The sequence below is a fragment of the Marmota flaviventris genome, chromosome 7 (genome assembly GCF_047511675.1).
Source record: "Marmota flaviventris isolate mMarFla1 chromosome 7, mMarFla1.hap1, whole genome shotgun sequence".
NCBI classification, from domain to species: Eukaryota; Metazoa; Chordata; class Mammalia; order Rodentia; family Sciuridae; genus Marmota; species Marmota flaviventris.
The window spans coordinates 124625434-124769612 of NC_092504.1; the positions used below are offsets into that span (position 1 = coordinate 124625434).

Sequence of the window (144179 nt, forward strand, 5' to 3'; positions counted from 1 at the left end):
CTCGTGCCATACTGTTATTGGCCCAGGCTGTGTCCTGCAAATAAACTGTTCTGAATCTGTGACATAATTTGTTGTGCTGCTTCAAGAAAATCCATTTTAGTTTGGTTTCCAGCCACGCTGTCCTGTCTCCACACACAACTAAACCTGTCAGGGTCACTCCAGGTGAACTGGGCTGGCACCAAATGATCACAGAGAGACAGAGAAATACCTTTTTCTTTGGGTTCTGTGATGCTCCTCTAACCCAGGTCCCCCAAAGGAGGCAAGGCAGGCAAGAAAAAAAGGAAGAACTTTCCGGACCCAGGTTTTATTGAGAGAGGCTGGAGAAGAGCAGCAATAAAGAACTGGAGTTCAACAAAGAGGCTGAAGTTGGGAATTTGTGATTCTAATGGGCATGGTGGGAGAAGTGGCTTGACTAGCCTAGAAGTTCAGCAGGTCTGGATGTGGGTACCGCCGTAGCAGGGAGGACTAATGTCCAGAGTGACAAATGATGCTGGGCTCATTTAATGGACTAACTGAAAATCTTACCTGGAATCTGAATTCTGATAAGAGTAGGATCTCACCCTTCTCTCTTGACACCCAGGCCCCAAACATAGGCCTTACATAAATAACCAAAGTGGATTGGATTCAAGCCAAAAATTTGCTTTGCCTGCTAAGTACTTTTAGTATTGTCTTTTCATATCTGGATATTGTTTCTCTCTCAGAGTCCAAGCATTGTATACCTCTGTCTAGGAGTCATTTATCAGTCGATGGGTGGATTGCTGTTAGAGTTCTTAACAGGATGAAACCAGTGTTTTCTGGTCCCCAAGTTAGGCTTTATTGTGTAAATGAAAAAAGAGACAGTATATAGAAAGGAAATCTCCAAGTTTCTCCTTTCCCCCTCTCTTCTCCTTCCCTTCTCCCCCCCTCCCTCCTTCCTTCTTCTCTCTCCTCCCCCTCTCATTTTCTGCTTTGATTTTCTCTCAATTTAGAATTACAGGACTGCGTTCATGTTGCTTTTTTTCCCCCCTAAATTCTGATGATCAAACTTCACTTTCTCCTTTTACATTTGTAGCAACTATAACAGTGATACAAATGCTTTCTTTTTTGGAACTCTAATATGAGAGAGAGAATAATCAACCAGGAGGAGCACATTACTATGATGTAGTACGTCAAAACAAGTGGAAGAGAAATACTTGAAGACAACCTTCTGAGAAGCCAACAAAGATAAATCAAATAATTTCTTACCATGAAACAAAGATGTATGGAAGTCAGTCTTCACTTTACCCAGGGAGGGAGATGTTGAAAAGAGATTAAAAAATGAGTTCATGTCCAGAATGCCAGCACAATGCTTCGTGGGATAACACAGTAGAATCTCCCCATGTTTATGGTGTTTGATAAATTGGCATGCCTTTGACAAAACTTGTCGACATTGTTTTTGCCAAAGTTGGTAATATTACCGGTCCAGCAAGATAAGAGCAAATCTTACCGACCAAGTGTGACTACATGATTGTGTATTAAGCTCATCATCAGAAATAAATGTTTGAAAACAAGATGAAAATATTTTCATTAACTTGGCAGTTTTGTGGGAGGTGACATAAATACCTAGAAATTTGAGTAATTAAGTCGTTGTGACCTAAATTGGCTTAAAAAAAATTTTTTTAATGAATGGACAAATTTAAATAAACTTCAAGTTCCCCTTCCCCCTTTTCTCCTTACTGGAAACAATCAGACACGATCTTCAAAGGACTTTTATTCTATTACTTCATTTGTTGTTTGCAAAAATGTATCTGTTGTTCTTATATCCATTTTTTATCTTTATTTTTTATGTGGTGCTGAGGATTGAACCCAGAGCCTTACACATGCTAGGCAAGCGCTCCACCACAAGCCACAGCCCCAGTTCCCCTTATATCCATTTTAAACAATATAGAATGAAGCAGAGATGATGATTTCTTCCAAATGTAGGTCTTCTCATATCTCTGAATCTGAGACATTGGAAAGACCACTGTCCTGGGACTGCTGAGAGTCTGATTCAGTTTCCATTGCTGATCCAGGACCTTCATGCCACCCCATTATGTAGTTCATATTATGGTGAGCCTTAAACCGTGATCACAGAGTAACTAAAAAGTCAGCATTAAGTCATGGTTTAGCACATGACCTTGAGCTACATTCCAAAGTCAAAAGCATGTAAGAATTGCACACTGGCCTGTCACTCTAGTTGTCTCTTGCTGAGGCTCTTTGCTTAGAATGTGTTGTTCTCCTTGAATCCATCCTTAAAATTCGGGTGTATTTATCCACTTAGGGCTTTTCTTTTTACCCCTGTCTACAGGAGAAAGAAGACTCCGTTTCACTTAATTCTGTAATTCCTTATTCTAATGGGTTTGGTGGTTCCTTTAGAAAGAATTTGATAGATACAATTTCCTAAAACGTTGCTTCTCAAAGAGGAATCTGTGGTGAGCTTGTCTTAAGTGTTTTGTTCAATTGTTTGGTAAGGAATTAAAGTCTGAGAAGCATTGGCCCAAAGTGAGTACTAAATAATGGAACTGGGAACTGGAAACGTGGGTCACACAGGGCATCTGAGGCTGAGGAAGCCACACCTCCTTCAGAGAAGGTGGTGTTCTGGAGTTTGGTTGGGGATGCCTGCTGTTCAAGGTTTTTGGCACTAGAGGGTAACATTGGGCTGCATAGCTAAGAGAGCAAGTCCTCTCTCCAGAAAACAAATGGGCATCTTAAAATGATCTACTATTACATTTTTGTTCGTTTTTTTCATGTTAAATTTACTCTAGTCTCCAAATAATAACTGACATTTACTGAGCATGAACTATGTGCCAAATACTGAGTGAGGTTCCTTACATGAATCACCTTATTTTATACTTAGAGGTCCCATAATTGCCCAACTGTCAAGGTGTAGAAATTAGAGCTCAGTGAGGTCAGGAAATATGATATGGTCACACAGCAGAGTGGAGCCCAGAGGTGACAGAGCATGGATCAGACCGGGTTTGTGTGACTGTGTCCTGGGTTCTGACCCTCCATTCTGTAATACCTTCTCTTGACTTCTGCCAACAACCCTCCAGGGGCAGGCATGTTGATGTAAACAGCTGTAACTCCCTTAGCCAATCAAAAGAAAAGAACCAACAGGTTAGAATCCTGTACCTTTTTAAGGTACTTTCTTTGGAAGGCAGGAGAACATGGTGGTTAGGTGCATGGTCTCCAGAGCTAGGCTGTCCTATTTGAGGAGTCACTAGTCACCTGGGGCTCTTGAGCACTGAGAATATGGCTACTGTGACAGAAAAAAAAAAAAAAAACAGAATAATTTAAATGGTTTCATTTTAATTAACTTAATTTTTAAAAGTGATAATTGATTCAGCCACTGGAAAGCTTGGGTATGTGATCTACTTTTACAACTGTGAATTTTATGCAAACTAGATATAGATCAAGTATTTTTATGAAAAATTTGTCTCTAAATTGAGATGTGTTATAAATGTAGAATACTCACTGGTTTTCAAAGAAAGTTTAAAAATGTAAAATATTCTATTAATTGTTTTTATATTGATTGCATGCTGAAGTTATATATATTAATTGAATTATTTAAAACACATTGTTAAAACTTATTTTCTCTGTTTCTTTTTATTTTTTTTTAATTTTTTATTGTTGCTTATTCAAAACATTACATAGTTCTTGATATATCATATTTCAACCTTTGATTCAAGTGGGTTATGAGCTCCCATTTTTACCCCATATACAGATTGCAGAATCACATCAGTTACCCATCCATTGATTTACATATTGCCATACTAGTGTCTGTTGTGTTCTGCTGCCCTTCCTATCCTCTACTATTCCCCCTCCCCTCCCCTTTTCTCTCTCTGCCCCCTCTACTGTCATTCATTTGTCCCCCTTGTATTATTTTTCCCTTTCCCCTCACTTCCTCTTGTATGTACTTTTGTATAACCCTGAGGGTCTCCTTCCATTTCCATGCAATTTCCCTTCTCTCTCCCTTTCCCTCCCACCTCTCATCCCTGTTTAATGTTAATCTTCTTCTCATGCTCTTCAACCCTACTCTGTTCTTAGTTACTCTCCTTATATCAAAGAAGACATTTGGCATTTGTTTTTTAGGGATTGGCTAGCTTCACTTAGCATAATCTGCTCTAATGCCATCCATTTCCCTGCAAATTCTATGATTTTGTCATTTTTTAATGCAGAGTAATACTCCATTGTGTATAGGAACATACCTCAATATTGTAAAAGCAATCTATGCTAAGCCTCAGGCTAGCATCATTCTGAATGGAGAAAAATTGAAGGCATTCCCTCTAAAATCTGGAACAAGACAGGGATGCCCTCTCTCACCACTTCTGTTCAACATAGTTCTCGAAACACTGGCCAGAGCAATTAGACAGACGAAAGAAATTAAAGGCATAAAAATAGGAAAAGAAGAACTTAAATTATCACTATTTGCTGATGACATGATTCTATACCTAGCAGACCCAAAAGGGTCTACAAAGAAACTATTAGAGCTAATAAATGAATTCAGCAAAGTGGCAGGATATAAAATCAACACGCATAAATCAAAGGCATTCCTGTATATCAGCGACAAATCCTCTGAAATGGAAATGAGGACAACCACTCCATTCACAATATCCTCAAAAAAAATAAAATACTTGGGAATCAACCTAACAAAAGAGGTGAAAGACTTATACAATGAAAACTACAGAACCCTAAAGAGAGAAATAGAAGAAGATCTTAGAAGATGGAAAAATATACCCTGTTCATGGATAGGCAGAACTAACATCATCAAAATGGTGATATTACCAAAAGTTCTCTATAGGTTTAATGCAATGCCAATCAAAATCCCAACGGCATTTCTTGTAGAAATAGAGAAAGCAATCATGAAATTCATATGGAAAAATAAAAGACCCAGAATAGCAAAAACAATGCTAAGCAGGAAGTGCGAATCAGGCAGTATAGCGATACCAGACTTCAAACTATACTACAGAGCAATAGTAACAAAAACAGCATGGTACTGGTACCAAAACAGGCGGGTGGACCAATGGTACAGAATAGAGGACACAGAAACCAATCCACAAAACTACAACTACCTTATATTTGATAAAGGGGCTAAAAGCATGCAATGGAGGAAGGATAGCATCTTCAACAAATGGTGCTGGGAAAACTGGAAATCCATATGCAACAAAATGAAACTGAATCCCTTTCTCTCGCCATGCACAAAAGTTAATTCAAAATGGATCAAGGAGCTTGATATCAAATCAGAGACACGTCGTCTGATAGAAGAAAAAGTTGGCTACGATCTACATACTGTGGGGTCGGGCTCCAAATTCCTCAATAGGACACCCATAGCACAAAAGTTAATAACTAGAATCAACAAATGGGACTTACTCAAACTAAAAAGTTTTTTCTCAGCAAAAGAAACAATAAGAGAGGTAAATAGGGAGCCTACATCCTGGGAACAAATCTTTACTCCTCACACTTCAGATAGAGCCCTAATATCCAGAGTATACAAAGAACTCAAAAAATTAGACAATAAGAGAACAAACAACCCAATCGACAAATGGGCCAAGGACCTGAACAGACACTTCTCAGAGGAGGACATACAATCAATCAACAAGTACATGAAAAAATGCTCACCATCTCTAGCAGTCAGAGAAATGCAAATCAAAACCACCCTAAGATACCATCTCATTCCAGTAAGATTGGCAGCCATTATGAAGTCAAACAACAACAAGTGCTGGCGAGGATGTGGGGAAAAGGGTACACTTGTACATTGCTGGTGGGACTGCAAATTGGTGCAGCCAATTTGGAAAGCAGTATGGAGATTTCTTGGAAAGCTGGGAATGGAGCCACCATTTGACCCAGCTATTCCCCTTCTCGGTCTATTCCCTAAAGACCTAAAAAGAGCATGCTACAGGGACACTGCTACATCGATGTTCATAGTAGCACAATTCACAATAGCAAGACTGTGGAACCAACCTTCAATAGACGAATGGATAAAAAAAAAATGTGGCATTTATACACAATGGAGTATTACTCTTTTTATTTTTTAAATGTGATTACTAGAAGGTTTAAAATGATATGTTTCTCACATAATATTTTTATTGAATCATGCTTCTCCAGAGCCAGATTGCTTGGGTTCGAATCCATACTCTATTATTTAGTAGCTATGAGGACTCTTTGTCCCTCCACTTCCTTATCAGTAAAATAGCATGAGTACCTACCTCTCATATGGGTGTTGAGAAGGTTAAATGAGCTAATATATGCAAAAATTAATCATTACAAATAATTCTCCGTGGGCCTTTGTGTTTCTTTTTATCTGGTAAGCAAAAGCACTGAAAACCTTTATTTGGAACTAGTTTTCATGAATGCCTGTTTAGCAAATAAACTTGGAAGACAGAGCTAACTTCCTCCTATACCGCAAAGGCCAGGCAGATTTATCTATTGTCCGTTATTAAATATCTGAGTTCCCTAAATTCAAAGTTTCTCTTCTAAAATTCAGCTCACTGCCTGGGTAGATATCATATGGCCCCTTCTGTGTCACCCTGTGAGCATAGGGGCTCAGATGTCTAATTATTGGTTATAGTTATTTCCATGAGTAATAAACTGTTCTTTGTCTCTGACCTAGGAGTCTCATGTCTTCTACCAGCATCCATGAAATGGTGGCAGTTCAAACTTGTTAGATTCTAAGAAGAGTGAAATCTCAGACCTTCACATTATTGACAGTTCTTAGAACAGGTGCCTGGCCAAGTACCATTCAAGCGTTAGCTACTATTCCTATTCCTACTTATTTCTGTTCAGTTTTTTTACTGTCATATGTCTATAGTGTCTGACCCCATTTAGGGAAACATATTTCCTTTAATCTTTCTTTGGACCTCAGACATTTCCCTTGTTTTTATTGCCTAACTCCTATGGGTTATTTCAGATTACATTTGGAGAAATTGTTAGAACAGACCTTATTGATCAGTGTAATGAATTTGATTTTCTTTGTCTAACTAGTGCCTTACTGTTTCATAATTTTTCTCTTCCAGAAGAATTTTGTAGAAAATTTTGTAGTCTCATGTCCCTGGTTCCTCTGTCTGTATTTTCTTTAGTTTAAGAGAGTTTGGCATGTGACAAGTATCTGTCACCATTACTTTTGTTCATTAACAACTCCGTGTGTATAGTACTATTTCTTCAATTGTATACACTCAGAGATGTGCATACACATGATCATAGTGCATTTTCTGCAAGTACACAATGGGTTTTTAACTACACTATAAAACTGTACATAGGATTAAGAATTTCACTGGTTTTGGTCAAAGCTCGATATAAAAAATTTAGAATAAAGAGTTTGTACACTAAACAATTTGCATTAAACTGTAGAGAAAAGTTATAGGGAATATTAAACATTTATGTGTAAAATATAAGTAAGGGATTATCAAACAAGCACATCACCAAAGGTTATAACTGAACTTTATGAATTGCTTTTAGCTCTGTTTTTTGAAATAGCCAATATTGTATTTAACATACTAGCTCAGGGATCTAATCATTGGTCATGGCTAGTGCCATGAGTAATAACAAACTGTTCTTTAACTTTGACCCAGAATCTCATGTCTTCTACCAGCATCCATGAAATTTTGGCAGTGCAAACTTGTAAGTTTCTAAATGAAATCTCGGACCTGTCATCACATTCTTGATGGTTCTTACCATAGGTACCTGGAATGCAGTACTATACAAGTGTTAGCTATTATTACAATAACATACTATTTTAATATGGGTGATACAGTTTGAATGTGTCTCTCAAAAATTCATCTGTTGAACACTTAGTCTCCAAATTCAAGTTGATAGTATTTGGAGGTGAGGAAGTAATTAGGAATACACTAGAGGTCCTAAGGATGGGTCCCCATGATGGCACTAGTGGCTTCACAAGAAGAGAAAGAGAGATCTAAGTTTGCATGCATTTGCTTTCTGGCTATGTGATGCTTTGATGAGGCAGCAAGAAATCATCCTCACCAGATGCCAACACCCTGATGTGTACACACTCGCTTCCAGAACTGTGAGAAATAAATTTCTATTCATTAAAAATTACTCAGTCTGTGCTATTCTGTTTTAGCAACATGAAATGGACTAAGACAACTCAAATTTGAATTTTATTAGAGTTAACATTCAGTTCCTTACTTACACCAGCCACATTTCAAGCTTTAGACAGCCACTTGTGGTTAGTGGCTATCCCATTGGACAGTATAGATATAGAAAATCTCACCATCCCAGAGGATTCTATTAGTTAGACCTGCTTTAAAAAGTCCATAAATATTTGATAGTTGATATGATTCTTTAGTGAACAGAATCAAATTTGCTTCTATGGCATTTTTTGACATTGTTCCAGATATCTTGGTATTGGAATGAATTTATACAACTTTATTTCTGAAAATTCAGTACACACTAAAAAAAAAAAAAAAAAAAAAAAACCAAATACTGGTGAGGATATGGAGCAACAGGGACTGTCATTCATTTTTGATGGACATGCCATGTAGTATGGCCACTGGGGAAGAAGGTTTGGCAATATTTTACAAAACTACATGTAATGTTACCATATGATCCAGTAATTGAACTCCTTGGTATTTGTTCAGAAGAATTGAAATCATTTCCACACAAAAACCTGTTCCCAGGTGTTCATAGTAGCTTTATTCATAAATCCCCAAACTTGGAAGCAATCGAGATATCCCTCAGTAGGTGAATGGATAAATAAGCTGCAGTACATTCAGACAATGGAATATTATTCAGCACTAAAAAGAAATGAATTCTCAAGTCACAAAAGGCACAGAGAAAACTTAAGTGTTTATGTGAAATGTCTCCCAAAGGTCCATGTTAAAAGCTTGGTCCTCAGCTTGGCACTACTGAGAGGTATGGAACCTTTAAAAAGTGGGGCCTGGTGGGAGGTTTTATGTCCCTGGGGGAGTGCACTTGAAGGGGATTGTGGAACAAGGTTCTCTTACTCTATTTTTTTGCTTCCAGCCATGAGGTCAGCAGTTCCTTTCACCATGAGCTCCTACCCTGATGTGCTGTTTCACCACAGGTCCAAAAGCAATGAGACCAAACAATCACGGACTGACAACTCTGAAATTATAAACCCAAAGAAACATTTCCTGTTTATAAGTTGATTATCTCGGGTATTTTGTTGCAGTAACAGAAAGATGACAAACCCACAGGTCATATCATTGTTTCCTTTGTGGAGGCAGAAAGTCATGTTGCCTTTAGGTCATTTCTAGTATTACTATTCTGAAGTTAAACAGAATTCCACCCTTGCTCCTCTAAGCATGGCCCACATACCAGCAACATGAACACAACCTTGGAGTTTGTTAGAAAGACTCTGAGGTTCTGCCTGAGACCTATTGAATCAGAACCTGTATTTTAACAATGTCCCCAAGTAAATGAAGGCACATTTGAGTTTGAGAAGCACTGCTTTAGACAATGAATATGAGACTTCTCCTAAGTATGAAATCATTCAGGCACATTCAGACAGTGGAATATTATTGTACTATTGTTGTACAATGGAATATTATTGTACTATAGCCATGGTGTTATGGAGGAGTGGGATTGTGTGACTTCCAACCCATGCTTCAAATTCATATGTTCAAGTTCAAAACCCCAGTATCTGAGAATGTGACCTAATTGGGAGATAGGGTCTCAACAGAGGGACTCAAGTTAAAATGAGGTCATTAGGTTGGTCCTTAATCCAGTATGACTTGTGTCCTTAGCAAAGGACGAAAATTAACTTAAAAAAACAAACAAACAAAACAAAAGACAAAACAAAACAAAAGAACAGAAAGAAAAGGTGATACAAAGAGGAAACAGGGAAAAGATGACCTGGGACGGATCTTCCCTTACTTCCCTCAGAAGGAACCAATCCTGTTGAAACCTCCATGTTGGACATTTAGCTTCTAGAACAGTGAGACTGTAAATTTCTGTTGGTTAAGCCACCCAGTGAGAGGTACTTTGTCAGGGCAGCATGAGCGGAATGGTCTTCATAGTTACTCTTCTGTATCTTGAACACCTTTTAGGTGACATCAACCAGGCATTTATGCCCTTGTATGTGCCCAGAATATGCTATTAGCTGTTGGGTGGGTACCTACAGCAGTCCTCTGGGAATAGCTTATGAAAGAAACAGTGACATTTCCAACAGTTGCAAAACCAGTCATGAAGGTCTCTGGAGAGAGTGGCAGCTTCCCGTAACTGTGCACTTCTCAGCATGAAGGAAATAATGGGTACAGATGGGACAGTGTTTAGAGTGAATACAGAGTGAGAGGTTTAGATGACATGAACGGACTTAAGAATGAGCCAGGCCAGGATGGAAGGAACAGAAGATGAACATTCAAGAATACATCAGAGGAAAGCAGACCAGAGGAAAATTAGTAAGTGTCCTTCTCCCTCCCACACTTAGAGATGTAGTTCTGCCTCTGAGCTACATCCCCAGTCCTTTATTTCATTTTGAGACAGGATTTTGCTAAATTGCTGAAGCTGACCTCAAATTTTCGATCCTCCTGCCTCAACCTCCTGAATGTCTTTTATAATTATTTTAACCACCAAAAATCAATGAAGTGAAGTGGCTCATTTATATCTCTAGTAAAATTGGTAATTTCAAATTTGCAATCCACGTGGATACTGGAATTAGCAATATTTCATGATACCTGTTAGATCTAAAAGGAATCTCTTATATTTTACATAAGGAAGCTGTCAGTGCAGTGAGAGATATACCCAAGACCAACTGCATAATTAATTGGTGACCCAGCGTCCACATCTTGCAACCTTGGCCCAGGGACCCTGCCAATACACCTGGCATGTGTGGCTTTGGTAGCTGTAGATCATAGGACAGAGTGTCTATGATAAGCTTTACATGAAGCACATGGATTTTGCATCAAGGAGGTTTAATTATAAGGCCATAAATATGTCAAAGTGATCTGACAACATCTTATTAAATTACAAGAGTGAGCTCAAGTAGTTTCTGATGCTGGCATAATCCCAAGTGGAATGAGTTTTATAGTCAGGACCTACCCAGCCTTCTCCCTCTCCCAGCCCCCTCCTTTCTCCTTTTAAATTCTTTTTATTAATCATAGAAAATAGTGCATAGAAATCAAACATAAATCAAATGGTGAAAACTCAGAAGAAACATTTCATGCAAATTGTTTTCCTTCCTTTTATCCTCTCAGTTCTTTGAAGGATGGTAGGATTTAGTCTCCAGAGAGGCCTCTTTGGAATTCCAAAGAGAAGAAACAAAATAAAACTATTTTGTTGTTGTTGTTGTTCTGATGAGGTACTACCTGTGGTTGGTATTTTAAATTATATTTCCATTGGAAATAGTACATTGGCCTCAAAGTTTCTTTTAAAAAGCAAGTAAGCGTAAAGGAGCCTGTTCATAAAAATATCTATCCCATTAGCTGTCAGACTCCCGAGGAAACTGGCAGCTGATTGTTGCAACAGTACAAATGTGAGCTACGAAAATTCTCAGTGACAACTGTGGAAATAACGACCTTTCCCACTAGTAGCTGCCTTGGAAACCAAGGGATCTGCATCAGGTTTGGAAGTCGGAACCCTCCAGCCTCATTTCACTGCTCACATTGGGGTACTGGGATCACCGCGGCCTTAGCAATGTGCTCTCCTAAAGCAGACTCCATCGAGCCCCTTTTAAATTGATTAATTGACTGATTAATCTGTTTACTTGTGATGCTGGGAATGGAACCCAGGGCCTTGCCCATGCTAGGCAAGTGGTCTACCCCTGCGTCACACTCCAGCCCCATCTTGTACCCTTTTAGTTCTTCCACACCGTTTCTCCTCCGTGTCTGCCACTCTTATTAATATATGTATGAATCTGGATGAATCAGGATATAAAAAAGGGATGTGGAAAAACTGCAATGTGTATAACACAGGGAATTTAAAGCAGGGAACTGGTTACACTGATCGATAGCAGAGTTAAGAAGCCAAACATGGGTCAGGGAAGGAACTCAGAGAAATTAGCCACAGCATGAACTCACTTCCATGGCTGGATGGCACCTGCATATTGCGCAGCAACTGTTCTAGTCTGCCAGGGATTCAAAAAAAGGAACAGACACACACAGGAATCAAAGAGGTGCTCCTGGGCTAAGTTAGGGGGCCAAATTCTTTTTTTTTTTAATATATATTTTTAGTTGTAAGTGGACACAATACCTTTATTTTATTTCTATGTGGTGCAGAGGTTTGAACCCAGAGCCTCATACATGCTAGGGGAGCGCTCTACCACTGAGCCACAACCCTAGCCCCAGGGGGACAAATTCTAATAGCCAGAAGGACAGGGTCTGAAGGAGAACTCTGGAACTTTCTGTGGGAATCAGCAGAAGGACGCCTTCCGTGGTGTCACCTTGCCTAATTTCAAACTTCTAGGGGACACTTTGTAAAAAAAGCACCTTGTTACACATTTTTAATCTCTCAGGAGTAGTAACCTGTTACAGAGAAACAGCCTTGTCTTTTAATGAATCAATGAGATACATTTATCCAGGAAGACAGGAGGGTTTTGACAAAAGCAGAAAATTTGGAAGTAGGTTGGGCATAAAACACTTTAAAATTTGGTGTTTATAAAAATCAGTCTGAATATGCAGGATTATTTTTTAAATTCTTAAGTAAAAAAGAATTTTAAAATAGCACATATACATTGAGTCATAAGATAAAGTTTAATACATTTGATCACGTTAAGACACAAAACACAGCCAATCTAATCCAATTTCAGGCATGCATTTACATAAATATATTAAATTAAGAAAGGAAATTATACACTTAAACATCCTTTTCACCTAAAAATCATTAAATCCACAGATCAACAATAAAACCAATTCTCTGCATTTACCACTTCAAGATACAATTGATCTATTTTTAAAGATAACACAAATAACACTTGTTAGAATTTATATGCATTATACATATATTATATATTACATAGATAGTGTGTATACATATGTAGTGTTTGTACAGAGATAAATATATATACATGGGTGTGTGCACACATACAGATACACACAGATGTTCTTTAGATCATCTGTACTGTTATGCTGTATTTTAATGTTGAGCTGAATTGAAGCTGGTTGGACGTGAAATTGTCTTTTGCTTCCAACACGTTCATGATACCCATTGGGCTCACAACCCCATCCTTGTAAACGTCCTTGCCTGTTCTATAGCACTTAATCATGCTAGGCACTTCAATAAATATTTTTTTGAGTTAATAAATGTATGAATGGCTGAATAGTAGAAGATTAATCAAGGAGAACTGCATATTATGTAACTTGATTAAATAAATCAGCTCAGTTCAAACTCAGAGGGATTATGGGAACCAATAACTTTGCATGTTACTTTTCTAAAGAACATTTGTAGAAATCCCAACTAGGTCATGTATTAACTCTGCTCCTTTAAACCTGGACCTCATTTTACTAATTGTTCCTACAGTCTTGTGCCAAACATGAATGGGTTCTGGAATCTTCCATGAGTAAGGCTGTGGACAAACTGCCCTAATTTTCAACCGTCTAAAAGAAAATGAACAACTAGGAAAACCAAAATACGTTAGAAGAATGAAACAAATAATCAATCTTTAAAACCAGACAAAACTAATCACAGATTAATTAATTAAGTCAGAGAGGACACAGGGTTTGCCTTTCATATTCTTTCAGGCTTTTAAATTACAATTATTCAATTTTAAAAATTCTAACTAGATGGATGTCTTTGAAATAAATAGTCTACTGTGGCATGCATAGGGAATCAAGTTCCATAAATTCCTTGGACATCAGCATCATTTATCTTATTACTTTCTGATTCCTGGTGAAACTCATGTCCAAATACAACTCATAACTTTAATGAGATGTGGGAAATATCTGGTATCTTATAAGTTTGTCAGTTTGTCTTCTTGGTAATGGTATTATGAAAAGAACCCTATTGCACATGAAGTCTTAACTTATTCCAGGAAGGTCTTATCTCAGATTTAGAGTATTAAGTGAAGAAGCATGTAACATACATTTTGGCATAGACCATTCCAAACCTGATCATACCTCCTTCATTTGAATGGAAGCTACTAACTAGTTTTTTGGGTTTGGTTTTGCAGTGTTGGGGATTGAACCCAGAGTTTTGCACATGCTAGGCAAGTGCTCTACTACTGAGCTACATCACCAGTCCAGCCTGATTTGTTCTTTTTTAGTGCAAGAATTAGTTTCTAACTGTGAAAAAAAGCTTGCTATATTTAGCCAGTATGAATAGTCTTTCCTATTCTGTATGTACTATGTGCTAAAATATGTGTGTGTGCTTACTTAAAAGGTTCTAGTCAATTGAGATAACTCACCATACATGTATGTTAACTTGACTGTACACATACACATATATTTTTGGATTAAGTATAAATAATCTACATAGTCCAAAATAAAAAAGAAAACCACACATGAGAAATAATGTTTGACTTTATGATGTACATGGGAGGTAATCTTTGAGTTAATGTTGAATTGGTAGCATTTTATTTTTAATGCACTGTTGTCTGGCTAAATAAAAGAACAACAGGTTTTAGGTGTAAGGTTTTATGTTTATGCAAGAGATTCATTATTTTTTCATTTTGTTTTTTCAGCTGACTGGTATCTGACCTCTACAAATGGTATGGGAAAGCAAGGTAAATGATGGGTGTGTCTTGGGCTCATATTTAATAAAGAATTTAAGAAAATTGTAAGTGAGCAAATCTCTCCATAGCAGCTAGGGACACTGCTGTTCTAAGAAGGGCATGAGTGTACACACTCCCTCACACTCCCACAAACGCCTCTCACTTTCCTAAAAAGTTCCTTGAAGGCAATTTACAAAAATTATTCAAAGGCAATAGTCAAGAGGAAGAAGGTCTGAAGTTGGCTGGCATTTGCATTTGTCAAATCTCACGGCCATGTTTTTTATATCTAAATGTTTCTTTTTCTAGGTTTCCCACCTTCTTGATATCATATTAATTACTGGAGGTGCGATAAAGAGAAAGAGGGTAAGATAGCAAACATTTATTTCTGATAGTCTCAGAGGAACTTTCTACAGAAGGTATTCTAGCTGCGTTCCTAGGAACAGGCCTGTCAATTTTCTGGACGTGGTACTTTGATCTGAGTTCTCTACAAAGTTCAAATTTAACTCCAGGGGTGGAGAAAGAAGATTCTGAAGCCTGCATAGAGGAACTATTTTTTCTTATTATTTTTTCCCCCACAGATTTGGAATAATCTTCTTTAAAGTAGACTCCTGAGAGATGGCTATTGCTGGATAGGAAACAGCTACTCCTATTCCTGACTGTTAGCTTCAGCTATTGACTGGGGCTGTTTCAGTGTCTTTCCTGTGGCTACGACAGACTAGCTGCATGGGAGCTCCTGGACCAGCAGCCACGTGGCTCATCATGATTTCTCTAAGTGACTGTAATGGATCCATCTAGTATGTTATTTGTCTACTCTTCCTCATGGTACAGAATTTGAACAAATGTGATACCAGAAGAGGGTATTTTTCAGGAAAATAAAGAAAAGATCATAATGAGCCAAATCCACAGCTACTGGCCCAGGATATGTAATTAATGGATATAGTAAGGACAGGTTTATTTAGCCCAAACTGAAAGAAAATAGAGGAGAGGGGAGAGGGAAGAGATTGAGAGAGAGAGAGAGAGAGAGAGAGAGAGAGAGAGAGAGAGAGAGAAGGAAAGGTGGAGGCAGAGGGAGGGGAGAGGGCAGGAGAAGACCGATATCTTCAGTAACGTTCTAGACAGATGCTCAGAAACTCATTTGTTAATCTCTCCACTGCAACTTCCCATGGCATGCTTTATTTTTCCTCTTAAAAATTTAGACATGGCTCCTCTTTTATGTGTTAAGGCTAAGAGACTTAACAGGAAGTTAAGTCAAATAAAGGTTTAAATTAATGTGTTTAATAAATGTAGCATCTGACCAATAATCTTACACCTAGTCTACTTTTTGTAGGGTTATAATTCAGAGATCAAAGCAATATAGAAAACAAATGGATTTAAAAATTTTAGTAAATTATTCTGTAATTATTTTCACATAAGTGCAGAAGTGATTATTCTGTATAAATGACTATTCTGTATATTCTGTATAGTATAAATGATATGCAGAGAATAGTTTTTAGCCAGGCTGTGTGTGTATGTTATATGTCTGGGTTTCTTTGCTCTCTTTATGAGACAGATCCACTAATCTGAGAAAACTTCTGAGTATTCTTTGTAATAATATAAGATACTTTAGAATAGCTCTACTGCAATAAAATTCTAAGAAGAAAAGGTATCAATGGAAGGACTTCTGCCATCACCTAAGTTTCTTAAGTTTTTCCTCCTTTTCACTTTGGTGATCTGCCAATTCTGTTTTCGTCTCATTATCTTAAGTAAGTGTCAAGAAAAGAAGGTTCTATGAATCAGGACAAGAGTTTGGCAGAGACAGTGGTAGAAAGGTTATTTCAAAATATTTGAAACTACCATAAGCATCATTCCACATTCAACTGACACCCGACGCTTAAGCTCTGAAATGGACAGGGCGTCCTAATACACATTCGTCCCCTTCATTGTTTCACATTTACCTTACACATTAGGATTCATATCAAGGAGCTTTTTCTTCTATTTTAGACTGTATACTTTATGAACTGAGCAGATTTTGACTTTTGTGTGATGAAACAATTACTTTTCCCTAACTCATCCTTTTTAACCAATTCCTACCTGCCTCTCATCATAAATCACTGAGGTCATGCATTTAAAAAAATCTACTTCAAAAAGAGGGTCAAAGAAGTTTCTCGAATTGGCCACTTAATTTAAAATGTGTAGCCATCAATTACCTTTGGTTGCTACTTTTCTCCTAAGAGCAGAAAGAAATGACTCCAAAGGATTGACTTTCTTTGCTTGGGTTTAATATCCATGGATCTTGCTATCTCCTTTTTAGAGGAATTTGGTCCTTTATTCTCTCACAATAGAAAAGGCAGTGACACCTGGGGTACATATGTTTTTCCAAGTCACTTGAAACTCTTTCACTTGGGAAACAGACCTATAAAAAACTCTGGGTCTGGTTAATTTAATATAGATTATTTTAAATAGGAGAAGTAATGGCAATAGAACACCTTTTCTTTTGGGGAAGAGATGGAGAGATTAATGATGTAAGAAGATACGTTTGATTTTTAAGATTTCACTGACTATATAGCAGTATCCTTATTGTTTTCACTCAAACTATGAAAGGGAGAATGTGTAATAAAACTGCACGATTTGACAGATTTAGACAGCTGGCTCCCTCACAAGAAGTTCACATTTTGTTAATGTCACCCACGTTGAATAAGGGATGATTAGATGGTAAGGTCCATTTACAAAAATGGTTGTCAGGACATTTTTTTTTAATTGTAAAACTTTCTGTGATGGAATTCAGTAAAAGGGCTATGAAGAGAAAGCAATGGAGACAAAAGATTGCTATTAACCTACAGATGCAGGCTACTGCATGGTTCATTGCAAGATTTGTCACACTGTTGGGCCAATGAAGTGTTAGTGAGACTAGAAGGGACCACCCCTTTTCTGGGGTAAGAGGGCAATTTGGTCTCCATGCTCATTTAATCCTGAGACTTCTTTGAATAGACTGCCAATTGAATCTAAATTGTGCAAAATTATGCATGCACTTTTTAATGCAGGCTATTGTTCCCGAAGCACTGAACCAAGATTTCTCAACCCATTTCCATTTGGCATGAGGTCACTTGAAACTTAAGTAATCATATATGGAAGACAAGAGCAGTGTACTTAACCAATCTTTCTACATTGTGGTTTCTATATAAATGTTCACTGTGCTTTAATTGTAAGCATCTCACTTAGAAACAACAGAGAAGTCCTAGCTATGAAATGTTTTTAAAAAATTTAATTGAGGCTCATATTCCTAAAGGTAAGAAGCAGGTTTGGAAAGTCAGCCAAAGCTGCATAATCTATACTTCCACAATTTAGATTCCAGAGGAGTGAATGTTTATAGTAGGACAGCTACAGTGGGGTATGTGCTCATCACGGGTGGACGTGTTTTTTCAGTAGTGCATAGAGGCCTTATAATTTTTTTAGAATCCAAATGGGAAGAGGTGGCCTGGAAGGCCATTAAGAAAACGGTGTACCAGGCTTTCTGCAGTCTTGTTGGAACAGGTCATTTCTTTTAAAAACCTGAACAGAACATTTACAGAAAATTTATTGATATATTAGCCAGAGAGTACTTTCATTGAGTTCTAAAGGAGCATATACATGAAAATTCATATTTGGCAAGAATTATTATATGAAAAATTTGTACAAGTGACAGCTTACACAGCCCAGATTTGATATAAATGAGTGAGCTCTCTTCCAGTGAGGTTCGATTCAGTGTGGAATCTGTAACATTCTAATCACATATACTCTGACAGTCCTGCTATGGTGAGAGGCACTTTACAAATGTTTAATGCTGCAATTTTATAAGGATTGGCTGTTTTCTTGCTTTTTCATCCGTCGTTAATGATTACATGTTGGCAAAGGATACATTGTTAGATTAGATCCACAGCACATTAAAGACTGCTTTCTCATTCCCCTTCTCTCCAATTAAGTTGGTGAAAAATGTAACTTTAGTATTTTACAGGACAGGGTAAAGGTGTTTCATCTAGGTGATGTCTATATTATAAAAATAAAATAAAAAATATAAATATGTAACACAAACCCAGTGCCTATTGTTAAATAAAATATACAATAAGAGCAGACCTTTTAGGAAGTTTTGATTTAAAAATAGGCTGTTATGATTTCATTATAAAACATTTGAAAACAATCTTGAGATTAAGCCAAAGTAACCAGATTGCTTTGCCAAATAAAAAGGTAAGTGGGTAGGTATCATTCTGCAAGGGGATACATTGATAAAAACGAAGATTACAATTTTTTATCAAGTTGTTCATTTAGAAATTCATGAGGGAGTTTTGAAACATTCTCTCATATTATAGTCTTTTAATATAAAAATATTGCCATTTTTTATTAGATCCATCAGATTGCACAGTGATGTTTCAAAACCTCATTAAAGTTGACTTCAGTAATTACAGACAGAAAATTCCTGGGAAGTCAAATACTCTCTTATGGTGACATAAAAATTCCATTATCAATTTACAATGGAATTTCTGTGTCAATTACTCCACACAAGGAAGTATATATTTTAAAAACCCATCTGTTATGCAACCACGTGGACAGGGGTTGTGAGTGTGGGTGTGTGCGTGCATCTGTGAACAAACGTGCAACATACACACAGAGGATCTGCACATTTCTGCAAATTATTTTTAAATTAATAAAAGAAAATGAAATCACAGGAGTGTGTAGCAGGATAGCAGTCTTTCTTTTTAATGACAGGATAAAAAATAAATGCCCACTGGAAAAGAATATTCAAACAGTCCCAGAAACTATACAATGTAACTTGTTAGATCCAGTAAGTAAGATGTCATGTCAATGATCTGATCAAGAATACCTGCCCTGGCCACTCTGCGGATGTTTCTGTCCACTTGTTCACACTGAGGACCAAGATATCCTTTCTTACAGAGGCACTTGTTGGGTCTAACACAGACACCTCCATGACGACACGCTGGCTCACATTTTGCTGGAAAGGGGAAAAAATAAAGAGTAATAACATGGCTCTTATTCTGTAAGTTAGAAACAGTGCTGATCGGGAGGCCAATAAATATCTGATGAATAAGGGAAGGCGAGGAAAGAAGAAGGAATGATTTGAAAGACAGACGTGTAAGTAAGAAGGAAGGTTTCTCAGATCCATGGTAATTTGGAGACTAGAACTCAAGACAATGGGAGACATTTCTAGAGAAGCAGAGATCCTGAGAAACAATTTCAGTCCTCCACAGAACTGACTTCATTTAACACAAAGATTTCATCTTTTTCAGATCTCTGCTCCCCAGAGGCCTGCTGGGAGGCCACTGGCTGGAGCATCTCCAAAGCAACACAAAGGTGAGGTCAGTTTTGGATTTTGGCTCCCTCAAACTCCTTCCCTCTGCTTGCAGAGGGCTTAGGGCACGTGCTTTGCTCCCTGATCACACCTTAAAGCCCACTTCTGGAGTAAGAGCAGTTGGCCAAGGAAGGACTTGCTAAGCAATCTTTTTAGGGTTACTATACAGCACAACATTTCCTCATTAAACAATGGTTACTCCTGCAATATAGGTGACTTACTCCTAAAATAAGATGCAGACATACATTTGGCATATAAATATTGTCATTTACTGATAAGATAAATCTGGGGCGTGCAGCTATTATAGACAGATTCAAATTCCTTGAATACATTTCTCTATACTTTGGCCAGGTCATTTTCACCTTTCTGAACACATTATTCAAAATCCAGAGGTCTGCAGTTGACACATGGAAAAGAAAAAAGAAAATAAAGACAATTTCTCTTTAAATGTTTGAGAGATGAGTAAACCATGTGCATATACAAATCAAATTCCTGCTTGGGACAAAAATATCCTGAATAGATAACTTTAAAAAAGTTTTTTGTTTTTCTTTTTTTAAAAAAATATGTTCTTTTTAGATCTTAATTTGTGTGTGTGTGTGTGTGTGTGTGTGTGTGTGTGTGTAGATGTACCAGGGATTGAACTGAGGGGAACTTAACCACTCAGCCACTTCCCCAACCCTATTTTTTTGTATTTTTTATTTAGAGACAGAGTCTCACTGAGTTGCTTAGTGCCTCAATTTTGCTGAGGTTGGCTTTGAACTCATAATCCTCCTACCTCAGCTTCCCAAGCCACTGGGATTATAGGTGTGTGCCACTGTGCCCAGCCTAATCCTAAATTTTTTTATTAGTGCATTTGATCATACAAAATAATGGGTTTCATTGTAGTATATATATATACTACAATGAAATATATATATGTGTATATATATATAAATACACACACACACACACACATATATATATATCATACTTTGATCATATTCGTCATCCCCCCCAACTTTTCTCTAATAGTCTCCCTGTGACAACTTTCATGTCAGATTCTATATCCGAGGGAAAATATCTAAAATTTGTCTTTCAGAGTCTGTCTGATTTCACTTAACCATATGATTTCCATTTTCATCCATTTTCCTACAAGTGATATGATTTCATCCTTCCTTACAGCTGAATAATGGGGAAAAACATGAAATCATTTCCTCTAAAACCTGTTTTCTTTATCAGCCTTCCGAGTTGCTGGGATTACAGGGGTGAACCATCCTGCCCGCATGTCATTGGTATTGTGATGGAGATTGCATTGAATGTGTACATGGCTTTCAGCAATGTTGCCATTTTAACAATATTAATTCTGCTGATCCATGGAAATGGGAGGTGTTTCCATTTTCTAGTGTCTTCTTTAATTTCTTTCTTCAGTGTTCCATAATTTTCATTGAATAGGTCTTTTACCCCTTGGTTAGATTTATTCATAGGCATCTTACTATTTTTAAAGCTATGGTGAATGGAATGATTTCTTTTTCAGCAGGTTTGTTATGAATTAGTGTATAGGAAAGTTGTTAATCCTTATATTGATTTTGTATCCTGCTAATTTGCTAATTTTATGGGCTCTAGGAGTCTTCTGGTGGAAACTTAGGGTCCTCTAAGCCTAGGATCATCTCTTCTGTAATAGGAATAATCCGATGACTCCTTTTCCTATTTCTATACCTTTTTACTGCTTTCTCTTGCCTAATTGCTCCAGCTAAACTTTCAAGGACTATACTGAATAGGGGTGTTGAGTGAGTTAACTTCTTTGTCTCAGTCATGACTTTAGAGGAAATCATTTCATGTTTTTCCCCATTAAATATAATGTTGGCTTTAAGTTTGCCATATATAGCCTTTATTGTGTTGAGGTAAGATCCTTCTATATCTTTTTTTCTTCAGGGATTTTATCATGAAACCATGTTGAATTTTGTAAAAGGCTTTTTCTGCATCTATTGGCATGATCATGTGATTCTTACCTGTGATTCTGTTTATGTGGTATTATTACGTTTATTGATTTGTTTATATTGAACTATCCTTCCATCTCTGGGATGAAACCATGGTGTATGATCTTTTCGATGTGCTGCTGAATTCAGTTTGAAAGTATTTTATTCAGGATTTTTGCATCTATGCTTATCAGGGATATTAGTTGCTAATTTTCTTCCCTCCCTCCCTCACTCCCTTCCCTCCTTCCTTCCTTCCTGCCTTCCTTTTATTTCTGTTGTTTCCTTATCTTGTTTTGGTATTAGAAGGCTACTGCCTTGGGAGTAGGAGTTTGGAAACATTCTTTTCCTTTCTATTTCATGGAATAGTTTGAAGAGCATTGGGGTTAGTTCTTCTTTAAAGGCCTTGTAAAATTAAGCAGTGAATTCATACAGTTCTAGCTTCTCTTTGTTGGGAGACTTTTTTTACTGCTTCAGTCTCATTGCTTGTTATTGATCTATTTAGGTTTTTCATAACCTCTTGGTATCAATTTTGGTAGATAATAGCTATCTAGAAATTTATCCATTTCTTCTAGATTTTATAATTTATTGGAATATAAGTCTTCAAAAGAGTCCTCAAGGATCCTCTGGATTTCAATGATATCTGTTGTAAACATCCCCATTTTCATCTTTAATTTTGTTAATTAGGATCTTCTCTTTCTTTTTGGTTGGTTTGGCTAAGGATTTACTGATCTTATTTATCTTTTCAAAGAACCAATTCTTTGTTTCATTTATCCTTTGTATAGTTCTTTTGGTCTAATTTCACTTAGTTCAGCTCTGATTTTTTTTTTTAATTTTGTTTGTTCTTTTTAGTTAAATGACAGTAGAATGCATTTTGATGTAATATACATATGTGGAGTATAACTTCTGATTTTTATTATTACTTTCCTTCTATTGATTTTGGATTTGGTTTGTTCTTGATCTTCTAAAACCTTGAGATACATATTTAGGTTATTTGAGATCTTGTTTTGATTTTTTAATGTAGGCAGTCATAGTTATAAGCTTCTCTCATAGAACTGCCTTTTAAATATTCCACAGATTCAGGGTATATTGTGTTTCCATCTCCATTTGAGTCTAGGAATTTTTACATTTCCTCCCTGATATCTTCAATAACCCACTGGTCATAAAAAAAGTGTATTGTTCAATCTCCATATGTTTGTATAGTTTCTGTGGTTTCTTTTGCTGTTGATTTCTAGTTTTATTACATTATGACTAAATAAAGTTCCATAAGCTGCTAAAAGAATGTAAGAATGTGTCTTCTTCTGTTGATTGATGTTTTTTTTTTTTTTTTGTCTAAATGACCTATTTGTGAAAATGGGATATTGCAGTCATCTACTATTATTGTATTGGGTCCTCTCTGTCCTTTTATGCTGGGTAGTGTTCATTTTATAAAATAGGGTTTACTGATGTTTGCTGCATCTATATTTACAGTAATTACATATTCTTGGTGGATTGCTCCCTTCAGCACAATGTACTGGTCTTCTTTGTCTCTTCTGGTTTGAAGTCTGCTTTGCTGGGTATGAGCATAGCTACTCCTGCTTGCTTTCAGACTCCATTTGCATGGAATATTTTTATCCTATTCTTTCATTTTCCATCTGTGTATGTCGTTAATGGTAAGGTATGTTTTGGGCAGGTAGAACAAAACAAAACAGTTGTCTTGTATTCACCATTCTTTGTCTTTTAATAGAAGAATTGAGGCCATTTACATTCAGAGTTATTATTAAAACTTGTATTAATTCTTGTCATTTTATTATTTTTCTAATGTTTGAGTCTTTCCTGTATCTCATATGCTTATCTACTCTTCTAGTGAGATTTATTCTTTCCTGTGCTCTTGTGGTTGTACTTATCTTCCTCTTCTGTTTGTGAGATTCCTTTAAATATCCTCTGCAATTCTGGGTTAGTGATCATAAATGCCTTTAGTTTATTCTTATCTTGGAAGTTTTTTATTTCTTCCTCCATTCTGAAGGGTAGGTTTGCTGGATATAGTAACCTGGACTGGCAATAATTTTCTTTCACTTAAAAAAACAAAATTCCATGTCCTCCTGGCCTTTAGAGTTTCTGTTGAGAAACCTGCTGTTATTCTGGTGGGTTTGGTTTTAAAAGTGACTTGTTGCTTCTCTCCTACAATTTCATTTTAATATTCTCTCTTTGTTCTGAATTTTTGGCATTTTCACTGCAATATGTTATGGAGAGGTTCTTATTTGATCATATCTATTTAGAGTTCTAAGTACTGCCAATACTCAAGTATCCATCTAAATACTCAAGTATCCATCTCATCCTCAGAATTTGGGAAATTTTCTGCTATTATTTCATGGAATAGGTTTTCTATGCCATAAGCTGGTATCTGGTATCTCTATTCTTTTCTGAAGACCTGAGAGTCTTAAGTGAGTTGTCCCAGAGATCTGCATTTTTTGTTTATAGTTACTTATTTTTTTTCTTTACAACTGTCTGAATCTTCCAATTCATTTGCCTTTTCTTCAAGCCTTGAAATTCTGTCTTCTGCTTGCTCTAGTGTATTGGTTGGGCTTTCCACTGATTTTTTTTAATTTGGCTTATTAAGATTTCATTTCTAAGATTTATGTTTAATTCTTTTCAAAATTTCTATCTCTTCATTGAATTTTTCAACTGTATCTTATAGTGTCTGCATTAACTCAACCAATTATTTTATGTGTTATTTTGGAATTTATTGATCTTGTTTTAAACCATTCTTTCTATTATTTATCTAGCATTTCATCCTCTTCAATATCTTTGGAGTCAGTTGGTACTGAGTTATGAACTTTAGGAGGTGTCATGTTGCCATGTTCTTTCATATTTCTTGTATTTCTATGTTAAGATTTGTTTATCTGTTGGGTTGGATTTCTCTTCCACTTTTATGTGAAGTCTTTTTAGGTCACAGTCTTCTCTCTCTTTTTTTTAAATATTTTTTTAGTTGACTTAGTTGAACACAATACCTTTATTTTAATGTGGTGCTAAGGATTGAACTCAGGGCCTTGCACATGGTAGGTAAGCGCTCTACTGCTGAACCACAACCCCAGCCCCCATAGTCTTCTCTTGATGATGGGTCTTGGTATAATGGATTGTTGTGAAGTGTTGGATATATTTCTATATGGGTTTCATAGTACAGTTTCTTTGATAATACTTTGGTGGTAACTAGTCCACTTTGACGCGATATGTACTGTGTGTAAGCCTGAGGATCCTTCTTTCTCTGTAAGTCTCACAAGAATGGGATCTTTTTGTAGATCAAGCAATTGTGTTGTAGACAGTGGAGGTTATGTTGACACCCTCTGTGATTGCTCCTCTGATCTTTTCAACACTGTTTATCCAAAAAGGACATGGGGCAATCTATGCTGAAGCCCCTCAAAGGTGTGGTATCCACAGCCTTTGAGTTATTTCTCTCTGCTATTGCTTAGGGGTAAATGTCCAGAAATGGGTCTTCAGGGCCACTTGGTACCTACTTGGGGCCAGAGATACCTACTTGGGGCCAGAGGTTGACTGGGGATTTTTATCTTCCTTCTTTTCTTTTCTTTCTTTCTTTTTTTTTTTTTTGTTGCTGGGGATTGAACCGAGGGCCTTGTGCATGCAAGACAAGCACACTACCAACTGAGCTATATCCCAAGTCCTTTGTCTTCTTTCTGTATGATTACTTTTATAAAATAATTTTGACCTATCTTACACTTTAAAACTAAATAGTGGCAAGATTAAAATTCTTCACTGAAATAAAACTTCATATTGACTTAAAGAATTCTTATATTCATTTATATCACATATTATTTCAAAATAATTTGTTCACCCTTAGTTAAAACATGTTACTAGAAGGTACTCAATAAATATCTATTAACTGAATACTTGAGGTGACATAAGAAATTAGACAAAATGTAAAGTAAAAATTATAACACAATGAATTCTATGTAAAAGAAATGGAGTTAGTACTGTCAGTACTGTCAATCAAAGGAAGCTGAAGGATGATAGATTATCAGATATATGAATATTATTATACTTGGACACTGATTCTACAAAAAGGGAGACAGAGTGGGTCAATAAAATGAAAGCACTCTTCTCAGATAATGGAATTATGCAATTTCTATTGAGTTTTAATTAGGAGAGTTCTTTCCTAGGTATGCAATCATAGTACTAATCAATCACATAATATTATTTATGTTGCAAATTACTTTGGCAATTTAAGCTTAAAATTTATATTGTATGTGTAGCTTTAAATATTGGCTATTTTTGTTAGACAATATATTAAATAGACAAGTTATGGTTATACTTTTGAAACAAATACATCTTTAGAAAGCACAATAAAGAGCATATATGTATAAGAATACTATTAAATATTATTCTGGGGCTTTGCTTCTCATCAGCAAGACGTACTTTTATAGCAGAGGTCAAAATCTTTTCTAAGTAATATGTATATGCTGGTTGTCGAATATACATTTTTAACATCTATATCTTAAACTCTACATTTTTTAATTTATCCAATTTTCCTACTTCATGCCAAGTAGAACTTAAACTTTGCACAAAATTGAGGAAATCTTATGTTAAAGGATAGAATAACCCTGAATAAATCTCCCTTGCTTTTTCTGAGCAGCTGCACACCTAGTCAATGGTTCCCAAGGGAGTGGCAAACAGAATTAAAAATCTCATAATATGCCCCCAGATAATTGCGTTTTCCCTTTTTATTTAGAAACACTCACTGAAAAACCCTGTTTCGAGTGTGGTGTGGCAAGAAAGTGAGCAGTAAAGCCAGGGAGGGCATTTATGGGGTGTCTGGAAAATGCTAGCACATGGGTAGGGCTCGCGTGGAGCTCAGGACCCAAGGCTGAGCACCAGTAGAGATGACCTGGTTGGGCTGTTTTCATTTTTTTTACTTTTTGAAGGGACTTCAGTCACTTAAAGTTTTCTCATGTTTGTAATGAGCTTACCCACGTGAATAGTTTACATTACGGAAATGGAAAAGATTTCATGTATAAGTTCAGAAGCCAGTAGACATTCACAGTATTGTATTCTGAACCCTAGATGGTTCTAGAAGGAATAGCTAATGCTGAGTTCTTGAGAACCTAAGAATAATCCCATTCCCCAGTCTTTCTTATGACAACAAAAATACTAACCGATTCTGCAAAAGTCCCCCTCCCAGCCTGGACTGCAGCAGCAGGTCCCTGTGGGGGTGCAGTAGCCGTTGCGACAGAGCCGGGAGCACTCTGAGTTCAGGGTCTGCGCAGGTTGTATGGAGGCTCTGCATTCCGCGGGCATTACAGGTCTGTACAAAAGACAAGAGTTGACATTGTATTTTGGTTGAAAATCAGTATTGGAGTGAAATCTAATGGTTTTGTAGTTTAGTCTACATAGCACGTAAGACCTTTCTTTTTTAAGTGACTCAGTCAACCTGCAACTTTGGAAGAATGGAAAAAATACATACCAGTGAGGAAACAAAATAATCAGTCCCGAACCCAAGTGAACATATTGAACATTCTAGAAACTTTATCACAATCAATTCATTGATGAAAATGTAAATTTAATTATAACGGCATTTTATATTTGGTAGCTAGAATTTCTAGTGATTGCAATTTGAAAAATAAAATGTATTTATATTTTTAAACTTTTCCACCCAGATCTAAAAAAGTTTAAGGATAGTACCTGAGATATTATATTTAGGGAGAGTACAGTTTCTCTTGCTTTGGTCTGCTCAGCAATATTACAGGGCTGTAGGCATTCATCAAAATGAACACTTGCAGCCTAAATAGTTGAGGAATCTATATTTGGTTTCACTTTACATTTCTTCTGAGATTATTTTTTTTGAAAGGTTGCCATAATATTTATGTATGTGTGTATTTGTATTGTTGGGTCAAAGTTCAAACTCTGCAACGCAAAAGGCCTGCATATAAAATGGAGATTTTTTTTATGTACATATGCACTGAAATCAAATTATTTTATTTTAATATGTGTGAAATAATTAGATTTTATCCTGTTATGGAGAAAATGGAAACATCTTATTTGCCATGTAAAAAGTCATGGTTTTAGTTTTCATTGTTCTACAACTAACTGCCATTATTTATAGAGGAAACCAAGAGCTTCCAAAAGATTTTCATGGTTCCCCTGTTTTTGTAACGTTCTTACTCAGTCTGAGTCAGGCTGGCCTCTGGGTCACAACTGCTCATTACCTAACCTTGGGGGAAAACGTGGCACTTTCAATGGTACTGAGGGCCCGAGTGTGGTCTGCAGGCTCTTTCAGTTCAGGCTGTAAAGGAATGTCATCACCATCAAGTCACTGCATTAGGGTGGCCAAAGCAGGTCCTTTAAAAGACTTATTTTCTTTTAGTGGTGCTAAGGATCAACCCAAGGCCTCCTGCATAGTAGGCAAGTGTTTTGCCACTGAGCAATACCCCCAATCCAGCTGGGGTCCTTAAGAACCAAACAAAGAAGGTGATCATTATAGATCAGATCACCACAAGAGGTAAATTACACAGCTTCTTGAGATAAGCAAATAATTAAGCCCTGGAGAGTGTTTTCTTGAAACTGGTTACCTTGTTATGTCCCTATAGCAATGGAAACAGTGATAATAATTTGGGACTTGACCTCAGGCTTTTTCTACAATGACTCAAAACCATATATATTAAAAGCCAAAATACAAAACATGTAGAGCAACGTCTCTAGTTCCTCTTCCCATTAAAGTTCTACTCTGTTGAAGTCCTGGGTTTGCAACCAACATAGCAATTCTGAAAACTCTCATGAATCTAGTCAGCCTCTTATTTAAATCTGGAAATGGTCAATTCACATGAAAGGACCTTAAGGAGTTCCATAAACAGAACATATTTCCATTCAGAAAGCATTCAATGTTTTCCGTGTTTCCCCAAGGAGTCTTTTTGGAAGAAAGGAGGGACTGGGATAGGGAAGAGAAAATGTTAAACAGTTATACCAAGAAAAGTAAGGACATTATCTTCCCTGCCTTCTTGTTGTTGTTAAGGACCCCATATTGGCTCTATTTCTGTCCCATGAAATTCTTATTTCGCTTGTGAGATGATGTGGCATTTCTGGCCACCCGAAAGGCAATTTTTCAGATCTTTGAATCCCAGGCTAGGATCATTTATGACGTGGCATTCAGTAAATGGGGACTGTTCTAATCTTACCAGTAACTGATAGTATACAACTCTGTGTCTCTAATTTCTATTCATTATCACTTGTTCACTTTACTTATGACTCATTTAAGAAAAGATAAGCCGGAAGTAGAGTTACTAACAAAGATATTACAAGTTGTGGGTGACGCAAGATTTTCAGGCACACAGCTTACACACCGTGCACAAGATAGTTTAGACCTGAGGAGATAACTCTGAAGAGAAGACATACTTTAGATAAGGAATGTAGGCATATTCAGTATAACAGCAGTAACTAGAGGTGAAGTGTCCAGGGGACACTGATTATTGTGCAGAGGGGAGATGAATGAGAACATGATAGGAGAGTTCTTTAGGGGAGAGCAGTTCTTTAGTTCTTTAGGGCAGAGCAGGGGAGGGTAGAGTATATCACCCTTATTGGCCTACTGACCAAACATTCACCTACGTGGAAACTCAGATTATGGAGGGAATTCTGAATTATTTTTTTCTCAAGATTTATTAAATGCCTATCTGCACATACAGCTGTTTCATACTTGGGCTTCCTTATTTCCAGTTGTGTAAGACTGGAGGGCTGTCATGTCTAAACATTTGAATTCCCTCAAGGTGTTTTATTTTTATTTATTTTATTTTTTGCATTACAATTCTTAATATACCTTTACACCTCAATTTATCATATCTCTGATTGTATATAAGGTATGTTGACACTAAATTCACGTCTTCATACATGTATTTTGTATAAGGATGAGGGTCTCCCCTTCCACCATCCTTGCTATTCCCCTTCTCCCTCCCTTTCCCTCCCACCCCTCTTCCCTATCTAGAGGTAATCTTCCTCCCTTGCTCTCCCTCCCTACCCCATTCTGAGCCCCCCCCCCCTTATATCAGAGAAGACATTCGGCATTTGTTTTTTTTGGGGGGGGGGATTGGCTAACTTCACTTAGTTTTAATGTAAATACCTGAGAAAGTTATCTTCTTTTTCTTTTATAAAGTTGGTAACTAACATTCCTCATTTAGCATGTTAAATAACTCTTCTCCCTTTTTTTTAAGACTGTTATTATACTGGGGCTCCCTTAGCATGAAATTTACATGACAGATTTCCCATCTCTTAAAGAAGTCTTTGTCTTATAAGGAATGAATTATTCTATCTCCCTTTCCCCTTCTCCCTTGAAGGGAAAGTCTTCTGTGGGAGGAGTTATACACTCCATTGTCTTCAGCTCCTGTGCTCTTCATGGGGATAAGACATCACAGGGCCTGTATCCTCATGGAGACATGGAGGGGAAGATGGATGGGTAGTCGCAGAAGCTTGCTGTAGTGTGATCTTCGTTTTATTAACAGGTGCACACAAAGTCTCATGGGAATACAGATGAGGGTGGAATTGTTTTAGGATAGGGAGGAAAATGCCATCTATCTATAGTTTCAAATTGTAAGTAGTGGAAGAAGACACACCACTTTGGTGGTTGTATATAGAGAGATGACACTAGAGTTAGGAAAATACTGTATAGATGGTCAATAAATATTTATTAAATTGAATGTTTATAGTAGTAACTTTCTCAAATAAACTCTGTGAGAATAAATATTTCCTTTCTTCTCCTCATTTCCCCAGGACCAAGAAGAATATGTAGCCCATGGAAAATGCTTCATAAAAATCTATTGAAGGAATGAATAAAATTAATAAGAATATGAAATTTTAAAAGGGTATTTGTTTCTTGTTTATGCTATTAGGTATTAGGAATATATCAACAATTTAGAAGGATATCATTAAAATCTAATCGCTAGACTTTTGTATCATAAACCTAATACTAAAAACATTTGCTGTCTTTCTAGTGCCTAAATTAACTCAATTCTTATAAAATTCTTCTAAGACATAGCTAAATTTTAAACAATGCATTTTTATCCTAGTTATGATCCTAGTTAGTAAACAAAAGGTCAAAAAAATCAGGGTATGCTTGGCCTTAAGAGATAGGATTGTTTTCTAGACGAGAATTAAAGTCAATGCATTTACATTCATTTTTCATATTTGGCAAAGTCTGACAAAGACTGGTGACCCCCACCACTTCTCTCTACACAATGTTTGTTATGGTGACAGTCTCTCTTCCACTAAGAACATGCCCCCTTTACGTAAAATGAGGAGGTAAGAGAATGCAGCAGTTCAGGGGGATTTTGTTCCTAGAATCAGACCATCTTAAATATACATAGATACTACATGTTCAGACCTAATGGGATCGAATCAAAAATCTCCAGTATGAATCTGTGACAGATTAACTCATTTTCATCCTTATTTTTATTAGATTGGAAAATTGGATGTTTAGTTTATATTTAATAAGAATCATTTAAATAGTTGTTCTTTTAAGCAATTACTTTCTAAGCCTTTGGACTCTTAGCTCTCCTGAATAGAATCAGAAATAGGTTTCGAAATAGAAACTTAGCCAAGAGGATGTTTAGGTTTGCAGTAAAGAAAATACTGAGCCCATTTGTTGACAGCTATCTCCACAGCCCTGGAACTTAATTTAAATCAGAAAAACATATTTCCTAATCTCACATGACGAATAATGAAACACTGAGGGCCTGGTGCAGAAAACAGCCCAACATTCCTTAATATATAAAGCATTGTTTTCAGAAATTGAAGACAGTTTTTTAGAAACCTACTTTGGCTGGCTCTGTGCAGTGGTGCAAAGGTTTGGATACTTTCTTGAAGCAGAGAAGTTGGGATGCTTGAGTAATTTAAAACACACATGGTATGTGATGACTTTTGTGAACAGGAAAGGCCAACGGTGAATGTCCCTGGGTCGTGGGATTATGGGTGGTTTTCATTGAATGACATTTAATCAATGGACAAGTAAATCAAGGGATGCAAAGTCCTTTGTGAATGTGTGTGGAAGAGCTGGGATTCATCCCATCTGAGTAGGCTGGCCCCTCAGAGTGAGCATGCAAAAATCTATTTTGTCTTTCACAAAAAGGAAAAGGGGTTCATTCTGAGATTTTTGTTAGGTGTCCAGATTTTAAATTCATTTTGTTGTAAAACAAGATCTATAGATTATGCATAATATGCTTTCATAAATTCTGATTCGTTGGAGGTTTTAGGAGATGTAATAATTCTACAGCCTCTCTTAGCAATCTCTAGAGGTGGGAGTTGGGGGGAAACTTGATGTAAGAACTGACTTCTTTTTTTTTTGGTACTGGGGTACTGCTATATCCCCAGCACCCCCCACCCTTTAAAAAAATTTTGAGGCAGAGTCTCATTAAGCTGCTTAGGGCCTCTGTAAGTTGCTGAGGCTGGCTTTGAACCTGTAGTCCTCCTGCCTCAGCCTCCTGAGTCACTGTGGACAAGCATGCACCACTGCACTCATCTTATTCTTTATCCATAGTCACACTGGGACACATGGAAAAGTGTTTCCTACACCTGTAACATATTTAAAATGATTTTCCTTCCATGCTTTTTCCCTTTCTCATGAGTTAGGAAAAATCTGTAAGTCTACTAGAGTCCCTGTTCAGCAGCATGAACGTGACCAGGGAGTTTCTTAGAAATGCAGGATCTCAGACCCTACTCCAGCACTACTGAGTTCAGTTCAGACCAGACAGAGTTCAAGTCTGTCAGGTGATTCATATGCATGTTCAAGTTTGAGAGGCACTATTCTAAATCAAGATCATTTTCAGCCAGGAGCAACGAATGTGGCTATTAATTAGCATGTTCAGGAGCTTCCAAGAACAGAATGCTCTGAGAACTTATAGTTGGGTGGAGTCTCTCCTCTGGACAGGGAGGCAGTCTTTCTCTGTCCCAGCAGATTCTCTGTGTAATGAATTTCCCCACTGTAAGCAGTTTGGTACACAATGATCATCTGAACAACCCATTATTTTAAAAGCTAAGACTCAGCACTTTTACCTCAAAAAGAATAAAGAAGTGGAAAATGCCTTGTGATGGGACATTTTCCTGTTCCTGTTCCTTGAGGCAGTGCCACAAGCACTGGATGATAACTGCTGGGTCATCTTTTAAATGCTCATCTTAGTGGCTTTCGCCAAGGTCAATACACAGAGTGATTCTCTCCCCTCATAACTGTCTTTAGTTTGCTCACTGAAATCTTTTTCCTGGACACATCAACATTTTTCTTTTCTGTGTCAGTTTACTCACGAGGAAGAGAATTCAGGATTTGGATGGATTAACAATATATTTTGTGACTATATTTGGTCATTTGGTCATAGATTTTGAACGGAATTTGACATTCAAATTCATTTGGGGTGTTAGGAATCTCATGCACTTATAAAACAACCATATTATAGGTAGAAGAGGAGAGGAAAGGGAATCTATTTATTATAATCATGCAATTTTGATCCCGCTGGGATGTCATGTGTGGATAGATGGCAATACAATTTTCCTAACAGTATTTTTCTCTTTGAAACATACCAAGAAATCAAATGCCATTTCTTTGACATTATATCATATGTTCGTTGCAGAAATACTGTTCTATATATTTCCAAGTAAGCTTGACATTAGAATAAAGGCAAAGAATACTTAGATTCAAGAATAGCTCTGAATGTACAGTACATATCATATTAAATTTTTTTTTCACTTGTACTATATATTTCTGAAATTCTAAGTTAAGATGGAGAAAGTCAATGTTCTATCTTACTTCTGGATAGGTCTAAAAATTTCTTTGTTTTGAAACATGCTGAAAAAAAACGGGGGCTGGGCCTCAGCTTTCTTCAGCTGACCAACTCTATCTTCATTCTGTGGTTTTCTGAGGTTTAGGTCTCTTCCCTCACATGTCAGACTCACTCACTTCATCTGATCACTAAGCCTGTTGTCTGGCTGTAACACCCGGACACCTCGGACTGAGTTGTTGCTAAGTTCAAAGGAGACAGAAGTCCACACAGGTATGGCTGCATAGTGCTAAAAAAATGACCAGAAATTTCACAAATACCTGTTTAATTTTGTTCTATGGTTAAAGATGCAACCATACGAAAAGCAATTGCTGAAACCACTTAGATTTTTTAAATAACTTCCATGTTAATTCTATGTCCATGACAGAGGTCTGGCTTTGCCCTTCCCAAATTTAAAAGATCAGGAAATATATGAGGGATCAAACAGCTTTCACACTGCAACTAGTCACAGACAGTACTGGAACTCTTTCCTGCCCTAATATGGAAACACTCACCTGGCCTTCTGACTTCAGGAAAAGATAACAAGGAACCCACATTTCAGGCCCTATTAATCTCACTATGCAATCATCATCACCTCAATACGCACATATCTGAAAAGGAATATATCCAACACTAAATTTATTAGCTTAACTCATTGTCTATAGTTCCATGGAAAATAAGGATATGAAATGTTAATAAGATTTCTTAAAGGAAAAACCTGGGAGAAATGATAAACAAAATAATATTATCTACTGCTAGATAAAAAGACAAGGTCTAGTTTATCAACTTTCCTTAGCTATTTGTTACATTATGTTTGCATAATGATATCCTAACTTCAGAGATTGGTCGACTACAATTATTAGTGGTAAATGTAAAATAATAGATGCTTCTACTTTAATTCAAAGCACATGTTCCTGAAAAATCTTTCACATAATAAGGTCTCATAGATTTCCTGATATATTTCCTGTTCTGGATAGGATTTGTGTCTTCCTAAATTCATGTTAAGGACTTAATTCCCAATGTGGTAGGAGGTGGGCCTTTGGGAGGTAATGAGGTTTAGGTGACTTCCTGAGGTTGGAGTCTCCCAAATGGGATTAGTGTCTCTGTCTAAAAAAGAGAACTTCCCACTCACTCTCCATGGTGTGATTCAGTGAGAAGGCTGCTGCCTACAAGCCAGGACGAGAACCTTCCCAGAAATCTGACCAAGCTGGCACCTGATGAGAAATCAATGTCTGTCATTCAAGCCAGACAGGTATTTAGTTATAGCAGCCTAAGCTGGCTGTAAGACAAGGGTTTGTGGGAAAATCCAGATCTGTGCGATGCTGTAAGTAAAGCATTAACAAAAACAAAAGTTACTACCTTGGGAGATAATTTGGGCAACTCAGCAGCTCAGCAGTAGGTGCAGGCTGCCTGGGGAGATTGAAAACAAAGCCCAGCATGGTGGCACAAGCCTGCAGTCTCAGCCACTCAGCAGGCTAAGGCAGGAGGATCACAAATTTGAGGCCAGCCTCAACAACTTGGTAAGATCCTGCCTCAGAATTTAAAAAAATTTATAAAGAGGCTGGGGATATAGCTCAGGAGTAGAGTGCTTACTTAGCATACCTGAGGCCCTGGGTCCAGTACTCACGGAAGGAAGGAAGGAAGGAAGGAAGGAAGGAAGGAAGGAAGGGAGGGAGGGAGGGAGGGAGAGGGAAAAAGAAAGGAAGGAAGAAAGAAGAAAAAAAAATTAGGCAAAACCAAGATGGTGATGGAAGAGGAGCTTCGAACTCAGCAAGAAGTACAACCCACAGAGAGCCATGTCGGGCTGGGGATGCCTCTTTGGGGTGCAAAGACCAATAGACCACTTTTTTTTAAAAGATTTTTTTTAGTTATAGTTGGACACAATATCTTTATTTTATTTATTTATTTTTATTTGGTGCTGAGGATCGAACCCAGGGCCTCGCCCATGCTACATGAGCGCTCTACCACTGAGCCACCACCTCAGTCCAATATATAGCACTTTTTATATGATCACCGGCTATGAAGGTTATGCCTGGGCAACAGCTGGGCTCAGGATGTTCTCTTTTCCTTAACATTCTGGCTACACTTCCCTGTAAGCTACAGAGTTACAGAGTTTTCATGTTGTGCAGAGACATGAAAAGCTACATGTGATTCATATATATATATATATTTATTTTCATACCGGACAGACATCACTCTCTTTCATATATGAGATTAACAGTGTTAAAGAAAATATCACTGTAGCAGAACAGCGTGGGGCTTAGAGGCCAAATCATAGTGAGTTTCACCTACCTCAGTACCTTCTACCTCAGGCCATTCATTCGGCAATATATAATGTGCAAAGTTCTGGCGTGGATTTTTGTTTTTTGTTCTAAAGTGTTATTATCTCAAAAAATATTTTTTATGTTTTTGATAATAAGTCCAATCTCCCAGCAGTAAAATGAGCTCCTGGGGGGATGGACCACGTTCTCATTTATGTTCTCCCTCCATAGCACATAACACTATCTTGAACACAGGAAGTACATAAAAAAAATAAATGCGGACTCATTAAATCAGAAACCTTGCATTATATTTGTATTTGCTTTTATATGAGGAAAAAAACCTGAAAAATTAGGGTATAATCAAAAAGTCAATGCCATCGCTTCCTAATTACCCTTTTAACTTAAATGTTTAATTCATAAAACATGATTTATAAAAATGTTATAGTTCTAAATTTAGAAAAAAAAACATCTGTAATTGGAAAAATAGGCATTTTTAATGTGCACGAAACATAATACCAGTGGGTTTTGTTCTAAATTTATCCATTTTTTTGAGACAAAATTAATTCAGGATAGTGACACTAATATTAGTAAGTAGAATAAATAGCACTTTGATTACAACGTAATTAAAAAACTTAAAGAATGCCGTATTTTTCTTTTAGAACTCCCCTGAAAAATAAAGTCTTATGTCTTTTCCTCCACCCAAGAGCAACAGATCTACCAGTGTTTATTTACTTATTATATGAAGGTACAAATTTAAAATATCATTAAATGCTTTAAAGGAAAATTAAAATTTGAAACAAGATTTTGTCCTACAAAAGAGCCCCCAAATGTCAGTTTACATTTTCTCTCAAGACAATTTCAGTGGCAAATTAAAAAAAAAATTTTTTTTTTTTTTTTGGTACCAAGGATTGAACTCAGGGGCACTTGACCACTGAGCCACAACCCCAGCCCTATTTTGTGTTTTATTTAGAGACAGGTCTCACTGAGTTGCTTAGCGCCTCACCATTGCTGAGGCTGGCTTTGAACTTGCGGATCCTCCTGTCTCAGCCTCCTGAGCAGCTGCGCTTACGGTGTGCGCCACCAAGCCCAGCAAATTCCAAAATTTTGATGTTATACTTATTGATTCATTTACCAATGTTTAGAAAAAGAAGTCATTTAAGCAAGAAATGTTTTAACTCAACCCAAATGAATTAGTAACAAAATGACGCTAAGATGCAGGTATTTTCTTTGTACGTTATGCCTTCCTATAGAAAATGTCTTTTTACAAAATCTGCCTGCCTTTCCCTCAGGTACTGCAATATGATGTGTCAAGGCCTTTCAGTACAGGTCTTTCAGAAGGACTAATGACATCAGACTTGCAGCATTGTCCCCAAAGGAAGAATTGGTGGGGGAGGGAATGGGAATTAAAACAAATGCTTGTGGGCATTTGACAATAAATGAGTCTCATTTTAAAGAAGGTATTCTTCGTTATTCACATTCTCTGCTTTATATACATTTCAAAAAATGCCATTTCTAAGTACCTATCAATTGTTTTCATAGCAATTTTTAGTTACTAAAAGTGCTAATATCCCAATATTTCAGAACTGATAAGAAAGAATATAATTAGTATAAAGTAAAATTCCTTTGAATGCTGGGATCATGTCACATCTCCAAGAAACAGGGAAATATGTATCAGAAGACATATATAGTCTCACCATTAAAAAAGCGATAAGTATGTGAGATGTAGATATGTTAATTAGCTTCATGTAATCATGTAATCATTTCACATTTATCAAAACATTGTGCAGTATAGTTGTTTACCCCTCTAGCTTTTTGAGGTTTCAGTTACTTGTGATCAATCATGGTCCAAAATATTAACTGGAAAATTGCAGAAATAGACAATTAATACATTTTAAATAGATTTTTATTACAGCATATTGTTATAATTGTTTCACTTTGTTATTGTTGCTGTTAATCTGTCACTGTAACTGATTTATAAAATAGGCCATCATAGGTATGTATGTATTGGGGAAAAAGAAAGCATACATATAGAGTTTGGTACTATCTGTAGTTTAAGACATCCACTAGAGGTCTTAGAACATATTCTCCAAGAATAAGAGGAGACACTGTACACTAGATCATATACTGTTTTTATAAGTCATTATACTCCAACAAATCTGGGGAAAAATAAAGTTTAGATTCATCTTAATGGCTGTGGGAAATCAACAGGGAAGAAACAGAATTAGTTGTGCAATTTATAAATATAAATCTATTAGCATTTTGAGAATAGGCATATGACTATTTTTTAAAAAAAGACATATGAAGTGTTTAAAAGTAACATGGGGGCTAGGGCTGTAGGTCAGTGGCAGAGCACTTGCCTAGCATGCGTGAGGCACTGGGTTCGATCTTCAGCACCACATAAAAATAAATAAAATAAAGGCATCCTGTCCGTCTACAACTACAAAAAAAAAAAAAAAAAAGTAACATGGATGGTAGCCAGGTACAGTGGCACAAACCTGTAATCCCAGCTACTTGGGAGGCTAAGGCAGAGAGATCACAAGTTCCAGGCCAGCCTTGGTAACTTAGTGAGACCCTCAGCAACTTAGCAAGACACTGTTGCAAAATTAAAATTAAAAAGGCCGAGGGCAGGGGTAGAGAGCCCCTGGGTTCAATCCCCAGCAAAGCAGGATGGTTATATATTTTTTTTCACAAGTTATTTTATAATATCTTCTATTTATTAAAGAAGACTAAAACAATACAGAAGGTGGTTCAGTGGAAGACAGAAGGGGAGGGAAAAAGAAAGTTCTGGAGATTTAAATGAAGAAAATTATATTCTATGCATTTATGAGTATGTTAAAATGAATCCCACTATTAAGTATAACTATAATATGCTAATAAATAACAAGAATAAAAATATTTTTCTATTCATTTTAAAATAGGAAATGTCCCTATGTAATATTGCAGGTATTGCCTGAGTATATTTAAGTGATCCCTGTAAGTACACACATACACACACACACACACAGATAGACACATACATAAACATACATATGCAAATCTTGCTACAGTATGAATAAAATTTTAGTTACACTAAGTCCATTACCATATATTATATATGTACGTTATCCATTCATTGGAAGTTCTGACTTTGATCTTTCCCAATTCTTTGATAAAATATCTTTGAAATTTCAGATGCTATGTGGCAGCTTAGGAAAGATTTGTCAGTTAGAAAGGTATTTTACCACACATGAAGTATAGTATATAAAGAATAAAATACAAGCAGGCAGATAACTGTGCATCCATTTTTGGTTACTGAAGATGCAGAATTAACAATAATAGCAAAAAATGTGGAAAATGCTTCCTTGTCTTTCAGACTCCAAATCCACCATGCTGAATGGATTTTTATAGGGCATGTACTTGTTCATGACCTCTAGTGTTAAGAAATTCGGTCATGTTTGAAAACTGGTCCCTGGTGGAGCCTGTATCCCTGTTAATAGCTGAAAGGTCAATGGAGCTGCTAAACAGTTTGTATTACTGCCAGGGTGGCCATGAAAACACCACCTGCTGCAAGAGGACTTGGCAGCTGGGTCAACAGGCACTGTGGGAATTTATCAACTTAGGGGGCCACTTGCATAAAACTTGGGCTGATGAATTGGGACTAGACTGGCTTATTGGGCTAAAGCTGCTCTATTATGTATGACTTTCTTTACGATGAGAGAGCTGCCTGCCAGCTCCCTGAGACACATGCAAAGGATAAACAGAACCCATTTCCCCTTATGAAGTGATTGTTTTGGAGGAAAAAAAAAATCAGTCCTGCAGCATCCAGCGTCAGAAGGAATAGGATGACGATATTAAGAAAGAATAAATAAAGGGTGTAAGTGGCACCTCGGAGGGGGAGGGCAGGCGTGGGGAAGGAGACGTGAGGGGCAGTTTTGATATTAGTCATGGAGGAGTTTGGAAATACCACATTTCTATAAAATGACCTCTCAAGCCTGGAATTTGCATTGTTAGTTTATTGACTCTTAAGGAAATGGTCTGCGGGACGTGATTGGGCAACAGATAAGCAACATGCTGAAATATAATAACAGTGGGTACAAAGTAAGTGAATCAGCATGGTTCAGAATCACTTTGCCTTACAGATTCCTGGAGAAATAAACCCTAGAAACATTTCAAAACTAAAAGAAAGAAAGAGAGAGAGAGAGAGAGAGAGAGAGAGAGAGAGAGAGAGAGAGAGAGAGAGAGAGAAAGCAAACGTCATTTGGTTTAGGTTCATCTGAAAAAAAAATGTTGAAGGACCATCTGTTCATAATTGACAGAAAAAAAATGTGTTCAGTAGAAATAAAGCTTGGAAGTTACATAACTCTGTCAGAGTTCTTTAATTCCATCCTCCAGGACCATTTGATTAATTCTGAAAAGATTTAGTAAAGACCAAGAATCAATGATGAGACTTGGACATTTGAAAATTAGATATTAAATCCTCATTAAACCTCCATGGACCTCTGGATCCCAATTTTGGAACTAAGAGAACCTCAAATGTTGAGAAATTACCTGAAAATAATTATAAAAATGAATGGAAAAAGCACCATTAATACTAAAAAGATTTATTTAATAGGTTTTAAATACATTATTCATCTCTTTGGGGCCTTCTGTGGAAATGTGGCAGGGAAAGAATGATCATCTATACTTTTTTGATGTCAACAGGGCACAGTAAGTGAAATGACATGGGCAGATCCCATCTGAGGAAGATTCAGAGAGCAGACAATTGACTCTGTCCTACTAGGACAGCCTTGCTCCTGATCAGTCCAGCAGGGCACTACTAAGTGGAACTAGAAGTAGTGCCCAGATTCTGTGCTCGGTATATGGAAACCTATTTGTCTATCAGGTCAGGGCATGCTGAACTCAGTACTACAGACATTTTGGAACCCTGGGAGCTGGGTGAGCCAGCCAGGTGACTGGAATTGACTTGATGATCCTACCTCCATTCTGTCATGAGATGTGACTGCTCCATCCCCAAGGATATCTCATAAGTGTGTTCAAAGTTCTGACATGAAGGCAAATTCATTCCTGTGCTGTTTTCTTACAGATAATTTTTTTTCCTTACGTTCTTTCTGAAGGCTAGGTAAGCCTGAGGGAAATATGGTTGTATTCTTTTATTTTTGAATTTTCTTTTTTGTTTCATAGTAAGTAATGACATTTGATGTTCACTGCAGGTTATCTCACCTTCCTTTTCTGGGAAGGCGGACCTACTGTAAATGACCTGAAGCTTATGTAAATGGTTAGGTAATTCACAGCCTTGGACCAAATTGTCCTTAACCGGTTGAAGTGGTAATTTTGGAATCTCCTCTGCTTTTGCCTCAATGACTCAAGAGATATTGCATATGATTTCTAAATTATCTCATTGTGTGTGTCTAGAAAAAACCATTAAAAAAGCATAAATCCTACAGTAAAAATGTAACTTCTTGAAATAAAAAAAATTATAATTTGGTATTTTTCTTTTCCAGGGCCACAAAAGCCATTGATGTTTGAAAGTTATTGTGAAAACATTATTCTTACAAGTTTGGGGGCTTCTCCACAAGAATACAATTAAGAGTTTAATTTGAGTTAGATTTTTACATAACAAGGAATGCCTTTATATTGTTCTCTTTTTAAAGTTGATGTTCTCTAAATTCTGCCTCAAAGGTTTTGAAAAAACAATTTTGCTGTGATGCTGACATCCTGAACACTTCTATGCTAGTAATTAGCTCATATTTCCAAAATAATCCTGTTCACATACTTAAGTGTCTGCTTATAAAGAACTTCAACTCATCTAGGGAGAAATACTATAATAATAAACGTTGGCGTCCAAATCGAAACAGCATGAGGCTCCCAACAAATGTTTATGAAAACATTAGTTTTCTTATAGTCGGTTGGATTTTAAAGTGTTCGCCTATGCCTGTGTCCAAGGACAGTGTCTTAGGGACTCTGTCACTTCCCCCACCTCCTGAAAAGCAAACACAGATCCTAACCCTGGCCCCACACATGACATGACTCACCAGAAACAGGCACCATAATGAGAAGTCAGGCTTTCAGGATGTCACTCTGAGACCACCCTACTAGAGGGGGCCCTAAGATCACAAGCCAAGGTCCCTTATGGCAACCCTGGTAATTAGACACTAATAATAGACTGAAGGTGTAAAATCCACCTCCACTCACCAACAGACTAAACAAACCAGATGAAGACAGATTTTTTTTTTTTTTTTCTGTGAGAAGGGAGACTTCATTACAATACGACCAGGAAGCTTGCAAAAAGCACATCGACTTTGACAACATAATGGAGCAACAATGAGTATTTTGGAACTAACTGCATTAGATCTGAGTGAAATCCCTACACCTCATTAAAAATCATTAGAAAGCTGCTATTTCATGAATTAACATTAGTTTAAATTTTATTCTTAATGTTGCCAATTTCAACAAGTACCTGGTCTGATAGTTTTTTCATTCATTTATTTGCTTTTCTTAAAGAGGACACTGGTTTCACACTCAAAAAGAAAAAAAATAAAATCCCTACCATGTATGGATGGATAATTTTCCCATTGTGAAAGATAACGTGTACTTTCAAATAGGGAAAGCAATGCTATCAGCATGTGACATGTGATACTGGCCAGAGACCATTCAAAATGGGGCTTATTCTTTCTTTCTTTCTTCCTTCCTTTCTTTTTTTTTTTTTTTTCATTTTCTTCTTCTTTTTTTGGTACTGGAGATTTAACCCAGGGGCACTATACCCTCAGCCCTTTTTTTTTATTTTGAGTTAGGGTCTTACTAGGTTCCTGAAGCTGTCCTTGAACTTGTGATCCTCCTGTCTCAGCCTCTAGAACTGCTGGGATTACAGGCATGCACCACTGTACCTAGCTAAAATGGGTTATTCTTCTTTTTGTTCTGCAGTAGACAATGTCAACCTATATTTCCCCCCGGGAAAGAAAGGGCTTTATTGTATAAAAAGGAGAAGAGGACATGCGTTTTGTTAGTCAGTGGCTCTTTCAGGAAAACACACACAACTGACAATTTACAGATAGTAATTTAAAAACGGAACTACGTCAATGCCTTTGGTCAACTTTTCAAGGAATGCCTTTATATTGTTCTCTTTTTAAAGTTGATGTTCTCTAAATTCTGCCTCAAAGGTTTTGAAAAAACATTTTCGCTGTGATGCTGACATCCTGAACACTACTATGCTAGTAATTAGCTCATATTTCCAAAATAATCCTGTTCACATACTTAAATCCTGTTCACAAACTTTTCAGATTATTAGAATTTATTCTCTTGAAAGAGACTTAAAATTCTACAAAATTCATGTAGGAGCAATCTGGTATTTGCAGCATCATTTTGTTAAAGAGTAAGAACTCTTAGGTCTTGCAATATAGTGAGTTTTTTCTAAACTTCTAACTAATGTCTATTTAACAGTTATAATTTTAGCAACTTCTGGTACTTTGGGTCTCATGCATGAAATTAACAACTGATTAATGATGATTTAAGCTGATGGGCAAGTTGTATGTTGAGATGGGAGAATGGGAAGGAGCAGGAGCAGGGTGAACATATTCTTTAAAGGCTTAAAACAGTCAACTCTACCCTTGGCTGAGGCCAATAACAAAGTGCTTCTTTGGTTTTCATTTGTTTGGTCACAGCCGTCTTCATGAGAGCCTTGAGCTCTCAGATAGTTTCGAAATGAGGCTCAGATGTGGAACTGCCAAAACAACTCATCCTGATGACCTAAGAAAAATCATACTAGCAGCTGCAACGTCTGCCAGCATGTTTCTCGTTTTCTCAAAAATAAGGGGTTTATTCCTTCCAACACCAGAGCCGAAGCCACTGCCTCACACGTCGAGTTCCTCCCCTGGCTTTTAACCGAGAACTCAGATTTCACAAATACAATGCTGGAGTGACAGGAGCATGAATGAGCCCTTAGAGTTCCGAGAGGTTAAGTGCAGCCCTGGAAGATGGGGTAGAGGGTCCTCTCGGGATGCCCTCAGCACATGGAATGGGTGAAGTGTTCATCCCAGCTGACTGCTTAAATACGACTCTTCCGCGCCTCATTTGAATGAGGTCAAATAACTGGAGGAAGACTCTTACCTGATTGATTGCAAAGAATAAAAAGAAACCTCACCTTTTTGGATCTACAATCTTGTAGAGTTTCCCGTTGTGAGTCTGGGTCATACTTTTACTGCTTGATAAAATGTAAACTTCACCTGTTGAGGAAAGAAATAACAGGAAGTTAATTCACAGCACTGCATGCATTTGTCTCTGTCTCTATCTGCATTCCTCTTCAGGAAGCTCCTTGGCCTAAAGATGACGACCGTGCGCCATCAATCTAACTTCAGGGCGCGTCCAGAGCACTCTGGACTCCGGTCACCTCTTTCCATATCCCATTAAGGCTCCAGGGCAAGCCCTTGCTCATCCCTCTCAGAGCAAAAGTGAGTCCTGACAGTGGCCTGTTTAGAGCCCCCCGTTGCTGCCCCTGGTCCATCCTTCTCTAGCCTCTCTGGCCTCTTGGCTTTGAACATGTGAGGCAGGTTTGTCCCAAGCCTCCACTAGGGTCACCATCTCCCTTCCTTTGATTCGTGCTTAAGTATCACCATTTCTGACTGCAGTACTGAAAACTGTACTTCTTCAACTCCCAAGTACCCCTCTTTGCGCCTAGATTTTTCTTCAAAGCGCTTATTACCATTGACCTACAGTATATTTTTAAAAGATTGTAATTGTCCTCCTCATTTACAAGTTTTATGTTAGCAGAATTTTTTTTGTCTTGTATTTATTACTGTATCCCTTTAGAACAGAGTAGGTGCTCAATAAATATTTATGGAATGAGTGTTGAATGGATACGTTTTACTTAAACTTATCTTTTGCCCAAGATTGAAAGGTTTTGGTTACCAGGTTGTTACTGTTAATTTGAGCCGGATGGAATGAAGGTGCTCATTTTTAATCTTTAGCTTTTAAAAAGATATTAAACACTGAGGAGAGAGAGGGAGAGGAAGGGAGAAGGAGTGAGGGGGATATTGATATCATATGTCAATGTATAGAATGAGTCACATGAATAGAAATTAGAAACTGTATTTGTGATTATATGTCTATCAGGTTTTAAAATTTTCATTCTGTCCACACTATGAAATAGTGTTTGATGTATTCTGGAAGAAGATTCCATGTTTTTACTGGGCATATAACTACTTTTCTGTTTCTGAAAAGATGTCACAAGGTTTACGATAAAAATATAGACTCTTCAGAGAAAAATAAACATGAAATGGAAAAAGGACATAAGCAAAAGTCAAATACTTTATAAGTTTACCTCATTTAATCCTTACAACAAAGCCATCCTGACTTTATAGTTGAAGAAAGTAACACACCCCAAACACCAGACTCTCAAAACTTTTTGCTTCAAAAGGTGCAAAACCTTGCTCATTTTCTTGCATGGCTCTTGAATTAAAGCTAGAGAGTTCCAGCTAAGATGTATTTCATCAAAAGTATATTTGTTTATTTATTGCGGATTGTACCCAAGAACTCTTTACCACTGAGCCAGTCCTTTTTATTTTTGGGACAGGGTCTCACTAAACTGCTGAGGCTATCCTTGAACTTGCAATCCTCCTGCCTCAGCCTCCAGAGTCACTGGGATTTCAGGTGTGCACCACACTTGGCTTATTTATCTTAATTATGAAGTATATACAGGGTAGTAGAGTTAGGAGTGCATTCGCTTTATTTTTTTAGTTTTGCTCCCAATGCAACATACTCTTAAGTGTTCACAGATATTTGGGATATCTGAGCCAATAGCAATGATGCTAACGTGACTGATGTTGAGTACTTGTCCATAAAAATCAAAATGATTCAATCACAACATCTACACATTAATTTCTAACTCGGCCACAATTTAATTATTCTTAAAATCAAAGTTTGCCCATAAAATTTAAATTACATTACAGAAGACGTAAGCAAGAAAAAGTATCTGTGGGGTTTCTTTGAGTGGGGTAGGAGGATGTCAGGGAAAAATTGGTTGTAAAATGCTTTCACTTCTGGGACAAGAACAGATGGACTTCTTCCCTTTGAATCATTAGGTTCCCATGACTCTGAAATACTTTATGTGTTGCAGGAGTCTTGTCTGAGTTCCTTATTAATCTAAGTGAGTGGCATGGAACTATTTCTGATGAATCTTTTCACCTAATGTAAAAAGAAAATCAATCTGGACTTTTAGAGAAAGTGGTCTGATTGAAATAGGAAACAGGTACTCTTTCAGTGACTAGAAATTCATTTCTGAGGCTGATGAAACATAAGAGCCATGGTTTATTTGGATATTGTTCTTTAGAGGAAATAATAAAAGCTACCTTTATCCCTGTAATTTAAAATAGAAAGAGAGTAAAATTTTCACTGTCTGTTTGATCGCATTCCAATTTCAACTTCTTTTTGCTTCCTGGGTACAGTCTGCTAAGCTTGCCAAAAAAAAAAAAAAAGTCATTCTATGGATCATCAATAGGTAATTTCTATTCTATTGGAAAGAAAATGTACAAATCAGATACCATGCCCAAATGGGAAAAAAATTTTTTTAAGTTAAAATTAAAAAATAAAGGGTATAGGGAATTTCAGATTCCAACAAGTATTTATTTATATATTTATTTATTCCAAGTCACACAAGTAGATGGAAGGTTTTCAGATAGAAAATATAAACAGAGAAAATATCAGAAGACATTTAAATATTCTTGCTTTGGACCTCAAAAGCCTTTCTTGTCATGCCTCCTCTTTCCCTGTTTTATTAGTTTTATATTTTGAGAATGAAGATAAGGTATTTTTCCTCAGGGAAAAGTTACTAGAAAAGAAGACATAATGGGCCCATCTTTCATCTCCCCAGTGGATTTCATCCTCTGCTGTGGATGACATGTCCAGCACTGCAGGACAAGTCTGTTATTCTTTAGGACAGAACAAAGTATCTTGAGCAAGGAAGCGAGAATGGAACTTATTTGAAGTAATTCATACAGTACCTAATTCATCTTCTCCAAATCCCAAGATGTGACCGGAAAAGTAGCCTCGACAGGAGCCACTGGTGCCAAGACAGAGTGGTTTCTCTTGCCATTGCTTGGTCACTGGACTTTGCTGGAGAGTTAAGAAATTTCTAAAGCAAAAACATACCAGAAACCTACCATGAAAACATGCTTTTGATTAAAGATGACAATAAAATGTTTCAATTAAAATTTGCAGTGAAGTGATTGTTGTGTCATGGACCTGGCTTCTCAAGGGAAGAATATATAGCCCCTTATCTGTGTGAGTACTGTGAAATTCCCATCCTCTGAGAAAGTGCTTAAAGATGATACTTTGGAGGGGACACTAAAAGTACCTAAAGTATGAGAAAAAGCCCTCCCCTTCATCCAGAGAATGATACTTCCCCTCCAGGACTAGACTCCATGTTGTGCTATTGATCAGAGAGAGGGACAGGAGGAAGAGCGCGGGGTCAGTGAACTTTTCGGGTTCCTTAAAGCACCCAAGCATTTCAGCTCTGCCATGTGCCGGCATGTTAGAGACTTGGGGAACAAGATTCTTCAGGTGGATTTCATCAGTTTCTTAGAATTATCCACAATATGACTTCAAAAAATTCATGCTAAAATCTGATTTTATAATATTCCTACCCACAGAGACGAATCATGTTCTATTGCTCAAAGTCTTAAAAATTTAGAAAGAAAAATTTAGCCTTTTAAGACAGTTTAAAAAGTATTTTCAGGCTGGGGATATAGCTCAGTTGGTAGAGTGCTTGCCTTGCATGCACCAGGCCCTGGGTTCTAATTCCCAGCATCACACACACACACACACAAAATTCACAACTCATGCAAAACAACAGTTTTCAAATTATATACTTGGTAAATTTATGTTGAGGATGAAGGGAAAAGCCTAAATACTATGAAAAGTCCATCTGAAGACTTCACGGGCCCTTCAACATTTTATGAACTTAATCAAGGCTGTTGAAAAGCATCTCTGTAATATTCATGTGTGTCCCAGGTCTGACTCCCTAAGGCAAACAATCATTTGAATACTTTGTGGTGGTTTGACCAATTGACTGAAAGATGAATATGTCATTTGGTATATCAAATTGTGGTACCAGGAAACATACCCATTACGATCTCCAAAAACATAGCTTCCATACAGTCTTTCAGACTGGCAGCCTCTGTAAACGAATCCACCAACCAAAGGACCATTACTGAACGGCTTGAATTCTAAAAGCGATGGTTCACTTTCTGGAAAGAAATACAGCATTAGATCAAAAGAAACATATTTCCATCAAGAAAAAGGAAATATGCAGGCCAAGCAATGATTATTTCAGGAAATTGACTGAAATAAGTTACATGCTGCAAGAGATGAATCCTTGCTTTAGATATTTAGTGAAAATAATTAGTCTTATTTTAAATAACATCAAGATTTAAAAGATCTCTGTGTAAATTTTAATGAAATAAGAATACAGATTCTGGTTATTGTCATGAACACCAGGATATATCAAGTTTTCAATACAATTAGAATTTGGGTATTTTGGAAATTGTGGTTATTACTTTAAAATCAACGTACTTTAAAAAAAAACAACTTAATTTTTAAGATAGTCAATGTTTTGGAAGAATACTTCCACTTATATTTAGTAAATCAAACCAGACCTCTGTCAAATTATATAAAATCTTTAAAAGTTCACACTTAACTGAAAATAAAAGCATAGTACATAAAAGATATTTAAAACCACATTTATTGTATATTTAAAAGCACTGTCACTTAGTCAACATCTTCACTTAAAATATTTTAAGAATTTCATTTATAGAGTCGTGTGGTTAACAAAATTCACTCCAATAATTTCTTTGGAATTACGTGTGTATAGTCATGCATCTCAGTTTTGCCGTGCTTGCTATTACTTAAAATATATGTCTGGTAATTGCAATAGAAAAGTTCCAAAGCCAGTTGCAAATTAACCTGAAAATTGCTTTTTACGTCTTTAATATCAAATAAGTCACCATGAACAGGCAGTCTGTTATGCCAAAGCTTTTGTGGAATGTAATTTCAAAGCCCTCTGCTTGACTCATACCATTATAATGAATATGATGTTATGACAATTAGAAAAGGCTAGTTTTATATACTTAGCATCCTGAGATGCAGTGTAATTGACTGTGAATTCTACAGTCAGATTGCTTGGGTTCAAACCCACCCTTTCCCATTCTGGGTGGCAGGATAATTAACCTGTGCCTCAGTTTACTCATCCAAGAGAGATGTGGCCAATGACCATGCGGGTCACACAGAATTGTTCTACCGATAAGATGAATAAGGTTTATAAAGTGCTGACTACAGATCTGGCATGCAGTCAGCCCTGTGGACATGTTTTAAAATACAAAAATGTAGAGCTGTTGATACTGTAATTAGTTTTAGCTCAACCTCAATTAATGTAATTGTAGAATTTAATCTATGATATAGGCCAAATTCCACTGAGCAAGTGCTCACTAGATTTTTTTCCCCTAAGCCACATTATTCTTTGGTTTGGCTTTTATAAGATGCTCACATATACACAAACGGGCCCCCCCCCAAAAAAAATAAAGTACAAGAACTGAGTACCATATGGACTAACACAGGTGTTTCATTCCAGGTGCTAAATAAATATCAGTATTGAATGAGTAAATAGAAGAAGAAATCATTTTAATAATCTTAATCTACTATGTTTTCTGAACCATACTGATATCTAATATACAGCCACCTTCAAAAGGAATCTATACTAAAATATTGAAAAATACTAAGTATTTTGGACTTCACAATTACCCAATTTTTTATTTTTATATGTTCTCTCTAAATATCCCAGTAATCATGTTATTAAAAATAATGTTTAAACACCCCATTCCCATGACTTGTTTTTACAAGTTGATTACTTTGTTTTCTCTAAAATAAACACCTTTTAAAAAATTACATTCTTATTTGAAGCACTTATAATTTTCCTAATTGCTGAAACTAGCACGTTGAGTATTGAGAAATTTCTTACCTTTAAGACTTTTTTTCCCTTGTGTATAAGATGTTAGGACAAGTTCTCCCTTATTATATTAAATAAGTTGAAGTTATTCATGTTGATTTGCAGATGAGCAAAGTAGAAGCCACTAAGTTTTGAAACCATTACATTATTTGGACCTACAGGGGAACTATTCAATCCATGGGAATGGAATGGCAATCAGCTAAATAGAACCCTTAGGACTTGTGAGAGTCCCCAGATCTTTAAAACATGAGTGATTGACCTCCTCACCACTGTTTAGATCAGTGTTTTCAGGCCTGCTCAAAATCTCATTTTGCAGAAATCCTTTTCTCTTCAATTAATATACTAAAGCCAAACTGGAAGGAAGACAAAAATCAACAAATATTATGTTCAACTTACCATAATCTTTCCCCTTTATTATCTGTAGGATTCTGGCTGACGATCTGTTTTTTCCATTGGAGTCTGAACAAAGTATTGTTAAATTGATGTTTATATCCATGGGATGTCGATCCACAGCGCATCTGCATAACGGAAGAGGTGGATACCCATTAATTCCTACCAAGGCATCTTCCAAGCTCAGACTGGAGACTCCCGACCTAGGAAGGAACCCTTTGTGGGCTGGACAGGATCCTATGAGCAATTTAGTTTGGATTTTCTAGAAACCAAAACGGCAACATCCTGGTGTGTTTTGTTTACTCTGCTGAAGCTTAATTACCTCTGGAGTCTATTTCTTAATTTCTCTCGGTATCTCCCTTCTTTAGGATTGTGTCCCCTGTCTTCAAACACTTGTTGGTCTGTTCTTAAGGGCCATCTGATGTACAATACATTGGCAAAGAACTATGAATAAAAGTCAGTGCTATCAACCACATCTGCACCACGCGATATCATCTTCGTTAGAGGGTTAGTTTTGGGTAGTATTAGTTCTGATGCTACATTCTAAAGCTCAGCATGGCTCTGCTCCAACAGAGGAAAACATGGATTCCAATGCCAGAGTGAAATAAAGTTGGTCCCCACAAGCACGAAGGACTTTTATGTCTGCTCTGTCTTCATGGTCTCGGCACCTCATCCGGGGTCCAGAAACCTCTGAGACTCCAGCCACGGACTTCAGCTCTAGGAGGGGCAGACATCACTTGCAGCTTCCTTATCACTGGATTCCTGTGACCTAGTTCAAAGCTGAGGATGGAAGAGGGGCTCAGTATTTGTTGAATGTTTAAGTCAGTGAAGGAGTAAGCATAAAGAGTCTGGAGGAAGAATGAAGTTTAAATAATCAGTTCTCCAAAATGTGAAAAACAGGCTTGTATTGCTATTTAGGTTGCTCAAAAATTTGGGCCAGGTAATCTTTATTTTTTTGGGGGGGGCTGTCCTGCCAGTCAGAAATTGTTTGGCAGGATCCCTGGCCTCGATCCACTAAATGCCAGTAATGTCAGTTTACCCCCATCCCTATCCTACCCAGTTGTTAAAACCAAAAAAAAAAAAAAAAAAAAAAAATGTTTCCAGGCATTGCCAAGGTCCCCTGGAGGCAAAATCATTCCATTGAGAATCACTGTGTTGGGCCAACAAAATACATTAATTACTTACAAACAAAACCAAACCACTGGGGCTATTAAATGAATTTTAAAAATTAAAAAAAAATGAGCGTAGAGTCTGGGCCTTAAAGACATGAGAGTTATGTAGCAATTATTTTTAAGCAAAATAAAACAACAACTTTTTTGGCTCCAAATGATCCCATTCATGATAAGGAAACTGTTCGCCTGACCTGCCAAAGATGGGCTGGTTATTCTGAGGCAACAGTCCTTTTATTGTCCCCTTTTAATTCAGTGATTCACCGAAGACAATGCCTGGCAGGGATCATCGCACAGACATGCTGTGACTTAAGGTGGAACTAAACCCACATGGCATGAGAAAATTTTCCTGTATTACGGTTCTTTTGAAGATGGAGAAGCTATGCAAAAAGAGGTCTGACTTGTTTCCAACAAGAAACAGCAAATCTGGAAGAGAAGGCCAGTTCTCTCAGAGGTGGAATGGCTGGGGGCTGTGAGCTCTGGCTCCGGCTGCCACCAGGTCCACTGAGAACTCTGGGTACCCTTTACATTCAGTTTCTTACATAAAAGGGGCCAGACAGTGCAACTGCTCAACAGGATGCTACTACGGCGGCTACATGTCATTATCCATTTGTCCAAACCCAAATAGTACACCATCAACAGTGCTCCCTAATGCACTCCATGGGTGCTGGGTGATTTTGTTGTACCAATATCAGACCATCACTGGAACCCATGTCCCACTCCAGTGGGGTGTGATAATGGCAGAGGCTATATTTAAGAGGAGATGGGGTGCACAGGAAATGTCACTACCTTTTGCTCAATTTTGCTGTGAACTCACAAGTGCTCTGAAGGATAAGTCTATTAAAAAAGAGGGTTTTGGGGGTGCAGATGCTGGCTGCCTCTGGTCACTGCTGAGAGACATAAAGGAGATACTGTCTATGGGATACCTAGGTTAGCACCCTGCAGTCAGCTGCTTAATAACAGCGAGGTTTGCTTTTAGCCCATAATTTAGTTTCTTTTCAGCTTTATGAAACCTTTTTCAGCTTAAAATTCTCTTGGAGGGAGGTGGAATATAAACACTGACATTTCCTTCTGCGGCCCTCTGCCGCCAGAGGAGGTGGGACTCCACTGCGCAGGCATCTTGCCACACTTATGTTCTGGGAGGCACTTCATCCGTGTTTTCACACCGAGATTCAGGACCCCCAGGAAGATTGTAAGAAGGCTCCAGTGGGCTTGTGGTGACTCAGGCTGCTGGACTTCAAAGTGCTGCTTGGTGGTGGTATCTGTGAGTTCTGAGCCATCGGAATGGAATGTGACAGTTTCCCCCACATCCTGAACCCACCTTAAGTATTCCCTGTCGAACAGATTTTAAGATCTGCTGAGATGCCAAAAAGGAAATGAACTGTGGGCCTGGGCTTTGATGGAGGGGAGATGAAGGGCATGAGGGATTATGAAAATAAAAAATTTTGAGAAATATTCACCTTGCACATAGTGAACACTCAATAAACATTAAACAGAAATAATAACTCAGCTAATAAATGAACGAATGTGGCCAGATACCCCTTAGTAAGAATAATAGACTGCAGACCGGGTGGGGCTTTCGTCATGGAATTCTGTGTTATACTGAGGAGTATTTTTCAGGGTACCTAAAATATCTCACTCTATGCACTTCTTAGTTTTTGTTTCTTTTTGGTTTGTTAGTACAGCAAGCAGCCAATGAGTTCCTTTAGTATTTGTATTTTTTTTTCCACATTAAAAAAAAAGTTAACATTTAGTTCAACTCCTTGCAAATTAACTCTGCTCATCCTATGTTAAGGGGAAGTTATGGTAAGAACTATCAAGAGTGGTACTTTGTGCTTTACCTATAGATTTTTATTGAATCACAACAGCATCCTTACAACGTAGTTGTTATCACCCCCGTTTAATAGGTTAGAGCTGTGGTTTGACTGTGTCCTACCATGTTCATGTGCTGGACTCTTAATCCTCAGTGCAACCAACAGTGTTGAGTGGTGAGGTCTTTTTTGGAGGTGGGCATACCGGGGATTGAACTCAGGGGCACTCAACCACTGAGCCACATCCCTAGCCCTATTTTGTATTTTATTTAGAGACAGGGTCTCACTGAGTTGCTTAGCACCTTGATTTTGCTGAGGCTGGCTTTGAACTCATGATCCTCCTGTCTTAGCTTCCCGAGCTGCTGGTATTACTGGCATGCACCACCTCTCCCAGTGAGGTCTGTACGAGGTGAGTGGGTGAATGATGTTATTGTGGGAGTGAGTTAGTTACACCAGGAGTGAGCTCTGATAAAAGGATGAGTTGGCCACCTCTGTCTCTGTCCCCTACCTCCCTTCCTCCTCCCTCTCTGGCCCTCTCTTCTCCACCATGTGATGACACAGCAGATGCTGAGCAAATGCCAGTACCATGCCCTTGGACTTTCCAGCCTCCAGAATAATGATCAAAATAACCTGTATTCTTTATAAATCACCCAATCAGTGGTATTCTGTTATAGCAGCACCAAACAGACGAAGACAATAAAGAAAATAAAATTTAGGCGGGTTTAAGGAAGCAAATCCAAAGGTTAATGATTGCTTAAAATTATTCAGATTGAAATCTACTAGTTCAAAAATGTTTAGCAAATAAAAATCCCCCCCAAATATGAGACAGATTTTCTCTATGAATTTGCCCTTTCCCTTGTCTAATCTGCTATCTCAATCTGCTTCACACATTAATAGAACAAAGAGGGCTGAAGACTTGCTCGGATAATGACCTGGTAAGATTTCCATCACAACATGGGGCACCACCCTCAGCAGTCTGTGATCTGACACCCTCTGCCTTTTCCCAGTTGCCAAATTCCAGCCCTGCTTTAAAGCAGCAGCGAAGACAGGTTTGCATTCTCACCTGCCTGGATCGTGGAGTCCGTGGGCAAACACTTCTGGGGGCTGGTTGGTGCTGTTGAAGTGCGGGTTGCTCCTTGGTATGGAATAAGGCACACTGCACACATCTGTGTCCACGTCCAGCCGTAGTACCGAGCCTGTGAAATCACTGAGAAATTGGAGGAGGGCATAAGTGCTTTCCTTTTGCCTAAACTAAACGTGGTGACATTGCTCTATGAATAAAAGAACCATCTGCTTATTCAAGACAACATTATTAAGGTTCCAAGTTCCATATGGTGGAAAATGAAAGGAGGGGCAGAGAAGGCACTGCTAAATGGGTTCAGATAAGGCACCACTCTAAGACATAGCTAGAAGGTGACCAAGGACTATGTGGGCATGCATGGCTGCTGACACCAGAGAGGGGTACCGCTCACTTCTCAGTGCTGGGTATTATAGGAGCAGTCCCCACAGCTCAGAAGTATGCAACATTATATCAATATTATATCAGCATGATATTGAATTCCTCTTCAGTTTACGAATGCTGACACTGACAACTAAAGTCATTTACCTAGGCAAGTGATGTGATTCAAAGATGGTTCTTTCTTTCTTTTTTTAATGGTACTGGGAATTGAACCCAGAGGTGCTTAACCACTGAGCTACATCTCCAGCCCTTTTTTAAAAAAATTTTATTTAATTTTTTAATTTTCAGTTGTAGTTGGACACAATACCTTTATTTATTTATTTATTTATATGTGGTGCTGAGGATGGAACCCAGGGCCTAGCACATGCTAGGTGAGCGCTCTACTGCTGAGCCACCACCCCAGCCCCTCCAGCCCTTTTTTATATTTTATTTAAGGATTCCTAACTCACTAGCTCAGACCCTTCCTTCGGCCAGGGCGAACATCTTAACACCAATGAGCACCTGTTCACTTTGACTTTTACCTCAACCCATCCATTTCTTCCATGTCGTCCAGCGTGATCATCCCGTCTCCGAGGATGATATACAGAAAGCCGTCAGGACCAAAGAGCAGTTGTCCTCCCAGATGCTTTCGGTGCAGCTCTGCGACTTCCAGAAACACTCTGGCTGTTCTCAAATCAACTTGATGGGGATTTTTCCTACATTGTGAGGAGAGGAAATACGGAGATTGTTAAAGATGAAAGGTGAATCTTCTACTAAAATGTTAAGAGTACACAAACAGAAATACAAACATCTCACACATAAATAAGGAAACATACGCTTGAATGGAGCTAATAAAAAAAAATCACCGAGAATGTCATTGATTTCTAAGTTTTAGAAGCTGTGCTGAAGCTGAAAGATAACCAAGAAAAATGACAGAGCTATCATTTTTCTCAATTTCTCTTAAATACATACACACATGGGATTTTAAGCAAGATGGAGATTTTTGCTTTAATTACTGCCACCTTTTGGCTAATTATTGGCAATTTCTAAACAAAAAGCTTATGAAAGGATGAAGAGAAAACAAGATTACAGAATCAGTATGCTCCGATGGATTTCAGCCATACCTGGACACTGTGTATTCCACGACTCTAAGAATGTGGTCATGAGGCCCGATAGCCCACCGTTCTTGGTTGGTGGTATAAGACACATACAGCTTTCCATTTTTCTTGTAATTGGGATGGAATGCAAGGCTTAGCAGTCCTCTTTCATCTCCTCCCTGCAGTCAAATGAAAAACACAAAGAATTGTGAAGTTAATTATGTCCTTTATAGTGTTTCAACTGGAACCCCCAAAAGAGTCTCTTTCTTTCTCCTGGATAATCTTTGCCCAACCTCTTTTCTTTTCTTCCTTGCCTTACTGCACAAAAAAGGATTATAAAACATTTCACTGCGTGGAACTCTTGAAGGGTTAGCACAAGACCATTGTCTTGTGTGGTTATCTACGCACAAGAGTCTTATACCACTTTTGTCCCATGATTTGTGTATGTAATCTCAGGGAGCTAGGACGACAAGTTTAAGCGCTGTGAAGAATTCTTTCCTGGGTTACTAGGTTGCTTGTTCATTCGTAGAAGACAAATAAAAGGTTCCTAATCAACAGTCACTTCTAATCCAAGTCTCCCAAACCTAAAACACAGTGTGGGCTGCCAACTCCCACTGTCTTGGCAATATGTTTAGAAAACAGTTAAATTGCTTGTGTAATATGTAAACCCCTGTTTCACCCCGAGGCATCTATATCAGTTGTCACAACGATGGTGGTCTATTCATCATAGCTAGGTAACAGGCAGCCGCAGCCTTGGCCTATCTATATAGAAATGAGGTATTTTTACATGCGTCTCTTCTCACACAAGGCTTTCTTTAAAGAAGGATGAGGAAGTGGGAGGAGAGCTAAAGGCCAGGGCTGGGGTAGGCATGGGAGAAATAGTAGAAAGGAAAGCGGACACTAGGAAATAAAAGAAAAATTCCAAACAACTTTCTTTCGTTATTATATGAATGTCAAGGATTGTATACATTAGGCAGGCCAAATGCTATGACAATTAAAACATTATCATGTTCTTAAATAGAAAGGCATTTTATCTTTATTTTCTGCTAATTTAGCTTGATGAAATTCAATATGGTCAAAAGCATTTGCTTTATCCCACAAGTAGTCTAGGAATTTCTACAGTGAAATCAAAGCATCTAAAATTATCTAGATCAGAGACTTAACTGTTGTTTTCTGGTAAACCGGTGAACGTTTTTCTCTGCAGTCTGATGAGTTACCCACAATGGTGAAAAACACGTCACAGAAACCGAACGCTCCAATGCCCATAACACATCACCTTAATTATTCCATTAAACATTACAACCTTCCCTACGGCAGAAAACTGATGTACCACCTCAGGCTGAGCATCCAGACTTTGAGAGGGTATAAATAGTAAAGTGGTTGGAAATATCCAAGAACTACCAAATTATTATTCAAAGGTCATCAAAGTTAAATGTTTTGACATCTCAGTGTCATGTGTAATTTTAGTTTCTAGGACGGCACTGATGATTTATGAATGAGCCCCTGGGTTCTGGATTATCTTGTGATGGTGGTTTTAATGTTGATGTGGCTGGTTTTTCTTTTTATATCTTTGTTAATACATATCTCCTGACTTTCTTTGGAAGCTGGGATGGATAGCTATGATTCAATCATACAGAAGCCCATCCATACTTAAAGCTTCTTGACGGATTGTATAAGGAGGCCCAGGGGTGGGATTTAGTTTGTGATTGATTCCTCTCCTGAATGTATTTCTCTTGAAACCCCTGAGTGCAGGTTAAGTGCGGCAAGCTTGCCTCAGTAGCATTTGTGTTCATTCTAAGAAGCTTTAGTTTCAAGGAGTTCTTTGTAGCTTTAATCAAATCATCAGACAGACAATTTAAACTGGATAGTGACATGGTTTAAAATGGTGCTTGTTGCTTTTCAGGAATTAGGAATGTATAACCAACGCACTGAAGGAGAAGAGACGGAAATGAGATTTTAAACGCACCTACAAGGGACGGTAGACAATTGTTCACTTTAGAAAGATGCCGATCACTTGAATGAATTTGGGGCCACCACTGACATTATAAAAGTGTCAAGCAGGGAAACAGAACGAGACAAGTGAATGACAGGAAAATAAATCAAAGACACAAATTGAAAACTATCAATAATTCTGAATTTTTCAGCTGATAAGATTAATATTGGATTGATTATCATATATGATCTCATAGTTTTAGTCTCCTTCCAAGTGTAAATGAGTAATCTGATTGGTTCAGAAACTTGACTACACTTAATTCATTTCAAAGAAAAACTCACTTTCATGATCATATGAATGAAAAATTAACATATTATGCAAATATCCCGGAAAGTATCTCAAAAACCACCTTTTAAAATTGTATAACAGGGCTCCAAAATGTTTAGAGATTAGGAAAGTTGGATATTTTTCTGCTGTGCCAGGAGATTAAAGTATTGATAGGCTCACCTTTCACTTGAATTAGCCTTCAGAGTTGAGTTGTCTATTTCTTAAAAACAGCATACTATAGTGACACAGCCACATCAATGTTTATAGCAGCACAATTCACAATAGATAAACTATGGAATCAACCTAGGTGCCCTTCAACAGATGAACAGATAAAGAAAATGTAGTATATATACACAATGGAATATTACTCAGCATTAAAAAATGAACATAAAAATCATGGCATTTGCAGGTAAATGGATGGAGTTGGAAAATATTATGCTAAGTGAAGTCAGCCAATCCCAAAAAACCAAATGTCAAATGTTTTCTCTGATATGAGTATGCTGATCCATCATGAGGATGCAGGGGGAGCATGGAAACAATAGAGGATGTTTAGATAGGGCAAAGGGAAGGGAGGAAAAGGGAGGGGACGTGGGGGTAGGAAAGATGGTGGAGTGAGATGGATACATTACCCTAAGTCCATGTATGAAAACACAAATGGTGTGACTCTATTGTGCACCACCAGAGACATGAAAAATTGTGCTCTATATGTGTACTATGAATTGAAATGCATCCTGCCGTCATATATAACAAATTAGAATTAATAAATAAATTTTTTAAAAAAGAAAAAAAAATGTGTTATTGACAAATCATGACTTAACTCTTAAATTGCAAACCTATCTTTGCGTTCTGGATCATTTTTCAAGGTCTATATGGAGAAATATGTTGATTAGACATTGAGGGTTACTTTTGACCAAGGTCAATTAGAGCCCATATCATTAGTGACACCCCAGACATTTCAGGCCCCCAGGCGCTCCAAGGTTACTCCAACTCAAGTATCTAACAGGACATCGTCCCAGCCTGAGAGCCTGAATCCTGGCCCCTAGAGCCAGGACTGGCCAGTAGACAGGATCTCTGGGCTCCTGTTCCTCCTTCCTATTACCTTAGTTCCCTCTCTCACAGCTAATTGTGTTCACTGCTTTGTTTCGTTGGTCTGAGCTCCAAGCGCAAAGGCTCCCTTCTCTTTGCTGTTTCAAAATCTAAAAACAGCTTTAGAGGCTAAGCAGTAAGAATGATTCAAACCCTTGTGCCAATGTCACGGACTCCTCTGACTCCTTCCCATCCTTTCCCCTCACGATGGGTGGCTTTAAGGGCTCAGAATTTATGCAATCAAAATCATGCATTCCATCCAGAAGTGTCAAATTAATGAACAGATTTTGGGGAGCAACTGGGGACAGTGAGCCTCTAATGATTATTTGAGTCAATCTGGCTAAAAAGGGAGAAAAACACATTATTAAAAGAATGGTAAATGGAAGATTTGGGGTCTGGGAGCCAGACCTTTCAAAACAAACAAACAAAAACAACCAATGATTTCTAATTATATTTCTAAGTACTGTTAACGAATGTCCAAAATGGTGGTCTTTATCCATGTGAAAAGTAGTGATTTTTCCAAAAATTCACATTGTACATTGGACTTCCTTCTTAACACAGAACATTTTGAGTGCATGTTTTATTTAGAGGAATGTAAAGACAACACTGCTAGAACTTCCCTGGAAGTCAATCAGACAACAAATAATTTGTAAATGGTACTTTAAACTCAGGACTGGAGCCTGACCCAAGTATCACACAGCACTGTGACCCTCCCCGTTGCTCAGTTCTCCAAATACTCCATCAACTCTGGACAGCTCACATCAAACCCAAATAACTGCTCAAAATTGGATTGTGAAATGATTTGGAAATCCTGTCCTGATGCACTTTGGAACCTTGAGATTGACGCATGTTTCAGAGTAAATCATAAACCCTTCTGAGGCACTTTTAGTAAGTCGCTCACAGTCTATTGTTCTAGTTGACAGCTGACTCCTAGGAGCAACTTTATGGGGTCCACAGCAAAGAGATAACTACCCAAAACAAAGAGTGTTTGAGGTCTGATCACTGATGACTTCAGTATAAATACGCCAGATCGGTGCCTGCAGTTTGGATCTGGTGAGCAGATCAAAGTTCTAACCAATCAACTAAGAAGGTTACTTCTCTTTGAATAATATGAAATATCTATTTGAAAAAGAGAGGCAATCACAAAAGGATTATAACAGAGAACATTATTTTTATTCTTTTTTTTGAGAAAAACTGTGGGGCATTACATTAGTCTTGCATTAATGATATTATTATTTTTTTTAAATAAAACATTCCCTTCATACTTTCAATACAGTTAAAGTTCACTCCTTCTGATTTCTGGTTTTTCTTACAGATGCCTTATTCTTTTTCAGGGAAAGCTGACTTGTGTATTCAGGACTGGGTGGCACCTCACTGAAGCTGCAAGCACCCTTACTCGTTTTCAGTTTCCCTTAGTGACCTTGGCAAATGACCGGCTGGTTTCAAGTTCTGCCTTAATTTCACTGCAGCCTTCATTCCCTTTGCCATCTAGGGTAAGATATTTGCAGGTTCTAGGAGTTAGGACAGGAATCTCATCTGGGTAGGGACATGACTCTGCCTACCATGTGGTTATTTCAACCTGTCTTTAAAAGAGGATCCTAAGCATGTAAAACTTAAGCCTCCTTGGCCAAGGCCTCATAGTCTGCTAAATGGCCCAACAGTATTGAGAAAGCAATAAAAAGGAAATAATGCATGCTATGATCAAAAAGTTACTCATTACCACCTTGTCAAAACTTTTGTTATTTAACATTTATTCAACATATATTTAATTGAACACCTACTAAGGGTCAGGCTTGCGTGGCACTAGGGATACGACAACCAATTAGAATAAATCTCTGCTTATACATGGAAGTAGATAACAAAACATAGTGTTCAGGTGTTTTGTTTCCACCATAAATCTTTATGATGCTGTATGATGCTGATTTTTTTTTCAGAGATTAAACTATGCTATACTATTAACAATGTGCTTGGACAAAAAACAAATATTAAAGAAAATAGATACTCTGGGGAGTTTTTAACCAAAAATTAATTTGTGTATTATTACTTCATTTTCTCTACCCTAAAATTTAGTAAAAAAAGAAAAAAGAAATGGTTGGTTACATGGAAGTTAAATTATGTGAAGATTCTGCAGGGTTTCTACAAATAGTAAGAGCATCTTCTCATTTACTTTCTATGCAGGGACTAAGCACATGCATAAGCATAGTGATCTTTAGTAAAACTGTTGTTCCCTTAATATTGAAGAAATTTCTAGGAATTAGCATAAGAACAAAGTGTCTCTAAAGTATATACCTTTTCCGTGAGGCAGGTTTAACATTCTTTTTTTTTTAGTTTTTCATGACAATACAATGATCTTGACATTCTTAACTGTCATGTCATTCACTTGCCTAGGTTTCACTGGTACACATCAGAAAGGGAAAAGCCAACTTGGACACCAACATGGGTGCCTCCTGGTGCAAGCCTTTTGCTTTCTCTGAACTTGGAACTTTTTTTCTTTTTCTTTTTTATTAAGTATTAATTTATTTTAATTAGGTATATATAGCAGCACAATGCATTTTGATTCATCATACATGACTGCAGCGCAACTTTTCATTTCTCTGGTTGCAAAAGACTACCACAAACTTTGTGGCTTGAAACAACACAGTTATGTTGGTCCATAGGTCAGATGAGTTCACAATGGGTCTAACAGGCTAAAATAAATGCTAGTGGAAGCTGAGTTCCTTTCTAGAGGATTCAGGGGATGACCCACTTTCTTTCTGTTTCCAGTTTACAGAAGCTACCTCTTTCCTTGGTCAGTGTCTTCCCTCCATCTTCAAAGCCAGCAATGGTACCTTAAGTCTTTCTCATATCAGATCACCCTGACCTGCTCTGCCTCTCTTTCAAGAATTGTGATTACACTGACAGCAAAGGAGACAACCGAGAACAGGAAGAGAGAGCCTACAAAATGGGAGAAAATCTTTGCCACCTGCACCTCAGATACAGCATTAATCTCCAGGATATATGAAGAACTCAAAAAACTTCACACCAAGAAAACAAACAACCCAATTGATAAATGGGCAAAAGAACTGAACAGACACTTCACAGAAGAAGAAATGGGAAATGGGAATGTGAAAGATGGTAGGATAAATGGGACTTTGTTCATAAATGAATACATGAGCAATGAAACTCCCCATCATGGACAACCACAGGAAAGGGAAGTTATACTCCGTGTGTGTATGATATGTCAGAATATATTCTACTGTCATGTATAACTAAAAAAATGGATTAAAAAATTTTAGAAATATGACTACATTGAGCCCACCCAGATAATTTTCCTATGTGCTGTTTACCATTCTTAATTCCACTGCAAACTTAATTCCCCTTTGCCATCTAAGGTAATATACTTGCTGGTTTTAGGGATTAGAACAAGGACATCTTTCGGGAGGGACATTATTCTGCATACCACATGGAGATTTTAATCTGTTGTTGATAAATGACCCTAAGCATTTATAACCGAAGTCTTTTGGGCCATGGCTGCCTGTAAGCACCTGGTGGGAGAGTTTTGGCTTGTTCTTTTACCTGATGAACATCATCTGCAAGTCTATCAGGAGCTAGAGAAACCTAAGAGCTCTGACACCACAGGCTCTTTATCTTGTCAGGATGGAAACAATATCCATTCCTCTTCAGAATGTACTAAAAGCACCCTCTAGAATTCAGGAGGAGGAAGAGGTCACTTGATAAGAAGTGGGCAAGTGACACTTATACTCAAGGGCAAACTCACATGTTCATTGCAAGAGCATGCAAGACACAGGGAAGGTAATCAAATGTGAGAAAACCACTTGTACCTAGTGATCAACAGTCTCTCCATTCTGAGCTCATACTACTGCATTCTTCGCTTTTGTTCATTTTCTGAACATACTTTAGGGTACTGATTTCTTCTAATTCCTGGAAAAGGTTGCAAAGGATTGATTTTCTATAGTTCAAAAAGCCAAACTTGACCTTCGAAGAGTCAGTCTCTCAAGGGCCCGCTTTACCGTATGGGAAAGAATACATAATTTGGTTCTACAGAATGATATAAAATATATTCGATCTCAGCCCTGGCACAAAGCCCCTCAAACTCTTAGGATTTCCTGATGAGGGAGATACAGAAGGGCCTAGGCAGCAGAGGCAAGATGGTGAGTGAGGAGCTCAGGGGCAGGGCCAGAACAAAGGAGCACAGAGAGGGTCTTCTGATGAGGTCAACTTCCTGCTCGGGGACACAAGTGGCGGAGACCCAACCAGAGAGACACGTCTATACTCGTGCTCCTAAGTGCGGGATCCAATAGAAAAACTAAAACAGATGCATGGACAGAGAGGGGGTACCAGCCCATAATAGTGAGGATCACGTGGACAGTGGAGGAGATAGAAAGAACTTCCAGAGATGGTAAAAAGAACAAGCCAAAACTCTCCCACCAGCTTCTCAGCTCTGGGGCCCTTTCCTGCGTCTTGCTCGCTCTCTGTGTCCTGGTCTTCAATTCTTTGCTGAATGGAGGCAACAAACCTAGCACCCCTAGACAGGAATACTGAGTGATAGGAGTATCTTCTTTTATTCTTAAGGAGCCCCTTTTAAGACACCTGAATTTATGCTAATGAGGTAACTATTGGGTGGGCTTCTAGACAGATTCATGGTGGGGGCCGGTAGCCAGAGGAATGCTCCATGCGATTGGAAAATTGAAACTCTCTCACCCTGGGGGAGGAGATGGAGGTTGGGTTCTAACACCAGTGGCCAGTGATCTAATCAATCACATCTACCTAATGAGCCCTCCAAAACACCCCCAAACAAAGGAGTTGAGAGAAATTGGTGGACCCAGAGAAGGCACGGGAAATCCATGCAACCTCCCCTCACTCCGGCGTCCTGCTCTATGCATTTCTTGCATTTGGCTGTTCTGAGCTGTAATAAACCAATGAGGGTAAATAAAGTGCTCTCCTGTGCTCCATGATTCATTCTAGTGCATTATGGAGCCCCAAGTGGGGGTCAAGGAACACCAAATTTATAGTCATTTGGGCAGGATTATGGGTAACCTGAGCATGCCATTTGTGGCTGGCCTCCAAAATAGGGATCGTCTTGAGGGACTGAACCCTTAATCTGGGTGGTCTGGGCTAGGTCCAGACAGTGTGAGACGGGAACTGGACCGCTGAACACCCAGTGGTGTGGCAGAAAACAAAAACAAAACAAGGAAGCAAACAAAAAGCCAATTTTCATTTGCTGTTAGAAAACACCCCAGAAAGAACCTGAAAGGTTTCTTGACCCATCCTCCTTTCCAGGGAGAAGAACACAATGAAGTCTACTGGCACCAAAGAAGATAAAGTCAAAGGATACTTGGAATAACTTGTTAAGTCGTCTTCCACTCATACAAATCATACTCTAGCAATGGATTACTTTTCTAAATTTAATTTTGGGAAACACTGCATATCTTGTGTCATTTTTGTTATTTACTTTCTTGGCTTCTCTTATTACCTTCACTGTTCTCTGAGGATGAAACCAGTCACAACATATTGGAGACCTATCACTTCTAGCTATTTTTCCTTTAAAACTCCATCCACTTTTCCAAATTTACTTTTTCTTTTGGGCAAGTCTTTAACTTACCGCAACTGAACCACTGGAGAGACTCCACTCGCCTCTTCCGCTTAATCATATTTATCCATTCTTCCAGGTCTCCAAGAAAGTGTGTAGAGTTATCAAATGCTAGTGGGACACAAGATCACCCCCAACCCACTTGCCTGACAAAGATAATGTGTCTTGCTTCAAATGAAGTCATAGAGCTGCTAGAAGACACCAGTGATTCTGAACTTTCACAAGTGTCACATGGGGTATATAATTTCTAGTATAAAATAGCAATGGTCCATGTCACCTCTGTGTCCAGGATTGTATATATCATATCTTCTGGAGGTACCAAACACAAAGATAGACAAGAAAGTACAAATGGAGACTAAAAGCTATTCCACATGGAGACCACCTACTGAAAGTGGCGATCCTTTCCTCAACAATTCTCTTCATGGCTCTTTGCAGACATAGAAAATAATCAGTCACATGACCCTTAAGTTATGGCCTATTCAGAGTGAACATATTAGAAGGGATTATTTTCTAGAAAATTCCAGCTTCGATGGGACTGCAAATTGGTGCAGCCAATATGGAAAGCAGTATGGAGATTTCTTAGAAAATTGGGAATGAAACCACCATTTGACCCAGCAATCCCTCTCCTCGGTCTATATCCAAAGGACTTAAAAACAACATACTACAGGGACACAGCCACATCAATGTTTATAGCAGCACAATTCACAATAGCTAAACTGTGGAAGCAACCTAGATGCCTTTCAATAGAAGAATGGATTAAAAAAACTGTGGCATATATACACAATGGAATATTACTCAGCAATAAAAGAGAATAAAATCATGGCATTTGTAGGTATATGGATGGAGTTAGAGAAGATAATGCTAAGTGAAGTTAGCCAATCCCAAAAAATCAAACCCCAAATGTTTTCTTTGATATAAGGAAGCTGATTCATAGTGGGATAGGGAGGGGGAGGATGGGAGGAATAGATGAATTCTAGATAGGGCAGAGGGGTAGGAGGGGAAGGGAGTAGACATGGGGTAATTAATGATGGTTGAATGTGATAATCATTATTATCCAAAGTACAGGTATGAAGACACGAATTGGTGTGAGTATACTATATATACAACCAGAGATATGAAAAATTGAGCTCTATATATGTAATAAGAGTTGTAATGCATTCTACTGTTATATATAAATAAGAAAAAGAGAAAATTCCAGCTTCTCAGCTCTTTCTTATTCCATATACTAAAGTTCTTTTCAAATCTCTAGCCTATGGGAGAATATATATATATATATATATATATATATATATATATATATAAAATAAAAAATATATAAAATAACCATTTATATACTTAAAATGATTATTGACACAGTATCATCTGTACTTATACATATGATTTATGTCATACAAAATTTGTACTTGTCAAACAAAATTAAAGTTATTATGTTTACATTACCCCCTAAGCCTTTCACCTATTAGGACATTTAATACATTATGGTGTGTTAGATTTTGTACTTTTTACTTGCCCAGGTAATAGCTGCTGTAGAACCTTTAATATTTGTGCCCAAGAATCCAACACAATGTCAGAGGGATGTTTTGAACACCAGTGACGATTTAGTTCAACCATGTCATATGTTAATAATATCTGTGGTATTATGTGGTATTCTGAAGTCCAGTTTACCAAAACATCTTCTCTAAAGGATGAAATGCTTCAGTAAAATCAAACTGTGTGAAATATCTGTTTGAAATAATAGAATAATAAAATTATAAGCCTACAAAAAGCATAAACTCTTCTTAAAAACAAAGTCTTGGCATTAAGCATTTTTTTTTGAAGAAGAAAAATTTGCAGAATGTTGGTGATGTTTAGGGAAAGCAAAAATTTTTATTTTGTGACCTTTAAGCTAAATTAAAATAAATTAATCAAAAACTACAAGAATATGCATGAGAATAGAAAATCAACAAAAATGATAATTTTAAAGTTCTGTAACTTCCCCAAACTCTTCTCACACAACCTACAGATTTAATACTTGGTCCACCTTAAGTTTTAAAAGGCATGCATTTCTGGCCTGGGTATGTAGCTCAGTGGATGAACTTGTGCTTGGCATGTACAAGGCCCTGGTTTCCAATGCCAGCACCAAAATACTAGTACTGCTAATAACAATAATATTAACAATGTAGTTACCCAATATTCCACTCTTTTACAGTTTAGCTTAGAAATGAATAAGAAAAATAATAATTATTATATTTATAATATAATTTACTATTTATAATTATGTTGTTATAATTATAAATTACATTACTTATAATTATATTTATTATAATAATTATTATTTTTCTTATTATTCATTTCTAAGCTAAACTGTAAAAGAGTGAAATATTGGGTAATTATATTGTTAACAGTTGACACAACAAAATGTCAGATACGTTAATTAGGAATTTGAGCAATTCTCTACTAGATAGTAAAGTTCTAAAAACTGTCTAAATATAGTACCTTACTTACTGTGGGAGACTTGTCAAAATAGTGGCATGCACTGAGCCCTCACTATGTGTCAGAGACTATACTAAGAATTTTGCAAATGTTAGTTTAAACTTTATAACAACTCTAGAGTTGAATACTATTTTATTATTATCCTTATTTTCTGTATAAGGGAATGGAGGCACAAAGGGACTAAGGAACTTTACAAAATGCATAAGAAGGGGACTGTCTGTGATTGGAGGATGAACACCCTAAACCATTATGTTACACCGCTCCCTGATATATTTCCTAAGTGAAGAAATAAACACATGAAGGATGGGCAGTATTCCCTGGCCAACACTCATGGTAATGAACTGAGGAAATTTTCAAACAGTTTCAAGTTTCTGAAGTTCTACAGGGAAAAAAAAAAGTGAAGCTTTTATCTTAACACTTTAACTGATAGTTGTTATGTTATTGCAACTAAAATGACTCAGTTATTTTAACTTACGTGGGATCTAATGAAGCATATGTATCAGTTATTTTAAGACAAAGGTTGGTTTATGTTTTCAGGAAATGTTGCGCTGGTCAATGGACTGAGAGAAAAATAAGTCCTGATTTGTGTAAGTACTCTCAAAATGCCCATCTGAATCCGGCAAGTCGATGGCATTGATGGCAGAGTTCTAGAGAGCCGTGCACAGTGGGGTCTCCAAGCCCATGAACCCCTGGTAGAAGACTGCAACTCTTTCAGACCTCATCTCTCTCTCTCTTATCACTGTGCTGTATCCTTGATGCTCCTGTATCAAAACTTAATTCTTCCCAGGTTTCACAATTTTTTTTTTTTTTGCAAGGGTTTAAAATCATTAAACAAGTCATTCCAAACATAAAAGAAAAGGTATTTCTTATTGGATTTTTAGATATAACATGCAGATAAATAGTGCACGCTCTTTTCACCTTCACCCCACTAACTCAGGCCAAATCAGGCCAAACACGCAAAGATCCTTTCATGGAAGGTGCTTGGTTATTTAACAGGGGGCAGATGCAAAGGAAAACTCTTTGGGAAGTATCTTGGCTCCATTCCCCAGCATTGCTCAAATAGTCAAGGAAGATAATGAACGTAAAATCACTTTATGAGCTCTAAAGTGCTATTTCAATTGAAGATTGAGCTACAGTGGTGCTCAGAGAGGAAAGGACCATCTTCACACTCAACTGTCTCATAAAATAGTAAGATGCTGAGAAGGGAATGTGGTTTGGAAGTAAAGAATGTGAAGCTCTGCATTTAAATCTGACAAGAAATGCTTTCACACTATGTAGAGGAAGTATTTTTTTGCTCCCTGCCATCCAAAGAACTTTTGGACTTCAGAAAATTGCAGGCATGGAAAGGCATATTTCTACTTATATTTAGCAGGACACTCACCACATACTTTTGATAAAGATCTGTGTGTGTCCTCTCAGCAGATTTAGGTGGTGTGTATTACCAGTAGTTTATTAATGATTTGCAAGGCTTAAAGTAACCTAACTTATTCTAATGTTGAAACACACATACTTGATCATTGTAGCAATGTAGCTTTTTTTTTTTTAGAGCATCAGTTAAAAAACAAACACTGTTAATATACTCTAAAGTTAAGCATAAAGCAATTTATTTAGTAAACAAAGGGTGGGAGAAATAAATTCACTCCATATTAATAATACTTATGTAAATCATATTATTTCCCTCAACCAAATTCTACATAAAATGCTCTTCCAAGATTTATGATAGAAAACAATGCATTTTTGATAATGGAAAATAAACTCACTTTAAAGTAATCTTAACTAATTTAATGCATTTATGAAAATAAAAGATGATACTGAATTTAGATTCAAATTCAGATATTCAATTATACACCAAAGATGAGTAAAAGACTTTTCATGGAGTCTAGGAAAGTATGTACATCTATTAAAAATAGTACATATCCCCAAAGATTAGATGATGTTAGAGAATAAAGGAAGCATTATTTGATGTGATGAGAGCAATTCAATTTTTCTTCTGTCTCTTAAGGATTCTTCTTAGGACAATTCATCAAGTATAAGTAGTTAAAAAATATTTATTTGAAAAATATGGGGGGGTAAATCATTTTAGGAAAGTGAATAATTACTTTGAGACAAGAAATGCAATTTAGAAAATACATTCATTTCTTCAGACCCCATTATGATCTATTTTATTTCATGGGTAAGAACTACATGTCTTTCTATTATCTTGCAACTTGGAAATGTCTTTCTTAGAATGACTTGGTTTATAATAAAGACAAAAAGAATTGTTCATACCTTATTAATAATGCTTTTATACACAAAGACTACACAGTTAATTTTATGGCATTATTTGGAATATTAGATTTTCCTATTGAAAACTAATGAAATAGAATGGGCTTTACTGATTTTATTTACCATCTTAACTTTTTAATTTGTGTGTGTGGGGTGTGTGTGTGTGTTGGGGATTGAACCCAGAGCTTTGCACATGCTAGACAAGAGCTCTACCACTGAACCACACTCCAGCTCATTAACCACCCTGAAATTAAAATTTCTGAAGCCTAAGATCTGACTATTTTGTTTTAAACATTAAACTCGGGAATATAAAGTATGCTTCCTTTGTAATTTTTTTTGTGTGTGTGTGAGATTTGCATCTTTGTAGTTTGGAAAATCACTTTTGAAATGGGGTGATTTGAAAATGGGCGATTCAGGGCCCTTTCAATAAAAGAAAAAATTGCAATATTAATGATGAATACTTAAATATAGCAAAGGGTACAAAATTGTTTTTAATGAATTTGACCTCGTGCTTTTGTAAACTTTTTTTTTTATGATGTGTGGCTAATATGGTGGTCATGCAGCTAAAAGCATTATCTTCACATCATTATACAGAAATATAACACTGTATACTTGAGTTTCCTAGTCATGCTTCACTACTCTTGGCTATTATATATCTCCTATTGTTACTCTAAATAAGAACTCAAATTGACTTATATGAGAGCAAACATTAAGCAATTAAGTAAGATTATTGCTTTGAAAAGGAACCTTGAAAAAAAAAGCAGCAGTTTAGACCACCAAGGAGCACTAATAAATTTAAGGAAATATGAGGTTTCCTTCATGTGACTTCTTTTGAAAAGTTATGCAATAGATTGCTGGAACTTCAAGGTCACTTAAAAATTATGGTACTTTTAAAATTATTTCTGAGTCGAGTTTGTATTAACATGATTTATATGTCAATTAAACTTGCAATTTACCAAAGTAGCAAAATCAAATTCTTCAAATCTTTGATATTTTCGTTAAGCAATATTTTACAAAATGATCAAACACAGAATTCTAGCAACACAGCAACACTAAAAGACTAAGATATCATCATTCATTTTTACATTAAGAAATCATTCTTATTCCAAAACATCATTAATTACAAATCAATATTTAGAAAACTCACATTCATATACCTCAGTTATATAAATTAAGCAACTCTGGTTGATTTTTGATAGTTTATATATTTAGACTAATTCTGAATAAAAGAGATTATATATTTTCGAATAAATGTATCTTTCATAATACATTATATAATGATTTAAAATACACAGTTTTGCACTTTCCTGTTTTCTATCATCAAGGAAAGTACGATGCTGTTCCATTAAAATGGAATAAGTGTGGGAACAACATATTACAGGTAGCAGAAAGATCTGGATAAAGTCCAGGTTAGAGATAGTAAAATGATTATAAAATCAGATCAGGACTCACAGAGGACTAAAAGGAGAGCTTGGATTTTTTACGTTTCAAAAAGAAAACCTTTGAGGAATACACACTACCTTCCCTAGGCACACAAGGTTGTATTTTAAGGACAGCGTTCAGCTGTTCACCTTTTCCATGGATAGATATTTTGCCAGTCAGACAGTTTTTAATGGAAAGAGGCTCTGTTCCCTGTAATTCTTGATATGATAGAGATTTTACTTTAACTATTTAGAGACGATAAGATTTTAGCCTAAAAGGACAAACTTAGAGGAACTTCTGATATTCAATTTGCATAAGACCATGTTTTTTGTTAGCTGAGGGAAGAGTCAAACAGTGAAAAACAGGACAGTGTTTTCTAGCGCATTCATAATGACTTGTAGTGATTTGGGCAAAATTAATGCTTCCCATTCTCATTCTCAGAGTCACCATGCAGAGACAATTTCCTATTCGAAATCACAGGGCAAGTGAAGTATTTACAGCCATTCCACTTCCTAACTGCCAGCACCCACTCTCCTCAACATCTATGATGGTATTAACATTCATCCTTGCTCACTGTATAGTGCTCGCTCTCAGGTCCCAGCCCTTCACTCAATCCCTGGGGGGCAAATAGAGTTGCTTCTGTGTCGTTGTGCATCAGATTCCTCCTTGTTCATAGCACAGTATTGAAGAGCATGGACTGGGGGTTGAGCCCACTAAATCTTGCCACCTGGCTTCCCTACTTGCTAGCTTCTAACTTTGGGACATTGCTTAATGCCTCAGTGCCTCATTTTTATCATTTTCCTACTTCATAAGTTGTTGTGAGGCAGGTCATGGGAAGACAGTGGAATGGCCCTGATACACTGTTGGTGCTCAATATGAGTCAGCTATCATTACCAGATGCCAGGGCCTGGGCTATATGTCCTACTTGAGGAAAAAACTTAAAAGAAGTACAGCTACAAAAAATGCATAATTTAACTTTGGACAGGACTATACAAGAAAAGAATAGGTGTTATTGGAAAGACAATTGGGGGTACATAATTTAATTCAGGAGGGTCAGGGAAGGCCTCCCTGAAGATGTACATTCAAGTTGAGACTTCAAGGATGAGAAGGAGCTAGGAAGGGAAGACAGAGTCTTAGGGAGAGAAAGATCAGTGTCTCCCAAGGATGCGCTTCCTGAATACTGTGTGTGATTCTTTGGAAAAAGAGGAATGTAAGGGAAGACACAAAAATGTGTACACTTTCCCACCTTGCTCTCTGATTGTGGAAAACTTTAGGTATCTGAGGACTCATGTAAATATAGTGGAGAGAATATGGGTTCTATCACATGACTATTGGGTTTGAATCTTTGCTTTATGACTTATAGGCTGTTTGACTTTGGGGAAATAATTGAACACTCCTGACCTTCAGGGGTTGTTTGTTTGTTTGTTTTCTGTTGTAGAGGCTTGTAACTTCTACTTCACAAGGAGCTCTTTAATTGTGAGAAATACAGAAAGTAAAATTTAAAGTCACAAGTACTGTGTTGGCCCCTAGTTACTGCTCACCAATCAGCTCTTTTCCTCCTCATGGATAATGATCACAATAATGATAATTCGTTTATTCCTCTCAGGAAAACTGATCCCCCCCCCTTTTTGATGGCTTCTAATGGAAAACTATAACTGGATAAAATGCATTTTCCCTCATTTGATGACCTGGATAATCAAGTGATTTTAGGATGAGGGTGTTAGAAGGGACATTGCTAAGAGCACTTAATCTTCTCATATGTGACATTTGCAGTAAAGTGCTTATTTTACTGGATGGCTGGAATTATTTGAACTAATTTAAAAAGGCATCTCTCTTCTTATATATGAAATCTAAGTTTGCATAGACTTGTTTAATTATATAAGTGAACATAGATATAGCTGTATTTATATATTTTGTAAAAAAAAGACAAATACATTAAGCAAAAACTTACATATGTAGTTCAAGAATCATCAAATGGTTAAACAAACAAAATTCCGAAAGCAACAGTTCATCAGCCTAATTATAGACACAATATAAACAAGCTGCCTTGTTCCAATAATTCTTAAATACTTGCAGATACAAAGTATAGAGACTTTTCTGTTGCTTCCATAAGCCTGGATAGCAAGAATCAGGGACTCAGGAAATGAGAAATCACCTATCAAAATTAATGTGATTGATAGAAAACAATTTAAGGATTTTTCTTACACTTCAAATTGCAAGACTATGTTGATGTGAATGTTATAAAGCCAGCTGGAAACCCATGATTTATCACGGTAAAAATAATAAAGGAAGTTATTCTTTTCTATCGGAAAACTGACAATCTCTCCTTTGTTCTGATAAAAGGTAGACTATTACAGATACTTGCAAGAATATCTGGGAGACCTGCAAATATACAGGGAAACATTATTTTGAATACTACTCCCCATCACTGATGAAAAGTGTAGAAGCAGAAAAGTCACCTGAGTGAGAACTGCCCCATTAACACCAGAGCGACTTTGACTTCTGTTGCTGTAGAACTGGTTAAAACACAGATAAAGCCGGGTTTTCTTTAAATCAAGTGACTTCTTGATATAAATCTGAATGGAGATTTTTTTTTTAATCACAGATGGGGTAAAGGGTTAGAGGTTTTTCTTCTTTGTTCTTTTATTCTTGTTTCTATTGAACCATGCCTAATAAGACATTATTCCATCCTTTACACAGATTTGTAAAAAAAAAAAAAAAAAAGGAAAAGAAAAGAAAAGCAATCATTTTTATTTACCTCCTTAAAAAAAAAAAAGAACAAAACTTTGACCCTCATCACCTATAAAATAAGCCCCAATAACTTTTCGGTAAACCTAAGTCGTCACCTTGTGCTATTAGTCTCTCTTCAGCCTTGACTTCTGCCCCTCCGGCTCAAGCCCTTGCCCTTCCAGCTACAGTCAGTTTCGATGCTCCTCAGCTTTCACACTGGGACTCCTTTGTGTTTGGTTATCCCCTCTGCTTGGAAGACTGTTCCCCCTCAATTTCTTTGGAAGAACTTATGGATCTTTAAAGATCCCATTCCAATTGTCCTCCAAGTCCTCCCTGTTTCCGGAGATCAGCATGCCTTTCACTTTTCCTTCTAGCACTTTCCATGAAGCACTGGGATACTTTTTGAGTTGACTATACCTGCCAGTCTTCCCTGTCTAAAGAAGGAATCTCCAGTGGAAACCAAATTGTCTTATTCTTTGAACACAGACTTACACCTCTCAACATTCAAATATTAATTGCATGTATGATTAAAAGGCTATAAGATTGATAGTTCTATTTTATGCATTATGTATATCTTTATGCTCTTCTCTTTTAAAGCATCATTTTATCAAATAAATTATTAAAAGCATTTATCTAGAAAAAGTATTAGAGGAGGGCTGCAGTAAAAATAGAATGTTAATGGCTTTCCCTTGGTTTTAGTAGAACAAGCACATTGCTAAAATATGTAAGTTATGAAATGCTTTGCTCTATTAGTATCCAGCAGTGATCTACAAAATATTAGTCTAGAATTTTTTTTTCAAGTTATAGATGAATCCAAGCAGTAATTTGAACAAAAATTAAAGGTAATTATTTCTATTCTGAGTTTTAAGAAAATTTGCACTTGCCACCCATTATTATTAATAATAATAATAATAAATGTGTAAAAGAGACCTAATGTAGAATAGTAATCCTGGAATTACTTCCCATGATTAGTGTCACTAGAAAACATCAAGTAAAGTATTAAGGGATAAACTAGACAATTTGTTTTCTTTATAACTACTTGTCTAGAGCTTCAGAGCAAAAACACTAATAAAAGTCAGTCATCATTATGATGTCATTCCCATAATTTCCTTAGAAATAAACTAGCCAGTACAAAAAATATTTATAATGTACGACATCATCTATGTGCCTTTCCACTGCTCAAACTTTGGATTATCTTAGTGAGGTTTCCTGTTTGTTATAAAGAACACCTTCTGTGCAAAATAAAATATGTTAATAAAAGCTCTCTGAAGTCAAATTATCTTTGTAAATCACCTTTGTGCAGGTGTATTTTAATCCCCAATGGATGGAGACAATTGTATAGTCTAATCCAGCAATTTATTAAAAGATTTTTAAAAGAAATTTTATTGCAGCCCACATTCTTGGGAAGGTATTTATCTGTCACTGAAATGGGTACAGTGTCTAAAGCAACTTCCAACTGATATCTACCTACAGACATTCTATGGGTCCTAGATGACATTTATAATGCACCAAATTTGTTGAAGAAATGAGTATTCCAATGAGACTTATAGTTATGGTTGCTGGCATTCTCACTTGATACACATAAAATGCTTATGATCTTCATGGAGATCCAATTTACAAGCAATTCTAATTTAGGCAGAATCTGAGACACAGAAGAACTGATGAGTTTTGTATGTATGACAATGAATCCTCGACCCTCCCATTCTTGCATATTACCTCTTAGATGAAACATTTCCTCATTTTCCCTATCCTGTGACTGTTTCATCTAGTAGAATTCACTAATGTCTACCAGTTTACATACTTTCTGTGACACTTAACAAGCTCCTCATGACACATGTCGTTTGGAGTATGAAATCAACAAGAAAAAGGAAGAAAAGAGCTTCAGGTTTCTTCAGATTTGCATTAGAAAATGCAGCCTTTTTGCATAAGTTCTAGTACACAGATCCTTAGTTTACTTTGGCAGAAACAGAAAAAATCCCTTTCATCCAGGATGGGAAAAACCTTATCTCAGCACAGGTGAACCTTTTCCCCAAGACTTGTGTCAATTATGCATTTCACCTGTTGGCTGCCTGGAACTTCAAAAAAAATGAATATCCAATTAATTCTACAGAAGGTCACCCTGTCAACCAGCACCAAGCTGGGGCCCTTCTAGCAAGCCATACTAACTTCCTTTTGCAATTCACATTGCAGTTCAAGGCCACATGGAACATAGCTTCTTTTTCGGCTTCAGCAATAGCTTGTTCCAAAGTTGATCCACGCTTGGGAACAGAGGCTGCCCGAAGCAGGACCATAGTCTATGTCTAACTTTGCATTAGTTTATTATGTAATGTTCACCGAAGAATTGGACATCAGAGGTGATTCTGGAGCAAAATTTCTTCAAATGGGTTCATAGACCGGATTTTGGATAGTTTGGGAATAAGTCATGCCTGAGTTTTGGAGTCAGACAGAAATGAATGCTCACATCCATCCATCAAGATGCTTGCGCCGGGGGAGCTTCATGGCCCAATTTTAATCCTGGTTCTGCTGGTTAATATATATCACTGTGAAGATTACTTAACTTTACCAAACATAAATTTCCTTATTTATAAAACAGGGCTAATCATACTTAGATTATAGGATCATTACAAAGATTAAATGAAGCAAACCTCCTGAAGACCCTGAAATGTTGTGGGGCTTCACAAAGGTGAGTCATCATCCCTATCAAGTCAAAGAGTGTAAGCTATCAAATTTAGCCAATAGCCAAAAGTTGTCAAAAAGTTAGACACTTTTAACATCTACACTAGACCAAATAACTTTGGTGAAGGGGGCAGATGCGTGGGAGTGTGTGATGCAATTGATTGTATGAGGAGTGAAGACACAGAAGCCCTCACTTCATCCAGGGAAGCTCCTTACAGAACCAAAGAATTGTAAGCTGTTGGGTTCCCTTTCCCACACCAGCCTCAATGAACTATAAGCATATCTAATAAGCTTTCTTGCTTCCTATTTGTAGGAGATTGATGTCACCTCCATGAGGGTCCTGGAACTTGAGCAAGGAGGCACGAAGCTTCATGTATTAATGTGTATTTTAAACCCAAGGGATGTGCAGGAATGGTTGTATAAAAGACGAACTTGCCAAGTGCTACATTCAGCTCTTGATGTGTTGGGCCAGATCCATCTGTGGGTTCTTACTTGACATCGAATGGATGTCCTTCTCCTCTACCCCAGTGTACTTTCTTTATATAAAAGCAGTGTTTATTGCAATGCAGTTTCTGGACAGTGCACACAAAGAGAATGTTGTTAGGATATCCTGGGAGTTACTGCATGAACGGCTGATGCTTAACAGATAAACATCAGCAGGATTACCTGCTACATTATGAAATTATAACCAAGGAGCAGCAGACTGGCTGACAATAGCAATCACAGTGACAAACCTGTGGCATACTAACAAAAAATAAATCACCCTTGAACTGGAGAGTTGGTAAGTTATTTTAGGCCAATCTGTCATGAAATTATCTTTGCCCATGATAAAAAGTACAATATGTTGTCAATGAATCAAAATGCTTTTTGCTGTCATATATACCTAATTGAAAAAAAAAAGTACAATACCTTGAATGGCAATGATTGGAACAAAATGTGGGTTAAATATCTTTCTTTTAGATCCTTTTGCTTTCATGTATGTTCTCAAGACGTTCTTGTTCCTGTGCCTGTTAAGCCAAGGCTGAGGCCCTATCAGAGAGCTCTGGCAAGTGCACATGCTGTCTGCTAAGAACGCTGTGGTCTCACGCTGGGCTGGGTTCCCTCTGGTTCCACACAGAGTTGGTTTTGCCTTTAGTAAATTTTTAATAGTCTTTATTGAATTATGACTTAATAGTCTAAGTTGTTACCAGAAATTTTTTAAAAGTACAATTTAATTGAATAAGTGGAGGATGAATGTCTGCCCAATAATTTTTAATAAAGGCAATTTTTACTTATACTTTATTTTCAATATTTCCAATGTATCTTTAACCCTCCTTTCTCCCCTATCTTATTTCCAATAGCATCTTTAACCCCAGGACGCCTACTGTTATGAGAGATAGTGACTCAATAGTACTCAAGATCACATATAACAAGCTACTGAATTTGAACCAGGTTTTATACTTGAACAACCTTTATATCTTTCTGCTGATTTTTTCTTTAACTTTTGCAATATTTCCTCAAATACTGCTTCTCACTAATTTTCTGGCTCTTAAAAATTCTTCTTCTTTAAGTTTGGGGTCATAATAATACTTCTTAAAGCCTCCAGGGAGGATACTGAACTTAGTTATATTACGGCCGCTGTAATTTGGTAGATCGGCCACACTTACTTCCTAACCAATTCATATGCTACTCAAGGCGAATCCAAGAGTAACCTCTATGCTTCAGCAACAAGCCGTTCCAAGAAAGCAGTTGTTTATAGTATTGAGAAACTGCTCCTCCAAGCCACATCCCAGTGTAATGTTCAGTTGGCAAAAAAGAAGGTTGTATGTTGTTCAACAGGGAAATCTGCCTCATTCGACCACCCAAGAGGGCAGCAAAAATAAGTCACCTAGTAAAGGTGGTCTTTATACAAAGGTCAAACAGAACTTTACTGGAAACTTTGGGTGGACTGGAAAGTCCTGGCTTAATAGAGTGAACTGCATAATTTAAAATGTGCTCAAGTTTTACTGTATAAGTAAAGCTCATTGCAAGATCCATGCATGCCCCATGATGCTTTTAAAACGGTGATTAAAAAGGGAGAAAAATGAAGCAAGATGGTCTGTGCAAGACCATCTAATCCTGACACAGTCCTAAATCAGTTCTTTCTGCCACCTCCGCCCCCACCCCTTTTAAATTGACAATTGTCTATAGTGACAGCCACCTGCTTTTCTTGATGATGGAGAGGAGCAGAAGGTATTGTAGAAGTAGGAAAGCGAATTGTGTTGTTCCCACCAGGCACAAGATGCCCGGTCCAAGTGATGTGAAATTCTTCCATTTTTAAACCATTTTGGGTTTTGGCCACTTCATTATCACCTTCAAGGTCATTTTAGTGTCTATCTTATGACAAGGAGTACTTTAGTGATCAAATGTGGTATAGTTAGGAAAATACTACATTGTAACCACAATGATCTTTTGTTAATTCATTAATGGTTCCAAAACAAAAGGCAAATGCCTGTATTTAGCTCTGATTTTTCAAACCAGGGCTCAAATTATTCTTTGTTTCTTATATAAAAATGAAGACTGAAATAAATCTCTTAGCTCTGGTCATTTATCCTAAGTGAGGACAGAAGTTAAGAAAATATTTTTATGTCTATTCAATTTGATTCAAGTTCCTTTATTTTGAAAAGAAAAAGAGAAATATTCGACTGCATCTTAATAAAGTTTAAAAATTATTGAACAAGAATATAAAATCCTATGACCTGACAATGGAACTTGATTCTAGAAATTACCACTTCAATGTGAGTCAAATTATAAAACCAGAAATGTTCTCAGTGCCCAAAGCCTCCCAAGTTTTACCTTTCTCTCTCTCCTTTTTTTTTTTTCAAAGATTCCACAGCTCCCTCCCCATCGAAATCTGTATTTGAGAAGAGAATTGAAATTTATTCTCCCTAAACCAAAAACCACCGTAGGATAAGAGTCAGCTTTGAGAAACTTATGCATTTTAAAGATTAAGCTAATAAAAATTTGGCCAATGATGTTAAAATTTGGCTAATACATACTTCCCTTTGCAAAAGAAATTTTAACTTTTTCTTAATGTCTTAATGTGATTCTTTTAAAACATCATCTCATCTGTATTTTGTTTCACACAGGCATCTTGTTTGCTTCAGAATAACCACTCATCAATAGCATGCCTCTCTTCCCCAAATTTTCTGTTAAGAAAATTCCACTTAATTAAAATATCATTGAGAAGTGAATGCAGTTGCCTCTTTGCCCCACCCGCCTTTAATGGACTATTTTTTAGAACAGTTTTAGATTCACTGAAAACTTGAATGGGAGATAGCATTTCCAGTGTGTTCTGGCCCCCTATAAATTCTTTTTTTTTCACTTTGATATTTGGGGATATTTTAGAAGAAAGATCTAGTTCAGGATGAATGGGTTGGCAAAATGTGGTGGCACATAGACCTTCACCTTTTTTTCCCCCCCCAGGGAAAAATGTTGCATTTCCTTTGGCTGAGAATACCTGAACAACCAACAGGTATTGCCACCCTGAAATGAATCTGCTGGTCATGCAGTCTAGCTCTCAGAACGGGTTAGGAAGCCCTCCATCCTGCGGCTTCCTACTCTTCTATCAGTTACCAGTAAATTATATCTCCTGAGTGCCTTCTGTATATCCCCCATACTTCTAACCCACTGTTCACCCTAAGAACCATGGACATTCTGGGAAAACCATCAGCAAAACCTCACGTTTGTTAAATAACAAAGATTAACTTCACAAAAAACTCAATGTCACCATGGCGGGATGTGGCTAGCCAACCCCACAGAAATTATTTCATCTCTCTAGGTTCTAGTTTCTTTCATTGAAGAATACAAGAGCTAGGTTAAAAGAGTCCAAAATCACTTCTACTTCCAAAAGTATAAAAGTATATATAAGTGTGTAAATACAGGTTTGCATATATAAGTGTGCATATGTGTGTGTGTATATGTGTGTGTGTGTGTGTGTGTGTGTGTGTATATATATATATACACACACACATTGTAGTGATGACCTGAAAACTATAATATTGCATATTTTGCATCTACAAATAGTGATTATTATTTTCATGATTCTGCATGAAATTGGTAATCTTTAACCAATTATCAGTTAATCAAAATATTTAGCTAATGAAAAGTTCTCATTCCTAGAGATAAATGGGAATTTTATGCATATTAGTACTTTGTAGGTCAATATTGGAAACAGTGAGTCTCCTGCGCTATAAGTAACAAGTAGCTGAGGAGAGATTTGAACATGCTTAGAAAATAATTCTGAAATACAAGTCCAGAAGACCTCATTTCTTTCAATACTATAAATCTCTACCTCAATATCTACAGTTGCTTTATCATAATCCATCAACATGTAAAGACAGAATTTCTGGACTTTTCCAAGTTCCTCTGGCTCAATGAGGAGATGTCCAGGAATAATTAGCTCAATGAATGAATCCATCTTTGAGTACATCAATAGAGCAATTCATGGCAACTCAACAGTAGTAATACGTGGGGCTCAGATGTATCATCTTCACAGATCTACAAAGCACAGGAGGACTAAAGTTCAGTAAGTTCCTCAACAGAGAACTATGAAAAATGGATTATTCTTCTGAGCTGAATTTTATAACTTCATCAACTTTTTGATCAAACAGAAACTAGATTTATAACCACCTTCTGGTAACAATTGTGTGGCTGGGTTCCACCTTGAGCTTCCATAGGTGAAAATCTAGTTTTAAAGAAAAATATTTTCCCATTGTTTGATACGATCAAGGGGCAGAATCAAAGTATGGCAAGGGGTTGAGGTGGTGAAGTAAAGCAGAAAGGTCAAGTTAACACAACTTTCTCTAGAAGCAAATTAAACTTTGCTTTTAAGGGGAATGGATTCGATAGACAATGGTATAATGTATGAGTAGATATTTTTAGTAAGGTATTGTAAGTGCATAGGTATAGGTCTAGAGGGAAAGTCTGCCATTACATAAATAATAATACTCTTATTTTAAACACATAAGACATAAACTTTCATTTTTCATTAAGAAATGAGCTTTTGATTTTTGAATGCTTGCTTTATGTAGCTGGCATTAATTTAAAAAACATGTTTAAATATGACAAAGCCTGTCAATGAGAAAACACATGAACTAACTTAAAGTTTTTTTTTTTTTTTTTCCTGTCTCTAATTGTTCAAGATAAAACAAAAACACACATTCTTGGGTAGAGTCAGGATTCATGCTTTTCCAACTTTCTCCTTTTTTTGCTTATGTGAATAAAGAACAACAGACTGTAACACGCACATTAAATATCTACCAAAGGCACACCAAGACTCATGGGAATATTCAGAAACATCTTACAAATTTCAAAATGAAAGGAAATAATGACCATATTTCACTTTAAGTAGTCTACAGCACATTAATCATAATATTATAACTAAAGACAAATTAAAACATGTCATAGTTGTTTACCAAAGTTAACTAAATTGCACATAATGAAACTCAACATCATTAGATAGAAAATGTGAGCTTTAAAGTTGCAGGGCACAAAATATTCCAAGATTATATGTTACAATAGTACAAAACTTTATTATCAGATGTTTCACATTCTCTATTGAGGCATATTGGAGGCAGTTCTCTACATATTTCTGTTATTCTCTTACAGGTTTGGCTGCACACTCTACAGCGACTCACTAATAAATCTGATTAATGGATGGAAGTGACATAGAAATTTTACAAAGGGTCTTTCAAAATAAGGAGAAGACTATGACTTTTGTTAGATGTGCTCTGTACAGGGTTTCAACTCCCCTGTTTTGGAGATGAAGCATTTTCTGCAACTAAAAAGTTAAGTCGGTCTTTTTTGATCTCGTTGTTTCTGAAGATTCTGCAGTGCTCTCTGATATGTATTTTACTGGTGCACCAAATGAGAGTACTAGATGTCTTTTCAAAAGAGGATGGGGGCTGGGGTTGTGGCTCAGCGGTAAAATGCTCACCTGGTATGTGCAGGGCCCTGGGTTCGATTCTCAGCACCATATAAAAACAAATAAATAAAATAAAGGTATTGTGTCCAACTACAAGTAAAAATAAAATATTAAAAAAAGAGGGTGGATAATAAGAAACAAATATTGTGTGAACATTAAGAAAACTTCACCTGATTAGGTATGCTGTGCCTATTGAAAGCTCTAGTTAGGTTACAACCCTTGAAAGTCTCTATGATATGTATTAGAGGAAATCTCAGGAACAAGATGCATGAGAAAGGGCGACAGGATTGCCTAGGAAGAGCCTTGGACTCTGACCCCATGTGGAACCACCTACCCAGTGAGTAGTGAGGGTCCATTGTTTAGACTGCCCCAGAGTCCACCCCCTCTTCCTGATTACAATAGGAAGTTACCCTTCCCCACTTGTGGCTCAGTGCTTTGGACTCTGGCCTTGGCTCCGTGGAAGGACATGTGACCCAGGGCCAGCCAATCATGGCCGTGTATGTTCTGGGACCCCTGCATGGCCCAGGGTGGCTGTGCCCAAGTCAGAGGCTTGTGTGGACACTCAGAGAAAAGCAGCGTGACTGGTAGGGTGCAAGCCCCAAGCTGTGACAGACAAGGAGTAAAAAGGGAGCCAACATAGGGGAAAGCAAAATTTGTTTCCTGATTAATCCCATTTGAACTGAATTTCTATTTTCCCCAGAATATTCTTCCTGTGTAACCATGTTCAATCCAATTTGAAAGCTACTTTGCCCCCCAGACAAGGAGAAGCTTCAAAATGCCATACAAGAGGCAACAGGGCCAACAGAGGAGCTAAGGTGACATTTGCTTTAAGAAAACAACTTAACACAGTGGCCTGACACATCGCTGGGGGGTGGCCATACTGTCCTCGCTATCTATACAGAGAGAACTTCAGAATCCCTAGTGGAGTATGGGAGGTGTTACAGGTATGCTCTCTGTTTCAGTTGACATGTCCTGCCTGACCCTGATCCCTTCATGATGTTCCCTGCATCAAAGACTTCTTTTCTCTGCCTGCACCCTTTCCGAATCATTTCCCAGGTCCAGCCTTCCTCAGGTGGACAGTGTCCTGTTCTTTCCTCTGGCATCTCCCAGATTGTACCCTGATAAGAGCATGTACCAGGTGTTGATAGTTTTTCTTCTACTTCCTCTCTCTCTTTAGATTTGAGTTTCTTGTATCCTGGTTGCTTTTCCTGCTCATTGCACTCTGATGTTCCTGTGGAGAACTACTGTCTAAACTCCAGGTCCTGTGTTTTGGGTTGAGTTCCTGAGATGGTTGAGTTCCAGAGAAGCCCAAATTGTAAGGACTGTGTTTCATGGCCCTGGTAATTGAATAGTGAGTTACCAGGGGATGATAATGTAGACATGGAACTTGGCATGATGGTTAAAACCATTAAGATCCTTCTATTTGAAACTTGACAAAACACAAAAACACAAACACCTAGCTGTATCTCAGCAGGAATGTACGTGTGGATGCACAAATGCTTTTGGCAGAATTGAAATAAACAGTCTAAGAAAGACTGAATGTTAGTGCCTGGATGCAGCACCTCTCTTATTCTAATCATGGTTTCCAAACTTGTTTCAAGATTGTGATTTTGGTTGACATTTTCTCAAGTAAAATCTTCCCAGTGTATGGAAATGCTGTATCTACATTCTACTCTACTATTCTCTCTCCCAAATTGGGAGAGGTGGTTGTGCTTAATAATTTGGAATTGGGTAAGGTGGTTGTGCTTAATAATTTGGAAGCACATGACAGTGTACATTGTGTACTCACAACATTAATATCACCAATTTAATGTTTTTTCCCATTAGTTATAGATTGCTCCCAGTCTGCAGACTACTCTTCCACCACTGGGGTTCTCCTGGTGGCATTTAAATTATATTCACACTTCCATCTTGTTCATATTCTTAGCCAGAACCTTTGGTTTACAGGAAAGAATCTGCTGGTCTCTTTCATTTTCCATTGAAAAATTACTGAAGTTACATTGACTTTTTTCTGTAACTGTTTATTGTTTATCTTCTCCAAAAGGTTGATATAAAATGCAAAGTTTAAACTGCCTGGCCTTGCTCATGCTACTACCTGAAACATAAACCAAAAAAATTATAGAAGCAGTCTACATTTAGTCTATGTAGCCAATATGTAGACATCGTCTGATTAAAAATTAGGTGTGCAAGGCAGGAGGACCGCAAGTTTGAGAACAGCTTCAGGTAACTTGCGAAGCCCTAAGCAACTTATCAAGACCCTGTCTCAAAATAAAAAATAAAAAGGGCTGGGAATATGGCTCAGTGGTCAAGCGCCACTGGGACCAATCCCCAGTACCAAAACAACAGCAACAACAAAAAAAAACCAAAACAACAACAACAAAAATAATTAAGTGTGCAATTTTGGGGGAAAGCCGATCTTTAGTAATACAATATTTTATATTAATACATACATATTTTATAATCATGTGATATACTGTAGACAATAAAATTGAGCTGTGAAATACTTTCCTTAATGAAGGAATTTGAAATACTAGCTCAGTGTCAGCCAAAACGAATGGGAAAAGAAGAAAAGTTAGACATTCATGGACTGGAACCCACACGTTTGAATCTATGCAAGTTATACCCTCACCATTAATGAGAAATTAATGATCCTTTATATTTTATATCCTGCAAAACATTATATTTCTGTATTTTCACTTAATAAATATATTTTTCATTTAAATTTCTGTTTTGCCAATTCCAAAAAACAGAATCTAAATTCCTATGTTTGCTATCCCCCAAAGCACCATAAAATATTTCCCACAATGGGGACAACAAAAGAACTGACAAAATTTGTCTCCAATAACTAGATATTTTGTGGGGGAAAAAAAGAATTCTGACGCGATATCTTCATTCATCTCTAATGGTTTTAATAATTTTTCAAGTGCCACAATAAATTCAAACTAGCAAAATTAGAGGAATTAACAACTTTCTATGGTGTTTTCCAAATGTCACCCAAGGCAGTCATAATTTAACTGTGATCTGTTTTGAACCCATTTCTGTTTCAATTCATTAAATGTTTGGGATTGAAAATTAAACTGTAGAAATAAAATGCTTATTGGCATGCTTCAACTGCAAGTAAGACAACAAATGTATGGTTATTGCAGTCCTCTGGGTAGAGCAGAAATCCCTTTTAATATGATAGCCCAAAATGCCACAAACTGCCTCCCAGAAATTTAGAATTAGCAATGCAAAGGTTACACAAAGTTAAAGGTCATCCCCTTCAGGCAAGAGGGGCCAGCTCCCTACCAAGCTTCTAGCAGACCTGCTTCCCTAGGGCACATCATAAAAGTAATTTACTGACAACTCACCTTACCAGGGGTCATTTGGGGCCTCGAGTTTTCTGGAATTCACTTTTAAGAAGCATGATTAAGTGGGAACAACTATTGGCCCTAAAGTATTTATGCTGAGAACAAATGTCTGTCAGAATTAAATTCTTTGTGTGTGGTGGTTTCAGTCTTAAAAAGATGTGTGCTCTGATGAAAAGCACTTATATTCTGTTCACCAAATTAAATCTTTTAAAATGAATATTGGTTAATTGATTTATTAGGTTAAAAACAAAACAACTCCAGAGACCCCAAAAGACAACTACTGCCTAATAAAAAAATAAATAAATAAAAGGAGAGAAAGAATACATTTACTAAGTTAGTTATACCGTTTTCCATCTTTTCTGTACCCATTTGTTCTCACACTAGGGAGAAATGCATTCACGTTGTTTCAAAGGAAAATGAAGAGGCTGAACCACACCAAGAAAGTTGACTTTTTGAAAAAAAATTTGCAAGAAAAGCTATTTCCTGATTAAAACAAATCTGCTTTTAGGCTTTTTCTTGCGGGGGGCGGGGGATACTAACATGAAATATCTGGTTTAATAATTAGGTAGAGATGGCTTTCACACATTTAAAAAAAACTGTGAAAAGTTAAAATATGTGTGCATTGGATAAAATTAAAACAGATTATCTGACACTGTGTGTGGGATACAACCCTAATCTATACAGTGCGTGGAAACAAGGCTGGTACTTTCAATTGCACAGCACACATCTCGGTAATAACAGGGGATGAGGCATACAATTTCAAGGAACACCCACAATGAAAATTATTCTTTCCAAACAGAGAATTGTTTTGGAATAAGTTAGGTTAATTGGCACCATGGGATTTGTCTCAAGGAAACAGAGCACAGAAATCCTTACATGTGCAAGGAAAATGATCAAGAATTACCCTTTTTCCCGGTTCAATTTTTCACGTCTAATTTACTCTCTCCACAACCAAATTAACTTCTGTAGATTCAGATGCAGGTAGAAAAAGGGAGCACTCTTTACCAGCATAACAAACAGCCTGAAAGGCTGATTTGTTAGATGAGGTTATTTGCTCAAATACCAACATTAGAGAAGAAATCCACTGAGAATATTTGGGAATATGCTACTTTTGAGAGTGAATTATGAGCACTTCATTAGATCATTATTTTTCATTAAAAAGGTTAGAAATCCTTCACAATAACATTTTCATATCCTCCTTATTTGAGGTCTATCTTTTTATATTTCATTATCATTTTAATCTTCTCCAACTTTGGGATGCCTGAATTTTGACCTTTTTTATATGTTAAATCTAAGTATAATTATCCTTTTAAAAAGTAACCATGTGACCCCTTTCCCTCTTAATGTATGTTTCCCTGGGAGTACACATGTGTGCATATCATTCACGTCCTCTTTGGTTGCGGTTACCGTTTTCATGAATTAGCATTTACAACTGGCTGAAGCGAGCCCTCTTTGTTACCACAATTGATATTTTCCTGTAATTTACAGCCTTTCACCGGAACCCATTAAATATCCTATGTTGCTAATGTACCAAGTTTCAAAATTTGCCTTTTAAAAAACATGAGAAAGGAGGTACAAATTCAGGAAACCCCCTGTGTGAAAATGCTTATGCTTCATAGAGAGAATTTCTAAAAAGTCCTCCAAGTATTGATCCACCAAAAGTTGAAACCAATAAGAACTTCAGATATCGCTGACCTTGTTTCACGGGAAAACACAGAGGCTGGCGAAGCGGCTAGTTCACCAGCACAGGGTACCTGCCTAGCAGGTCAGGAAGTGTAAGTCAGTGTTCCACCCCACAGGCTGGCTTTGCTTCTTGCCCTTGGGACTCTATTCTTGGTATGGCTGTTATTGATCTGGTTTAAAAAGCTTAAGTCCAATCATATCACTTTTCTGTTCAAATGCCTCCAATGAGTCCTCATTCCATTCAGAGTAAAAGCTAAAGACCCAGCAGGATCTGTAAGGGTCTGCACGGTATAGTGCACAGACTCCCCACCCCACTTGGCTGCTCAGCTCTGCAATTTCATCTCCTGCTTCTCTTCTCTTCCTCCGCTCAGCTCCAGACTGTCCCCATCCCTGAACACCAAGCATTGTTCTCCAGGAGTCACACTGTACATCTTCACCTGCAGATCCAGGTTGCAGAAATCACGGCACCGACATCCCTGCACATTGAAGATGTTACCGTGCCGTGAACTGCAAGCCGAAGTCTCAGTGCATGCTGAGTTACTGCAGCTTTGAAAAGTGTAACTGGAGAAATGATGACCACACAGAAAATGTGAGTGCCCTTTATGTGTCAATGTCACAAGGTGCCCCGGAGGCTCTGAATTGAGCAATGCTGGCTGGGTTTCCAGATCATTACATATGGAAACTTGTGCAACTTGCTGTTTTACAGACATTTAAAGCCAGGAAGATTCTAAGTTATCATTGAGCCTAGTCCTCTGACTTCAAAGATAAAGATGCAGAGATGCCAGACAGTTATGTAGATTGCTACAAATCACACAACTGCTTTGTGGTGGAGCAGCGTCACTGGGTGTCTACCACACACTGATGAGTTCTCACACCCCCAGCAGAGGTGGGATATTACAGGAATTTGGCCCCCTAAGGCTCAGACACTGATGACCAATGCTAGCTCCTGAAATTTTTACTTAATAATTACTACTACTCACTAATAATTAATTCTTACCAAGGGGAGAAGCTCCTCAGCCGTGTCCAGAAGATTGGTTTTGATATTTTTTTAATCCAAAAAATGTATCTGGATTGTTTGACATTTACTCAAAGCCAAAATCTTAAAACAACACCACCAACCAAACTCCTTGGACAAAGAGACAGTATCTGTAGGTTGCAGCGAAGGAATTAGGCCAACTGCTGGGTAAATAAAACCTTTTGGTAGAAGGAGCCACATCCCAGCAAGTCACTGAAGCCTAAGATCAGCTCCGAGGGTGACCTACGTAGAAGCCTCGGGTGTAAATACACTATTAATGTCATGGGGTCATCTGATCTTCCAAATCCCTAGAGATGTAAACAGAAGCTTTAATGGTGACACAGGGAAAAACCACAGACGGGAAGAGAATGTGCTACATGGCTTTTTCAACCTCGGGTCACGGGCATGAGTCCCGGTGGAGAGTAGTCGTTGATAACTTATGACAGATGTTTGGTGACCTGTGTGTGGGGGGAAGCTGGCTCAAGTTTTGTCTCACTTTTCCTGAACAGGTGTGCTCACATCCATCCACTAAGACGTAGGCACTGTGGTAGCGGCATGGCGCAATCTTTCATAGGAAGTCTAAGAATTTAATGGGAAGTAAATGTGGCTATCTTTTCATTGTTTTAAGAATAGCACTTTCCCATTTTTTTTCTCAACCTCAAGCATCTTTCATTCACACTGTGTACAGTCTTTTTTTTTTTTTTTTGTCTTAAGAAGTTCTTCTGAACAGTTTGAAACTGCTCTGGAGCAGATGTGCTTCCCAATCCAGAAATAGCCTGAGGACAGATGTCATCTTATTTAAGTTTGTGATCCATTTGGATCAAAGGTGCTTTAGGCTAAGAAGCTGGTTTAGAAACAGCTTATTAGAATTAAAAAGAAAAAGTGAATAATTTAGTTCTTCTTAAAGCCAGATTATTCAATAATTGAATATTTGAAAGAAATGTGCTTTTCTCAAGAATTTTGTGGCCATATGTAAAACTCTTAGATCCTTTTTCATAAAGTTTTATTTTTGTGTTAGCTTCAGCTAACTGGATTCAGTTCTATGATCACATTAAATAACCTTAACTGCTAGCAATGATGGAATTAATTGAGATCAAATTTATTGTTGTTCTTTCTGTGTTCTTAATTAATAACTAAATGTCAATTGATGAATAATTACCTTAACATGTATTACAGTGATTGATAACCTGTTTTTACACATTTATTATATATAAATATTACATACCTTATAAACACATTTTCTTTGTGGTGTTGGGGATTGAGTCAGGGCCTCACAAAGGCTAAGTCAGTGCTTTACAACTGAGCCATGTCCTCAACCTCTATGAATACATCTATATATTTGTTATGTAAATAAAAGGATGAAGGAACATTAAAAGCCACAGGCTACAAATGCAAACCCCCAGAGTTGATCCTAGAAAGGTAGACACAAACCAAAGACCAAATATGCTTAGAGATTTGGGAGGCTTCCATGAAATACTGAGTCAGGGTGATAGAAAGAGGGTTTTTTGCAGCCTGAAAACTGAAAAAAAAAACTGAAGTATTCCATTTATACATTCTCACACCTGATCTTCAGCCCATTTCACTGATAAGTTTACTGACATTTGCTCTGGCAGCTTAACTTTGGAACTTTTAAAGTTCTTTCTTTCCTGACTTCATGGTATGTTTTACTGATCTGCTTTAAAAAATTAATTTAAGTAATGTGTTCTCTGTAACATGACATTACATATTAATTTTATAATAACTCGACCCAGCTGCTCCCCCTTCCAACTTCTGACATTCTAAATCTGTGCTTTGAGCAATAGTTGCTCGTGGGCAAAAAATATGTGCCTTCTTAGTTTCCAGTCGCAGTATATTTCCTTTGCAAATCCTACAATTTATTAACTCTATGGCAGATTGACATAAACCATGTTCCAAAATAAACACAAAAAAAGACCTACATTACTATAATATCCAGGTTGAGAAGAACTACTATGAAAGCAAGCAAATTCTCATGAAAGATTGCCGTGGTACTCATGGGTCAGATGCATTGTGCTTAATCATCATGAGGCATGTCTGTCTCCGAGAAACTCCAGAATGGGGGGCTTTGGCATCATGAGGTGGGCAGCGATACCACACACCTAATGTCAAAAGGTGACTTCAAAATGAAGGTGTTGTTTTTCCCTAGTGACACATTTCAATGAAGAATGACACATCTAGTTTTATCTTTTGGAGGTAAAGAAAACTCCCCCATGTGGATCAATATAACTTGGTTTCCACGGGACTGCCATATAATTTTGGCATAAACACTAACACGGTGGGAAATTTTCCATAAGCAATTATTCAAACCCATCTTAAGAGGGGACTGCTTTAAATACTAGGGAGGAGGGCTGGGCGTCTTTCCTTTCCTCCCCCTCCTTGATGCATGAGAATGATAGATGCTGACAGCACCTGAGGCTTACGAAGCACTTCACATTTATGGGACACTGTGCATACAAAGTGTTAGGTGCGGCTTTCTGATCTGCACTCAGATGACGAAGAAAGTAAGCCTAAAGAGCCTGAGATGCTCACAGCAGATGTCCACCAGGCCATTTCTAGAATATGCCCTGCAGTCTTTCCTCTTGGGCAGAAAGGAAAGCTCCTGGATGTCTTTAAAGGGGAATTCTGAAATTCTGGGATACCCTGGGCCATTCAGAGACAGTTACTGTTCTCTTTCCATGAGGTAATGCGGTCACTGGAAAGCCAGGACAACTGACACCACCAACAGGTCTTCTCTGGTCTCTTTCTAGTCAGGGAAAGTCTGTAGGAGACAGTCAACGTGGCAGGCGGAGAGACGCCTTTGAAAGACAGCAGAGACTTGCTCTAGGGTCCAGATTTCTTGGGTTTCCATTTGTTTCATATGATTACCATAAGATTTCTTAGATTGATAGCCTCTGTTTCCTTTGCCCTTCAACTCTTGAGTAAATACAAAGACATTAACATAAGAGCTTTCCTCACCTCCTCTGTGACTTACGAGATCTAACACACATGAGAATGCGGGCCTGTCTCTGCTCAGCTGCAGCAGAAACTGCAGTACCACTCCAGCTTAAAACACGATGCACAGTGGAAAATAATCTGTAGATGAAACTGGCTTAAACTGGAACAAACCATATTTATATATATGATATCTATATATGTGTGTGTATATATATATATCTTCTACTTATTAAAAAGTTTTATCAATAGAAGAGCAAATACCCAAATAATGAAAGAATAGCAAGTAAAAACATAACCAAACAAAATTACACCAAGATTATTACACATTACAGGTTGAGAATTCCTTATCTGAAATGCTTCAACAGGAAGCATTTGGCATGTTCCGTTCTTTTTTGGATTTTGGAATATTTGCACATACATGATTAGATATATTGGGGATGGGACCCAAGAATAAACACTGAATTCATTTGTTTATATGCACCTCATACACATGGCTTGAAACTAATTTTATGCAATGTTTTTAACAATTCTGTGCATGAAACCAAGTTTCACTGGAGAACTCTCCACTTGTGGCATCATATCGGGGTTTAAAGAATTTAGATTTTTTTAAGCATTTTGGATTTCAGATTTTTGGATGATGGATTTCGTTTTATAAACAATGACTTTTTTCCTGAGGGCATTCATAGTAGATTTAAAATTAGATTAAATTTATTTTTAAATTGAAAACACTGTTCCAAGTACAGAGCATGTCAATGGAAAGTATCAGTAATGCACAACAAAACATAGTTGGGCTCAAAGCCATGTCATTGCTACCTGTACATTAAAAATCCTAAGACTCCAATAGTTCAGAAAATCATAGCAAGTACTGACAAATAGACTGCATCGTATTAGAAAGCTTCTGCACAGCTAAGGAAACGAGAGCGTGAGGAGAGAACCTAGAGAATGGAAGAAAAATCTTTGTCAGCCATTCTTCCAACCGAGAATTAATATCCAGAGAATTAATATAAAAACCTCAAAAAACTTAACACCACCAAACCAAACGCACAATCAACAAATGGCAAATGAACAGAGCAGACATTTCACAAAATATGTACAAATGGCCAATAATTACATAAAAGTAGTGTTCAACAGAGGAATGCAAATTGAAACACATTGAGATTTCATCTCACTGCAGCCAGAACGGCCATCATCAAGAATATAAGAAAGAATACCTGCTGGAGAGGATGCAGGGCAAAAGGAACCCTTATACACTACCGATGGGGGTGCAAATGAGTACAGCCACTATGGAAATCAGGATGGGGTTCCTCAAAAAGCTAAAAATAGAACTGTCATGATCCAGCAATACCACTCCTGAGTATATCCTTGAGGGAATTAAAGTCACCATCTTATAGAGACACCTGCATACCCATGTTGATTCCAGTACAATTGACAACAGCTGAGTTATAGAATCAGCCTAGATGCCTGTCAACAGATGAATGGATCAATAAGTTGTGGGTATATATACACAAGGGAGTATTATGCAGCCATAAAGAACAAAATCATGCCATTTGCAGGAAAATGGATGGAACTGACAATCATAAGGTTAAGCAAAATAAACCAGACTCAGAAAGACAAGTATTGTATATTTTCCTGCATATGTAGAATCTAGGGATGGGAGTGGAGAGACAATGTGAGAGTGGCTGGGAAATATTAGAGAGGAGAAGGGGGACCAAGGGAACAATGGGGGGTAATGGAAGAGTAGATCCATGTATGTTATTTGTATGTACAAATATGCCACCATGAAACCCATTATTCTATATAATCAAAATGCACTAATTAAATCATTACAGTCAAAAATTTTACTTGCAGGTCCACATTTTGTTTACATTTTAACTGCATGGTTTGGAATCAGAAACTATAAAAAGAAAAGGTACTTAAATTTTTTGTTTGGGGGAAGATAATTTCTACCTCTTTATTTAATGTTTATTTCCACCACTTTCTTTCCAATGAGTTTTAATAACGTCTAAGCAGTAATTTGATATGGCAAAATGTTTTAAATGGCATGCAGCGTACAAAAACTTTCTAGAATTCTTGCATTGTAATGTTTTACAAATATAATTTGCTGCTTTCTTTCAACTGAACATATGCTTTCTTTCAACCTAAAGCACGTTTAAATGCAGAGTTCTAACAATTTTTTAGAGGAAGCATTTCATACATGGTCCAATCACTGCCATATGTATACATATATGCATGCTATGTTTCCAATACTACTTTTGAAAAGTAAATTGCTTCTCACTTCTGCTTTGCCTCATTTCACTCCAGCGAAAATACAGCAATATTTCATGGGCTGCCATAAGATTGCAAAGCAGAGACAGAAAAATGTGAAAGGTTAGGTCTCTGACAAAGTTAAAAAAAAATAGAATATTCACCTCAATGGCTTGATGAACACTTGGATCTCACTAAACTTTCAATGCTCATAATTGTACATGTGATTTACGAGCATGTGAAACCAGAGGCTGCCCAGGAAGGGCTGGCCCTGGCGGACCCTGCATCCTCCTCCAAATGCCCCTGAAATGGCTGGGCACCAGGACCGCTGTCTCTCAAGAACCTCACCTCAATGGGCTCAGTCACCCGGACAATCAGCAGCTTTCAGCCTTATGTCCTCTCCTCCCCCGGTAAAAGGACCGACTAGATAGAGAAGGACAGGGGTCCGGTGACACTTGCTCCAATGACAGACAAGTCTTTCAGTTTTGTCTGCTGAGCTGTAAGCTGGGGGCTGCTGAGGGTGTGGCCCTCTCTGTCCTCTGACTACTCAACAGAACTAAGTGGCAGAGAGGTACGCTTGCTAGTTTCCTTCAGGGGCCACCCTGTAGGGGACAGATGCAGCAGGCTTGTCCTTTCTGCACACATGCACAGCTAAGGCTGACTTTCAGATGCTTGCTGATCGGAGGTTCTTGGGTAAGATTACACTAGAGTAACCCCTCAGGTCCTGGTGCTTCTTAAGAGGGTTTACAGATAGGACAGCAAACTTTGTATTTTAGGTGCAGGAACAATAATAATTTTGGAAACTAGATGAGCACCCGGTTCCAAAATGGAAAAAATAAATAAAGCAAAAACCAGAAAGAAATTACCGGATAAAGCAATTTCTCCATTAGAATTAACTGTTGAGATTTGTAAATTTCTTTTTTTAAAAACTTCTTATCAGTCACCTTCATGCTGCTGTGATTAACTCATTTTTTCACTCACACTGGACAAGTAGTACGTACAGGCCAAATAAATAACAAAAGGCATAGGACAAATAACAAATGGTGTCCAGCCATTTGTTCCCAATGGTCATGTCAGAAATAGGAACTGACTATAGATGAGGCAGAGGAAATGTGTCACATTGTTGTGTAGCTGACCCAAAGTCTTGGCTCAGTCTAAATCAGTGATTTTCAAATTAGCTACATAATGAGAATACGTGGGAAAGGTGTGTGTCTGGGTGCCAGCCCCAGATAATGTGATTGAATTTGGGCACTGGAATTTGTGGAAGCTCCCAGTTTATTATAATAAGCAGCTATTTTTGAGAACCACTGGTGTATCATACCAAGACTTCAGGAAGAGGAAGCTGATTCTAGTACTTGCAGATGCTCAGATTCAAAATTCAGATACAAAATAAATTGAAAGATTTTAAATGACCATGTATCATAGATCTTTCTCCAAGAAATAGAACAACTTTTGAATTTTCCCCCTTTGGGATTAAAGCATCACACACACACACACACACACACACACACACAAATGAAGACTATAGTGTTCACTTACTAGTCTGATACTTGGGCCATTCTTAGGTGTCAATATTAGCAATTAGTTTGTTCAGCGCACTGCCATCAAAAATCTATCGAATCACTACATGTTTCTAAAACACATTCTGACTTACTCTTGAGTCAGACACAGTGAAATGAATCTGAGTTAATTTTTGTGTGTACATATATGAATACACCACAGTGAATCCCACCATCGTGAACATCCACAAGAATGGGGTCCTAATTAGAATAAGATATATTCCATGCTTGTATAATTATATCAAAATGAATTCTACTGTCATGTTGAACTAAAAAGAACCAATAGAAAAAAAAAAAGGAGTCAGATATTTAGTTTGAACTTTGCAGGTTTGCGGCTAACTTTTGCCATGTGAGCTACAGGCAGGTAAGGCCCCAGGAAACTACAGTCACCTCTATTTTAGGCGGCACAGTCTTGCTATTGAATAAAGCATTATATATTTTTAACTTCAGTCAGGACCCATGCAGGAAGAGTTGTCCAAGCTCTTTAGTGATCAGCTCTTTGCAGATGGCAATCCTCTCAAGCAGTTTTAAGAACTGGGGCTGGAGAAGTTTAAGATCAACCAAGTTTAGCTCCTTGCTACAAAAATGATCTACCTATTCCATATGACAGAAATTGCTGTTGAGGCATTTTATGTATGTTGTGTGTGTGTGTGTGTTTGTGGTATTGGGGATTCAACTTGGGGCACTCTACCACTGAGTTACATCCCCAGCCACACCCTCATTTTAAACAAATTTTTGAGACGGGGTCTTGACAGGTTGGCCAGGCTGGTCTTCGAACTTACAATCCTCCTGCCTCAGCTTCCCAAGGTGTTGGAATAAAGGCCTGTACCACTGCACCTGGCGCTGTCCATTCTTCTTCTTCTTTGTTTTTTTAAATATTTTTAGTTGTAGGTGGACATAATCCCTTTATTTTATTTATTTATATATGGTGCTGAGGATCAAACCCAGTGCCTTACACATGCCAGGCAAGCGCTCCACCACTGAGCCACAACCCCAGCTCCGCGCTGTCCATTCTTAATCAACAATTAATTGACAAAGCATTCCATCATAGCCAGTACCAGTGTTCAGAAACTCTTACAATTAAGAATTCCTCTTTAAGTCTGATTTAATTTACTCCTACTGATCATTAATTAATATCACTCTTGGGGGGATATTCACTGTGGTTTGTATATTTTCATTTCAAAATATGCAGAACAGGCTTAGGAAGTATCATTGATTCTGTGATCTGAATATTGCAATCAATAATTTGGCTTATGAAATAGCTTAATGTACTCTCTTTGGATTTTAAAACTAAAAGATTAGAGAAGAAGTATGAAACTTCTTTGCATTATCTATGTAAAATAATTGTTGAAAAAACACAAAATACTTCCATGAACATGTTAACTATTCATATATCAAAGAAGCCTGAAATATCACTGTGAAATAGTCAAGAAATTGTTTTCACTAACAAGCCTCCACAGGGTATAAGATCAAAATCAGTAGTGGCATCAACCTCTGATCAACTCATGAGTGTATTGGCATCTGCCCCTTCACACTGCACACTTAACTCTTCCAATCTAGAATTCCTCAGAGAGCAAGATAAAGGACACATTCAGCATGACCTGCTTTATCAGCATGTGGCCTGTGATTCACTATACACACTCAAACGTCTGCACAACAAATTCTTACTGATCACATTTGTGCCAAACAGCGAGAATTTAAAATATTGTGCTTTAAAAATATGACATATCAGTTCTATAGAATAATGGATTTTAAAGTTTATGTTAAGCCCCAGAAGCCTGGAGCTCTTCTGGCAAAGGGGATGCCAAAGTCTATAATATTTCTTGCCAAGGTTTGGCCAAGTTCTGCAGAATTCCCAGGGGCCCCCAATGCAAACATACTGCAGAGCCGTGGCACTGTTACGATCTGGCTTCTACAGTTTTATTGCATGATGAAATGTTTCCACATCAGAACAGAATATCCCAGTGAATCTTTCATTCAGTATCCTAATGAATGGGTGTAAATTGAAATAGAGGGACTCCAAAGTAACCCTAATATAAAAGGCAGCTCAGGTAGTTAAACTGAAGTATAAATAAGAATATTAGTTTTATTACTCCTTAAACAACATTTTCCAGGATTCTGAGCCCTTTTTACATCTCCATTTTATCATAGATATCTAAGACCAATATTTTTAATCAATTAGTATTTGAAAACCATACATTAGTCTCCCAAATACTGGAAAATATATTTTAAAGCAAATTAGCAGGTGTATTATGGTATATATCTTTCAACTCAGTAATCATCTTTCTATAAACACACATTAAGAGAGTCATTCATCAATCAGGTTAAATAATAGGTATGAGAGTGATAATGGTATTTACAAAAGTAAAAAAAAATACTGGAGTCATTCTAAATGTCTCTAAAAGGTTTTAAAAAATAAGTTTTTAAGAAAAGTTTTCAACCTGGGAAAGATCTAAAGACATATTGTTAAATAAAAAAGAGTGGTTAAAAGGATATATACAGTGTATGAGTGTACCTTTTTCCTGCTTCCTAGCCAAGACTTTGTTGTTTGTATGCATAATAGCTGCCATTCTGACTGGAGTGAGATGAAATCTTAGAGTGGTTTTGATTAGCATTTCTCTAATTGCTAATGATGATGAACATTTTTTCATGTATTTGTTGACAGATTGTACATCATCTTCTGAGAAGTATCTCTCCAGGTCCTTGGCCCGTTTATTGATTGGGTTATTTGTTTTTTTGGCTTTTAGCTTTTTGAATTCTTTATGTACTCTAGTGATTAGTGCTCTATCTGATGTGTGAGGGGTGAAGATTTGCTCCCAAGATATAGGCTCTTAATTAATGATGGTGAATGTGATCATTATTATCCAAAGTTCATGTATGAAGACACGAATTGGTGTGAATATACTATGTATACAACCAGAGATATGAAAAATTGTGCTCTACACATGTAATAAGAATTATAATGCATTCTGCTATCATATATAAATAAAAAATAAATACTTTCCATTAAAAAAAAGATATACACATATGCACAAAGGTGTATATGTTCATACGTGGGATTTCATTTTAATTTTATTTGAAAGTTGCCTAGGAAAAAAAGGTAAAACAAAACCAAAAACAAATAAAAAAACCCAATAAAACAAAACATCCCTAAAAGCACATTCCTTGTCTGTTTTTACATTTACTAACATGGACCTCAATTATCTTTGTAGAAAGAAAAGAATTCCTTTAATTTAAAATCAGAAGAAAGTCTATCAAATGTTAATAGTGGTTTTCTTTAATCGACATGATTATGGAAAATGTTTTAAAAAATATTTTCCCCATTTTTCTTTTACAGAGAGCACATTCATTTCCATAGGGAGAAACAACATACAGCTAGTGAGTAAGGCCCATGTTGAGGCGACTGAATTTTCACCCATTAGAACCACCGGCAGTGAGTTATCAAGACACATTTCAAAAGGGATTTTACAAACCCCAATGTGCAAAATACTAATGCTTCATTTTGATTATCTGCTGTGAATTGCAATGAAAATTTTATTGGGTGTAAGTTGAAACCATTGAATTAAAAAGATTTTCCAAATGATCTGTGTGTGTTGATACCCAAGTCCTTTTCCATAAAAGGCATATTTTCTATGCAGCATGCTTGGTGGTACCCTCACACCATGAGCTTGAGATTGGGTGGTCCCAATTATATGGCATTATTGCCTGTATTCTAGTTGACTTTTTTTTTTTTAATGTGGTAGGTATTGAATACATTTCAGGGATATATCATACTTTTTTTCTAACTTGTCTCTTCTGGTTTTGATGGTGGTATATTTGAGTAGAGAATAACAGAGCAAGAAGGAATCTATTTTATATAAATAGGAAAAAAAAGCCATCCTCCTTTGGTGTTTTTGTTTGGTTTTTTTCAGTTAAGAAGTGCAGGGTGGCACACACCTGTAATCACAGCGCCTCAGGAGGCTGAGGCAGGAGGACTGTGTGAGTTCAAAGCCAGCCTCAGCAACTGCGAAGCACTAAGGATCTCAGTGAGATCCTGTCTCTGAATAATATACAAAATAGGGCTGGGGATGTGGCTCAGTGGTTGAGTGTCCCTGAGCTCAATCTCCGTACCAGAAAAAAAAAAAAGAATGAAAGAAATGGAAAAGATAATAAGTTCTCCTAAAAACATACTGTTATTATGTTTCATTCTAAACTCATCATGAGCTGTTAGTGTGTCTTCATTTTGGAATGCCATAATTTGCTTTATAGTTTCCTACTGCTAATATTGTACTGTGTTACTCATGGGAAACAAACCTGACCAAGTTTTATTCATATATTCAGATTATTTAACATGAGAATTCAAAGTACAGAAGTGAGAAAGAAGTAGTCGCACTGATATATCATATAGGTGTCTAATTATAGATAAAAATATTTGACTTACCTGTAAAACCATTGCACAAGGAAGTGACAGTATAAAAAGCATTTTGATGACAGACTCAAAAATACATACAATAAAAAACAATTATTGGTAATAGCCAAAATAACCAAAAGATCTCTGTTTTAACTAGCAAGTGCTGATATATAATCGTACTGTTATATCCATTAAACAATATTTAAACAAACACTTTATAAAGCCAAAAATAATTTTAAAAGGGAAAATTACAAAGAATGTCAAAATACCAATCTGATTGCATTCTTCACAGTCAGCAAGTAACATAAAAATGTCACGCCATTACCCCTTCAGCTGTCATAATTACTGTTCCCTTATGTTGCCTAGTTGTTTTCTCCTTCAAATTTTGTTCTTTTATTACAAAGAATCACCTTCAATGACGAAGATAACACTAAAATAAAATCAACATAGCCAGAGCAAAGATAAATAAATTGAAAAAGCCAACCTTTATTCCACTTTGAACAAGTTTGTGAATGTCCAAATAAGGCTCCTTGAATATTTCTCCTTCGGGGGTGAGAATCTTCACATAACCTTCTTTTTCCAGAATGAAGAGGCGGTGGGAGCCATCCCCACTGTGCAGGGCGCCCACAGGCTGCCGCAGCCCGCTCACAACCTCCTGAACGCAGAAGCAGTTGTGTTTGTGCTTTCTAAACAAATGAAAGAAACCCAGTGAGCTTCTCTTGAGATGAAGCACCAAAGGAGTAATCTCAGCATCCTTTCCAAACTTTATTTCCTCTAGAAATCAGTGCTTTGGAGAATCAGGAAGGGCTGCTAACCCGAGATTCAGAATATGATTCTTTCAGATCTTTTCCATGGAAAATGATCAAACAGAGTTCTGTCAGAAAGTAAAAGTGAGAATCCAAACACATATGCATTTTAAATTTTCATAAGCTCATTATCTCATCTGTCAGTGACTATACTTGAAATCAGCCTTTACTCTGAATGATGGAATCTTATAAGAAGGCACTCAGAGAGAAAGTTCTATGATCTATATGTAAAAGTCCGATTTGCTCATAATTGTGCTGAATAGGTACACAGGACTATAAGTGAACAATCATAAAATTCAAGTTTAAAACTATACCCATAAAATTCACGAGTCATAGAGAAGCCACGCTCATAACACAGGATTAATAGTCTTAAGTATTTAAGCTATGATTTTAGAGAAGTAAACTACCCAAAAGGGGGGAAAAATAGCATCTGGAGGACATATCTGCTGAATATAGGAAGCACAGACAGTTGTGTTACTGTCAAAGACATAAGATTTAGGACTGGGGTGTAGCTCAGTGGTAGAGCCCTTGCTGAGTGTGTGCAAGGCCCTGGGCTCCAACCCTATCACCTCAAAGACCAAAAAAAAAAAAAAGAAAGAAAGAAAGAAAAAAATCTCATAATATTTGTCACTTTTGTGTGGGGGCAGTACTGGGGATTTAACTCAGGGGCACTCAACCACTAAGCTACATCCCCAGCCCTGTATTTTATTTACAGACAGGTTCTCACTGAGTTGCTTAGGGCCTCACTAAGTTGCTGAAGATGGCTTTGAACTTGAGATCCTCCTGCCTCAGCCTCCCAAGCCACTGGGATTATAGGTGTGCGCTGCTACCACACCTGGCTGTCACTTTTTTTTTTTTTTTAAGATTATAAAGAACATTTGTCTATGGACCTGCTTATCTCTTCCACTTTGTCATATTCTTCCATCTGGTCCAAGTAGTTAGATGCTGGTCCCCTGACTTGTTTTCTTGGAAAATCTGGAAAGCACAACCCACCATCTTTTCTTGCATAGTAAAAGCAAAACTCATCCGCCGTTGTTTGAAGAAAACCTTAAAGCAATGCAAAAAACCACATTAGAAACATTTAGAGTCATAGTAAAACCACCTCATTGGAAAGAGGTGACACTGGAAAAGAGACTTTTTCAACACTATGTCAATATTCTAAGGGGAGGAAAAACTAGATTAAAATAACAGAAAAGGGAAAAAAATCAGAGGATGTTTGGGATTCACATTTCTTCTTTAACTAAAATTATCAATTTCATGACATACATGTAATACAAACCCAGTATTAATCTTTTAGTGCATTGATTCTTTTCATATTTCCTCGCTGATCATGACATAATCATAAGCTCTTTTCAAATAGCAGGTGTCTATTTCTTGCACTTCACTTAACAGATTATACTGATAGTTTTGCAATATAAAAATTATAAAATTATCCCTTCTATCTTCTCAAGCAGAAAAGTTGACACCAGTAAGCCAAAAGAAAAATACAAAACAGCCTTATTTAATAGGATGTAAAAGATATTTTTTCTTTTCTTACATATTAAGAATTTTATCAAATAAATACAGCTATCTTAGAATATGAAAGAAAAAGACTTTGTAATCAGAAGAAAAAAAACAACAAGAGTTTTACATTACTTTTTCAATTTGAGTTTATAAGGTATTGGCTTTTTGTGCATATTAATAAAACTCACTTTTGTATTCTGATAAGTTCTTCTTTCAAAATATGATGTTACCAGAGTCAGCACAGACCAGAATCTGTAGTTACCAGTAGTCCTATATTGCTTCTTCTGGTCTCCTACTTTATCATCTTAAAAGTTTAAATTTTTATCTAATGAATTAAATTATTGTGCTCTCTATTATTTGGTGATAAATACACCAAGTAACATAGCTGAAATTTAGGAATTTTATAACAAATTCAGGTTTACAAGGTTTCTAAGAACAAGATTCTGGGGTCAACCAAGTAAGGCTCACCAATGGAGCAGGAAAGACACTACAAGTTTATTTCCTATGAGCTTGATTAGAATGTCAGGGTCCTAGTTGTTTAAAGTCTGAAACACATTTTTACCTAACTTTTGGATGAAATGTGTTACTTTTCAATATCTGAGAGACAGTCTTCCAGATTGATTTCCTCCTAGACTATGGGGAAGGGTCTTGCGTTTGGGCACCAGGCAACTAGAGCAGATGTCCTTGAGAATATGTATGCCTATGGCAGAGGACACAGAGATTGAAGTTCTGGCAGCTAGATGGGTGCTCCCTAGGAGGGGCAAGCGCCTGGAAGATTTTCTTTGAAAAAAATCAAGGATTAAAAACTGGGGATCCCAGAGGCTTGGGAGGTTGAGGCAGGAGGATCACAAGTTCAAAGACAGCCTCAACCTAAGAAACCTTGTCTCAAAAACAAAAACAACAACAAAAATGGGCTGGGAATGTGGCTCAGTGGTTAAGTGCCCCTGGGTTCAATCTTCAATCCCTGGTACAAACAAACAACAATAAAACTTGGGAAAGGAAGGAAGGCAGCCATACATTAATTCATCTTCAGCAATTCACTGTTTGCCAAAGATTTATATTTTTCCTGATCTCATCCTTTAATGGCTAAGCACACAGATGAAAACTTCCTAATAGTGGCAAACAAGTCTCTTTGAGCAAAAATGAGAAGGAAAACAGAATTGCTAAATTCAACTCTCTGTACTGTTTGGGGCTGAATCTTACTTTGAAGAGAGAGACATACACACACCTTTGAAGTATATACTATCAGGCAGCAAGATCTTCATGCCAATATGCACACAGGAAGACTGTCAGGCAATGAATCTGTTTACAACTGAATTTGAAAAAATTTGTTTTAATGTGATGTTTGCCTGTAAGGTCACAGAAAAAAATTTTAAATTCAATTCGGAAGAAAATTTAAGTCTGCTTCAAAAAAAGAAATTTGTATATTCTAGCATTACAAGCTGCAAACCAATATCATTTCAAGGGGAAGTTAATGGACCATTAATTCCATTTTATAAGGACTTCTTAGCTGAGGACAAATGGGAGGAAATGAGAAATCATTTTCAAATGGAATATCTTAAGATTAATAAGCGCATGTTTATAAACACTGTTACCACAGAAGTACTATGCTATCTTTGCAAATTAAAAAAAAATACAGAATATAGCCACACATTTTTCCTAGCTTCTTACAAAATTTATTCACATTTGTTCACAGCTCAGAAGACTTTATATAAAAAAATGGGCAGTGTTTTTACAATCATGATATATTAGTATCTAATCCTTTTAAATTAATACTTTCCTTTAAATTACCTGATTTTGCTGTGGGCAGTGATGAAATTGACACATTTGTTGTGAACAGCCCAAAAGGACTTGGTCTCAGGGCTTTGGTTAACACTTATTGCAAGGGAAGGTTTAATCCACCCTTTGGTTTGAAAGAATACACTAATGAACTTTCACTGAAGGTGCATGCTTAGCACATCCTGGTCATCTTGACAAGGTTAGGTCTGCTGATGATGGATGTATAGTGAGTATCAAACAGCTGCACCTTTGAAATCCTAATTACTTATTGAGTCTCCTGGGCCGGTAGCCATTCTCCTGGATTGGGAGTCCAGTCCTGCTATGCTACAAAACACCCTAGAAAATACTGATCTGTAACAAATTCCCGCTGTGGGCAGTCTGGGCTCTATCTCTATTCTCAGAGAAGTTCTTATTCCTTGTCTTAGGTATACTCATTGTGAAAAGGAAAAAGGAGAAAAGAGCTCCTGATCCCTTGGCAGAAGGCCTGCACTTAGGGACATTTTCTGGTAGAAGCCGTAGGTTTTGAGGTAGCCATCCATTTCCTCCAGTTTGCGCTTGGGATAATAAGACCCATGTGAAAACAGCTGAGAAAGTTGGGAGTGGCTGTGGGATGGACTCAAACTCTTGACCTTGGCCTGATTAGCAACAGGATTAAACTAGCTGAACTGACTGAGTACAGATCTTTGACAACACAGTGCCCTACTGCTGAGGAGACCAAGAGTGACAAGAATCACCGTGATACCAGGTGCACAGAGAAGCAAGGCCCACTGGTTCCTTGGTACGCCTCTCAGAGTGCAAGATGCAGTCGTTTGGTGAACAGCAAAGCATCCCATGTGCTTGTGCAGGCAAGTAAAAAGACCCGAGGGGTTGGACAGAGGGCTCCTGTGGTTTTTGAATGCAATGTTGAAATTTCTAGAAATTTAAAGAATTTACCTCTCTGAGAAAATTAACAACTGGAGAACATTATGATTACTATAACTCTAGTGTATGAGCATTTCTATTGCTTTTTAATTTCTTTTCCCATTTTGGGGAAAACAAGAAAACCATGACTATTTCTGAATTTAAATTTCTAGAAATGAGTGTCTTTCAGGTTATACGAATACTCTAAGATGACCATACTTTTTTTTTTTTTTAAATCATTCTTTCTAGATATTCATAACAGTAGAGTGTATTCTGACACATTCTTGAAGAAGAAAGGCAAAGGGTTAGCTCATGGACACGGGTTTCCTTGTATACTGGGCAACACAGGGAAAATGAAGATGCTTCTGAAGTTACTTTCTCTCTCCTGGTCCCTTTCAGTATTTTCTTTCATTTAGCAAGATCCACCTTCCTTTTCAAGTTTTTGATTTGTAAGAATCAAAACTTGAAGTCACTGGTGAGAACAGCTGAGATATGTTGACTAGTCTTTTATAAATAAGAAACCCAAAGTAGCTGTTTTCCACAATTATGGACTTCAGAGAAATGCAAACCCATATTATTCAACAGACATAAGAAGGTGAAACTAATACAAACTTGCTCTCACAACCATTTCTGAAAAATGAGTGCTCTAGAAGTCTACAGACACTTCTGTGCTGGCCGCAGGGGCTGAGGGAAGGATTTTTACCTTATTCATGACTCTTTAGGAAATGGTAACCTGTGTGTCAAGGGTCAGTCTGACTAACAAATTAACTAGCATAAGTAACCCAAAGGGTGTGTCATTACAACTCTCTTTGGGGACAAATATTTTAAATGATGTTCAGTATGTGATATGGGAAGGGGAAGTCCCCTCTGCTTGCTGCTGAAGTCTTCTAGAGTCTCTGGAAAGCACCCTTACAGCTCCATCCACCTCGAAAGTGGAGCTTTCATCTGGTTATCTTTCAAGGCAGCCTGGGTGGCCACCAAAAGCACTTGACATCTTGATGCACTTCAGCAGTTTTACATATACACAAACTTTGTAGAAAAATAAATTTGTCATTCGTCACCACATATGTTGATCTGGGGAGTGAGGTGCTTGCAATTCTCAAATGCTAAAATAACTTTAAATATATAAAGACCCCCACAGACAAGTCCACAACTCCACCATTGCTGTATTTATCTATAATAGATAAAGGTAAATAAAGATGCTAAGTGTTCATAACACTTTCAGCTTAGTTGAAGGCCAACCTTTAAGATTTGGCAGTTTGCAGCTAACCTTTATGGTTTCTAATCTGTTATCAGCTCTCTGCAGGCCATCTAGACACCCATGACCTGTTTGCTTCGGAGAATGATAAGGAGGAAGAAACAGCTGGTTTAAGGGAAGTCTTAGAAACATGACTCTAAGTTTATAAAGACAATAATATTTTCTCATAGAATGGGTTTAGGTACATGTTATGCTAAAGTTAAAACAAGTAACCAGTCAAAATACTTTAGGTTATTAAGAGAAATCTATTAAAAATACAAAAATCTGCACTTCTCTAGGCCAGAAAAAAATGTAAAAATGTATATAGCAGTTTAAAAAGTTCTCCAAGTGCATCCTATAGTTCTTAAGGCTTATCTTTTCTTTAACTACCATTTAGTTTTATAAACAGCTAACTTCAGTAGTTTTGTTTGTGTGTGATTTGGCCTAACTAAACAGAGTCTGTCTCATTAAATTCTTTTCTTCCTCTTTGTTGATCCTTCCAATGAAAGCAACAACAACCCAAGCTGACAAACTCTGGATGATTAACATATTCAATGCCCAGGAATCTCTGTTTATTAGAGTCTTGTGATAACTATGTACTTTCCCATTCTAATGACTTTGAATGAGGCATGTGACTTCTCCTGAGGGCTTGGTTTCCATCATCTGTTTAATAGAGAGGACTCCACTGTCCCCACCAACTTTAGGAGTTTCGGGGCAGCAAATTAGCCTTTTATGGAGTGCTTTGTAAGATGTTACTTGTTAGGGTTCCCAGTCATATTTTATTTAAAGGAATATCTTAAAAGTCAGTAGGCATTCTCCAATCATCTATTAGTTTTGTAGAACAGGCTGACTTTGATATTAACAATGGAAGGTAAAGAAATATGTATGAAGCTGTGGGTGTAGCTTAGCAATAGAACGTGTGCTTAGCATGCACAATGTCCTGGGTTCCATCCCTAATATCAAAAGCATAATAAGACAGAAAAAGAAATCTATACTACCAATCCAACACATATAGAGATTACCACCTGTATTATGAGTTTAATTAGAAATGTAAAACATTTCAGCAAGACCAGTACACTATCTGTAGACTTTAGAAATTACAACAGTAGAAATTATAATACTTCTTTTTGTAGAAATAAAACTTAGAACTTTGGAAGGGTTCTTTTAAAAATAAAATAGGTATTTTGAAAGGCAAGATGCATTTTACAACTTGTTAACAGGTTTTTTAGAACAGGCATCTAACAAGGAAAATTTGCAATGGTTCATTTAACTTTTTTCTTGTCTTTTTACCTGGAATATGGCCTCGGCAAGTATAAAAGAATTCTTTGCAATAGTCTTTGCAGAGCAGGGGAAGTACTAGATCTCTTTCCAAGACTTCTCTTTCAGGTGAGTGAAACAGGCTCTGAGAATGTGGAGAGCAAAGTGCACATTTGATTTCCTCCAGTAGCTTCCCACATTCTGTGTTGTTGGTCACAGAAAATATCTGAAAGCCATAAATCAGAAACAAATGATGTGAAGTTAGGTTTGGTCACGTTTTTCTTGCAATTATGTAAGCAGATAAGCCTAATTCAGCCAGTGAAGTTTTCTGAAAAGAGTTCCTGGGTCATAATCCAGGATGCCTTTATAAGGATATGAGCTGTCTCTGGAGTGGGTTGGGGGAAACAGAAGTCAGGGATCATAAAAGGGATCATCAAAGTCTATGACTCTGTCTTTCAGGTGTGAAGAATTAGAAGACAATTACATTTAGACTGTTGAATGCTTTAGCGCCTTTTTCTGCCTCAAAGTGATATTTCATGTTCTGCCATTGAATGATATTTCCCTTAAAAAGTCCCAAATACCTTTATGCAACTGCACACAAAGCCTAATTTTTAAAAACATGGCTCATTTGTGTCTTAGGTGAAAATCTATTTCATTCTTGAAATTCCCAATATGATATTATAGTAAATGTGCTCAGATGACATTATTAAAAATTTCTACTAATTTTCAATCTAAAGACTACCTAGGGAAAGTTTTCTAAACTGCCTTTCATGTTCTATAAAAATACCCGAAGCTGAATCAAACAGGTTTAAGACCAATTTTTATTATTCATTATATCTTAGCCAGGAAAAACTTTCTAACTAACTCCTCAGGTATGCTATATGCATGAATAAACACAAGAGTTTAATGAAAGTGCTTTTGTATAACATGAATTTTAATGAAACAAGGCATACTTTTATTATTATTTTTAAGATGATACACCTTTTATTTCAATAAAACTGATTTCAAACTTATTGATCCATAGAGGTTAGTAATTTGTAGAGAGAAGAGACTTGGTATTTCATGCTAACATTAAAAAGCTGGTATCAGAAGCACCTTTAATAAACACTGAAGACAATATCAGCACAGCATTTGAGACAAGAAATGAAAAGCTGTCCAAATCAAGCATTTTTCCATATTAAAAAAATGCGAATAAATTTCATACGTTTCCCCAATTCATTCAATTGCCTTTCTATTATTTCTTTAGAACTATGCACTCAAATTAATGTTTCAAACTCTAGATCATTGTTTAAAGCAAACAGTTCATTCATAAATTGAGCTTCTAATTTGAATAAATCATATGGCCACTATATTTTAGGATTATGACATCATAGGTGATCATGAAATGCCTGATGTAGAGGAACAAGGTAACAAAAGAAATACAAGCATGCTGACATTTAGGCATGCAGTATTTAAAAGTCCAATAGAAGTTACCCTATTTCAGGTAAAAAAAAAATATGATATGCTGTAACTATATACAATATTCAGAAAAGTTATTCTTAATCACAATGATATTTACATTTTTAATTTTATCAATTTATTTAAATGACAATTGCTTAAATGGTTAAAGTTTTCTAAAGGGAAACATACACCAGACACTTAGAATTTGCATTCCAAGAATGTTTTAAATGTCTTTTATTGTCCATACTCTGGCGGACCTCACCAGATCTATTCTATATTAATTGTGCTCAGCTTGGTTTTGCTTGTTTATCATCTAGCAGTGCACTAAGAACAAAACAACTGCAAGATGCTGAAGCCACCTTTTTTACTGGATGAAAAACTGGATTGTAAGTACTCTTGGTTTTATGAAGAATATGAATGCTTCCCTTTTTTTTATAGTTGAAACAAAATGATCCCCAAATACTCTCCTAGAGGCTATCCAAGAAGAGCTTGATTTTAAGTGTCTAAAGAATTTTGTCTTTCCAATTTTTGGAATGTGTCCTGGCCACAAGATCCCTCTTCAAAAGTTGCAGAAATAGGATTCAATAAATTATCTGAAATCGAGTATAATATTATTCTTTTTAAAGTTTCATGCTGTTCCGGCCCAGCAGGATGGTAACATTTTGCTCTGTGTGAGGTCTGCAGTGTAAATACCTATTTGAAGATAGATAGAGCCATCATTCTGGCTTGGGTTTCAATGAACATTGCAATAGTCTTACTGAAGTCAATTAAACTGACTCCGCCAAAGCCACTACTCTGGTTTAGACAGATGAGTACTGGTGTGGGTACGGTAGGGTGATTTTTTTTTTTCTTTTCCTTATTTATTTATTTATTTATTTTTGCCTATATATCTATGTTCATCCAGGTCCTTAACTTTCTGACAATACAATCCATCTTCAGAAGAAATTTAAGCTAATTTCCTGTTTCAATTTTTTAAAGCCATATACAAAACCATCTAATTTATAGTGGTTTAAACTGAATATACTTTGGAAGAAATCATGTTAAAACTTTGATACATTATTGCAGCATGCCCAGTAATGAGTGTGGCTGTGACTGACTAATTTGTAACATCTGTCAGGTCATCCTTTTAATCTTGGGCCACATGAAAGTGAAATCCATATAAGAAAGTTAAGATAACTCCTGGAATACAGGGTCGAGTGTGGCCTACAACTATAGCTTATCAACAAACAGTAAAACGGTGACAGAGACCTTCTGTATTTCTCCTTATTTATCAAGTAACTAAACAAAGAGGGTAAAAAAGACACCCACGTGGGTTCCAGAAAAGGACAAAAGGAGAAAATAATGACAGTATATTAAAATGTCTCCTTAAGATCACTTGGTACACAAAAAGTTATGTCTAAAAATCATATGCCTACAAGGTTGTTCAGCTGTTCCATAGAACACTTGCCTCTCTGGACTATATTGCTGGATTATGTCATTAAAGAGTTCAGTTTCAATTTTAGGCTAATATGTAAATAGATCATTGTACTAAGGCAGCTGTTAAAGGGACCCCAGGATGAGTTATTTGTTTAGTTGGATGTGTTCAACAATAGCCTTTGTCCCTGAAAGAGCCAGAGCAAACAAATGATTGTAAAAGGGCACACTTGAAAACAATTACTTTTCACCCATTCCTTGACAGCTTTGGCTGTGAAACCACCCAAGGTAGAGAGAGCTTCTGTGCCTCTGTGGCTACAAGTTAAGTTTTAGAAATGGGGGCAACTCATTTGGTCCGGGTTTAATTTGGCTAATGGAAATTAGATCTTTTTAGCATGTTGTATTTAGGAACTGCAAAAATATTCCTGAGACAATATAACTTCCTAAATTTTGGCAGTACTTATTTGAAAGGCAGTTTACAACCTCATTACAATACATGACGTTATTATAGTGTACAGGAATTAAAATACAAAAACACAGTATCATGGCTAAGGAAATGAACTCAATGCTAGTTCATTAAAGAAAAACTGTTAGTGTAGAAACTAGATTTAATTTCAGAGCTAAGCATGTTTAATATTCCTATCTAGTTTCTTACTATCTATTTGTCAAAGAAATTTTTTCCCTTAGGAAAAAAGCTACTACTGTAGTTTCTTGAAAAGCTGCAGAAATCTTTCCTGGGGAAATATTTTTTTTTTCTTTCCTAAACAAAAAAGGGCCCTTTCAAATAGCCATCATCTCTCCTGTATACACATTATGAAATAAGACCCTAACATATATTATAATCCAGGAAGGCTTATGGGGGAAAAAGGAAACACTGAAGTTTATTATAAAATAACATGTTTTGAAAACTATTAAAATTTGAGAACTAACATAGGTCAAGAATGCATATGCATAGCTATATCAAATCTCTGGTTTGAACAATTTGAGTACTGTTGGTTTATAAACCACTTGTAATGGAACCAGCAAAGACCAGTGTGCCCAATTTAATAATTCAGACACATTTTCCAAATGAGTAGGGGTTTGTTGAAGATTGGGAGCATGAGAGGAAGAAAGGAATGTGGATAGCTAACGTGGCAGATTGCTTCCTAAAGGACGATTTCTTTAAAAAAAATTTATACAGCTTCTCTTAAGGGTTGTAATTCCCCTAGTCCCTCCTCCCCTCCCCTTCACTCCACTATATTTAGTTAAGAACAGAGTTTTCATTCCACTGTGTTCCTGGGAGAAGTCAATATTGCAGGGGTCTCTACATCATCTGTATACTCATGGCACAGATTGCACACAGGGACACTTAATGGCAAATGTTTCTAAACCTTTCTTTGAGTTTCTGGTTCCTTGGGGCTTCTGGTAAAACCTTTAAGATAATCTGAATGTAGCTGTTTTGCAACTTAATTCAATTATAACACTGGAGCTTAATGACATTGTTTTGAATAAAATGCTGGAATATCTGTTCCCTGAATCTCAGACTACTGCTGCATATGGTAAGAATAAAGAGTGAGTTTCAGCTGAAAACCTGCAGCAAGACAGTTCTCACTCATCTGGGAATAGAAGGAGTTGGACAAATGCTCCCTCAAAAGGCATGAACATTTGGACAGAGCTGGGGACTGAAAGAGAATGATGTTCTCTAGTTTCACCCATTAGTGAACCAACTAACAAATACAATGGTGTTGTTGTTATTCTTTTGCCATAAGCAACAGGACTCTGTGTGTGGGCAGCAGTTTAGTGGGGAGGAGGATAAGTCGACCCCTTTTTGTCCTATTGATTTTTTCCTATTTGCATGACTTGAGCAAATTAAATGATGCAATATGGCTTTTTGTTACAAAACAAAGTGAGAGATACCACCCAGACACATATGTTGATTCGTAGGAGCTGTTTACATGAGAATAGAGTGAAATCTACCGTGAACTGAGCATAAAAATTAGATTCAGCCTGGGTATTTTTTTTTTTTTTAATGCCTGGGCCAGCAAGACTGAAGCACAAGTTTTCCAAGAGTCTCTCAGACCTTGACAACTGCAGTGTTGTAACAGAGGAATTCTTAATTAAACCTAAAATGGGGAACGGGAGGGGGAGCAAAGACACCTGATTGCTTATTTCACGTGCAGTGATTGTTAATGACGTGATCCAGCAGTCTGTACAGTACACAGCACACATTACTGCATCCCAAGGCAGGAAAGAGATTGCAAACTCAAAAATAAGCATGGCTTTGCACTCGACCGACACTATGTTCCTATTTGGTTACTTTTATTAACATAAGGGAATCATAAACACCATCGCCCCTAAAACAAGTTCCTAGAGGTCTTCCTAGACGACTCACCACCACGGCAAGCCTGAATATATAAGGTTACAAAATGACAGAGAATCGTCTCAGTTTTATGTGATACGACCCAGCAAAATCACTCGCCAGTTTTTCGGGTTCTCCACCGGAGGTATTAGGAGTTCCTTTCCGCTGGCTTAACTATTGTAATGCAAGACACCCCCCCTCTGACGGGGCTGAGGATCATAAACCAACCCATGCTTCAACATCCTTTACGATTCAATCCTCCCTCTAACCGAGCACGTGGAGAAAACTGCACAAATCTTTTTCCCTAGAAAAATAAACCGGAAACCACAGCCACCTTAATTTACAGTTTCACCGCAGCCAATACCCGATTTGATCCAAAATACACTGTTAATCGCGATTCTTTTAAAATATTTACCCGGCACGGGATGAGGGTACCACAGAAGCGTCTCTTTTCTGAGACAGACAAGTTTGCACAGCATCCCGACCGCGGGCTCTGGGGGCGGGAGAGCTATCTGCGCACCCCAGAGGATCACACAACGGAATCACGTTAGCGCTTTAAACAAGTTATCAGCAGAACTCCCCGAACAAGTTTTGCACTTCTTACAGCGACCAGCATCGCCAGAGCCACAGGGAACCCCACCCAGCCTTATGCCAAGTTCGCATCCGTGAGGCGGGCGAGTCCCTACCTTGTTCTCCAGGCGCCCCAGCCCCGGGCTGTCACTCCGCAAGCAGCAGGACAGCCGAGGGTAGAAGCCACCGCACAGCATCTCTCCCCCATTCAGCAGCTCCAGCTGGGACATCATCCGCCTGTCTCTCCTTTTCAGGCGCTTCGGGGGGTTCCCATTCAGGCACCTTCTCCTTCTGGCTCCGCTCCCGTCGCTCCTTTCCCCAAACTTAGCATCTCCTTCAAAGAAGCCCAGAGCCACGGCCAGCAGTAGCAGCTTAAACGAGAGCATCTTCAGCATCGTCTGCCGTGAGCGGCAGGGGCTGGGCGCGCGAGGGTGGGGGGTAACGCCACTGCCCAGCAGAGGCACTAGGGCGCAGCTCCAGGAGGAGGCTACGGGGCGGCGGGACACTGGAGAGGCTGAGGAAAGTGGCCGGGGCGAAAATACGTAAAGCGATGCAACTTTGCAAAAAAGAAAAGTCGAGGCGACGGGTCCAATGCCTCAGGGAAACCGGAGGAGCGAGATAAAGTTGTGCAGATGACACCGTTTGCGGCTGTGTCAGTGTCAGTTGGGTTAGGGGCTTTCCGCTGCAGCTGGGACGTGGGAGGAGAAGGAGTTGGAAAAGGAGGAGGAAGAAGAGGAGACGGCCACAGAAGTTCACTTGTCCGTGTAACGGGAGTTGTTTAGGTGAGACAGTAGCAGGAACAGAAACGTCGGCGGTGGCGGCGGGGCAGGCGGAGGCAGGGCCAGCGCTGGGCTCTAGATGATGCTGAGGTCTCCTCTGCCGGCGGCTGCAGCTTCTCACACAGCCTCTCATGTTTCGCTCCCTCTTTTCTTCTTCTTTTTAACTAGCGCGCGGGGAGGTGCTGCCACCGCGCGCCCCTTGACGTCACCACTTCTCGCGCGCCCCCGCCCGGGTGGGGGAGAGAGGAGGGGGCGGCCCCGGGGCGAGCGCGTCCCCGGGCCCCGGCGGCCTCTGGCTGCGGCTGGGAGGGGCGGCGGGCCGCGGCGGATGGAGGGGGAGGGCGGCGGAGCCGGCGGAGCCAGCCTCGAGGGCGCGGGACCTAGCGCGCCCGCCTCTCCGCGGCGCCCGAGTGGGGGCGGCCGGGCCGAGGCACCCAGCCCGACCGGCCGGGGGCGAGGGCGCAAGCCAGAGGCTACCCGGCGGCCGCCCGCCGGTTCCTCGCTCCGGTCCGCAGCCCCTCCGCACCTCCCGGGCTGAGGCTCCCAGAGAAAGTGAGTAAGAGTGGGGCCCCTTCCAGGGCTCCCGAGCCCGGGGGAGGATGAACTAAGGCAGCGGAGCGGGCGGCGGGGAGCTTTCTGGCTCCTTTCCCTCCCCCAGCCCGCACCGGCATCCCCAGGTCCCCAGTGATCCTTGGGGACTCATTTCGAAGCGCCTAGGAGCGCGCGCGGGGTGTGGTGGTGTGGGTCCCAAATGCTGCGGACTTCTGAGTCAGGTTGAGTTTAGTTTGGAGACTTTGGGAAAAGGGTCACTCATCCTCTCCCAAAGCCCTCAATCTATTGAGGTAGCACAGGCGGGTGAACGTGGCATAGGCTGGGGTGGGGTTTCGGGGAGCAGGTTGAGCCAGCGCCTACCTCCCTCAGGGTTTGCTGCGGTCTGGGCAGGTTGGCCCCCAGCTCCCCTTTGGAGGACCCCACACATGTCCAGGAAGCAAACCTCCTTGCCTCGCAGACTCAGGACCCGGAATTCAGGTTCCCCTGCTCTAGGTGGGCATAAAGAGGTGGTTGTGGAATCAGCGTGCATTCTAAATATCACACACACACACACACACACACACACTCCACTCCCCCTCGGCCTCCCGGCGTGTAAATACAGATGTGTTAGTTCTGGAGGAAGAATTAGTTGCAGGTGTGTGGGCGTCCAGAAGCGCTGCCCTCCATATCCCTGTGTATACAAATAAATTAACCTTTCCCCCAACTAGACAAAGTCTGTGTAAAGGAAGTGTTTATTTAAAAAAAAAAAAAAGTCTCCGTTGTCAAGGGCAGTGACTTGATGTTCATTGGTCCCTCCAAGTTGGCATCAGAACGAGTCTCTATCGGGTTGCACACAGAATGTGCTTTTTGCCCGTTTAGGTGTTTAACAGGGGAATTGATTTTCTGGTGGATGGGTTTTGATGACGAGATAAGACAATTTCCCATTTTGGCAATGGAGGAACGTTCACCATATTTGGATTTGCTTCATTTCTCTGACACGGATTTCACCAAGCTCATGTAAAAGTTGGTGATGGTTGACATAGTTAGCTGATTAAACTGATTACTCAAGTGGTGGCAGTGGCTAGGTTAGCCTTCTGTCCCTTTTACTTTCTGGACCTGGGTTTATGATTAGAGCTAAGTATTTACCAAAAGAGCTGACCGATTACAATAACTGAAAAGAACCTTCTGGGATGTTTGGCCCAGTCCTCAGCTAAAGGTAAGGCCCTTAAGACATTCTTAACATTTCTGCCAGGAACTGTTGTATATATCTGTATACATGTGACTGTAAATGCTACTTTGGATCCCATAGACTGTTTTATTTGACTGTCTGCCTGCTTGGAGAACTTTAAATATAAAATAAATCAGCTATAAGGACTTTAAGACTTTAAACTCTTTTATTTAGTAGATCTTGAGCTGAATCCCATCAAAGTTAAATCACTTGCATGATTTCATCTAATTAGGAAATCTAAAAATCAGGAACCAAGAACCTGATCTAAGATACTTTCCACTCTTTAAGGCTTTTTGTCCAAAAATGAGATTTGTGTTCTTTTTCCAAAATGAAGATTCTTATAAAGTCATATTTCAGTGGTTCCAGCTCCTGATCTAAGTGATGAATTCATCTAAGTACTTTGGAAACAGGTCCTCCTTATGGTTTATACTTCAAGACTAAAGACACTTAAAGTATATTAATATTGGTTTTTTAAAAAGATGTTATCTGTTATAACCTATGGCCCTAAGTTTCAAGATATACAGCATTTCTAAAAGATTACTGAAATAAGACATGCTTGTTCTTTCTTGACACATGGATCTAAAATTGACCCTGTCTACTATTCATTATGAAAGTCAATAATCAGGGCACTTAGGAGGTAGCTGAACTAATTCTTACGACACTGATATAATATTTCCACATAGTCACTAAGCAGTGATACAAGTAGACTAACTTCTGATTTTTTTCCCCCCAGAGAGAACACTACAAATCTCACCCATATCCAGATCAATAGTATGATTTCTTAGGAATCAAGAATCAACATTGGGTTATTTCCGACTGTTAACCTTGAGAGCCCACTTGGACACTGCAGCAAGAAAGGATAACCATCCACCCACTTGGACATGAAAAATGATCTTCGATCAGGGAGTTCTCTCTCTTCAGCTAAACCACCAGAAATAGAAGGAACACCATTCTGACCAAACTCATCCAGATGAATCAAGTCAACCCTTTTTAGCAAGGAGTGGAGCTGCAGAAGGGTGGCCAGGTCACTGTCTTCTGCTCGCACCATCATTGAGCAGCCTCCTCCAGAACTGCCACCTAGAGTCGTCCTCCCACTCACAGGTCATTGTGTATTGGGGTGTTACTGTGTCTTCCCAGGCAATGTGGCTCTTTTTCTAATTTGCACCAAGGCATCTGTATGGGCTAGTGCCAGCTCTGACTATTCTGCCCCTAACCTGAGTCCTATCCAGGATTATATTCCTTACTTTGAATGAATTAGTAATTCTGAAGTACAAATTAGGTTTATTGTGAAAGATGAGATATTTGATTTAAATTGAAAATGAGTTTCATAAGTAAAGCTCAAAATATGCAAGTGAATTTTGTATATATGTGTCTATGTATATATATTTGGACATATATTTCTATCATCAGAAGGTAGGACAACTTTGAAAAAAGAAGTTAGGCCAACTTAAATTGCTAAATGTTTAAAAGAAAACTATTTGGGGTTTTGGAATCAGTTTAATATGGATTTCTGGCCTTCACAGAAATATATATTATTTAATTCCATTTCAACATTCCCCTATGCTAAGCAATATGTATACAGTTTTTGGAAAATGATACAAACACTCAGCCTCCAGATAGTTAATCATCTAGTAAGGAAGACAAATGATAAGGTTACAAATAAATTTATAGCTGTAAATTATAATAAGTGCTTTGAAAGAAATGCCAAGATGAAGGATGACAAATCACATCCATCCCAAGATTAAGTGACTGGAAAGAGCTTCTCTGGGGAAAAGACATTTCAACTGAACCCCAGGGGTGCGTCAGAGTTTATGAAGTGACTTCACCTTCCCATTTAAAGTAGAGAAGCATTTGAATTGAGAACAGAATTTGGCACATTCAAGAGAACAAAAGTGCAGAATAAAATAGATAACTAAGAAAAGAGGCCAGAGACCAAATTCACAGTATCGCCACTAAGGAAGTTTGGGAGACCTTGCTACTACTGTGTGATTCCACAGAGGAAGGTCGGCCGACAGAGGCGAAGAATAAATCCACATCTTTTAAAATTTGAAGATTGGTTATAGTTCAAGTGCCCTGACACAGTGGTGGAGCTACTGGTTAATATGTCTTTCAGAAGTTGGCATTTCTGTGTGCCAGACACTGCTCTGGGGACACAGCAATGAGCAAACTTCTCCTGGAGCTTGTTCTCATGTGGGAAATAGAGAACAAATAGCTGTGGACCATATGTGGCATTCAATGCATAGACCAAAGGAATCATGAGGAAGAAGGGTGCAGCAGTTGAGAGAAATAGTTATTTCACAGACACAGGAAAGGTGTCTACTGAGTGAGTGATTGGTCATACATGAAGCAGCAAGCCATGAGGATGCAGGTATCTACGCACAGGGAATGGCAAGTGAAAGCAATGAACACACCAGCACTCTTGTTGTGTTCAAGAGTTAGCAAAGAGGCCTATGTGACTGAGGGGAACAGGTGACTGAGAAAGTGACAAGAAGGAGGAAAGAGAAATAACCAGGGCCCAGATCTTGTGAGCAGTTATGGACTGAAACTCTTATTGAATAAGTAAGTCAGGGATCTTATCAGAAATAAACTCTTAACTATTTTCACAAAGTGAATTAAATGTAAGGAATTGGTTAAATGGATGTCCAAGAACTACAAGAGCTAAAAGGGAACACTAAAGAGGAATTCCTGAGGCTGCTGCATCCCCAGGCTTGGGGCAGCTGGGGGAGAGTTAGTGTTGACAGGACCCAGAAACTTGCACCAGCTCTGGAGATGTGGTTGCTGCCCATTGGTGCTGATCCCCTGAGATGGTGAAAAGAAGTCCATCATAGGAGTGCCCGCTAGCCTTTTAATTAATTAATTAATTTATTTTTTAATGTAGGTATTTTCTCTTTTGTTCTGCCTTGGCCACTTCCCACCAATTTGAAATGTTTTGCTTGTTTATTTTCATTCAGTTCAAAATACTTTCCAGCAGTCCCCACCCCCAAGTTCTTTGACCCAGAGGTTATTGAGAACTGGACCTTTTAGATGTTTGGGGATCTTCTGTTGTTAATTCTAACTCAGTTCCATTGCAGTCAGAGAGTATACTCCATATGCATTGAATTTTTAAATTTTGAGACCTTTTTATGGGCAGGAAAATTGTCTGTCTTGGCAAGCATTTTATAAACAAAAGAATGTTTTGCTATTATGGAGTGGAGGGTACTGAAGGGTCAGGTCACTTTGGTAGATAATGTGGTCCAAATTGTCCCTTATATTGACTTTCCATCTGTTCATTCTATCAGTTATTGCAGAAAGGATACTGATAACTAATATATGGCGGATTTTCTGTTTCTTGCAGATCTGCCCACTTTTGCTTAGTATATTTTGAAGCTTTGCTTTTAGGTGCATGAATGTTTAGGGTTGTTATGTCTTTGTGACAACTCGACCCTTTTGCCATTAGGAAATCTTTCTCTATCCCTAGTAATATGTTTTGTTCTGAACTCCTCTGCCTGCTACTCATTTAACCAATCCTGCTGTCTTTTGATTAGCACTAAACATGGTGTATCTTTTCCCGTCCTTTTACTTTTATCCTGTTTCTGTCTGTATATTTAAAGTATATTTATTATGGGCATCATGTGGTTGGGTTTCACTTGTTTTTGCCAAAGTAACATGCTATGACTTTTAGTTGAGATGTGTATACCCTTTACATTTGATGTGATGATTGAGATAGTTTAAAATCTATCACCTATTTGTTTTCTGTTTTGTCTTATCTATTCTTTGTTCACTTCTCTTTCTCTACTTTTTGATTAATTAAATATTTTTATTATTCCATTATATTATTGGTGTATTAGCTCTAATTTTTTAATGGTTATTTCAAGAGGTCAACATTATATTGTATTATAGTTAATATCATATCACTTTATTATAAGAACTTTAAAGCGGTGTACAGTTGTCCTTTGGTATCTGTGGGAGCTTGATTCCAAGACCCCCTGCAATCATACCAAACGCTTATTGAAATTGGCATACTATTTGCATGTAATCTATGCACCTCCTCTCCGGTACTTTAAATGACTTCTAGATTACTACCCCCCCCCATGTTATACTTTTTCTCCCTCTCTTCTAGATTACTTATAATAGCTATAACAATGTAAATGCTATGTAACTAGTTATTATTTTGTTTAGGGAATAATGAGAAGGGACAAATGTCTGTACATGTTTAGAGCAGATGCAGTCTTTTTTTCTAATATTACTGATCTGCCACTGATCTGCAGCGTCCACAGATTTAGAAGCCAAAGGTCTGAAGAGCCAATGGTCTTCACCTCTCTCTCGTACCCTTTGCACATATGCATTACCTATGTTACAAACTTCAATGTGAATTGATATTTCCTTTTTTAGATAGATATTTATCTTTTAGAGAGATTTTAAGACAAGAATAAAAGTCTGTTACCAATATGCTCATTATTTTTGGTGCTTTCCATTCATTTCTATCTAGTGTGATTTTCCTCCTGCCGTGATGACAGTTCTTATAATACAGGTTTTTAGGTGATGATCTTATTTTCATTTTTTTGTGTGTCTGAGAAATATCTTTACTTTTGAGAGACATTTTTACTGGGTCTAGAGCTTTAGGTTGACAGTTGTTGTTGTTTTTTTTTAATCAGTATAGATGATTCCTGATTTACCATGGTTGGAAAGATGACTCTTCAACTTTCCAGTGGTGTAAAAGTGTTTCAGTAGCAACTGTACATTGGATTTTTAATTTTGATCTTTCCTCTATGTCTAGAACATGCAGAAGAATGCTCTCTTGTGATACTGGGCAGCAGAAGTGACCTACAGCTCCCAATCACCCATGTGATCACAAGGGGAAGGAACTGACTCTCTATATGTACTGTGTTGCTGAACTATGATGTTCAGTAGGCTAGATGCATTAAGAGAATTTTTGATTTATGATATAATTGAGGAGCATCTATACCTTAAATATTTTTGAGACAGCTCCACTGTCTCCTTAATTACATTTTCCAGGGAGAAATTATTCTCATTCTTATTTTGTTCCTCTGTATATAATTCCTTTACACTCTGGTTGCTTTTCATATTTTTTTCTTTATCAATTGGTTTCAGGTTCTCTCTGTATGCTATTTTAGATTTTTTTTAATGATTCCCAGATTACTAGTTGTTAATTATGCAATGTCTAACTACTATTTATCCCATCCAGGTTTTATTTCTTATTTTTTATTCCTTATTCCCTTTCAGGTATTGAATTTTTATCTCAAAAAGTTTGGGTCTCTTTAACTCCTTGAAGTCGGTCCTTTACCAGATTAGTCTTTCCTCTACGTTCTTGAACATTCTTGAACATATGGAGTGCATGGTTTTAATAACTAGTTTAATGTTGTCTTGAACTCATTCTTTTTGATTTTTTTCCTCCTAACTGTGGTTCATATTTTCCTGCTTCTTTGCATGTCTGCTATTTTTTGTGTTGAGATTCTGTTATGGACTAAATGTGAAGCCACAAAATTCATACATTGAAACCCTAGCCCCTAATGTGATGGGGATGTTGTGAGGTAGGACTTTTAGGAGGTCATCAGGTCATGGAACTGGAGCCTTCATGAAATGATTCCCCAGAGAGCTCTCTCACGCTTCTTGTGCCATGTGAGGATCCAGGAAGAGGTGGACTACCTGCATTCTGTAAGAGGACCCTCACCAGGGCCCAACCATGCTGGCACTCTGACCTGGGACTCTCTAGCTTCCAGAACTGTGAGAAATAAATGTTCATTGTTTACGTCTTAAACAGTATCACTTTTTTGTGTATAGGAAGGTTTTTGACAACCAATTAATTTCTTTCATACATCTAGCATGTAACAGTGCCGTGGGTGATTCATTTCCATAGTCATTTTGTTATAGTAGCCCAAATTAACTAAGGCAGATTCCAAACTTTGTAATTACCCTTGTAGAATGTTTGACATAGTTTCCAATAAATATTTTATTTTATTTTGGTACCAAGGATTGAACTGAGGGATGCTTAACCTTTGAGAAACATCCCAGCCCTTTTCCCCCCCCTATTTTGAGACAGGTCTTGTTAAGTTCCCTCAGGCCTCGCTAAGTAGCTGAAGCTAGTTTTGAATTCTTGCCTCAGTTTCCCAAGCTGCTGGGATTTTAGGTGTATGCCACTATGCCTGTCTACAATAAATATTTTTGAGCTTTATTCTGAAGTGCAGTTAAATTATTTTCTAAAAGTCGGATCTTTCGATTTTGTGATTAAATTTTGCAAAACCAGAACCACTTTTAACCCAAAGCTAATTTTCTCATCCTGGACACACTGTCTAATTTTCCTTGATTACGAGGAACTTTTCTTAGACCTATGTGAGATCTAAGGTCCTACTCCTTCCAATTGGCTCTTTCCATGTTCTCAGGCAATTCCCCCATATGTGTCTTCTATTAAATATTCAGTGGAAGACTGGAGGGGTTTCCTCTGTGGCTCTCCTCGGCTCTTGCTCTTACTCTGCTTTTGAATTCCAGTTTCTCTGGCCTCTCTGAAATTCAAGGTCGTTGCTGGGCTATTTGGCTTTCCCTCCCTGGATTCCTTTTTCCTGTAGGAAAATAGGTACCGAGGGCTAGGACAGTCTTCAACTCACCCTCTTTGCTTTCCCTCTCTTAGGGATCCGTGTCCTGTCTTATTTACTTGATGTGCAGGACCTAAAAGCTGAGCCCAGTTTTTCAGTTCCCGTCATTGTATTACAATATTAACGGGTTAGTAGATTGGGCTGGGGTGATAGATCCGGTTCCTGTTACTCCATCTTGGCTGGAAGCAGAAGTCTTAAACAGTATCACTTTTGTGTCTGTGGGAACGTTTTTGACAACCATTTTAATTTCTTTCATACATCTAGGATGTAACCGTCCAGTAGGTGATTCATTTCCATTTATTAATTGTCAGTTCTTGTTCGTGTCTTTCCTTGGGCCTATAGCTTCCTTCATACACTCAACAGCTTCACAAAAAGTTGGTGTGGATTTATTTCAGCCTTTTCCCACTGGTGCCCTCCATGAGGAACAATGATCATGACTTCAGGTCCCCATTTCCTATCAGAATCTTTTAACTCTGCCTGTCCTCTTTCGTTTCTAAAGTCAAAACTCAGGTCTTCTTCCCTGCTCCACCATGACCTTGGGGACCCATGATGCCCAGGATGTGATTTTCCTGGTGCTCCAACACCAGCAGCTTCTTCTGATTGTGCTAGACAACACGTTGAATTTATTTAGAAAATATACCAAAAATCCGAATATGTTCTCCTAGAAGGTAAACCTTGTTGCTGTGTATTCAGACTGTGAGAAGGGCAAGTCAGCGGACAGGCTTCAGGCCTCCGCCATATTTGCTACCTGCCACACCCAGCATCCTTGCCTCTACTGCCTGTTGAAAGGCAGATGGCTCCCTCTGGGCTGCAGTCCCTCCGTATTTATTCTGGACTGTGTCTTCATATTCTGCATCATTGAGCTCCGCTCTCCCACTCACTTTCCACCTTCTAGAAAGGTGTTGAGGTTTATCCACTAATAAATTATCTTTTGTTCTTTTCACTGCTGTTTGCCCCCCTGTTTTAAATTGCCATATCTTATTCTAATGGGATCCCAGGAACAAGAGGACTGTGCTCTTTTCGTAATCTCCAAATGGCATCAATTGTTCGTTGCTAGAGCTAAAGGTTATTTTTTTTCTGAAACTTTCATTTTGTTCTTTGATGCTTGACAAATTCCTTTCCTTGAAATTGTGTTTGCTCTTCTTTCAATAACTTCAATCTCAGTTGGGTTTACGCTTATTTATTTGGATACAGCATCTCAATCTTCACTTCCTCTCTGCGGAGCAGTCCCCCTTCCTTCCTTCTTTCCTTCCTCCCTCCCTCTCCCTCATAATGAGGATTAAACCCTGGGGCACTTTAACACGGAGCTAAATCCCGCTTTTTATTTTTAGATATAATCTTGCTAAGTTTCTGAGACTGGCTTCAAACTCCATAATCCTCCTGCCTCAGCCTCCCAAGTAGCTGGGATTGTAGGTGTGCGCTCTAATTCCTTTACAGGTTTCCGCTCCCCAGATTTCTATCTTTGGCCTCCTCTTTCTCTTAGTATGCCTTTTGGACATTTCCATTTGATAGCCAGCCAGTGTTTCAAATTCATATATCCCAAATTGCACTTATCTTCACTTCTGAATCTGCTGCCCCAAATGAACCTTGTGTCTTGATGAGCAGTACTTCTATATTTCTAACCATCAACCCAAAAATTCAGAAGCCATCTTCACTTCCCATTTCACATATAATTGGCCGTTATGTCCTGTCTATAATACCTCTTGAGTATGGCTCAGAATTATTCATTTCTTTCCATCATCTCATCTATTGCTTCTTTTATTTAACTATCAATAAATTTTTTACTACAGAAAATTTTATACATAGTAAAATGTACATGTTACTCACCTTAACCAATTACTGACATTTGGCTAGTCTTGTCTAATTTATATTCTTCCCTTACTTCACACCTCCACTGAGTTATTCTAAAATAAGTTCCAGATGTTGTCCTATCATTTCATTGGTAAAATCCTCAGTACGTATTTCTAAAAGACAAACTTTTTTTAAAGACCTAAGTATAAAATCTTTATCATCATCTCAGTAATTTCTTAATAATATAGTCACATGTCCAGTAAGTGTTTACATTCCCTAGGTTTTCTTGCAAGTTTTTGTTTTTATAGTAGTTTAGTTCAAATCTGTAACTAAGCAAAATCTACACACTGTATTTGATTAAGACATTACTGAGTCTCCTTCAGTTTTTTTTTTTCCTTTTTTTTTTCCCCTGAAGTAATCAAGTCATTTGTCCTGTAGAATTTTTTTACAATTGGGAATAATTTGATTGCATCCTCCTGGTGTCTTTAAACATGTTTTTCTATATTCATATTTTTGGTAAACTCATATTTAGATCTAGGGGCTCGATTAACTTTTTTCAAGAATGGTTTCTGTTTCATCATATTGGGAAGCATATAATGTATGCCTTTTGGTAATGATAAGTTATTTTAATAGTTTTATATATTATTTTACTAATTTGGTTTAAAAATTTCTATAGCCTTTCGTTCGGTGGCTTCAGTAGCCATTGCTGATCATCATCTAGGCACATTATTGGGGGATTATCACTTCTTACTAGTTTATTACAAAAACTTCCTAAGGTCTCCTTGCCTGTAATTTTTTTCTTCAATTCCAGTCCATTGTGCCCACTCCCACTAAATGCATGTTTATACAGCACAAGTCATTTCATGTGACTCCTCTGCTTTAAGTTCTTCAATGGTTATTTAGTCAATTCAGAATAAAGTCCAAATTCTATAGCAAAGTCATGTAAAAATCTTTATCATCTGGTCCCACAATCTATTCTCTGCTTTACATATATAAGCACTTGAAATTTTTTGGAAATTCCTCTTGAAGTAAAGAAGTTACAAAATGTTGGTTGAGTGTTTATGGAATTCAGGGGTAAGTTGATTGACAGCTGGAATACAGGCAGATTGCAGAATTACTTTCATAGCAGCGGCATCCAAGCCATTAAGAAGCAGAACATATTGAGAGGTCTTTGACCACATCAACAATGGCAATGTGGCATGCTCAAGGCCAAGAATATTGACTCTAGGGAAAGGAACTCAGAGAAGGGTTATAAAATAAGGAATGATGATTTTTGGAGAAAAGCTAAGTTATATTTTACTTAATTATTTATTTCTTATTTTTGTGGTACTGGGAATTGAACCCAGAGACCTTATGCATGCCAGACAAGTGCTCTACCACTGAGCTACATCCCCAGCCCAATTTCAATATGCATTAATTATATATTTGCAAAAAGAAGTAATTGTTTTCTTAGGTTATGTTGTCTTTAAGCTCCATTCCCATGACTTTTTTCTCTTGAAGTTACTACATAGATTTACATACGTACAGCTTAATTCATGTAAAACTTAATTATATAATTGATTTATTTTAGCTCTTCCATTTATATTTAATTCATTCATAATCCATTGCAGCTGTTTTGATTATTACATAATTAATTCATTATAAGAACAATTTTTAAAGACTACCTATTTTGTCTTGATAATTTTACTATGCAAATGATATTTACTTACTTAATTCAGCTGGGAAAAAAAATGTATTGCTAGAACAGAAGCACCAAATAGCAGATGGTTGGCAGTACTCAATGTCTACAATCCTAATCGTGTCTGGATCGTGGTGTAATGTTTTCTCAGAAGTATCTACTGGACCTGGCCATAGACGTGGACAATGTGATATGCCGCTATCACTGTAGCCTCTTGTCTGCCCAGCTCCAAATCTCACATATGTTTTTGAGTCTCCCAGGCCCTACTGATGCCCCCACTGAACTGACTTTCTGTCTGAACATTGACTGGAGTCTGTGGGTGAGGGTTGAGGAGGGAGAGTCTCATGCAGATTTTCTTGTGGTGGCTGGAGGTTGCGTGTCTTTGGAAATTGTGTTTTATCAATTCAAACACATTGAAAAGAAATACTTATTTAGTGGTACTGACTTAAATTGTAATTTAAGTACATGCTAGAATTTTCCTTTACTAAAGGTCAGTTTCCTATAATATCTGAATCAATTGCAGTGCTGTAATTTGCTAGTACTTTTTCTTTTGATGGAATTGGAAGACTGAGCTAATGGGACCAGAGAGTGTGCAGAATTGGTACTTAATTATGAAATAATGGAAAACAGTCTACATCATGAAATTACCTCATAAACAGAGTGATCAGAACTGAGAGGATTTAGTAATTAATGATTACATCAATTAAATTAACTCATTGTATCTCAACCTCACACAAATGATGTGAGAAAGTATAATATCTTAACTATGTAAACAATTAATAAAATATGGAAGACTTGATAAGTTCACAGAATTGAAGCCCACACAGGTATAGAATTAATTACTTTTGTGCACATTAGGTGTTTGGGAAACTAAGCATTAATTTCCTGGCTTTGACTCATATCAAGACCACCCTGTAGGAAAGTTTAATTCCTCAATGAATATCTATCTACTGTTTAGCTAAATGTGTGGTATCTAACCCACTAAAACAAAATATGTAAATAAACATTTACTTATGGTTTAATGAAAAGATGCTTTATTTCTAGATGTTTTTAATTTAAGATTACCAGTAAAATATTAAGACTTGTTTATTCAAAACAGATTACCTTAATCAAGATACAGAATGAATCCTCAAAGATACTAAGCTATATGCAACTTGGGCAATTTGACAATCTGGCCAAACATTTCTTTAAAAATATGAAAGATGAGTACAAATCCAACTTAACAATCAAACCTAAATATATGATCATTTAAACATTGTCAGATAAACATTTAAAGTATCACTTAGAAGTAATTGTCCTGGAGAATATTCCAGATTGCAAAAAATCTTTATAGCATAGCTTAAAATGTGGGTTTGCAGTAGGGTCTGGCTATTTGGTATGGTAGGGAACTGATATGCTTCTGAGTGTTTTAACAGACTAAAACAAAAACTTAGCATTGAAAGTTTTGGACCAGAGAAACCATTAAATTTAAGGTAGCAAAATATCTGATTTAATAGAATGTTAAATAGCTAAAAAATTATATGTATGGTGTCTTCATGATCACACATTCTGCCTTATTCTAAAATTTGTGAATTGCACATATTCTTTTATTTCCAAAATATGTGGTTTGCTTATAAAGAAAATTGAAGAAATTCTTCAGGGTTTTTTTTTTGTTGTTGGAAATAAGTCTAAATTTTATGTCTTGCCCAAAGGCATGAAGTTCTGCAAACATTTTAATTTATTAATGGTTGCAAACACCTGGGAATTTTGTAGACATTACAGATATTTTTATATGCATAAATTCAGAATAAATGTTGGCTATAAGAGAAGGCTTTCTTACTTTAAAATCTGTTTGTATTTCATAAGACCTTAAGTTCCACGAGATTCAACTTTTTGGTGTTTGGGTTTGTTTATCTTACATAAAGTATGATTTTTGTATTTAAAATATTTAAAAAATATATTCTCAAACATCAACTAGTTCTTGAAATATACTTTGCATAGTTGTAAGTGTAGATTAACCCAAATATCAGAATTTTGCATCTTTTAAAACAGACTTTTTTTTTTCCTTCTTGTTAAAGGGATAAAGAATTTCAATGTGGGTTTTTCTTTTTGAGTATAAATCCAAAACATGTTGAGCCGGGCATATTTTTCCATGAAAAATCATTCTGTCCTCATCACTACAGGAACACTGGCTTTTGCTTTTAAGAGATAGCTTAAGATGATTGATAAACACAGAAGAATAGTTCTTAGTTTCATTCTGAAAAAAACGAGAGACCACGTGAGACCAGCCTAACAGCCAATGCTCTATCTGGAGGTACGACATCTTCGTGAAATGAAGCCTTCATTCACACAATGGGGGGGGGAGCTTTTAAAAACATGGTGATCTTGTGAAGGATGGACGTCAATTTACTATCTTCTCAGAGGGAAAAGATGGTCATGTTTCTGAAATTCAGTATTCCCTCCTGCAAGTTTGTGATCCAGCCTTGCCTTTTTTCTTTTTTAATTGGGGTTTTCCTCTCCTCCCTCCTGGACATAGTGAATTTCTCACTTTCTTTTATGTTACTCTGCCTGCAGGGTTGGATGGCTTCTTTTTCGTTGTTTTCAGGTTCTTCTGAAACCTTTCTCTCTTTGTCCTCTTGTGAGACTTTCCCTCCAGTCTTTGAATCTATTGGATGATTGTTTTGGTCAAGAAATTTCTCCAATGAAAACCCAGCAGAAGGAGCCATCGTTGAGCCTTTACCTTACGCCAGGTGTGGTGATGAGTGTTTTGCATCTATTTATCTCATTTGTCGTAGCAACCCTTCAATGAGATAGATACATTTTATGTATAAGAAACAAAAAGTCAGCGAGATGAGGAAATCCTGCCATGGTCACATAGCTGGTAAGTCACAGAGCTGTGTGTAAACACAGACATGTCCAAAGACCATGATCAATCCAATCAGGAAGGGCTTCCAAAGGAGCTGGGCTGTGATTTATTTTTTTATCCTAAATAGAGATGTCTATTTTTATATGCATTTTCTGATTACCAATCTAATATCTCTTCTTTCTGTATATGTACTGCTAATAGTTTTCAGTATCAGTCTTTATCACAAGTCTTCAAAGTCTGAAGTTCACTTTATATAAAACTCCTTGGTCTTTGTGGAAGTGACCACATGGTACTATACTCTAACCTGTTCCCCTTATATCCACTACCCTTTCCTTTGCTTCACCTTATCCACCTGCTATTGAGATAAAACCTCATGCCTTATGACCCTGGTCTGACATTTTTTTCTGATGATATTCTCTGCATTAGTTATATATGCTTTGTAACAGTATCATCACAAACGCAGCAGAACTTTTAAGACCCAACCCAAGTGGCAGGGTAGCCTTGACCACTCTCTCCCCTCTCCTCCGCCCACCCACTCAAAAGTGACTCCCCGTCACGCCTCTGCCAGGGCTGGTGCCGGTACCAGAATGCCCTTCCCCGGCACCCCTGGGCACCCCTCACCAGGCCTGGCCCTGCAGCATGGCAGCCTGGTGTGGGAGGGGCCGTGGCCCAGGGCGGGGTAGGAGTCCTGGCCTCTTAAAACAAAACACCTCCATAATCTCCCAGCTTGTATTAGTTGGAATATAGGCTTGGCTTCAGGGTCTCTGAATGCTGCTGTAAAGGTGTTGGCCAGGGTGCCAGTCTCCTATAAGGCTAGATGGGGAAAGGAGCCCCTTCTGAGCTCATGTGGTTGTTGGCAGTGTTTGGTTTATTGCAGGCTGTGGGACTAGAAGCCTCTGTTTCTAGTTGGCCGCTTTCCAGAGAGCTCTTTAGTTGGCCCAGCTCATGACATGGCAGCTTGCTTCTTCAAAACCAACAAAGGAGAGAGTCTTCTCTCAAGATGGCCTTTGCAGTCTAGCATAATGTAATCATGCACAACCCCTCACCTTCGCTATATCCAATGGACAAGTCCCAAATCCTTCCCACGCTCAAGGAAAACGGATCCCACAGATACATGAGTGTCAGGAAGTGGGCATCAAGGGGCCTCCCTAACGTCTGTCCACCACATCCTCCTGCACTTCAAGACTTCTGCTTAACTCTTTCTGCCACGCCTGCTCCTCTGCCTCATTTGTCTGTCCAGGCTGTTGATCCCTCTCCTTTATCCTGGTTCATCAGGCTCTTGTTTTCACATTCTTGTTTTCTTCCTTAGATTGGATTCCTTATCCCTCTGAATAATATTCAGGTACTTCTTTCTTGCCCCTTTCACATCCTGACATCTTGAAAGAGCTGTGTACACTGACCATTGCATTGACCTTCTTTCCTCTGGCTTCTCAATCTTCTCCTATCTGCCTTCTGACTCTAATTCTCCACTGAACGGATCCTGCTCATCTCACCAATGGCTACCGTCTCCAGTTACTACGGCCCCATAATATTTTTCAGTCCTTAACTTAATGAACCACTTAGCAACATTTAATAAAGCTGACCACTGTCTTCTTAAAATTCTTTCCCTTTTATTTTTGTATCAAGACACACTCCAGATTCCCATTCTTCCAGGGACTTCTTCTCAGTCTCTTTGCTAGATTCTCCTTCTCTATGAAACCAGTAAGTATTGGGGTGCATATGAATTCTGTCCTGGGCCCTCCATTCTCATTTACAGTGTGTCCCCTCTAGTCAACATCATTCACTCCTGTGTGCCTTCCATTTCATATAGGTAGACCAGATGTCTTACAGAGCTCCAGAATCACATAGTTGCATTTTGATCTCTCCAATATTTTATGAGCATTTCAAATTCAATTTCTTCAAATCTAAATCACATAGGCTTCTACTACAGACTTTCAATGTTCTCTTCCACAATATATAGCACTATCATGTGGTACCTTGCTTACACCAGAAACCTGTAAGCAATCCTCTTTTTTCCTCTTTCTGTATTTCTAGCCAGTTATCAAATTCCACCTCTTAACTAATCTCCTCCTCTTTATGTCCACTGATATCATCTTAGTATAAGTTACCTTATTTGCACTTCTTCCTCACCTAGACTCCTGCATCAGCCACCAAACTTGTGTTTAGTGTACACACTTGCCCCTTTCCAATCCATCCTCTGCATTGCAACTAGAACAGTGTTTTAGAAGTGCAGATGTGCTCAATTGCTTCCTTGCTTTAAAGACTTCATATAGTTTTCATTGCCCTTATGACACATCCCATTCCTTGGCCCGGCCAAATGGTAGGGAAGATCCATGTGTATGGGGACCTCGTGTCTTGCATGTTGCTGCCTCTCCAATCAATGCCCACTTAGCACAGTACCTGGTATGGAGTTAGTGCTTAATAAATTTTGAATGAAATAATTATAACAAGATTCCATACATGCTGCTCTCTATATCAGTTAACTTTTGCTATGTAAGAAACCATCTCAAAATTTAGCAGCTTAAGATATCAATTTATTTGCTCATAATTCAGTAGGCCAGCCAGACATTTCTCATCCGGGCCCTCAGTGGATCTCTCAGGTGGTTCAGTTGCAATGCTGGGGCTGGGTACTCTACAGCAACCTCACTCATCTTATTACTGGAGTCCTAAGCTAAAAGCCTGGCTCTGGGGGTCCCAGCAGACCACATTCAGCCACTAGCCAAGACAATCCAATCAACAGAAAGAGAGGAGTGGTGGTAAGCAGGAAAGGAATTTATTTTCAGTGTGGCCACAGCATGAAGGAGTAGGGGAGGGGGTGTCCTAAGCCCCAACTTCAGGGTATTAACAATGGCTGTAGGATTTCATAGGGGGAAAAACTAGGGCAGGGGGCAAGAAGTATGCAGAGTCAAGCAGTCTTGGTCAATCCGTGGTCTGGTTGATCATTATCTCAGGTCTGGTTCTACGGGGTCCTGCTGGCGCCACAGAAATCATTATTGCTTGGGGGACAATTCTGTTGCTGTCAGGAGATGATTGCTCCCCCTTTGGGGGGCAGCCTCTGTTCCCATCATGAGGTAATTGCCTGCAGGGCTTGCTGTTCCTTGAGATAAGCTGGGGAGGAGAAATAACTCAAAGAACAGGTCTGAAAAACAAAATAGAGTCAGTTAAGACGAGGATTGGATCTTCCTTCCGGGGAAGGAAAGGACAATTTCAGAAGAGCTGAGCTAGAATATGTCTGCCGTGCCAGCTGGTTGGTGTGTGGGGGCTTCAGCCGGGATGGCACCATTATGCTCCACATAGTCTCTCATCCTCCAGGAGACTAGCCTGGGTTTCATTCACAAGTGATGGTCTTGTGTATACAAGAGCAAAATGAGAGGGAAATCCCAGTGTGTAAGTGCTTTTCAAGACTTTGCTAAAATTGTATCTGGTACTTTCCTAGTGGTCAATGCAAATCACATTGGAGTGAGCAAGCTTGGAGTGAGTGCTCAGAGGCAAGAACAAATCAGGGGTCCTTATTCCAGTGGCTCTCCAGCACCATCCTGACAAATCTTCCCTTTTCATTCCCCACTCAAGTCACTGAAATGATTTATTTCCTTGAATTATTGATCTGTAATGTGTCATTTGTGTGATTTTCTGTCCTCCTCCTCTTCTGAATTATTTTTTGCTTCGTCCCTCAAGGAAGTGTTAAGATACATATATCAACCAGTGTAAAATAGAGACCAGAAATGACACTGGTTTAAATGAGACTGAGTTTTACCTTTCCCTAGGTTGGTGTGGTTGCTCTGCTCTGCATTTTTTCCTAACTTTCCTATCAACATAAAATCCCTCTGATATTGTTCAGCTTGTTTTCTCCCCACATGCATTCCCAGCAGCAGAAGGCGAGAAAAGAAAGGGCAAGAACTCACGCTCTCCCTCTTGAGTACAATTTGGAAGTTCCATATATTTCTCTGCACATTTCATCTGCCAAAAATTAGTTGACTTAATTTAGATGAGAGAGAGAGAGAGAGAGAGAGAGAGAGAGAGAGAGAGAGAGAAACTCTTTATACTGAGTATGTATGTATCCAGAAAAATTCTACTACTGTGAAATAAAGGGAAAACCAGTAATGGAATACAACTGCCATTAGGTTTTAATTCAAAGACAATTTCCTCCAGAGACTCTTTTCTAAAACCCCAGATTAATTCTCTCTTGTGGGATTTCATCGTAGTATACATTTTACATAGAACACATTATTCTTGGTTGTTATTGGTTTAATCATAATTATTTGTCTTATTCACATCATTATTTTCTCAGGATGTAGCATAGGGCCTGGTACACCATAGGCAATTAGTGCACATTGGTTGTCTATAATACACACTGTAGGCATTTAGTGAATTTTGGTTGTCTAACTGTGACCAGGGCCAAACCAATTTCATATTGGTCCAAGTAAAGGAAGTCTGGTTGCTTTTATAATTTTATTGTCTACATTAAGTTCTTGAATTTTAAATTAAAAGAAAATAACATTAAAATGTGAACTGAAAGTCAAGATGTGGTTAATAGCAAGTAAGAAGCTGTTTAAAATAAATGCTACTTCATCCCAATTAACTGTAATTAAAAGCAATTCTTGAACATGTGATTTAATGGGACTGAATAGAATGGTTTCATCAGCATAGTTAGCAGACGAAGCAAAACAAAAACACTATCAAGCAATTTTCATCAGAATATAAGAAATAGAGATAACCTCTAAATTGCAGAATTATTCAGAATAATCCACTTCCCAGATCTCTGGGAAACAATTTCGTAAGAGATCTTATTACCCAGTGAAATTAAAAGTAAATTATTAATATCTCAGACCTTCTCAATAAATTAATGACTGTAACATTCATTCAGTGGTAAACATTTTTCACTATTTTAAAATGCTTTTAGAAGTATTCTGATTTTTAAAATTTACCCTTATTTGAGGAACCAAAATCCTTATAGATCCATGTACATTTATTCCTTTTTGAGATACTCACAAAATAGAATCATAATGTGAAGCTTTTTAAAGAAATACATAAATTATAATTGCTTCCTTTGTATTTGTCTGGTATCAAGGTGATGCTGGCCTATTAAATGTGGCTGGAAATATTCTCCCTAGCTCAAGTTTTTAGAAGAGTTTAAGAAGTACTGGGGACAATTCTTTGATTGTTTGGTAAAATTCAGCCACAAAACCATGTGGTCCTGGGCGCTTTTGTTGTTGTTGTTGGAAGTTTTTAAAATTACATTTTCAATTTCTTTGTTATTGGTCTGTTCAAGCTTTCTATTTCTTCCCAATTCAATCTTAATAGGTCGTGTTTCTCTAGAAATGTACCCATTTCCTCCTGATTATCCAGTTTATTGGCATATAATTATATATAATACTCTCTTTTATGATCTTTTTAATTTCCGAGACATCTGTTGTAAGTCTGTACTTTTATTTATTTGAGTCTTCTTTCTTTTCTTAGTCTCGCTATGGGTTTATTAATTTTGTTTACTTTTTCAAAGAAGCAATTTTGGTTTGATTGATTCTTTTTCCTATGTTTTCTCCATTCTCTATTTGATTTATTTCTGTTCCGATCTTTATTAGTTCCTTCCTTCTGCTAATTTTGGGTCTAGTTTCCTCTTCTTGTTCTAACTCTGTGAGGTATAATGGTAGGCTATTGATCTGAATCTTTTTCTTTTTAATGTGGGCCTTTATTGCTATAAACTTTTCTCTTAGAATTTTTTTTACTGCTTTCCGTAGGATTTGATATGTTATGTTTCCATTGTCACTTGTCTCAAGATACTTTTAAATTTCCCTTTTGATTTCTTCTTCAACCTCCTGATTCTGGAGCATGTTTAATTTCCACATATTAATATTCCTGATAGGAACTGATGCAAAAGCAAACTAAATTCAATGTCATATACAAAAGATCATTCATCATGATCAAGTGGGATTTATCACTGGCATGGAAGGTTGGTATTTAATATGCAAATAACTCAATGTGATACATCACAATAATAAAATGAAAGATAAAAACCAAATGCTCATCTCAATTGATGCAAAAAAACATTAGAATAGTTCAACTTACTTCTTGATTAAAAAAAAAAAAAAGATAGGGCTGGGAATGTGGCTTAAGCGGTAGTACACTCACCTGGCATGCGTGGGGCACTGGGTTTGATCCTCAGCACCACATAAAAATAAAATAAAGATGTGTGTCCACCGAAAACTGAAAAATAAATATTAAAAATTCTCTCTCTCTCTCTCTCTTAAAAAAAATCCATTTAGATACAGAAAGGAAAGTTCCTTAATGTAATAAAGGCCATTTATTTTTTAAATAACTGTAGCTGAGTTTATAATTAATGGGGAGCAGTCAAAACTTTTCCATTAAAATTTGGTATAAGAAAGATTGCCCACTCTCACTATTTCTATTCAATGTAGTAAACAAAGCAATGTAATAAGAGCACTTAGATTAATAAATAAATAAATAAATAGAAGGTGCCAAAATAGAAGAAAAGTAGAATTAACTATAGTTGCAGATGACATGATCTTATATGTACAAAACCCCAAAGATTTCACACAATAAACCCTGTTAAACCAAAAAGTCAATTCAGTAAAATTGCAGAATACAAAATCAATGTGTAAAGATCAGTGGTATTTTTATACATAAATTAAAAAAAACTCTAGTAATAACCAAGGATATAAAAGATCTATACACTGAAAACTATAAAGCACTGATGAAAGAAAGTGAAGAGGACACAAATAGATGGAAAATTATCCCATGCTTCTTGTTCAGAATTAACATTGTGGGTATGTTCATAACACCCAAGCAATGCACCAATTCAACACAAAATCACAACAGTTTTCTACATGTAAATAGAAAAACAATTGTAAAATTTGTCTAGAACCATTGGATCCTGAATAGCCAAAATAGTTTTTTTTTTTCCTACCAAGAGATGTTTTATTTTCCAAATCAGAGATGGCCTAAATGGTCCCAGTACCTAGTTCTTTCATAGAAAGAATGGCATCACAAGCCAAAAAGTAAAGTTTTAATGGCAAACATTCTCCAAATATTCAACTGGGTCATATTAACACTACATACATATTCCATATGAGTACATTTACCTATGTCCAACAAATTGTGAATAGCCAAAATAATTCTAAGAAAGTAAACAAAATTGGAGGCCTCAAAATTCCCCATTTAAAATCATTGCAAAGCTACAGTAATAAAAATAGTATGATACTTAGCAAAACACAAAACAAAAGCAACAACAAAAACAAAATCAGACACATAGACCAGTGGAACAGAATAACCAAGAAATGCATTCGAACATGTATGTGCAACTGATTTTTCACAAGGGCACCAAGAGGACATGATAAAAAATGGTAGGTTTCTTCAATAAGTGGTGCTGGGAAAACTGGATTTCCCCATGCGGAAAAAGGAAATTGAACACTTATCTTAAACATATATAAAAATCTACTTGATATGGATAAAAAAACCTAAAGGCACTGACCTTGGCAATGATTTTTTTTTTTTTTTGGATGTCACACCAGAAAGCTCAGGTTACAACAAAACCAGAAATGGGTAAATGAGACTATGTCAAACTAAAAAATCTCCAAAAAGACAGGGAAATAATTGATCAAGTGAAAAGACATTCTATTGACTAGAAAAAAAAAAAATATCCGTTGAGATACTTATAAAGTACTCTTACCTTCTCAATAGCAGAAGAGCAAATAATCTGATTTTAAAAATGGACAAAGACTCTGAACAGATATTTCTCCAAAGAAAACATAACACTGACAAACAAGTGTATAAAAAGATGCCCAACATCACTAATTTTCAGGAAAATGCAAAGTAAAATCCTGTGTCTCCCCAGACTCGTAAGGATAGCAATAGCTATTATCAAACAACAACAACAAACAAAACAAAACAAAAAAACAAGTGATAGCAGACATTGCTGGCAGCCTGGAAAGACGAGAATCCTGGTACACTCTTGGTGGGAATGTTGATTGATGCAGCCGTTATGGAAAACAATACAGAAGCTCTAGAAAAAATTAAAAATAGAACAGCCATATGACCCAGCAATCCCCCTCTTCTAGACACATGTACCCAAAGATGTCAAAATCACACTCAAAGATATGTGCATTCCTATATTTATTACATATAGCATTATTTACAATAACCAAGATAAAGACATAATATAAATGCCCAGGGATAACTGCACCATTTTAAATGTGCTGTGTGTCTGTACCTATATCCTACAAGGCATTTCTGTTATCGGTGGGAGAGTAGCTCAGAGAAGCACAAGGCTTCTAACAGGTAACTTGGGTAGCTACTTTGCTCCATTGTTCTTCAGCAACCTAGGAGATTGTTTCTAAAATCAATGACACTATAAATTGAAAATATCACCCCCTTACAATCTTGGGCATTTCAACTCTATTCTGTCTCCTTAATTTTGATCAATACCCTCATAAGGATATGGTACCACCAAGAATATATCTCTTATGTTCTCTTCATTATTTGTTTTTATATTTTATTTATATTTAGGTAATAATATCTATTAATAAAAATCTAGGGAGGTAAGGCAAACTTGAAATTTGTGCATTATGAAAGATGCCAGTACTTTCTTAACTGATAATTATTTTGTACTTTCTATTTAAGTGAATGCTAATGTCCATGTACATTGAAAACAAATAAATAAAATGGGGATGAATTGCCCTTAGTGCATACAGTAAAGTGAAGTTCCGCAGCCAGTCTACTCAAGAACCATATGGGAAATTTATTTATTTTTTATTACTTAATATCCACAGGCACAATTAGGTTTTCATGCCTAGTCCTGTGTGATATTGATACTACAACTTTGCATATTCAGAGAAATAGAATCCATGATCCAATGTTCCTTATGGAGTTGGGGGAAAACTATGAAAACCAGAAGAATCTAATGTTTAACTTCCACTCATTAATGTATGGCAGGTAAAATCAGGTCTCATTGTTAAGTGAGCCAGTAGAGTCAATGTCAAAAGGAATAAAGAGGAAAGTCCTTAGGGAATTTTTAAAACATTACAATGCAAACACTAGAATAATTTTTTATGAATAACTATTTTTTGGGGGTGTGTGTGTGTTTGCCCAGGTGTCAAGTAAGACAAATGACATAACTGAGTGTGAGAAATAAGTGTGACAAGTATTTTTTTAAATTAAGCTTTGTACAGTTTGAGGATATTAGGGATACATATAGTAAAATGATTCTTATAGGGAAGTAGATCAACACATCTCTCTTTTCACAGTTACTTTTTCAAATGATAAAAGTGACTAAAATCTACTTGTTTAACAAAAATCCTGAATACAATTTTATTAACTTTAGTCCTTACATTACACATTAGATGTCAAACTTTTCTGCTATTTTTTCCCCCAAAATCCTTTGTGTTATAAAAACCATGGCATGCATTTTCTCTAAATGAGGTCCCTCTTAATTGAAACCCATGGGCATTTTAAGGAAAACTTAATAAACAAATGCTTTCTTGGCCAAAAAAAATTTCTGTGCTATGCAAACAATGAAAAGAACAGGAAAAGAAGATACAGATGGCCTGTTGGGCAGGGTCCGAGTTTCCCTCCCTGGAAAACTTGTCCACACACACAGCTCACTGGAAATCAATGAGGGACAATTAATGTGCCACCCAGAGCAGAGAAAATGGAAATGTGCTGGATTAATATTTCAGGTCATAAAAGTCACTCAAAGAAAATTCTTTCAATAGGGTGCCAACCAGAGTTTGGTTATATAATCCTTCTAAAAACCTTATTTTTTTTTTCCGTCTGAAAGGAAATTTTGGTTTTTCTCAGAAAGATTAATGATACCGCTTAACACCCCCAGAACACAATGTGAATAAGCTTACTTACTAACAACTCTTAATTTTTTCTGATTATAAAAGAAATACATTCTTGGTGTAGAAAGGAAAGAAAACATAAAAAGCCCCAAAGGGACCAAAAATTTCAATAATCCCTCTCTACTCTCCACCCTGAGATGAAAGCCAGTAACATTTTGGTGTACTTAAAATTTTCCCATTGCTATGGAGTCAATAAAGTGGGTGCCTATTTTTATAGAAATTGTATTTTATCTGAATTATGGATATGGATAACTCTTCAATAGCAGGGTCGATTTTTTAAAACATATCTCAACATCTTTAAAGTGAAGTAGGTGTTGTGTTTTTGAAAATCTTGAAAAACTAGACACTTCTATATTGCTGCGGCTTATAGTATTTTAGACTCTTTCTTGGACTTGCTCTCACAACTGATTTATGAACCAAAAGACAAAATTATCTTGTAATTTTAAAGCATAAATGGCTTTAAAACTCTCCTCCTGTCCTACCCTACCTCCCTCACTTCCTCCTCTTCATCCCCCTCCCTCTCTTCCTCCTCTGCCCCTCCCCCTCTCCTCTACATTTTCCCCCCCTCCCACCCTCCATCCGGTCTTCTTTCTTGTGTTGATTGCTTTGTTTTTCAGGTCATCTTTATCTAGAGAAGCAAAACAGAGGGACCTGATCAGTTGTGGGGATTTGCCTCTGAGTAAATTCTTAAGGCTTCTCTAAAAGTATTTAAGATATTTCTGCTGATGTGAAGTGATGTCTTGTATAAATATTCCAAAATTGTACATTAACCATTGGCTCCAAACTGGGCCATACATCTGCTGAAGAGCAGTTCAGCAGTTACGACACTAATGTAGAATTTAGTTTTCAGTGATCTAATGATGGAGACAAACCTTTTTCTTGACCCTCAGCCTTTTCTCCTTCAGTTAGTTGTTTTAAGTATGGAAGTCACAAGACTTTTTATAATGACTGAGGAAGCTGGGAGGTGCATCCTCATACCCCATACAACTGTAACTGTGCCTAAGGAAGACTGCATGTGTGTAGGTGAATTGCAGAATGTCTCTCTTTATAAGCATAGTAAGCACTAGTGATCAATGAATGTGGTAGTGGGAGAGGGGTGTGGAGTTGTAAGGTCCAGTGTCCAGTGTCTCCTATTAATTGGGGAGATGGGACTAAAGAATGCTTTGAAATAAAGAAGCACTTAAAAAAAAAAAAAAGAAATGGGTAAATCTAGCATTTGACCCTTTGACTATTGCTATCCTAAAAGCCACCCATTCTGGCTCTTTTCTTATTTCTTTGGTCACATTTAAGTAGATTTTTTTTTTTCTTTTCTTTTTTGTATTTTATTTAAAGACAGGGCCTACCTAAGTTGTTGAGGCTGGCTTTGAATTCACCATCCTCCTGCCTCAGCCCCATGAGCTGCTGAGATTATAGGTGAGCATCACCACGCCTGGCAGTTCCTTTTATTTCATATCAAGAATCTTCCACTGATTTTCATGAGGAATGTTAATAATAAGCTTTGTCTTGAGGAAAAATTTAATTACATATTGTCCCTCTTCTGCGTTCAGCTGGGTATAGGTATGGCCTTGGAAAAGGCACTGATTATAAAGGATAGAGACTGACCATAAAGACTTCCACTGTTACTTGCTAACCCATGTGACGGCCAGGAAACTGCCATTTTCCTTAGAGTAAAATTAATTCATACACTGCAATTAATGAGCACAGAGAGATTTCCATTTCAGAAATAGTGACTGTGCCTAATGCCCTCACCCCAAAGGCCACCATCACCTTTACCACCACAGAATTTTCAGGGGTAGAAATGCACACGCATATCTTTATTCTTTGTAACTTCTCTGAGAGAGGCACAGCACAGTGAGGTGAGAGGTGAAGCTTTGGTGGAGTGGGGTTGGGGGCAGAATCAAAAACAGTAGCAACAGCCACCCGGGGATAACAGGAATTGAGACGGTGCAGCTTACAGAATGGTGTTTGCCCTCTAGGACTGGTTGTGTAACCAAAAGCTCAGTCCCTGTCCCCAATGTCAATCAATGCCAATTTAATAATGAGGACACGGTTTTGAGAAAAAGGAAAAAAGAAGGTTTATGGCTTTGCTAGCAAAGGAGAAACACGGGACTCCTGTCCCAAAGGCTATGACCCTCCTGATTAGGAAGGACAGTGGGGGTTCAAAAGAACTATTCAAGTGTTACATTCCAGGTGTGCTCTGGTAAGGGGTTCCAGGGCGCCCTGGTGGTATGTTAGGATATACTTGTTAATTTGGGAGATAGTCACTTCCTAGATCCTTAGCAGACATTTCCTTCCTGTAGTGGGTGTGTTCAAGGGCGATTAACTAGGGGAAGAAAGATAACACTGTCTCCCTAATCTTGTTAGGGATGGGGACAAGGCAGAAGAGAGAAAAAACATTTTTTAAAAAAGATAAACCTTAGAACAATGAGGGCTACATTCAGAAGGTGAAAGCCCCACTGTTACAGTTGGTCCTCTCCCATCTGGTCTTGTCTTGGTGAGCCGTGCCTATGGAGCATGCTATGATAACATCACTCCTATGTGTTTGTCTTCTGGAATATTCTTTGGAAATTGTGATGCCACAAGCCCCTACTTTGTGGTGGGTATGTTCCATACCAGTTCTCAGGAGTCCCCATTCTTACTGTAGAAGTGGATCAAGTCAATGAGGTTCAGAGGAATAAAAGGTCCTTCTCTTACGCACCTAAAGCCAGAGTGGGGTCTGGGGACCCACTTGTTCTACAGTTGCCTGACCCTGGAAGTGCCCATATCCATCAAAGGAAATCACACCAACTCATGGCCTCATCTGGTGCCCTATATCATACCTCTATCTAAATAGCACAAAACCCAACGACCTTGTAAGAGCTGAAATGTCAGGGAGGCTGCCTCATTACTGTGGTTATGAGGAAGTCACACTTGAACTTGATGAGACATTGGGCCTCCACACATAAAATGTAACAGCACCAATCTCACAGATTTATTGTCAGGACTAAATAAGATTATGCCAGCAGAGATTCTGTAACTGTGACATAGCACGCTCATCTAAATATCTCTTATCCCTCCAATAAATTCTGCCCTTACTTGGTATATGGTTGTCTACTGGTTTTCTCTGCTCAACTTTGAAAAATAAATTCTTTCCTTATTTTCCATTGGTGAACAAACCAAGGTTTTATTTCTTTAATTTTTTTTTAAATGCCTGTAGTTTCTCCTTAAACTGCTTAGCCAATTCCTTAAAGATAGTTTGTCACTCTGTGTCACACACAGTAAGTGCTTGGTAAGTCATTGTTGGTTGGTTTCCTCCATTCAGCTCTGCCATGGCTGGTAGGAAAGGCCCTGCTCTTCTGATTTATATCCCCTGTGTCTTTAACGGTGGCAGTGGCAACAGCAGAAATGATAATCAACTGCAGCAGCTTTTCTTTCTCTCTTGACTGTATGACTCAATCCCATGCTGTCATCGTCCCCATTAAGTGACCATTCTGTGTGACGCAAAGGGAGGGATGGAAGTGAGTCTCGCCCAAGACAACATGAAAGTAAAGATAATATAATAAATTAAGACTTCTGTTAAAACTACAGAGCAAACGCCATGATTCTGAGAAAGACACAAGTGCAGTTTTCCACAGTTTATTTGAATTACCCCAACAGCCTCGTCACTAATTTTTTATTCCTTCCAGAAGCTATTTTCTGAATGAAAGGGTAGAGGTAGGCACTGGAATGGCCTTGGTGAGCAAGGGTCGTGGAGCATGTCACGATACTGTCACCACTATGTGTTTGTCTTCTGGAATATCCTTTGGAAATTCTGATGCCATCAGCCAAGAATCTGCTAGTAATGCAGGAATGTCATGTGTGGGGTAGCTCATCTTGTTTAAATTAGCAACACCCTGACAAAACTCAAGTTATTTGATGAACAAAATTAGTGCCAAGCACGAGTATTTCTGGTTAATTTACACTTAACTCATTCAAAAGACGCATCATTAAATTTCTTTATTAAATGAACCAAGAATTATCTATCAATTTAAACTTGGAAAGAATTCTAACACTTGTGTACTTTACCAAGGCAGAGACTTAATTGTTTTCTTTTCCACAGGGTTCTTTACTATGCAGAGGGGAAATTCAATCTTGCAATCACAAGTCCCATTCTAGAGAGGCCATTTGATTTAATTACTTTTAATTTTGCTCCCTTGAACTTTTTTATATTTCATCCATACAATACCAACAACTTCTGCTTTCCCTTTGGGGCTTTCCAAGGGTAACCGTGGGTTTTCCTCTGCTAAAGTCTTAGCATGAGTTTGTGATTCGCTCTTTTGTGCCGGTCACCTTTTCCTCCATGACTGTGGTTTTCACATTGTTGTGCAACGTTTTGTTCTTTTTGTACCCTTTCCCTCTAAGGATGATCATATCTTGTTGCATATTTTCAGTGGCTAGAATAGTCCCTGCCATTTTTCACCTGAAGCTGCTTTTGCAAGCTAGAGGGAAGGGGGGTGATGCCACCTTTCTTCAGTGTTGAAATGCAGGCAAGTGACTTGGGGCATGATGAAGACCTTGCAGTAATTGGGGCCGGCTCCTGCGAATGGTGAAATAGACATGTGTTTGGAATCTTGTCCCAAATATGTCCTTTTCCTCAGAAAGGCCAGAAGTCATGGACAGTCCTTGGCAGGACTGAATCCCAAGTTTGTTCATTGAATAAGAGTAAATAACAAATGGTTACTTTTTTTTTTTACTAAGAATAGTACAAATAATTAGCTCTTTGGAATTAGCATTGAGACAGTTTAAGAATTTTTTAAAAGTTTTTTTAGTTATATATGGACAAAATATCTTTATTTTGTTTATTTATTTTTATGTGGTGCTGAGGATTGAACCCAATGCCTCACATGTGGGAAGCAAGCGCTCTGCTACTGAGCCACAACCTCAGCCCTGGTTTAAGTTTTTTATTTATTTATTTTTTCCTCTTGTGTGGAATAAAAATGAAGTGACTGATGAGATCTCTAAGTTTGCAGAAAACACAAAATTCTTTATACAAAAAGTGCCAAACTGGAACATAGTAAATTTTAGGCCTATGAGTTTTAATGTGGTAGTACATTTGGGAAAAACTATCTTTCTTGATTCTAAGATTTTAAGCTCTCAGTTACAGCTCAGGAGAGATACCTAGAAATGTTTTGTCCTGAGTGGAAATTGGCACTTTTCTGAAGGGGGCATTTAAATATGTTATTTATTTATTTATTTTTTAATGTTAGTGGCTAATGGTGCTTTCTCTTTGCTGGGCAGTGTGCTGAGTGTCTTAGAAAAATAATTCCATTTAATTCACAAAACGAATCAGTGAATCAGGTACCACTGTCCCTACATTTCATTCAGAAAGGTTAATAAACTCATTTCAGTTCCCACAGGCTTTGTATGTCAGAGGACACAAAAAGCCAAGTGAATAGAACTACATTAATCATTCAGCAAATTCAAATGCCCATTATCTAGTAGACATAGTCTAGATACTTGGCATACATCAATGAACAAAATGAAGAGTGTCCCTGTCCTTATATTACTCACATTAAAAAAAAAAAAAAAAAAAAAATATATATATATATATATATATATATATATATATATATATATATATATGTTATAGGTGGACACAACACCTTTATTTTATTTATTTGTGGTACTGAGATCAAACCCAGTGCCTCACATGTGCAAGGCAAGTGCTCCATCTACCACTGAGGCACAACCCCAGCCCATGTTACATTTTTATAAAAGAATAAGTAAAACAATAATGGATATGTTAAAGTTACTAAATTATGTGGCATATTGGAAAAGGATATGTACTGTGGAAAGACCCCAAACATAACAAGTATAGAGAAATGAAAAGGAGCAGAGAATGTGAATAATGATTCTTAGATAGGATGGTCGGAGTAGGTCTCAATAAGAAAGTTACACCAGAGCAAAGATCTGAAGAAGTGAGGGTTTTCCCGTAGATATCCGTGGGGGACAGTAGTGCAGAGGTAAGTAACGACAATGCCAAGGCTCTCAGGCAAGAACACGCTGGTGTGTCCAAGGAAAAACAAACATGTTAGTGGGCTGGGCTGGAATGAAGTCAGAGCTGGGGGCAGAGGAGGGCAAATCATGAGCTTGCTAAAGTCCATTGCAAGACTTTTTCAGGTATTTATTCTTTGAGTGAAATGGAGAGGTCACCTCAGAACCTGAAGATATGCTTTTCTGCCT

General features: G+C 37.6%; 1 protein-coding gene and 2 long non-coding RNA genes across 4 annotated transcripts; 2 read left to right on the forward strand and 1 right to left on the reverse strand.

Moving 5' to 3' along the window:
* The first annotated feature begins 10202 nt into the window (after nucleotides 1–10202).
* LOC139706444 (uncharacterized) lies at nucleotides 10203–30687 on the forward strand. Of its 2 annotated transcripts, XR_011708032.1 has the most exons (5): nucleotides 10203–10373; nucleotides 14588–14629; nucleotides 14924–14980; nucleotides 19876–19939; nucleotides 30635–30687. It is a non-coding gene; the product is annotated as an uncharacterized lncRNA (long non-coding RNA). The 2 variants fall into 2 exon arrangements; XR_011708033.1 differs by lacking the exons at nucleotides 19876–19939; nucleotides 30635–30687 and adding an exon at nucleotides 15196–15250.
* On the reverse strand, nucleotides 19304–113674 carry Hhip (hedgehog interacting protein). Its single transcript, XM_027926753.2, has 13 exons — nucleotides 112799–113674; nucleotides 106955–107147; nucleotides 101136–101292; nucleotides 99924–100125; nucleotides 55829–55980; nucleotides 55247–55420; nucleotides 54330–54473; nucleotides 50293–50414; nucleotides 48019–48142; nucleotides 46898–47028; nucleotides 44044–44125; nucleotides 27037–27185; nucleotides 19304–19580 (listed from the first exon to the last, which is right to left on the reverse strand). Exons 1-13 carry the CDS (start codon nucleotides 113075–113077, stop codon nucleotides 19387–19389), a joined length of 2103 nt encoding a protein of 700 aa, XP_027782554.1. The 5' UTR covers nucleotides 113078–113674; the 3' UTR covers nucleotides 19304–19386.
* LOC114085564 (uncharacterized) lies at nucleotides 104215–116576 on the forward strand. Its single transcript, XR_011708031.1, has 3 exons — nucleotides 104215–104372; nucleotides 108679–108747; nucleotides 115954–116576. It is a non-coding gene; the product is annotated as an uncharacterized lncRNA (long non-coding RNA).
* The last annotated feature ends 27603 nt before the right edge of the window (nucleotides 116577–144179 follow it).

Coding starts and splice junctions, on each gene's coding strand:
- Hhip (XM_027926753.2), bottom strand. CDS start 113,077: ATGCTGAAGATGCTCTCGTTTAAGCTGCTACTGCTGGCCGTGGCTCTG. Junction 55,981..99,923: donor TTGTTCAAAGTGGAATAAAG/GTTGGCTTTTTC, acceptor ATTTGACTGCAG/GGAGGAGATGAAAGAGGACT. Junction 47,029..48,018: donor GTTTTTGGAGATCGTAATGG/GTATGTTTCCTG, acceptor TTTTTGCTTTAG/AAATTTCTTAACTCTCCAGC.